Raw genomic sequence first — 144,179 nt, 5'->3', positions numbered from 1 at the left:
GCGATTCCTGCACTCCAGAAGCGCCCAAACGCTGTAAAAAGGCGAGAGACGTTGTGCAGTGAGCTGTTAACTTTAAAATTTTGGGATTATTATAAACAGATATTCCTGACATGAAAATCACTTGTCATGTCAGAAAACTGAAAGGAAAAAACATTTTATGACATGGACAAATAAATCGTTAACTTGGCTAAAGAAGTACAATAATGAAACCGTCGTTCTCTACACTGAAAAAGCCTGAAAAGGAGATTCCTGCACTCCAGAAATGCCCAAATGCTGTGAAAAGGCGAGAGACGTTGTGCAGTGAGCTGTTAACATGAAAACATTGGCATTGCTATAAACACACATTTCTGGCATGAAACTCACTTGCCATGTCAGAAAACTGAAAGGAAAAACACATTTTATTACATAAACAAATGAATCGTCAACTTGGCTAAAGAAACCAGTACAATAATGAAACCGTCGTTCTCTACACTGAAAAAACCTGAAAAGGTGATTCCTGCACTCCAGGAGCGCCCAAACGCTGTAAAAAGGCGAGAGACGTTGTGCAGTGAGCTGTTAACTTTAAAACTTTGGGATTATTATAAACAGACATTTCTGACATGAAAATCACTTGTCATGTCAGAAAACTGAAAGGAAAAAAAAAATTATGACATGGACAAATAAATCGTTAACTTGGCTAAAGAAGTACAATAATGAAACCGTCGTTCTCTACACTGAAAAAGCCTAAAAAGGCGATTCCTGCACTCCAGAAATGCCCAAACGCTGTAAAAAGGCGAGAGACGTTGTGCAGTGAGCTGTTAACTTTATAACTTTGGGATTATTATAAACAGACATTTCTGACATGAAAATCACTTGTCATGTCAGAAAACTGAAAGGAAAAAACACATTTTATGACATGGACAAATCGTTAACTTGGCTAAAGAAACCAGTACAATAATGAAACCGTCGTTCTCTACACTGAAAAAGCCTGAAAAGGCCATTCCTGCACTCCAGGAGCGCCCACACGCTGTAACAAGTTGAGAGACGTTGTGCAGTGAGCTGTTAACTTTAAAATTTTGGGATTATTATAAACAGACATTTCTGACATGAAACTCACTTGTCATGTCAAAAAACTGAAAGCAAAACACATTTCATGACATAGGGAACTAAATCGTTAACTTGGCTAAATAAGACACTACAATAATGAAACCATCGTTCTATACACTCAAAAAGCCTGAAAAGGAGATTGCTGCACTCCAGAAGCGCCCAAACGCTGTAAAAAGGCGGAAAACACTGTGCAGTGAGCTGTTAACATGAAAACATTGGCATTGCTATAAACACACATTTCTGGCATGAAACTCACTTGCCATGTCAGAAAACTGAAAGGAAAAACACATTTTATGACATGGAAAAATAAATCGTTAACTTGGCAAAAGAAACCAGTACAATAATGAAGCTGTCGTTCTCTACACTGAAAAAGCCTGAATAGGCGATTCCTGCACTCCAGAAGCGCCCAAACGCTGTAAAAAGGTGAGAGACGTTGTGCAGTGAGCTGTTAACTTTAAAACTTTGGGATTATTATAAAAATACATTTCTGACATGAAAATCACTTGTCATGTCAGAAAACTGAAAGGAAAAACACATTTTATGACATGGACAAATAAATCGTTAACTTGGCTAAAGAAACCAGTACAATAATGAAACCTTCGTTCTGTACACTGAAAAAGCCTGAAAAGGCGATTCCTGCACTCCAGAAGCGCCCAAACGCTGTAAAAAGGCGAGAGACGTTGTGCAGTGAGCTGTTAACTTTAAAACTTTGGGATTATTATAAACAGACATTCCTGACATGAAAATCACTTGTCATGTCAGAAAACTGAAAGGAAAAAAACATTTTATGACATGGACAAATAAATCGTTAACTTGGCTAAAGAACCAGTACAATAATGAAACCGTCATTCTCTACACTGAAAAAGCCTGAAAAGGCGATTCCTGCACTCCAGAAATGCCCAAACGCTGTAAAAAGGCGAGAGACGTTGTGCAGTGAGCTGTTAACTTTAAAACTTTGGGATTATTATAAACAGACATTTCTGACATGAAAATCACTTGTCATGTTAGAAACTGAAAGGAAAAACACATTTTATTACATGGACAAATAAATCGTTAACTTGGCTAAAGAAACCAGTACAATAATGAAACCGTCGTTCTCTACACTGAAAAAGCCTGAAAAGGAGATTGCTGCACTCCAGAAGCGCCCAAACGCTGTAAAAAGGCGGGAAACAATGTGCAGTGAGCTGTTAACATGAAAATATTGGCATAGCTATAAACACACATTTCTGGCATGAAACTCACTTGCCATGTCAGAAAACTGAAAGGAAAAACACATTTTATGACATGGAAAAATAAATCGTTAGCTTGGCTAAAGAAACCAGTACAATAATGAAGCCGTCGTTCTCTACACTGAAAAAGCCTGAAAAGGCGATTCCTGCACTCCAGAAGCGCCCAAACGCTGTAAAAAGGCGAGAGACGTTGTGCAGTGAGCTGTTAACTTTAAAATTTTGGGATTATTATAAACAGATATTCTGACATGAAAATCACTTGTCATGTCAGAAAACTGAAAGGAAAAAACATTTTATGACATGGACAAATAAATCGTTAACTTGGCTAAAGACAGTACAATAATGAAACCGTCGTTCTCTACACTGAAAAAGCCTGAAAAGGAGATTCCTGCACTCCAGAAATGCCCAAATGCTGTGAAAAGGCGAGAGACGTTGTGCAGTGAGCTGTTAACATGAAAACATTGGCATTGCTATAAACACACATTTCTGACATGAAACTCACTTGCCATGTCAGAAAACTGAAAGGAAAAACACATTTTATTACATGAACAAATGAATCGTCAACTTGGCTAAAGAAACCAGTACAATAATGAAACCGTCGTTCTCTACACTGAAAAAAGCCTGAAAAGGCGATTCCTGCACTCCAGGAGCGCCCAAACGCTGTAAAAAGGCGAGAGACGTTGTGCAGTGAGCTGTTACCTTTAAAATTTTGGGATTATTATAAACAGACATTTCTGACATGAAAATCACTTGTCATGTCAGAAAACTGAAAGGAAAAAAAAAAATTATGACATGGAAAAATAAATCGTTAACTTGGCTAAAGAAACCAGTACAATAATGAAACCATCGTTCTATACACTGAAAAAGCCTGAAAAGGCGATTGCTGCACTCCAGAAGCGCCCAAACGCTGTAAAAAGTTGAGAGACGTTGTGCAGTGAGCTGTTAACTTTAAAATTTTGGGATTATTATAAACAGACATTTCTGACATGAAAATCACTTGTCATGTCAGAAAACTGAAAGGAAAAAAAAAAATTATGACATGGACAAATAAATCGTTAACTTGGCTAAAGAAGTACAATAATGAAACCGTCGTTCTCTACACTGAAAAAGCCTGAAAAGGCGATTCCTGCACTCCAGAAATGCCCAAACGCTGTAAAAAGGCGAGAGACGTTGTGCAGTGAGCTGTTAACTTTATAACTTTGGGATTATTATAAACAGACATTTCTGACATGAAAATCACTTGTCATGTCAGAAAACTGAAAGGAAAAAACACATTTTATGACATGGACAAATCGTTAACTTGGCTAAAGAAACCAGTACAATAATGAAACCGTCGTTCTCTACACTGAAAAAGCCTGAAAAGGCCATTCCTGCACTCCAGGAGCGCCCACACGCTGTAACAAGTTGAGAGACGTTGTGCAGTGAGCTGTTAACTTTAAAATTTTTGGGATTATTATAAACAGACATTTCTGACATGAAACTCACTTGTCATGTCAAAAAACTGAAAGCAAAATACATTTCATGACATAGAGAACTAAATCGTTAACTTGGCTAAATAAGACACTACAATAATGAAACCATCGTTCTATACACTCCAAAAGCCTGAAAAGGAGATTGCTGCACTCCAGAAGCGCCCAAACGCTGTAAAAAGGCGGAAAACACTGTGCAGTGAGCTGTTAACATGAAAACATTGGCATTGCTATAAACACACATTTCTGGCATGAAACTCACTTGCCATGTCAGAGAACTGAAAGGAAAAACACATTTTATGACATGGAAAAATAAATCGTTAACTTGGCTAAAGAAACCAGTACAATAATGAAACCATCGTTCTATACACTCAAAAAGCCTGAAAAGGAGATTGCTGCACTCCAGAAGCGCCCAAACGCTGTAAAAAGTTGAGAGACGTTGTGCAGTGAGCTGTTAACTTTAAAATTTTGGGATTATTATAAACAGACATTTCTGACATGAAACTCACTTGTCATGTCAAAGAACTGAAAGCAAAACACATTTCATGACATAGAGAACTAAATCGTTAACTTGGCTAAATAAGACACTACAATAATGAAACCGTCGTTCTCTACACTGAAAAAGCCTGAAAAGGCGATTCCTGCACTCCTAAAACGCCCAAACGCTGTAAAAAGGCGAGAGACGTTGTGCAGTGAGCTGTTAACTTTAAAACTTTGGGATTATTATAAACAGACATTTCTGACATGAAAATCATTTGTCATGTCAGAAACTGAAAGGAAAAACACATTTTATTACATGGACAAATAAATTGTTAACTTGGCTATAGAAACCAGTACGATAATGAAACCGTCGTTCTCTACACTGAAAAAGCCTGAAAAGGCGATTCCTGCACTCCAGGAGCGCCCACACGCTGTAAAAAGGCGAGAGACGTTGTGCAGTGAGCTGTTAACTTTAAAACTTTGGGATTATTATAAACAGACATTTCTGCCATGAAAATCACTTGTCATGTCAGAAAACTGAAAGGAAAAAACACATTTTATGACATGGACAAATCGTTAACTTGGCTAAAGAAACCAGTACAATAATGAAACCGTCATTCTCTACACTGAAAAAGCCTGAAAAGGCCATTCCTGCACTCCAGGAGCGCCCAAACGCTATAAAAAGATGAGAGACGAAACTGAAAGGAAAAAACACATTTTATGACATGGACAAATCGTTAACTTGTCTAAAGAAACCAGTACAATAATGAAACCGTCGTTCTCTACACTGAAAAAGCCTGAAAAGGCGATTCCTGCACTCCAGGAGCGCCCAAACGCTGTAAAAAGGCAGAGACGTTGTGCAGTGAGCTGTTAACTTTAATGCTTTGGGATTATTATAAACAGACATTTCTGACATGAAAATCACTTGTCATGTCAGAAAACTGAAAGAAAAAACACATTTTATGACATGGACAAATAAATCGTTAACTTGGCTAAAGTAACCAGTACAATAATGAAACCGTCGTTCTCTACACTGAAAAAGCCTGAAAAGGCGATTCCTGCACTCCAGAAGCGCCCAAACGCTGTAAAAAGGCAGAAGAACGTTGTGCAGTGAGCTATTAACTTTAAATACTTTGGGATTATATAAACAGACATTTCTGACATGAAAATCACTTGTCATGTCAGAAAACTGAAAGGAAAAACACATTTTATTACATGGACAAATAAATCACTAACTTGGCCAAAGAAACCAGTACAATAATGAAACCGTCGTTCTATACACTGAAAAAGCCTGAAAAAGCCTGAAAAAGCGATTCCTGCACTCCAGCAGCGCCAAAACGCTGTAAAAAGGCAGAAGACGTTGTGCAGTGAGCTGTTAACTTTAATACTTTGGGATAATTATAAACAGACATTTCTGACATGAAAATCACTTGTCATGTCAGAAAACTGAAAGGAAAAACAAGTTTTATGACATGGACAAATAAATAGTTAACTTGGCTAAAGTAACCAGTACAATAATGAAACCGTCGTTCTATACACTGAAAAAGCCTGAAAAAGCGATTCCTGCACTCCAGCAGCGCCAAAACGCTGTAAAAAGGCAGAAGACGTTGTGCAGTGAGCTGTTAACTTTAATACTTTGGGATAATTATAAACAGACATTTCTGACATGAAAATCACTTCTCATGTCAGAAAACTGAAAAGAAAAAAACACATTTTATGACATGGACAAATAAATAGTTAACTTGGCTAAAGTAACCAGTACAATAATGAAACCGTCGTTCTCTACACTGAAAAAGCCTGAAAAGGCGATTCCTGCACTCCAGAAGCGCCCAAACGCTGTAAAAAGGCAAGAGACGTTGTGCAGTGAGCTGTTAACTTTAAAACTTTGGGATTATAATAAACAGACATTTCTGACATGAAAATCACTTGTCATGTCAGAAAACTGAAAGGAAAAACACATTTTATTACATGGACAAATAAATCACTAACTTGGCCAAAGAACCCAGTACGATAATGAAACCGTCGTTCTCTACACTGAATAAGCCTGAAAAGGCGATTCCTGCACTCCAGGAGCGCCCACACGCTGTAAAAAGGCAAGAGACGTTGTGCAGTGAGCTGTTAACTTTAAAGCTTTGGGATTATAATAAACAGACATTTCTGACATGAAAATCACTTGTCATGTCAGAAAACTGAAAGGAAAAACACATTTTATGACATGGACAAATAAATCAGTTAACTTGGCCAAAGAAACAAGGACAATAATGAAACCGTCGTTCTCTACACTGAAAAAGCCTGAAAAGGCGATTCCTGCTCTCCAGGAGCGCCCACACGCTGTAAAAAGGCGAGAGACGTTGTGCAGTGAGCTGTTAACTTTGAAGCTTTGGAATTATAATAAACAGACACATACTGACATGAAAATCACTTGTCATGTCAGAAAACTGAAAGAAAAAAAACATTTTATTACATGGACAAATAAATCCTTAACTTGGCCAAAGAAACCAGTACAATAATGAAACCGTCGTTCTCTACACTGAAAAAGCCTGAAAAGGCGATTCCTGCACTCCAGGAGCGCGCAAACGCTGTAAAAAGGCAAGAGACGTTGTGCAGTGAGCTGTTAACTTTAAAACTTTGGAATTATTATAAACAGACATTTCTGGCATGAAACTCACTTGTCATGTGAGAAAACTGAAAGCAAAACACATTTTATGACATGTAAACTAAATCATTAACTTGGCTAAATAAACAAGTACAATATTGAAACCGTCGTTCTCTACACTGAAAAAGCCTGAAAAGGCGATTCCTGCACTCCAGAAGCGCACAAGCTGTTAACTTGAAAACTTTGGGATTATTATAAACAGTCATTTCTGGCATGAAACTCACTTGTCATGTCAGAAAACTGAAAGCAAAACACATTTTATGACATGGACAACTAAATCGTAAACTTGGCTAAATATACAATTACAATAATGAAACCGTCGTTCTATACTATATACTATATAATTCTGCTCCCGGTTTTATACCTGCGGTGGTCGTGTAGCCCATATCTGGTTTCTCTGTTAAGATAGCCCCTAGTTCAATGTATGGATCCTCTCAAGCCATATTAGGTATAAACATATGTTCTTAAAAATGACCCTTGGTCGTCTTGGTCATCTGCTTGCATTGTTTATCATTCAGGGGGCCCCTTGGCCAGATGCCTCCTTTATCTGCTCCACTGATACCCTATTGTCCTACTACCATTTTAGTCAGAGGCCCACAGAATGAACTCTAATAAACTCTAAAAAATAAATGTTACGTCTATAGAATTAATAACATCAAATTCACCACAGTTCCCCCCCTTTTTGGGACATTTAAGTCTCAAAAAACCAAGGAAGCGCTCTTACTTGCATACTTTAAATACATGGAGTGCGAGAACGAAAAAACCTGTCAGGCAGCTTTCTTTCTTAAGTGTCCATCAAACAATCTAGACAGGAAAAAGTCTCTCGCGGTCCTCCTGCCCTGAGCAACCACCTATTGTACTCCATGTCAATCTTAAAAGAATGATAACGAATCACTTAAAATGTAATTAGCAAATACATATGAAACCTCAGAAAATAAAATCAAAAATGTCCACCTTCCAGCTGGTCGACCCATCAGACTTTCCAGCAGACCTATCCCTGCCTAGCAACCATATCCCTAGCCATCGAGAAAAGAAAAAAACATCTGAGGTCCCAATGTACTTACCCCATAACAGAAACATCATTCTTCAAACAGGTACAATAAACAGAATATCACCAATTATAACATAATGGAACACAAACAAATACATATAAAGGTATACATAAACATATGAATATGTCACACTGAAGCTCCTCCTTGACTCTGGATAGTCTGGACAGGACAGACAGATGATGCAGCATCGTGGTGTCAATGATGTCGTGAATAGGAGCATCCTCCAGTCCATTTTATTTTTTCTGTCAGGACAAGTTCCTTCAGCATTCCCAGTGGCCTTTCCCCCCTTTTTCTCATACTAGAGGAAAGAAAGCAAAGCACCAGGCAGTATCTTTTGCAAAACCACATACATACAGTAATATATTGATTAATACATGGAAATTAATTATCCTATTACATAATGACAAAAGACAAAAATAAATGTCAAGATTATAGTAAGCTCAATACTCAAATTGGATACTTATCCATCAATTTAGGTGTTATCACTTCGTGATATCATGAGGAACTGCATCAACTTCAGGTCCCTCTAACAGCACATCTTCACCACGACTATTTCTCCACTGAGGAGGGTTATTACCACCAACATTAAATCTCTCACATCGACAGGGAAGATAAACCCCTCTTCCTATTTTAGCTCTAACTACCGTCTTTAAAGGATCTGGTGTTGTCAAAATTATCAGAGAAGCTTCTGTAGTTGAATATGACTCATCTAGCAGAGTTAAATTATCTAAAATCCTTTCTCCCTCAATTCTCGTACCGTTTGGGTCTAACTCTTTTCCGAACTGGTCTTGGACTCCTCCTTCTAACTGAACCCCCAAATGCTCCTGCAGCTGAGTTACTGCCCTTTGTGGCCTTTGACGCTTCACATTTGGTAAATTTGCTATGATAAACTTCGCCCACAACTTGGCTGGCTCCAAGAAATCTGCACTCAAATTTCCAATCCAGAATACTGTAGAGGCTTTGTCTTCCCCCGTCAGCAATAACTGCCGAACAACATCATTAGGCATCTCCACCAGACAACCATCCGGTGTACACTTTATCGTGCAGTTCAATTTGCACAAAGCATTTCGTCCCAAAAGTGGAATATGTGTATGTTCTGATACCAGTATGGGTATTGTAATTTTTTTATCTTTATAGCAGAGCTCAGTTGGTTCTGTGAGAGGAATCAGCTGTTTCACTCCCTCAAATCCGATTGTCCGAATCCATTGACCAGACATAGGGAGATGTATAGCATCTTCAGGCCGAATACATGTGAAAGCAGCTCCGCTATCCACCATCATTTCCAATGATTGGTTATTTACTTTCACTTTTATCGTTGGATCTTTCTCTGGCCCTGACGCTACCAGCTGACACCTCCCCTCCAGATTCTCTGGGCACCTCTAAAACCCCAGTTTCGGACCCCTACAAGGGTTCACCGGCCCTGCGGATGGCCTTGATTGGCCCCTGAATCCTCCTCTGAAATTCCCTCTGAAGTTTCCTCTGAAGTTTCCTCCAGGTCTATTACACTCACTGGCGAAATGGGCAAACTGTCCACAATTGTAGCATACTTCTGAAAATCGTTGAAAATTCGCATTAAACCGTCCTCCTCTTCCTCTTCCTAAGGTTCCTCGACCTCTTCCTCTCCAGGTCTGTTCCTGACCAAAGACTGGCTGTGAATTGGGAACAACTGGAACTACTGATGATGGTTGAAACACTTGTGGCTGGCCCTGATTTGGCTGTGTCTGTGATGCTATTTGATTTCTTGAGAATTGACTCTGCATCACTACCGCTTGATTATTCTCCTTCTTCTTACTGTCTGTTAATTGAACTAGAGTGAGTTTCCTCAGAGTCTCTTGGTCCTGTTCTTTTTTCTCCTGTTCCTTTTTCCTATACAGTTCCACTTGATGTGCAATATGATCCGTATATACACCCTTGGCCATACTCCCAAGTCCAACAACTTCTGCCAATTTACTTCTCACTGACAGGGGCAAACCTTTCTGTATCTTAGCTCTCAGAATTGACTGTTCCATTTGATTCAAATCTGGATCATTTCCTGTAACATTTCTCCACACATGATGAGCTCTTGACACATACGCTCTCGGGGTTTCTTCCTGTCCCAATGGCTCAATAAAGATATTATTGGAATGCACGTTGGTTGGAAATGTTTCCCTCAGCGCTCTCCACATCCGACCTCTAATCGCAGAGAACAATTCTGGATCATTCACAGCAGTCCCCACATATCGATCAAGTCCAGCTTTCTGTAAAATTTCTTCCATAGCTGGAACACCTAGGAGATTAGCTAAAAGTCTCTTAATATCTCCTATGGCAGGCTGTGTCCCCACCATAATCTCCTCCAGCTTCGAAATCCAAGGATATGCTCCATCCTGAAGAGTTGGCAGCTTCTCAAGAATATCTGACATATCTGTATTTTGCCAAGGCTTATACTCCAAACTCTGTCCCCGAATGCCCACTGGACACATCTTCTCAGGTGTCTTCCCTTTTCTGGAGCGCAGCACATATTTCATATCAAATTTTTTAGGGCCTTCTTTTTGCAACTTTTTCTTCTGCATCTGCAGTCCTTCTAATTGGTTCTCCAGTGCTCTTCGAGACTGCTGGGATAGGCTCCAGCTCCCCCCCCCGCGACCCTGACGGAGAAGCGGCTTAGAAAATGGATGGATGGATGGATGGATGGATGGATAGATTTGTCCAAATGCGACAGGCATTGCTCTATACTTCTTTCAACCTCTTTTACAGCTCTCTGTCTGTCCTCCTCCATTCTGGTACTGGAGGTTGCCGGAAAAAATGCTCTTGACGAAAATCCCTCACTTTCTGGATCCTCATCACTGTCTCCATTCTCACTTTCATCAGAGCTGTCGTCTCCTGAATCCTCTCTCCTCCAAGTTTTGTCTCCTCTTTTTTCTGCTCTAGCCAGTATCCGCCTCACTGCTGGGTCATATCCACCTTTGATCTCACAGTCACTCTGATCACCCTCATCTCCAGATTCCTCCTGATTCTCGATTTACCCTTTGTCTCAAAACGTCTCTGTTTTCTCTTGCTTTTGGAGGTTGGATATATCTTTATAGTTGTTTCCGCTCGTCCTGTTTCTATTGTTCGATCATCCACATCTCTAATATGATAGTTGCCCTCTTGACTGATCACTGGAAGCCGGGGATAGATATCCTCAAACTTCACTTCCTTCTCATAAGGTGGAGGCTTCTTTACAGAGTCCACATGTGAAAAAGTTGTATTAACTTCTGCCATTAATTTATCTGTCTCTCTTGTATTTTGCCCTATTTCTTCTTCACCTCCCTTTCTCTTCTCCTGCGCAGCTTTCATCCGCTTCTGTCCCTCATGCTCAAACAGCTGTAGCATACCAAGCTCTACCTGTCTCTTTTCTTTACGCTTCTCCCCTTTTTTACCCTTCTTTTGATCTGCCTTGTATGTAGACACAAGCACCTGCATTGTTTTAATTACATCTAAATTAAGTGTCCCCTCTACTGGCCAAGGTTGGTCAATATCAGGCCAACGCTTATACCATTTCTCTGATACCTTTGTTATACCTTTAATTAAAGGATTATTTTCCTGTACCACATCAACAGGAGTAATTACCATTGAAACTTGAGTAACCTGTTTTGACATTGTAACAGCCCCCTTTTACTCCTTCTAATTAAAAACTAGTTGTTCAGAGTATATTACTTAAACTATTTTAAAACTACTTAACCCTTCTATTTGTGTACCACTTTCACACTGCAGAACTTGCCAACCTCAGAAGAATCAAAAGCCCATCAATAAGTGCCAAGTAGTGACAATACCAATACCTCCGGCGAAATTTCAATCCAATTAAAACCCCAACAAATTAAACAATCAGGCTCACACCAACAACCTTGAACCAAACAATACCTCAAATAGGATAGCTCAGTCTGTTGCCAAGTCTCTGTGTTTTATTTTCTTTCTTTCTTTCTTTCTCTATTTTCTTCCCTTTTTTTGTAATAATTATTACAACATAATTACTACTACAGCATACATTAAGTTACTCATATGTGAACAAATGAATGTGCAATTTAAACCTAAACTAAAAATGCTATTATTATTTTCCACAAAAGCTAGTAAAATGTGTATCAGAAACAGCAAGTATCATTTAGCATTCAAACAAAGAGTCTGTGGATGAAACAAAAAACTGGCCTTTTTTATCTGTGTGTAAGTCAAGGGCTGAATTCCATCTGCAAGTCTCCACGTCACATACTCTCTGACTGCCTCCTCTTCTCGTGGCTCCTCCCCCCATATAAGGCAGAGAACAAGCAAAAACTTCAGTACATTTCACAGAACGGAACCAACCACTTCACTCTCATCAGCACAAACCCTCCAATTCATGCACAGCAAGCACACTCCCACAACTCCACAGTTAAACAATTCTATACCACTCATAAAACAGGAGCTTAGCATACCTCATGCACTTACAGTTTCTCATGCACATCACTTCCACACTGCCCTTCTTTTCAAACTTTCAAGAACAAAACTTTTCACACAACCCTAATAATTCTCAAATCTCCCTATATAGCCTTATTTTAAATAGTCTTTCTCAGGGGCTTATAGGGATCACTTAACTTACGTGTCCTTTCAAAAAGGCTAATTTTCTATCAAATCCCCCTTGAAAGCTCATGTTTTTTTTTTTATTCCTAATTTATTAACAAATACTCTCCTCATTTACCCTAAACAATAAAAGTCCTCCTTAGGGCTCATGAAAACTCCTAATACGTCTTTTGTAGGGCTTATAAACTTCAATCTCACTATGTCCTCCTTATAAGAGGCTCATAAATTTATTTCTATCAAGTCCCCTACAAAGGCTCATAGATTTATCCATATTCATAAAGTACACATTAACAAATTCTAAACTGTCCCGCTTGGAGGCTCATAAAGTTTCAACAATACAAGCAGCGCACACTGAGAAAGAAGCAAAGGAGGGGCACTTAGCCCACACACACAGAGTCCTGCTCTGAACACACACACACAGGTCAACTGGCCCCCCTTTTTTCGCAGAAAGAGAGAGAGAGATAATGACTAATTTTTTCACAACACACACAGACTATTTCAACAAAACACATACAAATTCAACATATAAATTCTCTCACACAGGGATTGATCATTTCCCATTCATTCATACAACCTAGAAGCATATGCTTTATGGCCGCTTTCCCTTTATTTTCCATATCCTTTAAAAACTCTAAATTTATGCTACCTTTGAGACAAAGTTATCCTAACGACAAGATAGCATCAATCCCGAGTGGCCAACAACAGGCGTTGTTGCCTTTCTACGCCGGATTTGCAACTTTACCCTCCAGTTTTATAAACTCATTATAAAACTGACCTTGGAATCAACTAATAATAATCAAGGTTTATAAACTCATTATAAAACTGACCTTGGAATCAACTAATAATAATCAAGATTTTTATCAGCCTGCCTATTGCAGCCTCTTACAAGAGGGCTTTTTTTCCCCATTTGCGGCCCCTTTTCCTTTTACTCTTTTCCTTTCCTTATTTCTCTTTACACTTTTTCCTTTGTACACTTCACTTTACTTCTTCTCTTTGTTCCTTCACTTTTCTCTATTACCTTTAACTACCAAATTCCCTAGGCCCAGGGTGTTCTCCCCCAATGTTAGACTATTACACTTATTTCTCAAGACAAAGAGTGTTTCATCATCTTCCACGCTTGCTGGTGCTGGTAAACAAAACGGTTTATGCATGAAAGTCATATTCGCACGTGCAAAATCTTTACACAATTGGTCTAACCACTTGTTGTCTGATGTGTTAGATAGTGTTGGTTGATCCTCACCGCACGCCGTATCACCATCAGTGTTGGCATCGCCACTGAAATGGCCTGAGAAGCTGTGGTTTGGTGTCACGCAGGCAGCTGTTGGTTCATCATGGCTGTAGTTCACAGGACTACTGGCTGTGTCGACGGGTGCATAATCAACGCCGAAACCCAATAATCTTCAACAACCCCGTTGTCAGTTTTTCTATACCACACAAGACCGTGAGTGCCGGGGTGGCCTGATGAATGAAAATCCTTAAACATGGTGACGCAACAGTCGTGCAATTCACCAGTGAGGAGAATGCTTAAATACAACATATGTAAGCCACACCCTGCTCCCCCAACAACGATGTGTTGGTGTTAGAAGGGGATGGGGTGAAGGGGGTGTCGTAAAACACACACCACAGACTGACCTGTCCCTCAAAGCGGCCTGTCACAGAGAGGGGGGTCGTAAAACACACACTGACCTGACCTGTCCCTCAAACTGGCCTGTCACAGAGAGGGGGGGTCATAAATTTACCTGTCACAGAGGGTCATAAATTGACCTGTCATAGAGGGGTCATAAATCAAGGATCATAAATCATGGGTCAAAATCACACTGGGGGGTCATAAATCATAAACTGATCGAAAGTGTAGGATAAGTACTACTTACCACAGATGCAATTTTTGCATTGAGAGTGTTGGTAGAGAAGTACAGAGAAGGTCAGAAGGAGCTACATTGTGTCGTTGTGGATCTAGAGAAGGCATATGATAGGGTGCCAAGAGAGGAACTGTGGTACTGTATGAGGTACTGTATGTCAGGTGTTGCTGAAAAGTATGTTAGGGTGGTGCAGGACATGTATGAGGATAGTGAGACAGTGGTGAGGTGTGCAGTTGGAGTGACAAATGGTTTCAAGGTGAAGGTAGAGTTACATCAGGGATCAGCTTTGAGCCCCTTCTTGTTTGCAATGGTGATGGAAAGGTTGACAGATCAGGTCAGGCAGGAGGCTCCATGGACCATGATGTTTGCAGATGACATTGTAATCTGTGGTGAGAGTAGAGAGCAGGTGGAAGAGAATCTGGAGAGGTGGAGGTTTGCACCGGAGAGGAGAGGAATGAAGGTCAGTAGAAACAAGACAGAATACATGTGTGTGAATGAGAGGGAGGCAGGTGGAAAGGTGAAGATGCGAGGAATAGAGGTTGTAAAGGTGGATGACTTCAAATATCTTGGGTCAACCATCCAGAGCAATGGACAGTGTAGAAAAGAGGTGAAGAAGAGGGTGCAGGCAGGATGGAGTGGGTGGAGAGGGGTGTCAGGGCTGATGTGTGACAGAAGGATAACAGCAGGAGTGAAAGGGAAGGTGTACAAGACAGTAGTGCGTCCTGCTATGCTGTATGGTTTGGAGACTGTGGCTCTATCTAAAAGACAGGAGGCTGAGCTGGAGGTGGCGGAGATGAAGATGCTGAGATTTTCATTGGGAGTGACAAGGATGGACAAGATTAGAAATGAGCAGATCAGAGGGACAGTGAAGGTAGAACAGTTTGGAGATAAAGCCAGAGAGGCCAGGTTGAGATGGTTTGAGGAGGAATAGTGGATATATTGGTCAAAGAATGTTGGAGATGGTGCTGCCGGGTAGAAGGAGAAGAGGTAGACCTCAGAGAAGGTTTAGGGATGTAGTGAAGGTGGACATGGAGACGGTTGGTGTAAAAGTAGAGGAGGCAGTAGATAGGGCAAGATGGAGGCAGATGATCCGTAAAGGAAGCAGCCGAAAGAAGAAGAAGAAGAAGAAGAAGAAGAAGTCCAGTTGCAGTCACATCCTTGGTTATTAAAAATTTTGAAAAGATTTTAAAATATATAATTGTCTCTCTTATTGGTAACAAATTACATGCTTTGCAGTTTGCTTACCAAGCTGGTAAGGGTGTAGAAGATGCAAAACGTTTTATCCTTGTTAGGGTGTATAAGCACCTTGAGAGACCCCATTCTCATGTGAGACTCTTATTTGCTGATTTTTCTTCAGTTTTTAATGAGATGCAGCCTCATACTTTGATTGAGCGACTGGCTTCTAATTTTAAACTACCTGATTAGTTGCTGGTGCTGCTTTTAGATTTTTTGACCGACAGAATTCAGCAAGTCTGGGTGAGTGGCTGTATGTTACGCACCATGGTCTCAAATACAGGTGTTGTGTTGTGTCCTGTCTCCTTTGCTTTTCATTATGTATACAGACAACTGCAAGAGTTTTAGAGAGGGCAGCTGTCTTGTAAAATTTTCTGACAACAATGTATTATTATCTCTTCTTCAGGGTTCAGAGTCAGATCATGGTTGTGCTCTTCCTGCTTTTGTTACGTGGTGTGATGAGCACTTTCTTGACCTTAATGTATCAAAAACTAAGGAATTAATTATTGATTTCAGGCAAAAATAAAAAGGAAACAAAAGCTACATTATTTGTTTATTTATTTACCTATGTATGTAGATTTGGTGTCTAACATACGTAAGAGTGTTTTTGTGTGTGTGTGTTTAAAGTATGTATATGTGTGTATATATGTACAGTAGCGTGTATGGACGAGAAAGCTGTAAATGAATGACCCTTTTTGGAACTAATAAAGTATTCTGACCTGAACTGAACTGAGATGATTTGTTACTGATTATGATGCACGCAGCTTGTTTCAGGACGCTGGTTCGTTCACATTAATGACAGATTTGCGTCTTTTACTTAAACAAGTGAACAATCATGGCAGAAAGTGAAATAATCTGAGTGAAATTTCAGCACGGAGGACTAATCTGAACTCAACTGTAACTGCTGGACTGTTTAAGGTGGAACGGAAAATCTGAATAAGAAGCTGCAGAATAAACGTTAGTTTCAGCTTTACACATTCACCATGATTTAACTCCTTACCGTAAACTTTGTTCAGCTGGTTGTTTTGGTTCCTGTTAGCATCTAATTTTCAGTTCAAACTAGTCGTTGATTTGTTTGCTGAGCTGGTTTTATTTTAATCCCATGAAGTCAAAGTTCCCAAACATCATCAAAATTATCTTCAAATGTCTGTTTTTATTGAGTTTAATAGTTCTTTGAAAATTCTTTTCATGTGTTGTTGCACTGCTGTGTACATCATTATGTCCGTCATGGTTATCTGTATATGAGCTTTGTGTTTATTTGGAGTGGAAAAGTAAATAATGAACAACAGACACACAGACTGACCTGCAGTCATCAAAACAATGAATTACTGTTGCCGTCAGTTTTGGTGTTCAGTGCAGAAATGACCTTAACACTAGAAGTCCCAGAGATTTCAACCTACCCCCTGAAGTCCTGAAAGTGGGTCAAAAGACCCTTAGTCCAAACTGATGACTCTGATGGCTCCAATTAGCATCCTTTCATTTGTAAATGTGGCCATTACCTGAGGAATCTGCAAGGGGACCCACAGCCTGCCTACACACAAACACCTCTCATCCCCCTCTGCCCAAATTCTATAGACAGGCCTGAGTGAGCTTGTTTCAAGAAACATACAGGAATTGGCAGCAAGATTATTCACAGGAAAAAAAATCTTACAACATCAATAGATACACTGCAGTTTACTTATATGCATTTCTTACTTTATATCCTTTAATTCTATTTACTTCATATCTTAGTCCTTAGTCAAAAACATGAAAAAATATATCTCATTCTCATTCCTTTCTTTTTATTTTCTTTTTGTCGTCCAATACATTTTTTTTAGTACTCAACATATTTTATGCTCACATATTCTTTCCCCTTTTGTTCTTTTCTTTTCTTTTTCTTTTCTTCACAAAAAATACAAGGTTTTGTGTATTCATTCTTTTAATTTTTTAATTTTACCTTTTTCTTCACCTGCTTTTTCTTCTCCTGTTCTTCCCTTCCATTTCCTTCTTTCTTTTCTCTACATTGTTACATGTATGTATATATGAATATTATTTGAAAACTGTTTGACCATGCTGGCTAGCAAAATAAGCTGGCCAATAATAATTTATGCTGACTAATAAAAAAAAGCAGGTGAAGAAAAAGTTAAAAATAAAAATTTAAAAGAATAAATAGACAAAACCTTTTATTTATTTTTTTTTTGAAGAAAAGAAGGATAAGGATGAAAACTGTTTGACCATGCTGGCTAGCAAAATACAAAAACATAGATTAGCTGGGGGTAGGTTGAATAGTGTGTTACCTGCAAGCCTATGCATGCCAAAAGAGGACTGATAGTGCTCTAATGGTTAGGTAGAAGGAGGGGGCATGTCCTGAGCATGGTGGCATGGTGGTGCACATTTTGAACAAATTAAAGTTGATTTAAATTAGTTGAATCTTAAAAAGTTGATCTTTTTTTTTCAATTGGTTTGGCTCATTTCTTGAAACCGAGGTGACATTCTCAAAACACCATGTGAAACACAGCTCAAGACACTTTTTTGGGGCATTTTGAGGGAACTGACAATTTGTATAAAACACACATTTTGTTTTGAAGCATACATAAAGTGTATGGGGGAGATGTGACCTTTCGCTGCTGATCTGTGATGTTGTGCTGCATTATACAGGTAATTTTGCCAAAAGTACATATAGTTTGCAAAACATACAATCTGTTTCAAGAAATATGCAAAAGTTTTTAAAAAAGATGTGGAAGAAGTGGGTTCAAAATGACAGTTTAGAAAAAGAAAACAAATTAATTGTGTTGATCCACCTCAACCTCTTGCAAACCTTGCAGGGTGTAAGCAAAAGAATGTAAGTTGCTCCTGAATGTCTGTCCACCCCCCAGCTGCATTGTTGTGCAGGGGACATGCATAAGGTTGCTAACACCTTAGCAAATTTGCATGCAGCCTTTTGTGCTGTGGGAGATAAATAGGAACAAAGAAGCAGAAACAAAATGCAGAGAAGGTTCACCACTCAACAGGCATTGGAACGGATCCTGAGTAACACCAACCCTTGTGACTCAGATGGAGAAGACATAGTCCTTCAACTGGATTCGGACTCTGAGCTGTCTTCAGGTTAGATTTCTCAAATTACCTATTTCCATTTTCTGACTATCTTTTTTATTTAGAACCAAAACAAAATGTTAAATTTTTAATTATTTATCTTGCAGATGAGGAAACTCCTCCTCTACTAAAAAAGAGAGCTCGGTTGGCGAGTGAGCCGACAGAGACCGCAAAAGATGGTACAGTGTGGTGTGAAGAACAAGTGGGGAAACGTCTCCATTTCACCCCAATAGAACCGTACCCTACAGATGGAGAGCCAAGAGCTAGTGTCCGGAGTCGCCTTCAGAGCTTCCTCTGTTTTATCACTCTTGACATGCTTCGTAGCATTCAAGAATGGACGACACAACATGCACGTCATACGGAGCAGGTGGATTGGTTCATGGATCTCCCAGAACTAATGGCATTTATTTCAGTCATTATCTTGAGGGGGGTGACCAAGGTTCCATCACTACGTGACAGCTGGTCAGCAAACCTTGCAAACCCAAGGATCATTGCAACTATGGCCCGAAACCGCTTCCAAGACATCATGCAACACCTACGCTTTGATGACATGTTCACACGCAGTGAGCAAGCAGAGACCGATAAGTTTGCTGCAATCTCTGACTCGCTGCTGTTTTCTGCAATACAGTGCAACAAAACCAGACAAGTTTGGTATTAAGTTTTGGGTGGCTTGCGACTTGAAATCAAAGTACATCTGTAATGTCCTCCCATATCTTGGCAAGGACCCCAGTCGTCCCAACGGGGAGAGACTGTCCGAGACTGTAGTGATGAGGCTGATGGAACCATTCATGGACAAGGGCAGAACTGTAACCACGGACAATTTCTTTACATCACTCTCACTTGCACAACGACTGCTTAGCCGGAAAATCACTATCCTCGGCACAGTCAACAAGAGTCGCTGGGAAATTCCTCAATCAGATAGACAGATGGACTGCACTGAATTCACCACTCAGGTGTTTTCAACCACTGGTGCAACACTGACAGTGTATGCACCCAAATGGAAGAAGGTCGTCTACATTCTCAGCAGCATGCACAGTGTGGTTGAGACTGATGATACCACCAAAAGGAAGCCAAACACGGTCACACAATACAACAACACAAAGTGCGGGGTGGATGTAATGGACCAAATGCGGGAGTACAGCGTGCGTACAGGAACACGGAGATGGCCAGTCGCCATGTTCTACAACATGATTGACATGGCAGCACTAAATGCACATGTGCATTATCAGGCATGCACTGGGGTGCAGGAGAGACGGGTGGACTTGGTTGAACTTGCAAAAGAGTTGGGTGACTCTCATGTGAGTGAGAAGAAGGCACGCAAGGAGAAACTGCTTCGGCAACAACCTTCCACACCCAGCCCTGGCAAAAGGGCAAAGTGTCAGGTCAACCATCGATGCACGAACAATTGTGCAACTGTGAGATGTGTCGACTGCTACAAATACACGTGTGGCAAATGTACCAGGGACATACCCTGGCAGTGCCAGGTATGTTCTGACAGTGCAGAAAGACTGCTGAGTGAGTGCTGAAATGCTAGCCACACAAGGAAATGCCACTCACACACACTCAGCCCCCCACTGCAGACTATTGTAAATATGTGTGGAATTGTTTTATTCCTTGTATTTTTTGTATTATTTTTAATAACAAAAATAAAAAGCATGGAAACAAATAAGAGTTGTTCTTAAATTTTTCACGCTGAAATTTCAGTCCTCTTGACACAAATGTCATTACTCACAGCTGTACCTTGCTGTAAAATTTCTAATTCTCTATTTAAAATAAAAAAAAATAAATCATTCATTGTTTGCTTTTTTGCTCAAATAAAACTAAACTAAATACAAAATGTATAATCTTTATATTATCAAATACAATAAACTGAATAGAACTAACTAGAAACTAAATAGCTAAACTCAATGGCAAACCTCCTGTGGTGCGCCAGTAATGGCCTTATTTACAGAACAAAAGACGGTGATTATAGGATGCTAGCTAAAATCCTTCAGGTCACTCGACCCGTCTCTGGGTTCCAGAGGTAGAAATGTTAAATGATCCCTCTCTGGGACTTCTAGTGTTAAGTCAGTTTTGGGTCTTGACTGTCTTGACTTAGTACTTAATATGTGTACTAGTTGTATTCCGGTGGTGTTCTAATGATGTTCTAGTGACGTTATAATAATCTTCTGATGTTCTGGTGTTGTTCTAATGGCTTTCTAATGATGTTCTGATGGTGCTGATAATCAGACATTACAGTTGAAAGAAAAAGTCCCAAAGAGCAAAATTAAGAAAGGAACCAAGACTCAAAAGGGAAACACATGCTCTTCCAGACATCAGTGGATAGCAAACAATAACATGACCAAAATGAACAGAGAGTAAGATTTTAACATTAGTGTAAAATTAGTGTAAAAAGGGGAAAATCAGGAGGAGCAATGGCTCTTAGTCTGTGCAACAGCAGCATCACTTAAGTGTCACTTGGGGAGAGGCGGGCTATAGGGCAGGGGGCAGGTGAGGTTTTCACAGAAATGTACAGAGAGAAGCTGCTTGATGGTCAAGCCAGTCCAGAAGGCTGGCGAGCAGTGGCACCCGATCAAGGCAGAAGAGGAACAGCATCGAACACAAGATAGGCAGCTGATCAACTCGGCAAAGAAAGGAAACACACACAGAGTCAGTTCTGTAATGAGTGACTGATCACAGATTACAGTGTTAACAGAGCAGCAGAGACTCCGGCAGGTCAGCCTCACTAAAACGGAGAAACCAGAAAGGTAACAGAGTCACAAGGCTCTCTGAGACGTCGATGCCCCTCCACTCCACTGTCAACAAACCTGAGTGAGCGCATGAGCAGCAGGATGACAGCATCAACACTCCCAGTTTACCATAATACTCTATGACCATGAACCCCAGATTTATTTTTATAATCATCTGGCTTCATTGATATATAACTGTCATCAGCATAGCAGTGGAATCACTGGTGCCCAGATGATTTACTGTTAGATTTACAAACTCATGAAGATCAGTGTGGTAAGACCTGAACTGGGAAAGAGCTACTAGTAACTCCTGTTACCCTGTGGTGAATTTGATCTTATTAATTCTATATGGTATTAGGTGACAAGGGCTTCTTTGGAGAAAATATATATGCTTGAGAAGACCCATACATTGTTATCTTAATAGACACCAGATGTGGGTTATATGTCCACTGTGACTATAAAAACAAGAGCCGAGAACGTATGTGTGAGAGAAACAATTGGCACTTCTTTCCAAGCTGATTCGCGAAGGCTTGTCTGTGACTTCGACCTCTCAATGCTAATAAACATCTTTATATGCAAGAGACGAGTGTCACCGAAGAGTTTGTTCCTACACCTTTACAGCATCGCTACTAAAGAAACCACAAGAATTTGGCGTCACGAACTTCGGACGTGCTGTGAGGTCCTGTGGCACGTGCAGACGGTTGCCTCAAACGCGTCGACTTCCGCTCCGGCAGGAAAGGGTGAGTTTTTCTCACATGTTTGAGCGCTGGTCCATTCGGTGGGGCTGTGCTGTTCTGTTGTGCTGTTTGGTCGCACCGTTAAAGAGCTTTGTGTGGGTGTGCCATGCTGTTTTGGTTGTGGGTTTGCCTCTTCGTTCTAAATTTTGTTTTGTTGCGTTGTAATACGCCGCAACAGGGGGGAGTATGGTAGAATAAGGGAAAAAAAGAGTAGAAAAGAGTAAATAGAGTTAAGAAGAAGTTAATACCCTAGGAGTAACACTAGAAGTGGGATTGATTGACATTATGCAAGCGTAACGCAGATTAGGGCCCTTTTTATCTCGTTAACAGTAAGTCATGTGTTTTCCATTCGCCACAGTGTGAAACTTGGGCCTTGAGGAATAAGTGTAATAGTCTAAATTTGGGGGAGAACACCCTGGGCCTAGGGAATTCGGTAGTTAAAGGTAATAGAGAAAAGTGAAGGAACAAAGAGAAGAAGTAAAGTGAAGTGTAAAAAGGAAAAAGTGTAAAGAGAAATAAGGAAAGGAAAAGAGTAAAAGGAAAAGGGGCCGCAAATGGGGAAAGAAAGCCCTCTTGCGCTGCAATAGGCAGGCCGATAAAAACCTTGATTATTATTAGTTGATTTCAAGGTCAGTTTTATAATTAGTTTATAAAACTGGAGGTTAAAGTTGCAAATCCGGCGTAGAAAGAAGCCCCTCGCCTGTAGTTGGCCACTCGGGATGGATGCTGTCTTGTCGTTAGGATAACTTTGTCTCAAAGGTAGCATAAATTTAGAGTTTTTAAAGGATAAGGAAAATAAAAGGAAAGCGGCCATGCGTCTAGGGTATGAATGAATGGGAAATGATCAATCCCTGTGTGAGAGAATTTTTATGTTGAATTTGTATGTGTTTTGTTGAAATAGTCTGTGTGTGTTGTGAGAAAAAAAAAAAAACTAGTCATTCTCTCTCTCTCTCTCTCTCTCTCTCTCTCTCTCTCTCTCTCTCTCTCTCTCTCTGTCTGCGAAAAAAGGGGGGCCAGTTGACCTGTGTGTGTGTGTGTGTGGGCTAAGCGCCCCTCCTTTGCTTCTTTCTCAGTGTGAGCGCTGCTTGTATTGTTGAAACTTTATGAGCCTCCAAGGGGGACAGTTTAGAATTTGTTAATGTGTACTTTATGAATATGGATAAATCTATGAGCCTTTGTAGGGGATTTGATAGAAATAAATTTATGAGCCTCTTATAAGGAGGACATAGTGAGATTGAAGTTTATATCTATGTCCTTTTTGAAAGGACACGTAAGTTAAGTGATCCCTATAAGCCCCTGAGAAAGACTATTTAAAATAGGGTATATATGTTTGTTTGCTGGTTAGTATTTGCTAATATAGGTGAAAATAGTACTGGACTGGTGCTGGGTCGGTCTGTTGTCTGTGTTCGTGCCTGGTCATCTCTTCATGAGCTTTTTCTATTCTGGGGTGCTGTGCTGTGTGGCTTTTGTGCCTCTCTCGACCTGATTAGGGTGATTCTGAAACTGCAGAAATCCTAAGACTGTCTCAAGACTGAGTGAGTCTGACTCCGGTCAGTGCGCGGCCAGACCGGTTCTCAATATACCCAGGGCTTGAGTACGGTCTCCATGGGAATGGTCCCAGGGGGTTCCAATGCTGGGGTTACTGTACTTGGGCTGGTCATTTTTGAGTATGCTCTGAGGGTGACCACTGAAAAGTGGCCCCTGAGAGTTCAGATTTGATTTTGCTCGGGTCTCTAATTGCTGGTTTGGTGCTATTCTGCAGTCACTCTCTGTCATGCTGTCAGGGGGTCGAGCGGGCTTCACGGTGGGGTGCCCTGAGTGGAGGTTCTGGAGAGTATGTTCAGGTGTGGATGCGAGAGTGGACAGACCTTAGTACGAGTTCCAAAAGTTTAAAATATACCTTAGGGTATATAGGAGATTTGAGAATTATTAGGGTTTGCGTGAAAAGTTTTGTTCTTGAGAGTTTGGGAAAAGAAGGGCAATGTGGAAGTGATGTGCATGAGAAACTGTGGGTCCATGAGGTGTGCTAGGCTCCTGTTTTATGAGTGGTGTGGAATTGTTTAACTGTGGAGTTGTGGGAGTGTGCTTGCTGTGCATGAATTGGGGGGCTTTGTGCTGATGAGAGTGAAGTGGTCGGCTCCGTTCTGTGAAATGTACTGAAGTTTTTGCTTGTTCTCTGCCTTATATGGGGGGAGGAGCCATGAGAAGAGGAGGCAGTCGGAGAGTGTGTGACGTGGAGACTTGCGGATGGAATTCTGACCCCAACCCTTGATTTCCACACAGGAAAAAAAAGAGGCCAGTTTTTTGTTTCATCCACAAACTCTTTGTTTGAATGCATGCTAATTGCTGTTTCTGATACACATTTTACTAACTTTCGTGGAAGATAATAATAGCATTTTTTAGTTTGGGTTTAAATTGTACATTCATTTGTTCACATATAAGTAACTTAATGAATGTTGTAGTAATTATTACAAAAAAGGGAGAAAATAAAACACAGAGACTTGGCAACGGACTGAGCTATCCTATTTGAGGTATTGTTTGGTTCAAGGTTGTTGGTGTGAGCCTGATTGTTTAATTTGTTGAGGTTTTAATTGGATTGAAATTTCGTAGGAGGTATTGGTATTGTTACTACTTGGCACTTATTGATGGGCTATTGATTCTTCTGAAGTTGGCAAGTTCTGTAGTGTGAAAGTGGTACACAAATTGAAGGGTTAAGTAGTTTTAAAATAGTTTAAGTAATATACTCTGAACAACTAGTTTTTAATTAGAAGGAGTATAAGGGGGCTGTTACAATGTCAAAACAGGTTACTCAAGTTTCAAAGGTAATTACTCCTGTTGATGTGGTACAGAAAAACAATCCTTTAATTAAAGGTATAACAAAGATATCAGAGAAATGGAATAAGCGTTGGCCTGATATTGACCAACCTTGGCCAGTAGAGGGGACACTTAATTTAGATGTAATTAAAACAATGCAGGTGCTTGTGTCTACATACAATTGAATGCAACATGCAAAAGAAGGGTAAAAAAGGGGAGAAGCGTAAAGAAAAGAGACAGGTAGAGCTTGGTATGTTACAGCTGTTTGAGCATTAGGGACAGAAGCGGATGAAAGCTGCGCAGGAGAAGAGAAAAGAAGGTGAAGAAGAAATAAGGAAAAATACAAGAGAGACAGATAAATTAATGGCAGAAGTTAATACACCTTTTTCACATGTGGACTCTGTAAAGAAGCCTCCACCTTATGAGAAGGAAGTGAAGTTTGAGGATATCTATCCCCAGCTTCCAGTGATCAGTCAGGAGGGCAACTATTATATTAGAGATGTGGATGATCGAACAATAGAAACAGGACGAGCAGAAACAACTATAAAGATGTATCCAACCTCCAAAAGCAAGAAAAAACAGACGTTTTGAGACAAAGAGTAAATTGAGAATCAGGAGGATGGAATCTGGAGATGAGGGTGATCAGAGTGACCGTGAGATCAAAGGTGGATATGACCCAGCAGTGAGGCGGATACTGGCTAGAGCGGAAAAAAGAGGAGACAAAACTTGGAGAAAAGAGGATTCAGGAGATGACAGCTCTGATGAAAATGAGAATGGAGACAGTGATGAGGATCCAGAAAGTGAGGAATTTTCGTCAAGAGCATTTTTTCCGGCAACATCCAGTACCAGAATGGAGGAGGACAGACAGAGAGCCGTAAAAGAGGTTGAGAGAAGTATAGAGCAATGCCTTTCTTATTTGGACAAATCTACTGGATTTGAAAGCCGAAGAGCACTGGAGAACCAATTAGAAGGACTGCAGAAGCAGAAGAAGAAGTTGCAAAAAGAAGGCCCTAAAAAATTTGATATGAAATATGTGCTGCGCTCCAGAAAAGGGAAGACACCTGAGAAGATGTGTCCAGTGGGCATTCGGGGACAGAGTTTGGAGTATAAGCCATGGCAAAATACAGATATGTCAGATATTCTTGAGAAGCTGCCAACTCTTCAGGATGGAGCATATCCTTGGATTTCGAAGCTGGAGGAGATTATGGTGGGGACACAGCCTGCCATAGGAGATATTAAGAGACTTTTAGCTAATCTCCTAGGTGTTCCAGCTATGGAAGAAATTTTACAGAAAGCTGGACTTGATCGATATGTGGGGACTGCTGTGAATGATCCAGAATTGTTCTCTGCGATTAGAGGTCGGATGTGGAGAGCGCTGAGGGAAACATTTCCAACCAACGTGCATTCCAATAATATCTTTATTGAGCCATTGGGACAGGAAGAAACCCCGAGAGCGTATGTGTCAAGAGCTCATCATGTGTGGAGAAATGTTACAGGAAATGATCCAGATTTGAATCAAATGGAACAGTCAATTCTGAGAGCTAAGATACAGAAGGGTTTGCCCCTGTCAGTGAGAAGTAAATTGGCAGAAGTTGTTGGACTTGGGAGTATGGCCAAGGGTGTATATACGGATCATATTGCACATCAAGTGGAACTGTATAGGAAAAAGGAACAGGAGAAAAAAGAACAGGACCAAGAGACTTTGAGGAAGCTCACTCAAGTTCAATTAACAGACAGTAAGAAGAAGGAGAATAATCAAGCGGTAGTGATGCAGAGTCAATTCTCAAGAAATCAAATAGCATCACAGCCACAGCAGTTGTTCCCAATTCACAGCCAGTCTTTGGTCAGGAACAGACCTGGAGAGGAAGAGGTCGAGGAACCTTAGGAAGAGGAAGAGGAGGACGGTTTAATGCGAATTTTCAACAATTTTCAGAAGTGTGCTACAATTGTGGACAGTTTGGCCATTTCGCCAGAGAGTGTAATAGACCTGGAGGAAACGTCAGAGGAAATTTTAGAGGGAATTTCAGAGGAGGATTCAGGGGCCAATCAAGGCCATCCGCAGGACCGGTGAACCCTTATAGGGGTCCGGAACTGGGGTTTTAGGGGTGCCCAGAGAATCCGGAGGGGAGGTGTCAGCTGGTAGCGTCAGGGCCGGAGAAAGATCCAACGATAAAAGTGAAAGTAAATAACCAATCATTGGAAATGATGGTGGATAGTGGAGCTGCTTTCACATGTATTCGGCCTGAAGATGCTATACATCTCCCTATGTCTGGTCAATGGATTCGGACAATCGGATTTGAGGGAGTGAAACAGCTGATTCCTCTCACAGAACCAACTGAGCTCTGCTATAAAGATCAAAAAATTACAATACCCATACTGGTATCAGAACACACACCTATTCCACTTTTGGGACGAGATGCTTTGTGCAAATTGAACTGCACGATAAAGTGTACACCGGATGGTTGTCTGGTGGAGATGCCTAATGATGTTGTTCGGCAGTTATTGCTGACGGGGGAAGACAAAGCCTCTACAGTATTTTGGATTGGAAATTTGAGTGCAGATTTCTTGAAGCCAGCCAAGTTGTGGGAGAAGTTTATCATAGCAAATTTACCAAACGTGAGGCCTCCAGAGTATCCTTTTCATTGTACACTCAAGTATTTTAAGGATACTACTAAGTCAAACCCAGAGGTATGGTTGAGTCGCCAACCAGAGTGGACTCAACTACGGTCATGTTGTATAATTTTGGGACCACAAGGTGCTGCTATGAAAGTAGACAGAGATGACTATATGCAAGAGGAGTTTGATGTTGAGAGCAGTGTACCACATGTCACTCTGTGGGTGTCCGAGGAGTATGAGCAGAAGCATATTGGACAAATGATGTTAGAAGCAGAAAAAGCGGTTTTCATGCCATTGAAGGAGAATCATGCTATATGGAGAAGTGAGGATCAGAGATTTATTAAGGTCAAGGACAGCCGCAGACTGTGAGAATGATGCATGAGACAATTTGTAGTGTCAAGGAGGATTTTGATCCTAAAAGAGAGAAGATGTTGCAGGAAGTTCCAGAGTGTTTATGGTCTCAACACAGTACTGACATTGGGCTTGTGAAGTCAGCTCAACCAGTGAGGGTTGAACTTCGGCAAGGGGTTAAGCTTCCCTGGAAAGGTCAGTATCCATTGAAAGAAGAGGCAATTCGAGGAATTGAACCACACATTGAAGGACTTTTGAAGGCAGGTGTACTGAAGATTACACAGAATCCACAGTGTAATACGCCGTTGCTGCCTGTGAAGAAGCCAGATGGAACTTATCGCCTGGTTCATGATTTGAGAGCAGTCAATGAAGTAGTAGCGGATTTTCCTGCAGAAGTGCCAGATCCGCATACTTTGTTAGCTCAAATTCCTTCAGAAGCAACACACTTTACAGTGATAGATTTATGTGGCGCATTTTTTAGCGTTCCACTTAGTGTAGAGAGTCAAGGTTTATTTGGGTTTACGTATAACGGACAGTTCTATGACTACCAGAGATTGCCACAAGGGTTTAAACACAGTCCTCATATCTTCAATAAAGTATTGAAGGATGATTTGACAGGGATAGATCAGATAATAAAGAGTACAGTAATTCAATATGTGGATGATATAATTGTTTGTTCACCAGATGAGAAAACATGTCAAGAAGATTCAATTAGGTTGTTACAGATATTGGCAGAAAAGGGACATAAGGCGTCTCAAAAGAAGTTGCAGTATTGTCAGGAGAAAGTGTAGTTTATTTGGGACAAATTATAACACAGGGACATAGGAGTATTTCTGATAGTCAGCTAGAGGCTATTCGTAAAATACCTAAGCCCAGGACAGTAAGGGAAATGTTGACGTTTCTTGGCATTGCGGGTTATTCTTCAGCATGGATAGAAGACTATGCTAGTTTAACGGGGCCTTTAAGAGCAATGGTTAAAGATACTGGGAGTGCTCAGCTTCACTGTAACCTTGTTTGGACACAAGATGGTCTTTTAGCATTTGAGACGATCAAACAGAGATTACAGGAAGCCCCAGCATTAGCACTTCCAGATTACTCTAAGAATTTTTTATTGTATGTGTCTACTTCTACAGGGGGTAAATACGCATGTGCAATTCTTTGTCAGCCAGCGGGCACAGGGACAAATCCTCAGCCTATTTCATATTACTCAACTGCATTTTCAGATGTAGAGATGGGGTTGCCGTTGTGTTATAGAACAATGGTGGGAGTTTTTTTGATGTATGATAAGGCATCTTCTGTCACGATGGGTTATCCGGTGACAATTCTTACCCACCATAGTCTTAGAGATCTCTTGAACTATGGTAAATATATGCTGACGATGCCTAGACTTAGAGACTATTATAGGCTCTTAGAGCAGGAAGATGTTACCCTAGCGAGATGTGTCACAGTTAATCCAGTGGAGAATTTGCCAACTTCAGAGGATGGTGAGCCACATGATTGTGTTCAAGAAGCAGAGAGATATTCAAAGCTTAGGTCCGATTTGCAAGCTCTTCCGTTGTGTGAGCCAGATTTGGAATTCTGGACGGATGGGTCCTGTTATCGTGTGGGGGACACATTAAGTGCAGGTTATGCAGTGGTAGAAGCTCAAGGAGAAGACTTTGTTGTAGTAAAGGCTGGAGAGGTGCCACAGCCAGCTTCAGCACAATTAGCAGAACTAGTGGGATTGACAGAAGCGTGTTTGTTGGCGGAAGGTAAGAGAGTGACAATATATACCAATTCTGCATATGCACATAATGTCTGTCATTTGTTTGGAGCGGTGTGGAAGAGCCGAGGGTTTAAGAAGACAGATGGATCTCCCATACAGCATCATACTCAAATAGTGAAGTTGTTGCAGGCTATGATGAGGCCTAAAGAAATAGCAATAGCAAAATGTGCAGCACATCAAGCAGGTATGTCAAAGGTTACACGAGGGAATAAAGCAGCTGATGAAGCAGCAAAAGCAGTTACAGGAGCGGATAAATTGGGTAAGGTTTTCTTGGTTACTCATGAAGTGGATTTGGAGGAAAAGATTACACTTAAGGATGTGCAGTTAATGCAAGAAGCGGCTTCAGCAGTAGATAGACAGTTGTGGGTAGAGAGAGGTGCCACACAAGATTCTACTGGTCTTTGGAGAAATCATGAGGGGTTGATAGTAGCAGCCCCAGATTTGTTAGGTTTGATGATTCATGAAGCACATGGTTTAGCTCATGTGGCTAGAGGTGAAGTGAGGAGAAAAATCACAAAGGAGTATGGATTTTGGGCTCCATGCTTATTAGAGCAGATTGACTATGTCATAGGCAGGTGTATTATCTGTCTAAAGAATAATGTTCGGAGAGGAATAGTCGTTCCTCCTGGTCATATTCCGACTCCGAGGGGTCCTATGCACGAGTTAGTTGTGGACTATGTTGACATGATAAAACCAATTGAAGGTAAGAGATATTTATTGGTAGTAGTTGATCGTTTTTCGCGTTGGCCTGAGGCATGTCCAACCAAGCGAAAAGACGCTCAGTCGGTGGCTAAGTTTCTGTGTAGGGAAGTCATAAGTAGATGGGGACTTCCAGATCGAATATCTTCGGATAATGGACGAGAGTTTGTGGATAAGACAATGAAACTGATTTTGCAAAAACTAGGAATCAAGCAGCGGTTTGGTGCAGTCTATCATCCACAAAGTCAGGGAATTTGTGAAAGAATGAATGGAGTTCTGAAAAACTGTATTATTAAGATCTGTCAGCATACGGGATTGAATTGGGTAGCGGCGCTTCCGTTGGCGCTAATGGTATGCCGATCAAGTGAGTTGCGTGATTTGCATATGACACCTCATGAGTTGCTTACGTGAAGGCGGATGCCAATGTCTTGTTTACGTACAAGTGGGAAAGGTCCAAGCTTATCTCTTTTAGAAGATGAGATGCGAGCATATGTTACATATATGGAGACCTTGCATAAAAAAATATCTGCGTATTTATCTGATAGGCAAAAGAAAGAGGAGGTGCAGGAGAGACTTGATGAGCAAAAGAGGGACACAATACAACCGGGGGACTAGGGGTTTAGAAGGAAGTGGTATAATGAACGACGTGAAGGACCGTTTGAAGTTATTCGCAGTACAGGAACTGCAGTCCAGGTTAAAGGGTCTCCAACGTGGTATCATTTCTCACATTGTGTTAAAGCACCAAGTGATGAGTTGCCATGTTCGCAGAGTCATGATGAGGGTTCAAAACAGTCAGAAGGGAATGCAGAACAATGTGAAGAAGTCGAAATGCATAGAGATTTCCAGAGTCAAATTTCAGAAGGTGCGATTGTCCATGGGGTGGAAGATGTTGATGATGTTGTGTACATTTCTGATGATGCCAGAAGTAACAGCTCTGCAGTTAATGGACAGGAAAGAAGGTTTGGTGACATTGACTTCCAATATGTCCCAGAACCAGCAGAACCTATTTCAGTGGAGTGTGAAGCGTCAAAGGCCACAAAGGGCAGTAACTCAGCTGCAGGAGCATCAGGGGGTTCAGTTAGAAGGAGGAGCCCAAGGCCAGTTCGGAAAAGAGTTAGACCCAAACGGTACGAGAATTGAAGGAGAAAGGATTTTAGATAACATAACTCTGCTAAATGAGTCATATTCAACTACAGAAGCTTCTCAGATAATTTTGACAACACCAGATCCTTTAAAGACAGTAGTTAGAGCTAAAATAGGAAGAGGGGTTTATATTCCCTGTCGATGTGAGAGATTTAATGTTGGAGGTAATAATCCTCCTCGGTGGAGAAATAGTCGTGGTGAAGATGTGCTGTTAGAGGGACCTGAAGTTGATGCAGTTCCTCAGGATAAGAGGAAGTATCTTTTATATAATGCCATGAGGTGGTTCAAAGTTAAGAATGATTGTTCGCTTTTTGTGCGTAATGTCACATGGGGAGATCAGGGAGAATATACAGTGCTGGCCAAAAGTATTGACACCCCTGCAATTCTGTCAGATAATACTCAATTTCTTCCAGAAAATGATTGCAATCACAAATGCTTTGGTATTAATATCTTCATTTATTTTGCTTGCAATGAAAAAACACGAAAGAGAATGAAAAAAAAGTCAAATCAATTATTATTTTACACAAAACTCCAAAAATGGGCCGGACAAAAGTATTGGCACCCTCAGCCTAATACTTGGTAGCACAACCTTTAGACAAAATAACTGCGAACAACCGCTTCCGGTAACCATCAGTGAGTTTCTTACAATGCCCTGCTGGAATTTTAGACCATTCTTCTTTGGCAAACTGCTCCAGGTCCCTGAGATTTGAAGGGTGCCTTCTCCAAACTGCCATTTTGAGATCTCTCCACAGGTGTTCTATGGGATTCAGGTCTGGACTCGTTGCTGGCCACTTTAGAAGTCTCCAGTGCTTTCTCTCAAACCATTTTCTAGTGCTTTTTGAAGTGTGTTTTGGGTCATTGTCCTGCTGGAAGACCCATGACCTCTGAGGGAGACCCAGCTTTCTCACACTGGGCCCTACATTATGCTGCAAAATTTGTTGGTAGTCTTCAGACTTCATAATGCCATGCACACGGTCAAGCAGTCCAGTGCCAGAGGCAGCAAAGCAACCCCAAAACATCAGGGAACCTCCACCGTGTTTGACTGTAGGGACCGTGTTCTTTTCTTTAAAGGCCTCGTTTTTTTTCCTTCCCAAAAAGCTCTACTTTTGTCTCATCTGACCAGAGAACATTCTTCCAAAACGTTTTTGGCTTTCTCAGGTAAGTTTTGGCAAACTCCAGCCTGGCTTTTTTATGTCTCTGGGTCAGAAGTGGGTTCTTCCAGGGTATCCTACCATAGAGTCCCTTTTCATTCAGACGCTGACGGATAGTACGGGTTGACACTGTTGTACCCTCGGACTGCAGGGCAGCATGAACTTGTTTGGATGTTAGTCGAGGTTCTTTATCCACCATCCGCACAATCTTTCGTTGAAATCTCTCATCAATTTTTCTTTCCCGTCCACATCTAGGGAGGTTAGCCACAGTGCCATTGGCTTTAAACTTCTTGATGACACTGCGCACGGTAGACACAGGAACATTCAGGTCTTTGGAGATGGACTTGTAGCCTTGAGATTGCCCATGCTTCCTCACAATTTTGCTTCTCAAGTCCTCAGACAGTTCTTTGGTCTTCTTTCTTTTCTCCATGCTCAATGTGGTACACACAAGGACACAGGACAGAGGTTGAGTCAGCTTTAATCCATTTTAACTGGCTGCAAGTGTGATTTAGTTATTGCCACCACCTGTTATGTGCCACAGGTAAGTAATAGGTGCTGTTAATTACACAAATTAGAGAAGCATCACATGATTTTTCAAAGGGTGCCAATACTTTTGTCCACCCCCTTTTTTATGTTTGGTGTGGAATTATATCCAATTTGGCTTTTTGACAATTCTTTTTGTGGTTTTGCATTGAAGACAAATTAAATGAACATTTTAATATCAAAGCATTTGTGACTGCAATCATTTTCTGGGAAAAATTGAGCATTATCTGACAGAATTGCAGGGGTGTCAATACTTTTGGCCAGCACTGTACATGTACTTATTTCAAGCCACATTTTAAGTTTGTGCCATCTAGGAAGGGGTGGAGAGAAGGCTACATAACTCATAAGGTGGTAGTTGTGTTAAAAGATGTGAGTCCTACTGGAGTACTTACAACAACTACTCCGAGGGTGAATAATACACAGATGAGGGTCACTACTTTAGCTCCGGAAATAACTAAGAGTGTTAATACATCAATACAGACTACTACTTTAGCTATGTCTCTGAAGGGGTTGAATGTTACTACAGCAATGGTGACAGCTTCTACTATTGTCACTTCAGAAAACATTACAAGTGAAGATAGGACAAGGCTAATTTTGGCTAATGAAACAGAGACAACATCTTTGCTGCCTATGAACTCTGTAAATGTGACACAGACATTTGATATGACGTCATTAAAATTTAAAGAGGGGGTAAATGTAACTCAGAAGTCTATGCTAAAGATAGAGTCTAGTGTGCAGACTAGTAATGAGACTTTTGAAATCAGAGAACCAATGATGGATGATGAGTTTTTCGATTCTGATTGGATATCAGAAGATATGATTGACCGTTATCGTGCATTACAGAAGAGAGAAGCTAAGTGGAAAGCATATGGATTTGATTCCTCAGCAATGAAAATAGCAGACCCATTTGCGGGGAGAAATTTATGGTTTCAGCAGTTGACTCATTCTGTGAGATCAGTGAGTAAAGTGGATGGTCCATGTATAGTGAAGGTTCCAGCACCAGGTTCATGGTTTTTAATTTTAGAAGCGGTGCCGGAACCATTAGCTATCAAATGTCAATATTATGTAGTATCGTGGTTGTTATACCATCAGCGCTCGCCACAAAATAGATGGATGGCTATATCATCTAATTTGTTTAGACCTCAGTTAGAATGTGCTTGGTTAAGTAACTTGCCATACATAAATTTACTTGATCAGCATGAGGATGTGATGATGGCGATTCCTGATGCAATAGAGGTGAAACCAGTGCAGGCTGACAAGTGGAGTTCCAGGGGCGTTTATGGGAATATCAGAGTGTAAGACTTATATGATGACTTTGGGTGATCGTACAAAGTATCCTTGGGAAAACTTATATGAAGTGGTTTTTCATTTACCAAAGCGAAAGTCGAGTGTAACTTTAATGGTAAGGAATCAAATTTCACCAGGAAATGTAACTATTGGGAATTTTAAGGACATTTGGTGGGTTTGTGATGATAAAGCTTATATATTTTTGCCATATGGATTAACAGGTTGTTGTTATATGGCAACGTTAAAGCTACCGTATGAAGTTTTTACTGTAGGGATAGGACAAGCTCCTCGTGAGAACTCATCAAGTGGTCGTTTGGGAAATAGGAGGAAAAAGATGGCAAAATTTCATGACTTGGAAGCCTATCATTGGAGAATAAGTCTTGGAGAGAAGTGGGGAATTGGAATATTTCCATGGTATGGTGTGACGTTTTTGGCTGATCATATTGATAATATTACTTATACATTACAAGGGTTTGCAAATGAGACAATAAAAGGTTTTGAATATTTGTCCAATACTCAAAAGAGTCATAGATTGACATTGTTGAAACATGATATGGCGCTTGATCATATTTTAGCTAAACAAGGAGGTCTTTGTGTGGCTTTGAATTTGACAGGAGACGACTGTTATACTTTAATTCCTGATAGCACTGATAACATAACTAATGTTATAGATGCATTGAAACATATAATAGATGCATTTGGTCCTTCTGAGGGAGCTGGATGGTCAGCTAATGCTTGGTTGTTAGAAAAGTTGGGTCCATTGGGGTCAGCTATAGTTCAGGTTTTGATAGCAGTGGTTATATCATTGTGTGCAATGTTTTGTTTTTGTACGCTGATATTGACCTGTGCGAAAGCTATGATATTGAGATGGGTAGGAGTTGTGATGCCAGGGGAAAATGGTCAGTTGTCAGTCTTACAGATGACTGATATAGAAGAGGAAGAAGTGCTAACACCTAAATTGATGGATAAATATCCAATTTGAGTATTGAGCTTAATATAATCTTGACATTTATTCTTGTCTTTTGTCATTATGTAATGGGACACTTAATTTCCATTTATTTGATTTATATTAACTAATGTATTAATCAATATATTACTGTATGTCTGTGGTTTTGCAAAAAGATACTGGCTGGTGCTTTCTTTCTTTCCTCTAGTATGAGAAAAAGGGGGGAAAGGCTACTGGGAATGCTGAAGGAACTTGTCCCAGCAGAGAAAATAAAATGGACTGGAGGATGTTCCTATTCACGACATCATTGACAACACGATGCTGTGATGGACTGTCCAGAGTCAAAGAGGAGCTTCAGTGTGACATATTTTTATGTTTATGTATACCTGTACAAGTATTTGTTTGTGTTCCATTATGTTATAATTGCTGATATTCTGTTTATTGTACCTGTTTGAAGAATGATGTTTCTGTTATGGGGTAAGTACATTGGGACCTCAGATGTTTTTTCTTTTTTCGATGGCTAGGGATAGGTCTGCTGGAAAGTCCGATGGGTTGACCAGCTGGAAGGTGGACATTTTTTATTTTATTTTCTGAGGTTTCATATGTATTTGCTAATTACATTTTAAGTGATTCGTTGTCATCCTTTTAAGATTGACGTGGAGTACAATAGGTGGTTGCTCAGGGCAGGAGGACCGCGAGAGACTTTTTCCTGTCTAGATTGTTTGATGGACATTTAAGAAAGAAAGCTGCCTGACAGGTTTTTCGTTCTCGCACTCCATATACTTAAAGTATGCTAGTAAGAGCCCTTTCTTGGTTTTTTGAGACGTAAATGTCCCAAAAAAGGGGGGAAGTGTAGTGAATTTGATCTTATTAATTCTATAGTCATAATATTAATTTCTATCATATTGGTTATTATACTGTGTAGATCCTGCTTGGAGTTTATCCTGTGGGCCTCTGACTGAAATGAGATTGGGATCTCAAGGTAGTAGTGGAACTGACCCAGGGACCATTAGACAGGAGGGGGGCCCCCTGAATATAAACAATGTCTATATATGGTATTAGGTGACAAGGGCTTCTTTGGAGAAAATATATATGCTTGAGAAGACCCATACATTGCTATCTTAATAGACACCAGATGTGGGCTATATGTCCACTGTGACTATAAAAACAAGAGCCGAGAACGTATGTGTGAGAGAAACAATTGGCACTTCTCTCCAAGCTGATTCGCGAAGGCTTGTCTGTGACTTCGACCTCTCAATGCTAATAAACATCTTTATATGCAAGAGACGAGCGTCACCGAAGAGTTTGTTCCTACACCTTTACAGCATCGCTACTAAAGAAACCACAACCCCTACAAGGATTTCTAGTCTATCTAGTAAGACAGAGAGGTTTTTCATATCAAATGCTGTGCTAAGATTGAGGAGGACTAGTAAAGACACATTTCCTTGGTCAGAGAAAAGTAAGAGATCATTTACATTTTTTTTATTAGTGCTGTTTCTGTACTGTGATGTGGCCTAAAACCAGACTGAAATTTTTCATGTAGATGATTCCTGTACAAATAGGAACTTAATTGTTTTGCTACCGCTTTTTCCAAGATCTTAGATATAAAGGGGAGATGGAGGCAGATGATCCGGAGTGGCAACCCCTAAAGGGAGCAGCCGAAAAAAGAAGAAGAAGAAGAAAACCGGTTGCAGTCACATCCCTGGTCTATAGTTTGATAGTTCGCAGGGATCAAGGTTAGCTTTCTATCATCAGCGGTCTGATTACTGCTCGTTTAAGAGTTTTTGGGTTGTGTCCAAGACTAAGAGAGGAGTTTATTATTGACAGAATAGTCTTGGTTATTTCTGGCAAAATTTCTTTGAGTAAACCTGATAGTTTAGTCAGGTGCCATTTTGGCTCTACTTGCAAGTGTTTTATGTTATTTCACGTAGAAATCTAGTTCTGCTGTGGACCCACAACAAGGCTGTAAAAGCCACTTGTTGCTGACCGCTGGAAAAAAAACAAAAAAAACAACAAATTACGAAATAACATTTCCGTAATAGAACATTACTAACAGCACTGTCCAGAGCCGGGACACTGAGGAGAATTTTGAGGCTGAAGTGTTTGTGAAGTTTAAATGACACTGAATGTTGTGTCTGTACAAATTGCTGAAATGTTTAAATTGGAGCAGTTTTATTTCAACAGTTGACAAGTCTTTGCACAAAGTTGTTTGGTTTGTATTTGGCTACTTTGGTTAATTTTTTTAAGAAAAAACCTTGAATGGTTGACTGTGCTTTCAGCCTAAAGTTTTGTTGGATATCAGGCCTTTGGGTGTGTAAATTTGATAGTCGGTTACACTTAAACTCAGATTTTTTTTTTATTTGCAGCTTTTCAGTTGGTTCTTTTTGGCTCAAGAGTTAATGCAGTGTCTTGTTCACAGTTGGGTCTGTTTGGTGTGTCAGGTGGAGATTGACAAACATTCTGACAGTCACACTTTTAAAGCAGCTAAAAAGTAGCCACTATTTTTTCTGGAAAAGTAGCTACAAAGTAGCTAACTACCCATTTTTTTGTAGCTCTCCGAACCCTGCCACTGAAAGGAGGTTTTGTTGTCAACACCTGAGTCACATGACCTGAACTCCACACAGCACCTGTGGATGAGCTGAAGAGGAGATTCCACACTGAGATCTGAGTCTGAAGGTTGTCGAGAGGTTCTGTGAGGAGGAAGGGGCGCAGATCCTTTGCTGTGTGTTCCAGTCTCATTATGTGCTATAGGAGAGACTCAGCACTGTTATCTGCACAAAGCGCTACACTTTGCCACCAACTGCCTTACAATCGTTTTATGATCCTGGACATTGATGGCATAGTGCCCTTGCAGCAGACATATGCTGGTCTGTCCACTCCACTGGGGGCTTTAACTGGAAAGAAACATTGACCACTCCAATCATCTCCGCCATCCAAGATGATGGAAAAATGCTCTTTCAATGTTTATGAGATTTTCCCTCCTGAAAACAAAGTATGCAGGAGCCAAATTACCACCACTGCTCCTTCACTGAGATTATCTGACAGCCAGCTGAGAAAACTTCACTATATTAGCTACTTTGCTCTGAAAATCATCTTTGGCATAAAAACAGTGCATTACTGAGCTGCACCACAATCACAGAGCTCCATAACACCTAACCAGAAACTCCAAGTCTGGCCACAACTGCTCGGCTAACTGCAGGATCAGACTGTGGGAGACAAAAGCAGGTTTTTAAGTGAAATCACCTGTTTTAGTGCACAGATGTGGGCACACATTTCTATGGGCATCTGCACCCAACAAAATAATCAAACAACTGTCTGTTTTATCAGTCACTCTTTACAGACCATCACAATGTTCCTGCAGTGTTCCCGCAATGTTCCATCCGAAGATGGATGTTTGATTTTGGCTCCTGGTTTGTGGAATGTTTTTCTTTCCAAGCATCGGCACTTTGTGAAATTCCAAAAATGAAGCAGATTTGATGTGGGGTTCAATGTAATCGCTTTGTTTTTGATACACAATAAACATCTTCCTTTTCTGCATTTTCTTCCTTTTCACCAAATAAAATGTAAAATTTTTCATTAAAATTTTTTTTTTAAAAACAAGATTAGAATCCAACATGGGGCTACATGGTGGCTGTATTCCCTTACGAAAATTTCCGTAGCTTTAGTCATTCTAACGAACCTGCAGAGCTCCACGGCATCGTCTGTAACAGAACACGCTTTTTGTACTTTGCAATGATGCAGCCGCCTTAAACATGGGCATCGCACTGCCACCATTTTGGCGGCAAACAAGAATAAACATCTGGAAAATCTGAGATCATTTTTAAAAGCATATTAAACAAAAATATTTAAGTTGATCTCAGGTTTCTTTTTTTTTTTGGTCATTCTGGTCTTTTCTGATTGGCCATAGCAGAACCTCAGCAGGACGTTCCAAGTCACAAACACTGAATACAGTGAACTCACCTACACAGAGGGGGCGGAGCCAGAGTCCCTCCGAATATAAAACACTCACAGAGTGAATGAACATCACTTTCTTCTGTAGAAGCCACTTCAGTTGTCTTTGATGGACAATGCTGCTAAAGCAGCACAGCAGCATCTAAAACTCGCAACCAGCGCGCGACTCTGCACTTCTTGTGTTTTTACTTTCTCATGAGCTCCGTTTCCAACATTCGGGTGAATTAAAAAAAAAGAAAAAAAAAAAAGAAGTAATCAAATCATGTATACATGACGATCGTTGCCTCTTTATCCTTTAGTTAAACAGCCTGTTTATGATACTGTGCCTTTAAGACCTAAAAATGCAAATGAGCTTGTTTCGATTGGCTCCCCTGTAAACATAACTTTAGCGTGAATGGGCGGGGCTAAACTTTCACTTTTGTGACATGACAAAACAATTACACACTATTTTAAAAATTAAGTTTCCTTATATGGATGAACAGCATCCACCGCAGAACAAACGGAACACAGAACTTCGTATAACAAATACAGCCCCTTTATAGAACAACTGAAATTCTGCTGTAATCCGTTTCATCACCACCACCACAGAAGAAAACGTGCAGTCTGAGTCAAACAGTTACTTTATTTATGTCCAGGTAAAAACAAGAACCTGATGCAGTAAATTATTGCAGATTTTAGAAACCAGCACATGAACGTTTGGGGTCAGGAGAGGGAAGGACAGCGCCCCCCCCCACCCCACAACACACTGCAGTGCACACACCACGGTCTGATCCAAGCCAGCAGTGCAAAAAAACTACAGCAAGGAAAGAAAAAAAATCGAAAGTAAAAAGGCAGATGATTCCGCCTCAAACCGGGCATGAAAACTGCATATAAACTTTATTCAATAAATGATGTGTTTTGAAATGTTTTCAGGCCATGAAACGATAAAATGAGACCAGCCAATTCTTTTCTTTTTTTTTTTAATTAACTTTGTGCTCGGCTACATGACGGGATGAGAGCAGGCCGTTTTTGCTGAAGTTCCCCGTGCGTCCAGCAGAGGCACTACACTAACCCACAGAGAGCAAAACAAACAAAAAAAAATGAAGGAAAAAAAAAAAAAAGGAAAAGTCCATCTATCCAGCGCAGTGGATAAAATGTTCAACACGAGCGACACTCAAAGTTTAAATGTCAGCCAGAAAACCAATTAAACTCCAATAAAAAAAACCAAATAATAATAATAATAATAATACAATATTAGATACTACACTTCCATCACTACCCGCATCCAACTGCAACTTTCTTACATTTTTTTCTGAAAAATGTTTGCAAACAAAAGAAAAAGGAGGAGAGAAATTAAAAGGAACAGGAACCGAAATGCAGCACGAACTATTGTTCGATACAGAACAGAAAGCAGGAGGACATCGTTTGGGGCCACAGGGCTATTCTATCAAATGTAGAATGAGCAAAATCTGCAAATGTTGATCTGTACAAATGATCTTTGGAGCTGTAAGAGAGCGCTGCCTGCTGCTGGATGGACCCCCCCCCCCCCCCCCCCCGTGATGTCATTCACCACTTCAGAGGGGAAAAAAAAAAATCCCTTTTTTCTCTTGAAATATCACACAGCAACGCAGGATTGAAAACTTCACCCCACCTCTTTTACATTACTCAGCTACTGATATAGGCTTCAGATCTGCATCGACTAATTTGTTTTATTTAGTTTTATTTCGGAGTTCCGGAGTCTCTCAACACCGATTTTTCTGCTCTCAGTGGAAAACAAGGGCAGCAGATAGAACATCAGTCTCTTTTCTTCGGCTTTTTGTTTCCACCAGCTGCTTTTCTCTGAACAGCGAGGCGTCTTATACGCGCCACCTCAGCGTGGGTGTTTACAAAAAAAGACCAAAACAAAACAAGAGGAAAAAAGAGAAACAATAGAAAACTGTAGAGGAAGGGAGGAAGTGGTGATGCGTGTGGGTTCTGGGTTCTGCGGTGGGTTCTGAAGGCATTTCTGCGTGAGTTTGAGGGCGATCAGGACAGATGGAAGGACTGCTGTCCTTCGCGAGCTGCGATTAACAGTTTCTCACGCATTATCTCGATGCTCGAGTAATCCGGCAGCTTCAGGTAGTTCACGCACGTCATCACAGACGGCAGGAAGTCATCCGGGTTCTCCGTCGACTCAAACGTTTTGCGTACGATGGTCAGAGGAGGGTTCAAACTCCGGAAACCTGTACAGAAGAGACTGCAGTTAGTCCCCAAATCTCAATCAAACTGACTTTGTAAAGTAAATGAATAACAAAATGTTTGTTATCCAGCGTAAAAAAGCACTGACCGCTGCAGCGAGTAAAGCAGTGGAGCCTCGTCCACACCAACACACACTGACCAACATCACCCTTTCCTGCCTTTAACTCGTCTGTTCAGACTGAAATACCAAAACACTAACGCCAAATTTATTATACCAAAATGTAGAATAAACACATTTAAACCCATTTCTGTTTGTTGGTGCTGGTGTCTGTGGTGCTCCTGATTCTAAAATGTTCCTGTGAGAACCACAGCTCTAAGTAACTGGGTTTTGGACACTCAGCACTAAAGGTCAGAGATCACCGGCCACACAAACACATTCTAATGTCTTCAGTCTGGATTTATACAGTGAGACTTTTATAAGAGCTGAATGTTGTGAGTTGCCTTCAACTTAATTTCAGTGCAACTTCTGTTAGAGCATTTCACTCATTTGAGAATTTGCTCAGTTAAAAATTAAAATAACCATCATCTCTTAATGTCCTTTTCATAAAAATGTAAAAAATAAATAAATAAATAAAACCACTAATAGTGCTAACGTCTCGATAGCTAGCTGGCTAAATTCCACCTTAAATAGTCCTGCAATTACATTCTGGCACCTCAGGCTTCAGAACTGCTGCTCTATTTAAGGTGGAACAGGAAAATTTGAACGAGAAGCCGAAGAATATATGACTTCAGCTTCATGTCACTGAAGAATTAGGGGGTGGTGTTAAATAAGTGTCCTGTCAGTGTGAAAGCAGCTCAATGTACAGCACAATTTACAGTTAATGCAAACAAAACAGACAAAACTGTGATGAATGTGATAAACTGATGTTTATCTTGTGTTGAAGACTGATGTAAACTGTACTCGCATCTGTAAAGGACGTTTATTTTTCCTGTTCTGCAGTTTCTAAAACAGGCAGAGCTGCTATCAGCAGTTTCAGCCTCACCTCTGTTCATTAACACAGCTCAACTGACAAACAAGTGAATTCTTTATTCCTCCACATGAAAATGATTCAGCACCATCACGTTTCCATTAAGAATTCCAGATGTTTTAATGGCCACTATTTTTGGAATCTTTACATTATAGAGAGTTCAACAGACTACTTAAGAAGCTAATGATGTTAGCATTTATGCTAGCAGCTACAGAGAAAGTTGTACTGATCTCATTTACACTCAGCAAGGAAAAGAAAAGGCTCTGATTCTAAACCTGATTATGACTAGTGTTTGTGTGCATAAAAGCATGAAGGTGTGTGATAGTAGGTGGATGCGCATGTGTGTAGGTGTGCGCATGCGAGTGTAGGTGTGCGCGTGTGCGTGAGAGAGTAGGTGGGCACGTATAAGTGTGTAGGTGTGTGAGTAGCGATGTGCGAGTGTGTGTAGGTGTGAGAGTGTAGATGTGTGAGAAGGCGTGTGACAATGTAGGTGAGTGAAGGTGTGTGTGTGCAAGTGTGTGTAGGTGTGAGAGTAGGTTAGTGTATGAGTGAGAGTAGGTGGGTGCATATGAGTGTGTAGGTGTGTGCGTGTGAGAATGTAGGTGTGAGAGTAGGTTTGTGAGTAGGTATGTGTGAGAGAGTGTGAGTGAAGGTGGGTGCGCGAGTTTGAGAGTAGGTGCGCGCGCGAGTGTAGGGGTGTGCGTGGTACAGTCTGTCACCTCCCACTGGTAGTCGAGGGCTCCCCGTCACAAACTGGAGGAAAAGTCTCTGCTGCTCTGCATCAAAACTGCTGAGAACCTCAAAGAGGAAACGGACCGCCCGACTACACACACACACACACACACACACACATTTTTTATAACTGCAGAAATGTATCCTTTGATGTAAGAAAACTGCACAGTTATATAAAAATTATATTAATTTCTAGAATGTGTAATAACACCGTTAGGGGGCAGCACTGAGTAGTATCTGTTAGCTGACACTAATGTTATTAGCATGTATTACCCAACAACTCCAGCTGGGTGTACCTGTCGTGTGTGTATCCATGATCAGGTCTGCAGCATTCCATCAGAGTCTTCACATCCCATGTTTCAGACTTACTGCCGCACAGTAACTGATCCAACTAAGAAAAAAAAAAAAAAAAAAACACAGAAATGAAACACTAAACCACCGACTAAGTCACTCTCTCTCTCACTGACTGAAAACCAGCTACTCCATCCTCACTGTTATTAATTCAGTGACTGGACAGAGCTACTCCTCAGTTTGTAGGAGTGAGGATCATCAACCTGAACTCTCCAGCGCCTCACTTCTAAATCATTATTAATAAGAGAGTCTCTGAATGAATCTATAATCATTCAGTCAGTGAAAGGAAGCAATTTAAAATGCTGACCTTGAGTGTTTTCCCAATTTTTACCCTCTTTTTTTACATTATTGCTCTAAATTTTTCTTTCATTTTTAAGACCAAGTTCTGCTGATGTACTCATCATTATCGTTGTCAGATGTCTGGAGCTGCTCACCTCCTCAGGGTAGAAGTACTGTAGGTGGTGGAGGGGAAAGACCGACTCGAACCCTTCCCTGAACGACTCAAACTGCCGCGACACTCCTTCATTCAGGGTCCAGTACACGACCAACTGCACACAGAGAGACGCATCAGAAGAATGCGTGCTGTGCACCAGCTTCTCACTACGATTTACCGTTCCACCTTAAATGAGCCAGCAGCTACACACCTCTACACCATTTAAGGTGGAACACGAAATGCAAATAAGAAACTGGTGAAGAAGCCAACACATCTGAGGAGAGTGTGTGATGGTTTAGAAGCGCACTAATTGGTGGGACATAAGTTTCCATTACTTGTTAGCTACATTAGCCTCACAGCTGGTAGTAGCTCAACAACCCCAGACACCAAATCACTCACCCTCAGATACTCCTCCAGGTTGTGGATGGTCACAGGAACATCCTTCCCGCCCTTCTTCAGCTCGATGTTTGGGAACCCGGGCAGCGTGAAGTCCAGCCCCAGATCCTCCACTGAGCAGCCGTTCATGTTCAGACTCTCCAGCGCCTGCTGCAAGGTCTCCCTCGTCTAAGACACAGAACATCATCTCACCATGATCTCGAAACACAGCTCAAATCATTGTTTACAACCTCAGTAAAGACTATTTGTGTGCCCATGTAAAGGTCTGTGCTCGTGAACTACTGTGCACAATGTTTAAACACTTGGGCTGCAAAAAATTACTAATTTGATAGTTGAATAATCGATCGATTACTGGAGCGAATAATCAATTATTTGGATTATGAATCACTAAGTTACCAAAAAAGTTATGTACCTACCAGCTTATACATTTAGCTTAAGGTAGTTTAATACATTTGCTAACAATGAAGATTAATAACTTGTTCATTCACTATTTTAATGAACCTCCCTGCTAATATATAAAAAAAAAAAAATCTATAAAACAAACAGAACAAACAAAATGTTATTTCTGTCAAAATTTAAAACCAATTACAGCAATAACACAAGAAAACAAACAGTTTTCCTATAATCAAATAAAAACAATCTAAATTTAAACTTTAATCAATACAGTCTGTGCTGAGCTGTCTGTCTAAACTCTGCTGCAACTAAAGTCTACAATCAGGGAGGGCTCCTGCGAGAGTCTAACCTGAGAGCAGATACTTCCCACTGCAGAGGAGACATGCCCCGATGGAGCGGAAGGGGAAAGTGGCGAACACTGGTGGAAAACTTCTCTATGAAGAGTTATGTGAACGATTTTGTGTAAACACTTCACTTCATCTGTGAATGGTTTCAGGTCATCTCCTGAAACAGTTTGTGAGTGGAGCTAAACATCTGAGGAGAACAGAAAACGGTTCGCAAACGTTCTCTATGTCTGCTGGACTTCAACACACCACTGGCTGATTAGCTTCCTCTTAATGTGCTCCATCATGGAGGATGTGCTCCCCTGCCAGCTGAGGTTGGCTTTACAAATAAATTTATTTAACTTGGTCGACTAAAACCATCATTGCACCCCTGTTAGACAGACGCGTACAGATTTTAACCTGTCAGAAAGCCTCTGCCTGCAGGGGGGCCGGAAATCAATTTTATTCTATATACAAGTGTATCTGAAACTTTACGGATACAATATAGGCAACTAAGGAACCACATTAAAGCTTTAAATCTCTACTTTTCATCCATTGTGCCATTTTGTCTTTAATTACATTAGAAAAATAAATATTCTGATCACAAAATGCCTTGCCACGAAAGTTTAGTATTAGGTACATACTTGGGTTCATCCTTTCCATAAAGCCATGTTTTGGCCAATATTATACATCAAACGAACAGGCGGACTCAGGATTATGGTGATGTAAGTCAGTATACTCTAAAATCTATGCCTGTCAAATTAAAATCAAAAGAAAAAAAGTTATTCTAAACAAGAGATATCTGCCAGGAGCCCTGGTGCGTAACGGAGGCTGCCCCTCACAAACCTCATACCACCGGCGACCTCATGTTGTCTGCTTTTGAATGACGCCAAGCTTGTGTCTTTCCTTCAAACCACTCATTAGTAAACCTCACTGTTATGCAAACAGTACATGGGGAAAAACAAATTGGTCATAATAAAATTCAAATATGATCCGCTTGGAGCTCCATTTCTCCTTTTCATTAACACGCCTCCCAAGTCTATAGGATTATCTGGGGCCGAGTTAGAGACGCACATTCGAGAAGCACTGAATAAACAAATTTGAAATTTAACTCAGAAAGGCACATATACAAGATACAAAAAGTTATTAGATGATGCATGATAAGATGGTGCCATACTATATAGATACTTATACTTTTGATGCAGTGGAAAAAATTAACTTGTAGGAGAGGCTGGGAGACTTTGGAGATGCCCAGAGGTCACTTGTATAGGCCACCAGGGGCTGCAAGACATGAGTTTAAATTGGCTTTAATATATAAAATTTTAATAACTTCAAATCAGGAGGAATCTAAATCTATTGTAGGGGAGCACCTCACTTTTTTCTTTACAGATTCATTTCAATATCTTTAAATGTTCTCAACTACAAGTTTGAAGGCTTCTCAGTAACATTACAGCACAAAATTCTTCTAGTTTATTACAGCACAAAATTCTTCTATTTTATGTACTGCTTGAGTAAAAAGCCTCAATATCTGTCTGTGTAATTTCAGGCAGAAAACAGAAAAAGGGCTGGAATTTTAATGGTTAATTATCTCTTTTTTTCCCTTTTATCATCACCGTTGCCTGTGGGCTCAGCATCACTATTATTTCCGGCTCAAACTTGTTAATGTTCTATCTTCTGGATGGTCGATCAAGCATGAATGTGTGTGTGTGTGTGTTATCCTCACTTGTGATTGGTCCTGCTCCAGCCTCTTCTTCTGTCTGATGATGTCCTCCAGGTGCTGTATTGATTTGGCCACTCCGGGGTCGATGTTGACCAGGTCATGGGAGCTGATGGACGATTCGTGTCTCAACATCCACTTATAGAACGGCAACCCCAGCGGCAGGTCCAGCTGCAGGGTGCGGGGCACAGGAACAGAGTGGAATGGAGTTAACCTTTTTAAAATCACTATTATACTTCATGTCAACCTTTAACAGCAGAATATGTCTAATATCTAAAAATCTGAGGACAATGTAGATTTTAGGTTTTCAGTTATAAAAATCTTAATGACCTGAAAGCCTCGATTACTCTCCACATGACAACTCAAATGAGAAATGTTACTGTATATATTTTAAAGACCTTATTCTTCATCTTTTATCACAGATTTTTTGTGTTTGAGTTTTTGTTGGTTCTAGCTATAGTTTCTAAATATTCTAACATTAGAACACTGTACTGGTTGGGACACTGAACAGTTCTACTGGATGGTGGTGAGTACGAGCGAGTGTGATGTCAACGTACCAGCCGGAAGTCCATGATGGCTTTGGCCATGAGTTTTCCAAGGAAGCGGAACTTCATTTTGATCTTGGCAACGTGTGCAGGTTTGGTGCTGCGGCCAAATGGGACAGCGAACAGTCCTCTGGAGCTGAACATGTACTTTGTGCCCTCTTGACTCCCTGTGTGGGGCACCACAGAGTAATGTCAGAACATTTTAGTGCCAAACACAAACAGTTAACACATCAGAGGAGCATGTCACTGCTTTCCACTCTAAAACACAGAAACCTCTATTTTGAAACGTTTACGCAGTTTCAGAGGTGATCCCAAGAACAAGCTTGCGGCTAAGAATAGAGGTGTGTAGATCAAGAAGCACACAGAAGTATTTATCTTATTTTTCATTCCATAATGCACCACATGCTCTCAGTGGTGACCGGTCTGGACTGCAGGCAGGTCCGTTCAGTACCTGGACTCTTTTCATACACAACGCATGCAAATATCATTCAGCATTAATGGTGCCTTCACAGATGAGCATGTCACCCATGCCATGTGCACTAATGCCCCCTAAACCATCATGCTTGTGAACTGTGCACTGATAACAAGCTGAGTGGTCTTTAGTCCGGAGGACACAGTGACCATGATTTCCACAAAGAATTTCAAATGTTGATTCGTCAGAGAACAGGACACTGGATCTGGATTTCTCCAGATTCTCTGAGTCTTTTAATGATATGTTCCGTAGACGATGAAAAGAAGTACTTTGCTATTTCACGTTGAGAAATGTTCTTCTTGAATTGTTGCACTATTTGATGGTGCAGTCTTTCAGAGTGGTGAAACCTTCTCATCTTTACTTCTGAAAGACTCCACCTCTCTGAGATGCTCTTTAGTATCAACGTCACTGACCTGGTGTCAATCAACCGCCAGGTGTTGGGTTTTTTTTTTTTTTTTTTAATACACAACTTTTCAAGTTCTAATTTTTTGGAATGTGTTGTTGGCATAAAATTCAAAACAAAAACATTTTTCAAAAAACAAATTTTCAGTTGTTGAATACACTGTCAGTTCAGGTTTTAGTAGAATATTCTTTAAAAATGAAATAAAATGAAAGGTGATCTCTGGTCTACGGACGTGAGATTTATTTATTTATTTTAAATACGACCCTTTCAGTGTTTGAGTTCGTCGCCCTGCTCTAAACTGCAGATGGATTGGTGGTGCTGTGGAACACTGCACTGACCTTTTGGGTTGGCCAGTGTGACCTCCTCTCCTCTCCACAGACCCAGATCAGCTCTCTGCAGCTCCTGAGAGACCAGCGCATAAAACTCTTGTGTAGGACCCAGACCTGTCCCCACCTGAGAGACAGAGAGCATGGAGAGGGTGCACGCGAGAGAGCCAGAGAGCGGGAGAGAAGAGTTAACAGTAATAACAGAATAAAGATGCAGATCTGAATCTGAATAACTGACCGTTTGACTTAATGTCCATTTTAATACTGAACTGAGAGGAACCAGCAGTGTTTCCTACTGATGTGATTTCAGTGTTTCTCAGGCTACAAGATTAAACACTAGAATTCTTTTTAGAATTTTTCTTTTTCACTAGAAGTTTTTGCATAATTATTTATTGTTTATAACACTAATTACACAGTGTTCCACAGCTGGAAACGTGATCTACATGAAATACTCAGCTGATATTCTCACTGCATGAACCTCAGTGTTCACCACGTTATTAGTCAGTGATGAGAATTTCAGCTAAACAGTGAGTGACTGATCTGCTGATGCATCATACACACTACAGGGGGTGTGTGGGGAAACTGCACAAATATAACTATTCCGAATGAAACCCAGCGTTTCTGCATGACGGCGACGATCCGCAGTGAAGCTTTCATCAGGAACTGAGGAACAACTGATTAATGGTGATGATCACACACTCGTTAGTGTTCACCTCATTTTCATATTGAATCTCCAGCATTGCTCTGGAACTGCCCAAATCCTGCATCACCGACTCCGCCTGCTTCAGCAGCTCCTCACGGTTTATCGTCCGCTACACAAACAGACACAGAGAGAGCGAGAAAGAAAGAAAAATCTGAAAAATTCCTTGGAGGTAAATTCAGCTCTGAGCTACTGTTAGAGATGTTCATGTTATTCTCAGATTGCCCACATGGTCATAAAGCTGGTTGTAATATGGTCTGTGCACCGAGGGGACATCAACATTTTAAGTGCTGCAGTCAAAACTTTAACAGATAAAATAAACTACACTATTTTCCAAAAGTATTCGGTCACCCATCCAAATAATTGAATTCAGGTGCTCCAGTCACATCCATGGCCACAGGTGTAGAAACCTAAGCCCCTAGGCCTGCAGACTGCTTCTACAAACATTAGTGAAAGAATGAGTCGCTCTCAGGAGCTCAGTGAATTCCAGCGTGGTACCGTGATCGGATGCCACCTGCGCAACAAGTCCAGTCATGAAATTTCCTCACTACTAAATATTCCAGTCAACTGTCAGTGGGATTATAACAAATTGGAAGCGATTGGGAATGACAGCAACTCAGCCACGAAGTGGTCGGCCATGTAAAATGACAAGAGCGGGGTCAGCAGATGCTGAGGAGCATAGTACACAGAGGTCACCAACTTTCTGCAGAGTCAATCACTACAGACCTCCAAAACTTCATTTGGCCTTCAGATCAGCTCAAGAAAAGCAGTCACTGGACTCTAGAGCAGTGGAGACGTGTTTTCTGGAGTGACCAATCAAACCTCTCTGTCTGGAAATCTGATGGATTTTTGTATAATAAGCCTTTGTATAGTGAAATCTTTGAACAAATAAGGCAAAACACCAGACAAGCAGTACAATTTTTGACATGACATGCAATTAGAAAGTTGTTCAGGTGAGTGAACTGAGTCATATGGCACAAATTGTTTGGTGATCAACCTTGTAATAACATTGTAATAGCAATTTAATTGATTTTGAAGTGTTTTTGACTGCTGAAGTGCCCCCTAAAGGCCAATCTGGACAAAAATTTGCATACCCCCTAAGAGTCTCAGTATGTAAACATCTTTCAAGTTTTAAGATGATCTGGCCAATGACTTGAGTTATAGCAAATCAAGCTAGAAATACCATTACCGCAGTAATTAATTGATTTATCCACACAACACTGAGTAAAAAACTTGACATGTTTTTGATAATTATTTACCTACAGAGGCTCCCGAATCATTCTAGACCAAATTCGAAAAGTTTGGATCAAAATCCAGAGACTAGTTCGAAAAGCATGCTTTTCAAACAGTTAATGATTACTAAAAAATGGTGAAGTATTTTAATAAACATATATTGGGAAAATTGTTTGGTATGATGTACTACAGTGGAATTTCCGCCAACCTTCTAATAATATAGTAATAACATGTAATAGGTTTATTTTTATGAATAGCGCCCCCCAGTGGTCAAATCTTTTGAAACTTGATTGGTTGTTAGGAAATGGATACTTGTAGACACCATTCAAGTTTCATGAGGATTGGTCAATGTTAATCCTGTCAAAACCCTGCTTAATTCTGATTGGCTGATGGCGAGCACAAATTTCAATGTATCAAGTTGTCCTTAAAATATCACATAGTATGGGGAGTAGATGCTGCATGCAAAGTTTGAGCTTGATAGCATGTACGGATGCTGAGAAACAGCTATGTAGCATTAAACCCGCCCCCTAATTACATATGCGCATAAAAACTGAAGGACTACCTCAGAATCTTGTGACGAATGTGTACATCAAATTTTTTGGCTGAACGATTCTTGAGTTACAGATTTTTTTCTGAATTAATTTTATTTATCCAGACGTGTTCATTTGCATATGGCAGCCATGTTGTATGGAAAACTCAAATTTTTTTGATAATTATTGAGGTTCAGTAGCGGGAGAGACTACTACCTATTGACCAAGTTTCAAGTCTGTATGACTTACGGTTTGGGCTGTGTGTTCCGTTTCAGGGCAGCAGAAGCAGAAGCAGAAGAAGGAGAAGCAGAAGAAGGAGAAGCAGAAGAAGCAGCAGCAGCAGGAGAAGAAGCAGCAGCAGCAGCAGGAGAAGAAGCAGCAGCAGCAGGAGAAGAAGCAGCAGCAGCAGGAGAAGAAGAAGCAGCAGCAGCAGGAGAAGAAGAAGCAGCAGCAGCAGGAGAAGAAGCAGCAGCAGCAGCAGGAGAAGAAGCAGCAGCAGCAGCAGGAGAAGAAGCAGCAGCAGCAGGAGAAGAAGCAGCAGCAGCAGCAGCAGGAGAAGAAGAAGAAGAAGAAGCAGCAGCAGGAGAAGAAGAAGAAGAAGAAGCAGCAGCAGGAGAAGAAGAAGAAGAAGAAGCAGCAGCAGGAGAAGAAGAAGAAGAAGAAGCAGCAGCAGGAGAAGAAGAAGAAGAAGCAGCAGCAGCAGGAGAAGAAGAAGAAGCAGCAGCAGGAGAAGAAGAAGCAGCAGCAGGAGAAGAAGCAGCAGCAGCAGGAGAAGAAGCAGCAGCAGCAGGAGAAGAAGAAGCAGCAGCAGCAGGAGAAGAAGAAGCAGCAGCAGCAGGAGAAGAAGAAGCAGCAGCAGCAGGAGAAGAAGAAGCAGCAGCAGCAGCAGGAGAAGAAGAAGCAGCAGCAGCAGCAGGAGAAGAAGCAGCAGCAGCAGCAGCAGGAGAAGAAGCAGCAGCAGCAGCAGCAGGAGAAGAAGCAGCAGCAGCAGCAGCAGGAGAAGAAGCAGCAGCAGCAGCAGCAGGAGAAGAAGCAGCAGCAGCAGCAGCAGGAGAAGAAGCAGCAGCAGCAGCAGCAGCAGCAGGAGAAGAAGCAGCAGCAGCAGCAGCAGCAGCAGGAGAAGAAGCAGCAGCAGCAGCAGCAGCAGCAGCAGCAGGAGAAGCAGCAGTAGAAGAAGCAGCAGCAGAAGCAGCAGCAGCAGGAGGAGAAGAAGCAGCAGCAGGAGAAGAAGCAGCAGCAGCAGGAGAAGAAGCAGCAGGAGAAGAAGCAGCAGCAGCAGCAGGAGAAGGAGAAGAAGCAGCAGCAGCAGCAGGAGAAGAAGCAGCAGCAGCAGGAGAAGAAGCAGCAGCAGCAGGAGAAGAAGCAGCAGCAGCAGGAGAAGAAGCAGCAGCAGCAGAAGCAGCAGCAGCAGGAGAAGCAGCAGCAGGAGAAGCAGCAGCAGGAGAAGAAGCAGCAGGAGAAGAAGCAGCAGGAGAAGAAGGAGAAGCAGAAGAAGGAGAAGCAGAAGAAGAAGCAGAAGAAGAAGCAGAAGAAGCAGCAGCAGCAGAAGCAGCAGCAGGAGAAGAAGCAGCAGCAGCAGAAGAAGCAGCAGCAGCAGAAGAAGAAGAATCTGAGCAATAACAATGGGGTTCTACGCACTGCGTGCTTGAACCCTAAAAACAATTCTCTTCAGTGGTCTCACCTTCTTCCTGTCGAGTCGTGGTGCCACCCGGCTGTCCTGCGAATCTGACTGGTTGATTTCGGGGTTTGTGTCCAGCAGGCGCTGCATGGCCCGGTCTCTGTCGAACGCGGTGACGTAGAATAGCATCTGCCGCGTGTCGAACGGGAAGAAGAATGGACTGTACAGAACAAGAGAAACAAGGTCAGAAAAAAATCTTAAAGAAATTAACAGTTAAATAAAATTATATTACTTTTTATTTAATATTAACAGCCCCATTAAAAGGAAAATGTTGAGTGATGGATTCCTGTTCACCCACTTATGTAGTGGATCAGCCAGGATGCCTCCACATTGTGAATTGTGATTTAGTTTCTCTCTCAAGCTATTAGACCAATGTTGCTGAAGCAAAGAGTCAATGGAAGCCAATAGTCTCCAAAATCATTTCTGTAAGTTTGTACCAAACTCTGAAGAATAGTCCTGATTTTGTACCTTTGCACATGTCTTTACAGCAATGACTCTGCATGATTTCTAGTGCTGTTTTGCAACATAAGCCTCAAAGCTCCAGCTTAAAATGAGAAGAAAAAACAAAAAAAAAAAAACACAACAAACATGTCTCCCTCTGAGCGTGTGTGGAAACTGAGCAAATCAGACTTTTCACAGAACGTCGAACCAAAATACATTTCAATCTTAATTCACAGGACGACACTGTCTGTGGTGAGGTCAGCAGAAATAGTGATCGCAAGCAGAAAACACCCTCGCTCCACTTGCAGGAGACGGTTCGGTTCTATGATTTGTAGCCTAAACAAACAAACTTGTGTTGATTTAGTTGTTTGAAAACAACCAAGACTTTACTCAGAAAAGGTAGATTTGAAATTTGTCTAAAATTTTAAAACGTGTGTATGGCGTAAGTGTGCGAATGTATTTGTGTACGTGTGTGTGGGAGTGTGCGTTTGAGTATGCATTTGCGTACGCGGGTGTGTGTGTGCGCTCGCGTATGCATTTGCGTACGCGGGTGTGTGTGCGGGCTCGCGAGTATGCATTTGCGTACGCGGGTGTGTGTGCGCGCGCGAGTATGCATTTGCGTACGCGGGTGTGTGTGCGGGCTCGCGAGTATGCATTTGCGTACGCGGGTGTGTGTGCGCGCGCGAGTATGCATTTGCGTACGCGGGTGTGTGTGCGCGCGCGAGTATGCATTTGCGTACGCGGGTGTGTGCGCGCGCGAGTATGCATTTGCGTACGCGGGGGTGTGTGCGCGCGCGAGTATGCATTTGCGTACGCGGGTGTGTGTGCGCGCGCGAGTATGCATTTGCGTACGCGGGTGTGCGCGAGTATGCATTTGCGTACGCGGGTGTGCGCGAGTATGCATTTGCGTACGCGGGTGTGCGCGAGTATGCATTTGCGTACGCGGGTGTGGGTGTGTATGTATTTGCGTACGTGTGTGGGAGTGGGTGTGTATGTATTTGCATACGTGTGTGGGAGTGGGTGTGTATGTATTTGCATACGTGTGTGGGAGTGGGTGTGTATGTATTTGCATACGTGTGTGGGAGTGTGTGTGTGTATGTATTTGCATACGTGTGTGGGAGTGTGTGTGTGTATGTATTTGCATACGTGTGTGGGAGTGTGTGTGTGTATGTATTTGCATACGTGTGTGGGGGTGTGTGTGTGTATGTATTTGCATACGTGTGTGGGGGTGTGTGTGTATTTGCATACGTGTGTGTGTGTGTGTATGTATTTGCGTACATGTGTGGGTGTGTGCGAGTATGCATTTGCGTACACGGGTGTGTGTGCGCGCGAGTATGCATTTGCGTACACGGGGGTGCGTGTGCGCGAGTATGCATTTGCGTACACGGGTGTGTGTGTGTGCTCGTGAGTATGCATTTGCGTACACGGGTGTGTGTGTGTGTGTATTTGCATACGTGTGTGGGTGTGTGTGTGTGTATTTGCATACGTGTGTGGGAGTGTGTGTGTGTGTATGTATTTGCATACGTGTGTGGGAGAGTGTGTATGTATGTATTTGCATACGTGTGTGGGAGTGTGTGTGTATGTATTTGCATACGTGTGTGGGTGGGAGTGTGTGTGTATTTGCATACGTGTGTGGGTGGGAGTGTGTGTGTATTTGCATACGTGTGTGGGTGGGAGTGTGTGTGTATTTGCATACGTGTGTGGGTGGGAGTGTGTGTGTATTTGCATACGTGTGTGGGTGTGTGTGTGGGTGTATTTGCATACATGTGTGGGTGTGTGTGTGTATGTATTTGCATACGTGTGTGGGTGTGTGTGTGTATTTGCATACGTGTGTGGGTGTGTGTGTGTGTATGTATTTGCATACGTGTGTGGGAGTGTGTGTGTATGTATTTGCATACGTGTGTGGGTGGGAGTGTGTGTGTATTTGCATACGTGTGTGGGTGGGAGTGTGTGTGTATTTGCATACGTGTGTGGGTGGGAGTGTGTGTGTATTTGCATACGTGTGTGGGTGGGAGTGTGTGTGTATTTGCATACGTGTGTGGGTGTGTGTGTGGGTGTATTTGCATACATGTGTGGGTGTGTGTGTGTATGTATTTGCATACGTGTGTGGGTGTGTGTGTGTATTTGCATACGTGTGTGGGTGTGTGTGTGTGTATGTATTTGCATACGTGTGTGGGTGTGTGTGTGTGTGTATGTATTTGCATACGTGTGTGGGTGTGTGTATGTATTTGCATACGTGTGTGGGTGTGTGTGTGTATGTATTTGCATACGTGTGTGGGTGTGTGTGTGTATTTGCATACGTGTGTGGGTGTGTGTGTGTATGTATTTGCATACGTGTGTGGGTGTGTGTGTGTGTGTATGTATTTGCATACGTGTGTGGGTGTGTGTGTGTGTGTATGTATTTGCATACGTGTGTGGGTGTGTGTGTGTATTTGCATACGTGTGTGGGTGTGTGTGTGTGTGTATGTATTTGCATACGTGTGTGGGTGTGTGTGTGTATTTGCATACGTGTGTGGGTGTGTGTGTGTATGTATTTGCATACGTGTGTGTGGGTGTGTGTGTGTATGTATTTGCATACGTGTGTGGGTGTGTGTGTGTATGTATTTGCATACGTGTGTGGGTGTGTGTGTGTATTTGCATACGTGTGTGGGTGTGTGTGTGTGTATGTATTTGCATACGTGTGTGGGTGTGTGTGTGTGTATGTATTTGCATACGTGTGTGGGTGTGTGTGTGGGTGTATTTGCATACGTGTGTGGGTGTGTGTGTGGGTGTATTTGCATACATGTGTGGGTGTGTGGGTGTATTTGCATACATGTGTGGGTGTGTGTGTGGGTGTATTTGCATACGTGTGTGGGTGTGTGTGTGGGTGTATTTGCATACGTGTGTGGGTGTGTGTGTGTATGTATTTGCATACGTGTGTGGGTGTGTGTGTGTATGTATTTGCATACGTGTGTGGGTGTGTGTGTGTATGTATTTGCATACGTGTGTGGGTGTGTGTGTGTATGTATTTGCATACGTGTGTGGGTGTGTGTGTGTGTGTATGTATTTGCATACGTGTGTGGGTGTGTGTGTGTATGTATTTGCATACATGTGTGGGTGTGTGTGTGTATGTATTTGCATACATGTGTGGGTGTGTGTGTGGGTGTATTTGCATACATGTGTGGGTGTGTGTGTGGGTGTATTTGCATACATGTGTGGGTGTGTGTGTGGGTGTATTTGCATACATGTGTGGGTGTGTGTGTGGGTGTATTTGCATACATGTGTGGGTGTGTGTGTGGGTGTATTTGCATACATGTGTGGGTGTGTGTGTGGGTGTATTTGCATACATGTGTGGGTGTGTGTGTGGGTGTATTTGCATACGTGTGTGGGAGTGTGTGTGGGTGTGTATTTGCATACGTGTGTGGGTGTGTGTGTGGGTGTATTTGCATACATGTGTGGGTGTGTGTGTGGGTGTATTTGCATACATGTGTGGGTGTGTGTGTGGGTGTATTTGCATACATGTGTGGGTGTGTGTGTGGGTGTATTTGCATACATGTGTGGGTGTGTGTGTGGGTGTATTTGCATACGTGTGTGGGTGTGTGTGTGTATGTATTTGCATACGTGTGTGGGTGTGTGTGTGTATGTATTTGCATACGTGTGTGGGTGTGTGTGTGTATGTATTTGCATACGTGTGTGGGTGTGTGTGTGTATTTGCATACGTGTGTGGGTGTGTGTGTGTATGTATTTGCATACGTGTGTGGGTGTGTGTGTGTGTGTATGTATTTGCATACGTGTGTGGGTGTGTGTGTGTATGTATTTGCATACGTGTGTGGGTGTGTGTGTGTATGTATTTGCATACATGTGTGGGTGTATTTGCATACATGTGTGGGTGTGTGTGTGGGTGTATTTGCATACATGTGTGGGTGTGTGTGTGGGTGTATTTGCATACATGTGTGGGTGTGTGTGTGGGTGTATTTGCATACATGTGTGGGTGTGTGTGTGGGTGTATTTGCATACATGTGTGGGTGTGTGTGTGGGTGTATTTGCATACATGTGTGGGTGTGTGTGTGGGTGTATTTGCATACATGTGTGGGAGTGTGTGTGGGTGTGTATTTGCATACATGTGTGGGTGTGTGTGTGTATGTATTTGCATACATGTGTGGGTGTGTATGTATTTGCATACGTGTGTGGGTGTGTATGTATTTGCATACGTGTGTGGGTGTGTGTGTGTGTGTGTGTGTGTGTGTGTGTGTGTATGTGTATGTATTTGCGTACACGTGTGTGGGAGTGTATGCATTTGCGTGGGAGTGTATGTATTTGCGTACGTGTGTGTGCGCGCATTTGCGTATGTGTGTGGGAGTGTGTGTGTGTGTGTGTGTGTGTGTGTGTGTGTGTGTGTGTGCGCGTGAGCATGTATTTGCGTATGTGTGTGGGCGTTGTGTGGGAGTGTATGTATTTGCGTACATTTGCGGCAGTCTGAGATAACCAAGTCTAATATTAGAGAGGTGATTAAACAGGCCCAGACGATGGCCGTAATTTGCTCTGGCCCCATCCCAATGCGGCACGGCGCTGAAGCCTACAGCAGGCTTTCGGCTTTAAACTGCTGGATGTCCAAGTGGTGTTCCAAAAATCAAGTGGGCTTTATAGATAATTGGTCGCGTTTTGAGGGCAAGCCTGGTCTTATAGGTAGGGATGGCGTCCACCCCACGCGGGAGGGTGCTGCCTTACTTTCGCGCAGCATAGCTCATAGTCTTTTAGTTAGTCGGCAGAGTAGTGTAAACAGCTGCTGACAGTCCAGAGCCAGGACCAGGCCGCAGACAGACAGGCTAAACCGACCGTCTGCAATCCACTTTGAGGTGTCACCCAAGTTCAACTCTATTGAGACTGTGTCTTTGCCCCGAATTAAAACTAAATTTAATCATAGAACTCAAATCAACTTCAACTCAAACTCAAATCAGCCCGTTTAAACAACCTAATCAACATATATCCGTATTCTGATGATGGTACTAACATCTTCGATCTAAAATTTGGACTACTCAATATAAGATCACTAAACTCAAAAGCAGTCATCGTAAATGAAATAAGCGATCATAAATTTGACATTTTCTGTCTTACTGAAACATGGGTTAGACCAGATGAATATTCCGCTTTAAATGAAGCCACCCCTTTAGGCTATAATTATGCAGATAGGCCAAGATTATCAGGCAAGGGAGGTGGAGTATGTGTAATCTACCAAAATACTCTAGATATTAGTCAGAAACAATGCGACACTTACTTCCTTTGAGGTCCTTTCTATTCACGTTACAAATCTGGTCACAAAAAAGAGCGCATTTTCATTATTTAACATTTACAGGCCACCAGGGCCCTACTCTGAATTTTTAAAAGAATTTAGTGATTTCGCTGCAAACCTGGCTGTGTGCAACGATAAAGTAATAATTGTAGGAGATTTTAATATTCACTTTGAGAAGGTAGATGACCCACTAAAAAGGCATTTACCTCAATTCTAGACTCTGTTGTTTTTACTTTCACTTATAATAAAAAGAAGGCGGCAGAAAAAGCTTGCCCCATGGTACAACGATAAAACCCATACCTTAAAAACAAACAGCTCGGAAACTAGAGCGGAAATGGCGACAAACCAAGCCGGAAGAGTTCCAATCTGCCTGGAAGGACAGCCTTATAGAGTATAGAAATGCTCTCACAAAAGCTCGCTCACCATATCTGGCCTCGCTGATTGAGAATAATAAATATAATCCCTAGAGTACTGTTTAGTGTGATTTCCCAAATCACAAAAAACAATCAGGCAGGTACTGAACCAGAAATCCCAGCAACTCACCAGTTTTTATGGACTTTTAATAAAATTGAAAATAGACAACAAATTCAACCCACAGTATTAAACCCAACTTGCCTGTCATCTGACTTGGCTGATATAAAACTAAACAGTTGTAGAAAAGAGCCTGGAAACTTTTTACCCACTCCCACAGCTAGAACTAGAGAAGATGATCTCTTCTGCAAATTGCACAACCTGCATACACGATGCAATTCCCTCAAAATTACTCAAAGAAGTACTGCCAGTTATTATAAACCCTATTTTAACTATAGTAAACACGTCCCTTAGTCTGGGCCATGTACCCAAAGCTTTTAAACTAGCAGTTATCAAACCTCTGATCAAGAAACCAAATATTGATGTTAGCATATTGTCTAATTACAGGCCTATTTCTAATTTACCATTTATATCAAAGATCTTAGAAAAAAACTCTGGCCAAACAACTTAGTTCATCTCTACATAAGAACCATATATATGAAAGCTTTCAATCTGGATTCAGGCCACATCACAGCACTGAGACGGCTCTAGTAAAGATAACTAATGATCTTCTTGCCTCTGATCAAGGCTACGTATCCCTGTTAGTGCTACTTGACCTCAGCGCAGCTTTTGATACAATGGACCACAATATTCTCCTAGAAAGGTTAGAAAACATGGTTGGAGTCATAGGGACAGCCCTATCATGGTTCCAATCTTACCTGTCAGAACATTATCAATTCATTAGTGTAAACAATTCATCTTCCAGTTATTCAAAAGTAAGATTTGGAGTTCTGCAGGGCTCTATTTTAGGACCTTTATTATTTACTCTATACATGTTACCGTTAGGCACAGTTATAAGTAACCATGGTATTAACTTTCATTGTTACGCAAACGATACACAACTGTACATATCGGCCAAGCTTGATGACAAATACAGATTAAAGAAAATGGAGGACTGTGTAAAAGATGTGAAATGCTGGATGTCACAGAACTTCCTCCTACTAAACAGTAACAAAACAGAAGCTCTCCTTCTGGGTCCAAAATTCGCAAGAAATAAACTACCAGATTTAAATTTTAAATCTCGCCTTTCCAGTTACACCAGGCTCAGCAGCAAAAAATCTTGGCGTCATAATTGAGTCAGATTTATCATTCGATCAACACATAGGCAGCATCACTAGGACAGCTTTTCTGCATCTTCACAACATTGCCAAGATAAGAAATGCCCTATCCCTGCGTGATGTGGAAACACTAATACATGCCTTTATTACTTCCAGGCTAGACTACAGTCCCTGACAGAAGTTCTGTTGCCTATCCATGTTGTAGAAACAAAAGCTTATAACCTGACTTTAAATGTATCCATTGGTTTTAGAAATGACTCATGAAAGCTGAAACCCTCCCAAATGAGGTTTAATTTACAAAAATAAATTTGCTTCAATGCAGAAATATTGATCATTTAATGACAGAAAGGTCAGGTTTTGGCAAGACAAAAGTTGTCACCCACAGAAATTAATGTGAAAATCAAACAAATAGTTTACTTCAAATACAAAGATATGTTTCATAACATTGGTAAATGAAGTTGTGGTGTTATTAGACCATGGTGCTGGCCAGTCCTGGAGCACCTTGATCTATTGTAGGGATGGATGTATGAGATGGAGCACCATCCTGCTGCAAATTTGACCCCTTTTATGATTGGGAATGTAAGAGGTAGCTAATACTTCTTGATATTTTAGGCTATTGATATTGCTATCCACCTTGCAAATGTTTCACACACCCTCATACTGAATGTAACCCCAGACCATGATCTTTCCACCACCAAATTTAAGGTGAATCTTGGATCCATACGGGCTCCAGTAGGTCTCCTGCAGTATTTTTCCAGCGTCTATCCGTTTAGCAGGCTGTGGGCCTTGGCAAATGCCACACGTTTTTTTAATTGCCTTTAGTGCTTGTTTAGTGCTGGCTTCTGGGCACTGATTCGACCATGGAGGCCATTTTGAGACAGAATCCTACAAACTGTTCTAGTTGACACAGGGACTTGAGGTGACCAGGCCTGGTGGAGCTCTGCTGCAGTGGAAGATGGGCTGGCTTTGGATTTTCTAACCAACAAACGTTCCTCCTGAGCAGTGGTCTTGCGGGTTCTGCCAGACCTGGGCTTGTCAAAAACATCTCCAGTCTCTTCAAATCTTTTTTTAATTCTCTGTACATGAGTACAGTTCTGTGTACATTTCTCCAAGTGTCCCTTTGAAGTCTCCAAAGGACCACAACCTCTCCAAATTGAAAAAAAACTAATTTTCTAACAATTTTTGCAGGATAAAGTGTTTATGTATTACCTACTCTTGATGACAACATCCTATGGTGCATTTCTTTACATTATTTGACAAAATTTTGTTATAACAACAATTTCAACTGTATTATAAAAGCCAAATAATTATGTTCAGCTGTGTTTACCGTGCCTGCTGCGCTCTTGGCGTGCCATCCCCAGCTAATCTTCCTGTTTATATCCTGCCTCCCCTGTTGCGCGTCCGCCTAACGTGACACCTGGTTGGTCGACAGGTTTGATTGACATGACGTTGGAAAGGGGAGAATCTCAGCTTTACGAGCATGTGTGTTTGAAAGCGATAGCCCAAGGAGAACATATTTTAATTTGGGTTTAAATTACACATAAAAGACATAAAAAAAATAAAAAAAAATCTCCTGTTTGAAATGCCACACTCTTTTGGCTCTAATTCGGAAACCCTACGTCGTACAGTAAAACGGATCATCGCATCGTAATCCAGAGAGCCAGGTGGTTTGAATGATGTATAAAATGCCCACATTGGATCAAATATGGATTTATAAAAACCGCAAATATAAAAAATATTAAGCTTATTTTTTAATAAAACTTTTGCTAACAAGGTATATTTTGCCCAAAATGGTTATTTTCTGAAATGAAATACAGCTAAACTTGCTAGATAGCTGGCAAGCAGAGGTTCTAAGCTTTCATATGACATATTGGGTGTCTATATTGACCCTATAATTATTCATAAACACTGGCAAACATTAATTATGACATTTCTAGCCCGGCGGCGGGCCAAGGCACGTAAAGAGGTTAATAAGTGAGCACAGGTGAGGCTGTAAACTAGGATTGGGTGCATTATATGACGAGGCGACAAAACTTTTGTCTTGCCAAAATCTGACCTTTGTGTTCATTAAATAGTCAATATTTCTGCAGTGAAGCAAATTTATTTTCGTAAATTAAACCTCATTTGGGAGGGTTTCAGCTTTCACACAAGTCATTTCTAAAACCAATGGATGAATTTTAATGTCAGGTTATAAGCTTTTGTTTCCACAACATGGATAAGCGACAGAAGTTCTGTCAGGGACTGTACTGTAACACACTACTGTCAGGATGTATAAGCAAGAATTTAAGCAAACTTCAACTAGTCCAAAACGCCACAGCCAGGGTCCTCACTAAAACTAGAAAATTTGACCATATCAGTCCAGTGCTGTCATCACTTCATTGGCTGCCTGTTAAATTCCGTATTGATTATAGAATTCTTTTATTGATATATAAAGCCCTACATGGTCTCCCTCCTTAATACCTGCAAGACCTTATTTCCCATTATGAGCCATCACGACTACTCAGATCCCAGAGTGCTTGCTTATTAATAGTTTCCAGAATTCATAAGGCTGCAGCTGGGGGAAGAGCTTTTTCTTATAAAGCCCCCAAACTCTGGAATGATCTTCCAGAAAATGTTCGGGACTCAGACACAGTCTCAATCTTTAAAGCTAGGCTGAAAACTCAAATTGTTCAGTTTAGCTTTTGGTAGGTAATGTTCCCCCTTAGTTAAAGGCAGCAGATCCTTTGAATAGAAATTGAATGTGTGCGCGCGTGTACGTGTGTGTGTGTATTTATGTATGTATGCATGCATGCATGCATGCATGCATGCATGTATGTATTTGTGGACGCATGTGTTTACCAGGTCTTGCCCAGCTCGGTAAGCCAGGTAGGTATGTTCCCAGTCATGATGACGAGCGGATCCTGCAGCTGCCGGTTTGCCTTCGCAGTCAGTTTACTGTTAATGAACTCGCTAGTGGAGATGACTTCCTTACACACAGCGTTCTGCAACAACAGTTACATCACCATTACATCACAAACAGAACGGAGACCATCAGTGGACAGAGCGTCTGTGTTCGAAGCCCTGTGGTGTTCCTGAATCTCAGGTTTAGCTCATCGTTAATCGGCTTTGCTGATCGTGTTTATCAAAATCACCAGCTTCATGTTCAGAGTATCTGCTGGTGATGAAGAGCAGTTGTGTAAATAATCATGTAAACAGCTTCCTTTTCCAGCCTGAGGTTAATAGGTCATTATAAACGGTCACATCTCTGATCAGCATCACTGAGGCTGCAGGTTTTCATTCAAATACTCAGAAGAAACTGGATCAGCTGTTCTAAGACTTTGGAATTAAACCTGCAGCCACACCAGCCCTTGTGAAAAAGTCTGAACATCCCTGATCTGAAGTTAACACAGCATGTGTGGGTACTCACATCGTAGAGGTAGAACCAGTATCTGCTAATGGAGTGCAGAACCCTCAGCAGCAGGATGACCTCCAGAGACGGGTCATCAAACGTTATTCCCTCTGGAGGCTCAGATATTAGGTACACGTCCAACGGGTTACTGACACTCGGACACACGCCATCTGCAACACACACGCATACAGTGTCGGTGATGACTGGTGCACTGAAGGAGATCCAGGAGTGAAAAACAAATCCAAATCAAATCACACTTTTAGAGTCCCAATAACAAAAAAAGTAAAAGAATATTTTATATTAAGTACATTGAGGATGACCCTCAATTATAAAGTAGCCAAGAAAAATACATTTTAAAACCGAGCAGTAAGTAAATCTCTGATCAATCGGTCGATACTCACCATCTTCAATATTAGTTTTAAAAACAAAGTAGTACCGTTTCACCTCCAACGGCTGTTTATAGCTGTGTGTTTATAGCTGTGCGTTTCCTGATTCTCAACTGTGAATAGCTTTTTTTTTTTTAATCCTGAAAAGAACAAAATGCTAACAGCTGTATAATATTGAATAATAATGTACTGCTAACGCTAGCTCTGCTAACTCGTGAGCGCTGTTGCTAAAACTGGACTAAGAAACAATCAAATTTCACAGTATTTATGGAAATTATGTTAATAACGGTTACTGTTTTATCACTCAGGTTGATGATTACTGTATGGTTACTGGTGGTTTTATGCAGCCTATTAGAGTGTGCGTGTGCCAGAGTGTGTGCGTGTGAGAGTGTGAGGGTGAACATGCGAGAGTGTGTGTACCATGCCACAGCTCATCCTGTTTCTTAGCGTTGCGTGGGGATGTTTTGGTGGGAGCTGTTTGTGCTCGACCCCTTTTCCCTCCAACAGCGTCTTTACAGCCGTCCTCATCCTCCCTCACCGGCTTATACCTACACACGCGTGCGCACACGCACGCATTCACACGCACAGATCGGTAGAGAAAAGGCGTCTGGGTGTTTAACAGTATCACAGGATTTTTTTAATTTATTTTTTTTTAAAACACACACACACAATCAGACCATCTTCACCTAAAATCATGAAGAGGACCTTTTAAACTTCACCAATTACCAAAACCACAGCTAATTCCCAAGTTTAGGTGAGAGAGTAAATTCTCTGAAACCTGTCCTGCTTTCAGAGAGACACTTTCATTTGAGCTCTTTGAGAAAATTTTCAGAAAAAGCTAACAAAAGTTGTCAAAAAGTGGATTTTCAAACAGCTGAAATGAAGAACACTGAAGAATCAGAGTTTAAACTCTGAAGGAAAGTGAACATTTATCAGTTTCAATTAAATTAACTACAATTATATTTAATAAACCACAAAGATTTTTTTGACATTAAGATAGTAAAAACTAAAAAAGCAAATGAGACTTTGTCTAGATTCTCCACTGTATAAACAACTACTGCAGTTGTGTGTATTCAGCTTATTTTTAATAATAATAATAATAATAATAATAATAATAATAATAATCTGTATTTTATGTAGTTCCACAGAACTGTTATTGAGTGGTTGTAATGTCACACATGTACAGGTAGGTGTGTGAGAGTGAGTCTGTACCATATAGTGTGCGTTTTAGTCCATATTCCGGCTCGTCCGAGCGGATTGGCCTCGTCATCTGTGCTCTCCCGCTCCTCCTCTGGCTGGAGGCTGAACTGCCGTACCGCCTGGTACACAGTCATGTTGTAGGGCAGCAGGTGCTCTCCAATATAGAACTGCAGACGGTGACGCACGCTGCCAGAATTCAGGAACTGGGCCGCCTGCAGCAGGTCAAAAGTCAAAAGGGTTCCACGCTGACCACAACAACCCAAAACCAAAAAACAGAAATCTAACAGACGCAGAACTGAACGTTTACTGTGAAACATTTTATTATTTCATTCAAAATTCAATATTGATGATCATTAACTCTGACTTCAAGAGTGCAGGTTCAACATTAGAACATTTCAATTTATTCACTTATTTATTCTGTAAACACAAACAGTAATTTGTTTTTCTTCCATCACATTTACCATTATTACCGAGATATTTTGCTAAAATGTTAACATGCTTTTCCCCGAGAGTCTAAACTCTTTCTGAGAATGTATGTTTTTTTTTTTTATTCTTATTTTGTTGTAAATAGTCTAGAGATTTAACTTTACATTTTATTGTTCATAATGTTTATACCGTTTCCCGTTTCTATTACTGAATGCCATACTTCTATTACTCTGTTGCTGTAATACTATGAATTTCCCTGCTGTGGGACTAATAAAGGATTCTCATCTTTTTCTGAGCCCTGATTTAAGAATGAAAGTTACCAGTGATTCATCAATTTCATCATCTGAACCATCATCATCGCTGTCTTCATCCTCCTCTCGGACTCGACCGTAACCTGAAAACACACAGTTCAACATCTTCAGATTAGACAGCTGCACTTCACACACTAATGTACAGAAACACTACAGTTCCTCCTGAATAAGAGCCTCTTCTGCTTTACTGTAATCAGAGCACACAAACACTAACACGCACAATTTATAAATACGTATTCATATTAACTCTACATATTGCTAAAATGTACTTTAGTACATTTCTAAGTTTACTTAATATTGTACTATTTACTGTATTTATTTTATACATTCATCAACTTAATTTAACTAAGTGCAGTGAGACACTTATTTACAGCGCAGCCCAGTCAATACAAGAAACAGGGACTGAAAAAAAGCACTGTAAAATAAAGGCCAAAAGTAAAGGCCAAAAGAAGTAGTAGTAGTAGTAATAATAATAATAATAATAATAATAATAATAATAATAATAATAATAATAATAACAACAACAACAAATTATATATACACACTTAATAATATACACACTATATATTACTACTACTACTAACAAATTTAATAGAAAAAACATCTATAATCCAACATAAAACAAAGATGAACGATATTAACTTAAACTAAAAGGAAATGCTGGACAATGAATAACGTATTAAACTAGTTTTCGGCTGTAGATCCCCTTTAATCCGTAATTCTGCAGTGCGTTCTGTGAGTCACATGCATCGTTCTGCACCTCTAACAACGAGGTATCTCTCGATGGCCTGAACCAGCGCCAGAGGGTCGATTTTAACAGGCCCCCCCTTCCACTGCTTCACGTTGGTGCAGTCCGGGTGTCTCTGCAGCTGGCACTTCAGCTGGTGGGTGTTAAAGAACTTCAGAGCCTGAGAACCTCTGAAAGCACAAACACGCAGAGTCAGCAGCAAAAAAGGGACACAGCGTTCAGACTGAAACAGCATTCAGACTGAAACCAACAAAACTAGAGAGAACAAACAAGAAATTACAGCCATTACAAAAGAATCAGGTTTTTCACTGAACTATTGCTTTAACTGGAGCAAAACAGAGGCAGCGCAGAGTTTGAGTCAGCAAGTGAGTGTTTGGTACCTGCTGCCGTTTCCGTTCCCACTGGGAAAGTCGTGAACTTTAACGGGAAACTGCTCCATCTGACTCAGACAGCTGTTCATTTTGTGCACCAGTGCCAGCAGCTGCCCATTCTCCGTCGGCTCCAAACGGTACAGGGGCTCCTGACCTGGCATCTGAACATGAACGAACGAACGCGCGCACACACACACACACACACACACACACACAAAATCCATGAATTACAAAGAAATATTATTAATAATATTATTAATTAAAAATAATATTAATGATTAACATTAAATCTAAAATTTAAAATACAAAAAAAAAAAAAAACGAGCAAATACATAAGTTCAGTTCAGACATTAATCAGCTGTGATTAAATCAGTAAAACATTAATATGAATATTTAATGTAATCAAATATTCATGTTAATGTGTTTCATATTCTCATCTGTGAATTTTTAACAGAAGTCAGATGTTTCTCCAGATTCCCTCGGAAGACTTTTCATACCATAAAAGTATATTTTCTCATCATAAAACCCACAAAGCAAACACCACACAGACCTGATATTCATCAAAAACTGCTAGAGATTAAAGTAAAATATTTCAGCTGCTGGCATTTGTTCTATTTCTTATTCTAAAATAAATGTTTTACAGCCTTTTTTCACTGATCACTTATTTCTGATGAACAAATGTTTATATTTCTTGGGCTGAAAAGCTCATCTGGTTTGGCATCAGCTGTTATTGGTGTGGAAAACCATTCTGTAATTGTTTTGCTCTATTTTAGAGAAACATGATTTGGCGCCTCCTTGTGACCAGACTCTGTACAAAACCTTCCACTTGAACACAGAATTTCTATCCAGAATTACTGCCTGTATGGGCGCACTGAGCTTCAGGATCTCAGCTCAGTAAGCTGCTTCACCCACAGAGGAACCAGATCAGATCATTAATCGTTAACAGCAGCTCTATTAGAGTCTGAAGTGCACGAGTGTATGACTATCACTGAGACTGCAGTGCAGGTTAAACATGGACGGACACTCATATAAGCCCACTTTTATCAACCCTGCACAGGTTACCAGTTAAAATTCACATTGATTATAAAGCTCTATTCTTGAAATATAAAGCTCTAAACGGACTCGCCCCTCAGTACCTGAGTGAACTACTCTCCTACTACGAACCATCACGCCTACTTAGATCACAAGGTGCTGCTCACTACTGGTACCTAGAATTAATAAAGCTCAATCAGGTGGGAGAGCCTCTCATACAAAACCCCCCAGCTCTGGAATAATCTTCCTGTTAATTTTCGGGACTCAGACACCGCTTCTGTCTCCAAGTCTAGGCTAAAAACTAGTGATCAGTCTTCCCTGTCAGATCCAGATCTTCCAGAGTCTCTGCTGCTCTGTTAACACTGTAATCTGTGGTCAGCCACTCTTCACAGAACTGTGTTTTTCTTTCCTTTCTCTGACGAGTTGATTAGCTGCCCATCCTGTGCATCTGATGCTGTTCTCTCTGATGCTGATCCTCTTCTGCCTTGATCGGGCACCACTGCTCGCCAGCTTCTGGACCACTGAGCTTCTCGCTTTACAGCACTGTGCAGTCCTCACCCTCAGATGCTGCTGCTAATCATAAACTAATCTAATTAACCACAGCCCCACCTGTTTTTCCCACTTTGTACTATAATACTATATATTAACACTGTTTGCTGTCCGGTGTCGACCAGAGGAGGAAGGGTTCCCCTTCTGAGTCTTGGTTCCTCTCAAAGTCTCTTCCACCTGCCCTTAGGGAGTTTTTCCTCGTCAGTGTCGCACTGGCGACACTCATGGGGGCTCGGACCCGGATTTTCTTTCTGTAATACTGATTGTTCTGTAAAGCTGCTTTGTGACAACACCTGTTGTAAAAAGCACCGTATAAATAACCTTTGCATGCTGCTCTTCATTACAGACTCATAAAACACTGGCCAGCTTTACTTACATCACTGCAAGACTGCTTTCACATTAACAGGCGGAGTTTCTGCTCTAATGTGACTCAGATCTGATATTGTCAGAGTTCTGTGGATACACAAATCTGATCTTTTCAAATCCGCCCTGAACCACGTTCATATGTGGTCCTGGATGGGATACGAATCTGATTTGTGGCCGTGTGACTATAATGAGATGCTCTGATCGCAACTCACTGCATGCACCTTCATTCAGTGTTACTGCAACAGCACTGAACAGATGTTAAAGCCTGTAAACAGTGAAAAAATTAAGTGACCCTTATTAGACCCACACCGGGGAAATTTCACCTCCGCATTTAACTCATCCATGAAGTGAAACACCAGATACACACTAGCAAGCGCGCACACACACACACTAGGGGGTAGTGAGCACACTTGCCCGGACCGCTGGGCAGGCCTATCCAGGGAGCAGTTGGGGGTTAGGTGTTTTGCTCAAGAGCACCTCAGTCACTCGATCCCGCAACCTTCCGAACACAAGGCTAGTTCCCTGACCTCCAGCCCATGACTACCCGCAAGCAGCTCGTCTCACCTTTTTCTTCTTTGTCCAGCTCTAATAATGAAGCTGAGAGCTTCTTTTCCGAAATTCTGTAAAGCTGCTTTGTGACAACATCCGCCGTAAAACGCGCTATACAAATAAATTTGATTTGAGCTGATCAGAGTTAACGATCTTCTCAGCGAAGCTCATTCTGCTTGTTCGTTTGTGCTGTTGATGCACGTGATATTAAGTAGGATGTGCTCATGCGGCTTGTTTATGGATGCCGGTTTGTTCACATTAATTACAGATTTGAGACACTGACCTAAACAAATGTGAACTGTTGTGTCAGAGAAATCAGATCTGAGTAAAACGTGGGATTTGAGCAACGAGGACTGTAATTTGATCGTAGCCTAAGTCTCTGAGCAGTACAGTTTAAATCATTTTAATAATATTAGTAATTCTGCTGCAGATAAACGTATGAGACGACTTATTCAGATAATCAGAACAGCAGCTTTAAATGAAAGAAATCTGAAATATTGAGCAGAATAACGTTGATATGCAGAACAAGGTTCTCAAAGTTAATATCGCTTCATAGCAAAAGTCCAATGCTGAAGCAGAAAACTCAGTAACTAGTATAAAAATTATTCAAGCATATTTTCACCAACTTCTTAAAACACTAGAAATGCTGAATGAAAGACCTAAAACACCCTTCTTGTCTGTTCAGAATCTGCACTTATTACTGCACTTGTTACTGAGTTATTATTCATATGACATGAGCTTTAAAATGTTAGATCAGACACTCAGAGTCCACCAGGTGGCGCTGTGACTCACAGGACAGTTGTAGAAGATGTGCAGGAACCTCTTGATCCTCTGGTCTCTGCTGACGACGTCTCTGTCACTGTTGGAGGTAAGATAGAGCAGCAGCTGCTTCACCAGCCCGCTGTGCTGGATCTCGAACGATGACACGTCCGACTCGGACACAATGCTGCAGATCTCCATCAGACACTCCACACCACGATCCACCTAAACAGAGTTCACTGTCAGAGCTGCGTGGTTTCCAGCCCGTCTTTTTACAGACGGACATCATACAGACTGAACCAGCCAACTTAAAACGAATAAAACGATCAGATCTGAGAAACTAAATAAATAAAACACCAAAGCGGCTGGATGGTAGGTGTACCTGTAGGTTGAGCTGCTCTGTCGCTGTACACAGTCTCTGCAGGACGTTAAGCGCCGGGTTGCTGCCGTCCACATTCTCAGAGTTAAAATATCGCTCCACAAATTTACTGGCCTGCTCCTTTATCCACGCCTTGATCTTATCCCTGAAAACACAAAACAAACAGCACAAAAGGCGAAGCTCAGGTGAATTTTCTGTTCAACTGCCTCAAATTAGAAGCTTGCAAACTGTAAGCCTAACCTCCCTAACACACAAAACGCATGTGCGTGATCCAACACATCTGCTGAAAGGGTGAAACTGGGGGATGTGATTTTTCACTGATCTCTTTAAGGTGCTCTCGAGAAGCAGGTGGATATATGATTAGTCGGAGCTCTGAGTACCTGTTGTTGGAGACTGAGTCTTTGGGTGTGGCTCGGGCGAGACCGCTGACGCCGGCCGTGCGGGACTGCTCTGAATTAGTGCTGTTGGTCTGGGCTCCCAGTTTGCCCCATGTTTTGGGATTCAGACTGGCCAGGAAGGAAGATTTGGGGGATGCTGTAGTGGTGGGACTTTTAGCTGGGGAGGGGGAAAAAAAACAAAAAACAATGTTCTCACACAATTACTTTCAGAACAAATGTCAAAATATGCTCAAAAAAGGTAATAAAATATGTAAAAACACACATTAGTAAATAAAGGCAGACAGACTGATGGACAGGGCTGTGAAACATTACCCTGATTGTCCACTTTCTCATCGTCTCTGGGGGGCGAGTATTTGGGTCGGCGGGGTCCTCTCTTAGGGAGACGCTTCCTCTTCAGAACATCACTCAGACGACTGAAACACACAGCAGTTGTTAGAGCTGAAATACAGTTAAATATATAAAACAGTACAGACAGACTGAATAGCAGAGCTGAAAATTAGTTCATTATCTGTGACCAAATTAATTATTCACTAAGAGAATTAATACAGTTAACACCGTACACCTGTAAAATGCACAGCCATTAAATCAGTAACGGTCCCGACATCATTGCTGGTCATAAACATCATAATAGCATCAAAACGCGATGCTGCAGCATTTTTAACTACACATCAAAGTGACCTGAACAAAAACAGAATAATTAAGGTGGGGCAAATACTTTTTCACAGCACTGATGTGAACGTACCCCTGAGGGCTTAGGTCCAGCGAGTCGTCCATGCTGTGCTGGAAGCTCGGGGACCCGAGGTCCGGAGTGACGTTGGAAGCGGTGGTGGTGGTCGCCGTGGTGATGGTGGTGGTGCACAGGCTGGCGGTCCCACTCGTGCAGGCTTTAGGGGGGCTGGTGAAAAACGTCTCTGACTCGGCCAGGTTCTTCACCTGGTGCATCACACCTGGACACACAAAGTCCACACATCCTGAACTCCTGTGTACTTTATTACTCTCCTCTGAGCTCCAATAATAACTTACCATTGATTCATAAACAAAATACAAATCATAATGCATTTCTACATGATCATTTTCAGCCTCTGTTCATACCTCACAGTCAAACAGGCTGATGAAGTGACTATAAATGGTTCTCATTTACCTTCTCGTCTGAAATAGACACTGAACACGTCTGGCAGCTTCTGCATGAGGATCTCTGCCATCTGCAGAGAGCCCACTACAATCTTCAGGTCCTGACTGGACAGCATGGAGGCTATGTGACTGTAAATAAAACACACACACGTTCAGCATCGCTGTTCACACTCTCCTCACTACAGACTCTCGCTGTCAGAGCCAGCGCAGTGCAGAAGTCACTACAGCACTGATGCTGGCTCTACGCTACACAAGTTCTTGCCCGATTTTAACCATGATTTCTGACAAATTTTCACAGTCTGAAGCAATTCTCCAGATCGGCAGCTCGATCGGAAGCAACTGATGAGTCAGATGATCTATAGTGTGACAGGAGAATCAGAGACCCTCCAATATTACCAAACATGTTAATAATTACGATTCAAAATGTTCACAAGTCCTGCAGTGAGAGACAGTCAGAGATGAGCTCCGTGAGTGACTCAAACCAATCAGAGAAGTAAAGACCAGAAATGAGAAAAGACACTCATGAACAGTGAAGCGGAGACAGAGGAGCTGAACATAAAACACATCACATAAGTACTGAAATCATAATTGTAATGTTTGTTTATAACGTTGATCCATCTGTCTCTCTCTGTCTCTCTCTGTCTCTCTCTGTCTCTCTCTGTCTCTCTCTGTCTCTCTCTGTCTCTCTCTGTCTCTCTCTGTCTCTCTCTGTCTCTCTCTGTCTCTCTCTGTCTCTCAGCAGCCAGTCTGAAATATTTCTCCAGCTCTCACCACAGATTCATCACCAGTTTATTACACATAAAAGCCCAAACAGGTCCAGTAAGTTCAGCTCTGTGTCATGTGATCTGAGGAATTCTGAGAGTTTGAGTTCTTATTAGTAGCTGAAACTCGGGTGCGTCTTTCCCTTTGCCGTGTGGCCTAGTCTGAGCGCCTCATGACGAGAAGACAAGAAACTCTGTGACAAACTGATGTAATTGTGATGCTCTCCGTTTCAGATATCTGTTAGGATCTTAACTCGCACAGTGACGTCCAGCCTTACACACAGGAACCTGAAAACACCAATAAGATCTTTAGGACTAACAATTAATCATCACACAGTCAGCCAGTAACGACAGCAGCTGCTGAAAAAAACTGAATTAACTGGCTTTTACTCTTTCATTTGAGTGTGATGTCAGTCTCTGCGTGCAAGGAAGTCTGGGTCTCAGACCTGGGGGTGCAGGTCTAAAACAAAATTCAAAAGGAAAGCCAAGAAAAACTGTGGCGACTCTCAACACAGTTCAACCACTCAGCGCATCATAGCAGCACTCAGCATTTACCGTAACCAGGTTAGATTAGAGCCATATGGAGGATCAGAGAGCCACAGAGGATCATCTGGTCTGAAACGGACAGACGGAAAGGCGGTCAGTCTTTTACATAAACCGGTAAAACGCTAATGTTCTGTTGTCTAAGCCAACGCTCCTAGCCCAGCCTACTTCATATCTCTCGGTACACAAGCAGGGAGCTGTTCATGATATGATGTGTGATCAGTGATCTTGAACGTTTTATTCTATTAAATCTGAAACTAAACACCCCCCCATTCCACCCCGGCTCCAACTGACTGACCTGGACACAGCGTGGTTGCGCAGGACGTCCTTCAGCAGCTCAGCGTCTGCGAAGTAGATGATGCGGAGAATGGCTCTAAGGCACTTGTGTCTGACGGCAGGTCCGGCGGAGGAGCTGTACACTTCATACAGCACGCCGAACAGCGTCTTTATAAAACACTTCGCCAGCTCGGGGTCCTCCTTCATCAGCTGAGCACGAGCGTCCTCCCCACGCACCTCTAGATGACCTCCTGTCAGACAGACAGACAAATAAATATATGGATAAATATATGGAAGTGTGTTCATGGTTGTGACCTCATGAGCAGGATGAACAGAGTCACAGTAATTCAGTTGTGGACTGTACATTTAAAAACTTTAAATGTTTACACTATTATTTAAAACAATAAAGGATATGAGCCCTTTAAGTCAAGAGTGAAGTGTTCGTTTCAGTGTCTGTGCATCTCACCAGAGTTTGGATTGGCTAGCGGGTTTGGTTTCCTCTGGATGCCGCGGGCAGTGCCAGTGTCCTCGTTAATTTGCTGCATAGAGTTAAAGTCGATAGTGTAAACACGGCCCAGCGTGGACAGACTGATCTCATCCTCACCGTTCTGATGGGCTGTCTGATACAGAAAAAGAGAAAAAAAAACTAATATCAGGATGCCAAACTCAAATAAGATATTTAGACATTTACTTTAGCATGAAGCCTGGAGAGGCTAACGGCGACAGCTCTGTTAAAAACATACACATTCATTAAAGTGAGTCAAAGACTGATTAAAAAAAATAACATGAATCAATATAAACAAGACAACAGTCACAATCTGTTTACACTCATGTTTGTAATTCATGCTGCTGTTTTTCTTAAAGAAATAAATTAGATCAAATTTCAAATTCAGGGTTGTCATTTAAATTATTTCCTCACAAAGATCCAGATTAGCCACTGATCCACCAGCAGTGAAAGGATTAGGACGTGATGATGGACGTAAACGTGCGTCAGTTACTGTTCTAGATAACGTCTTATGGAATGTACTGCAGTATAAATCAGAGAGCAGGTTAGAGGCCGAGGCCAATTCTCTCTGGAGGAGCCCAGCGTTTAAACATGCTGCAGTACCTCGATGATGCGGCTGTCAATGCGGTTGTAAGGATGCCACAGACCACGGTCATCTCTCCACTGCCAAACAGCAGCCTCTGTAGTGTGGGCACTGCCCTTCTTCAGCATTGCATCCACTGCAAAGATCCCCTCTCTGGGTAGACACGGCATCAGCTCACTACAACACATGTAGATAGGTAGATAGATAGATAGATAGAGAGATAGATATAGAGAGAGAGAGATAGATAGAGAGATAGATAGATGGAGAGAGAGATGGATAGATGGAGAGGGATGGATGGATGGATGGATGGATGGATGGATGGATGGATGGATGGAGAGAGAGAGAGAGAGAGAGAGAGAGAGAGAGAGAGAGAGAGAGAGAGAGAGAGAGAGAGAGAGAGAGAGAGAGATACACAGACACACGGTAAGAAACCGGCAAAGATGTTTAAGGCCAATTTATAGTCCAGGTTTCAAACATCACGCAACATAAATTAACGGAGACAAACACCCTCGTCACACATCAATAATCCTGAAAGGTCGCAGACATCGCATACTGATCTGATACGAAGTTCTATGTTCTGGATTGTCGCTGTGGTGACTGAGTACAGTTGTATTTACTGTCTTGCCGGCTACTCAGAACTCTGATCTCTCTCTCTCTCTATATATATATATATATATATATATATATATATATATATATATATATATATATATATATTTATTCAACACCATTTTTAATTTTAATTTTCCGTGACTGTGATTACTTTAAAAGTTGTCTGAGCAGTAAATGCACCTTTCAGAATAACTGGAATTTATAGGAAAACTGCAAACCTGACAACCCTAGAGTCAAACGTGTGAAAAACAAGCTGTATTTCTAGTGGCTGCAGCTTAAAATCCTGCCGTTAGTGCAGCTTGACTGCAGCAGCTGTTCTTGGCTCTGTCAAGTGACACCAATTCTTTTAAACCTTTTCACCAATAACAGGCTCTAATGGGTCAGTACGGTGGGGTTTACAATGCTCTGATCAATCACCAAAGTGGAGACTAAACTGCACTGATTATGTATCCTCCCAAATCAATAAGCCAGGTAAAATCATGCACTCATTTTCTGTCTGACAGAGAATTAAGTTTATTTTCAAAGGGTTAAAATTCTTAAAATTTGGGGATGCGGTCTTCACTGTGGAGCCCATTACTGCAGTCACACTTTAATTCAGTGGTCTTAACATTCCCCTAGACTCTATCAAACACGAAGAAATCAACCGTGTTCATTAAAGAAATGGAACAGGAACAGAACGCGACGTCAGGAGGAAGTTACCATATGAGGGAGGTGAGCTCATAAAGCTCCTGCGGGCTTCTGGGTACCAGATCGATCTGCTCCTGACAGCTTCCATTAGACGCTCCGCACAGCAGGAAGCGCAGAGTCTCCGCAATGTCTGCGCACACACACAGTTAATGACCTGTTATAAATACTCATTGTTCAATGTTCATTCACAGCAAACACCAGATAATCATTCATCAGAAAGGACAGAACAATTGATCATTAGATATAATGATGGGATAATAAAGCAAACACTGACAGATGCAGGTAAGAAGCTGCCATGACAACACTGACAAATACAAGGTGAGGCAGGTGATTACAACATGCAAGACTGGCCACTTTAACAGAAACACCCAACACATTGAACATTTCATGTGTTTATTAAAGATGTTTGTGATTTTCTGAATCCAAACACCATCAGTGCTGCTGTATAGGAGTATACGCGCTGCTCTGGTCTACAGGCAAGCTACAGGAGACGGGTACAAAAGCATGCATAGCGTGCCGTCAACAGAACTCAGACCTCCTGCTCTGGAACTTAAACAATGGGGGAGTTTCTGACCACAGAGAGGCTCTTGGCTGGATATTTTTGAGAGGTTGACCGCTCACAATTTAATAGACACTGAGTGGACAACAAAGGTCCTGTGATTGTGGGCTGATAAACTATATATCAACAGATGGACTACAGTCTGTAACAGAACTGGACACCCACACAGAGGAGCAATAAGGAGCATGTTTCCAATAAAGTGGTCAGTGAGTATAAGCACAAGGCAGGCATTTCTAATAACATGGCCAGTCACTGAAAGCACACATTGTTTCTAATAAAGTGGCCAGTCTGTGTGTGTGTGAGAGAGAAAGACTCACTCTGCTTCATCAGCTGGACGGCAAGGGTTGGGCAGTTGGAGCACATGAGGGAGAACATGCGAACCACCATGATGAACATTCCAGAGCTCAGCACTGGCGGAGTGACCACCAGCAGCTGCTGAATGTTAGTCAGAAGGTCCCGAGATGCTACCTGCTGCAGCAGATTCTACACAGCAGAGGGCAAAGATCAGCACACTGAGAACACCACTGTCAGTCAGTTCTGCTTAATTCAATTTGTTTACAGTAAACAGCCTCTGTCTGAACAAGCAGGTTTATGATTTGAGCTGAGAAGCCTTAATTTTTTTCAATTTGTCCACATGACCTGATTGTTTAGTAATCATCCTTTCAAAATATTTTCCTTAACTCCTGTTGCTCTATTTTATTTTTTTTTTATTTTTAAAGTAGTCTGTCTAGCTGAACCAATGTGCCATGAAAGGGGGGAAAAAAGCAAAACGACAGACTGTTCTCTCCATGTTCTCTGAGAGAACGTGTGAAGAACAGCAGTGTGAGGAGAACTGTTCAGAGTTACAGAGAAAGACGTGGAGGATAATGACTGCAAGCTGTTTTTGTTCAATTAGTAACAAGTCTTTGTTCGATTAGTAACAAGTGACAAACAGAATTTCAGAAAACAAAACACTGATGTTTGATGAAATGGCTGTAACACACAGCTTCCAGTCTCTCGGCTCAAACAGAACCGGGTTCTTGTGTTGGGTGTGTTTAATGCGACTTATGTCTGTTTACTTCATATACACACACAGTGATGCCTGGTTCCACCCATTGGTTCTGCGTTCCACACCACACAAACACTAATCTCACTGCATTAGTGCAGAACTCGTCATCTACTCAATTTAACCGGGTATGCTACTGAACATCAAAAAAGGAAACCATCATCTTTAGTACAACCACTCTGAAGGTGCAGGTGTCTTCAAACTTTTGACAGACTAAAGCTGATCTTCCACACTGCGAATCTTCATCTCACCTCCTCATGCTGAAAGTTGTCCACCAGCCTGGCAAAACAGAGACAAGTGCTCTCCACAGACTTCTTATCCTGCAAGAGAAAAACAGCAAAGGTTCAGTTATATCAAGTTCAGTAAAAGCAAAGTTTTCCCTCTGACCCTAAACAGTTCATCAATCAAGAAATGTCTTAAGTTTGCTTCTTTAGTTTTAGCGTTTTAGCTAAAGCAGCCGAACAGCTGTTCTGGTTTTCACAGTGCTGAATCTTCTACCAGAGGAGAGTGTGTGGAAGAGCTGATCTCCAGGACCAAAGGGGTCAGCTGAAATTTTGCCAGCACACACACTCAAACATGTTACAGGAGTCAGCTTCCGGGTCGGACTCTGATTCATTGAAAGCACAATCACCCCAGTGTGTGTGTGAGTGCACTCTGACCTGGTGAGTGAGTCTCTGCGTGAGCAACGGCAGAGAGTCGGCCACAAAGTGAAATTCGTCTGGAGTTATGCTCTGACAGCAGTTAGCGGCTATGGCTAATGCGTTCCTCTGAGCATTAATGCTGAAGAACTCCAGATACAGCAAGCAGTCCGCTAGACCACCCTAGAGAGAGAGAGAGAGAGAGAGAGAGAGAGAGAGAGAGAGAGAGAGAGAGAGAGAGAGAGAGAGAGAGAGAGAGAGAGAGAGAGAGAGAGAGAGAGAGAGAGATCAGAGTCATTGAGTATCAGCCATCTTTATGGAGTCCGATCTGCTATTGATGTATCGGTGCAGTTCAGGTGAGATTCAGATGCTCTGCTAAATAATCCAACAGCAAACTCTGTTCATTTCAGTGTGACCGTAACATAACAATCTGGACTGATGTTTGTTTGTTTCCTAGCCAACTTTTTCCAAAATGACCATTTTAATACTGGCTGATGATCGAATCCGATTGATCTGACGACTCAGTTACCTTAATATCCTGCAGTGGTGCCGAATCGACAGTGTGAGCTGAAGGTTTAGTCTGGACTCTCTGTGAAGTTAAATGTTTTACATGCTTTTGAATTTGCTTTGATCACTTAAACACCCACAGCAGCTGCTCCTCTCTCCTCTGAACAGGCTAACGAACACCCACACACAGCAAGGTTAGGAAATGTGTTTTGTACTCACAGCCTGCAGGATGGCCTTGCTGTGTCGCCGTGACAGCATCTCCAGAGCGGTCAGAGCCTGTTCAGCCACATCGATAAACTGGATCACCTGAAGCTGTTGAAGTACAAAAAACAAACATGGTATATTTTCCAATACGATTAAAATGATAAATATAGCCGCAAGCACCGATGAGCGGGTTCAAGCATGCAAAAGCAGTACTAGCCCTACTGCAGGTTTAGCCCATCAGGCCTAAAAAGGCCTCAAGCTCTTTGGATCTTATTCAAAGGCAGAGTGAATATAACTGAAATGTCAATTCATCAAAAGGCCTTCAGTTGCCATAAACAGCGAGCAGAGGTCTTTAAACATAACTTTCCATTCATATGTACTGAGCTACACTGCTTCGTACAACATGCAAGAGGTTTTCAACATAGACGTCAGAACTACATGACCATTGGCAGCATTTCTCACATTAAGCAGCAGAAGCAGCAGCAGAAGAAGAAGCAGCAAAAGCAGCAGAAGCGGCAGAAGAAGAAGAAGCAGCAACAGAAGCGGCAGAAGAAGAAGAAGCAGCAGATGCAGCAACAGAAGCAGAAGAAGAGCAATAACAATAGGGTTCTACGCACTGCGTGTTTAAACCCTAAAAAATAAGTAAAATGGGATTCTGGTGCCCCACCCTGTCAGTAATCTATTTCGATTTACTGAATCTGAATTAAAATCAGCAAACCCGCACAGGGAGGAAAAGGGAGGAACAGGGAGGCGGTTCACTTTCAAACATGTTCATCAGCCAACTTAGGGGAAGCAGCGATGCACAGAACTTCAGCACCAAAACCAGCCAACGCCAGCCCGCACCCGCCAACACCACTGCCCGAAACCAGCCCGCGCATGCCAACTCCACTGCCCGAAACCAGCCCGTGCCCGCCAACACCACTGCCCGAAACCAGCCCCCGCCCGCCAACACCACTGCCCGAAACCAGCCCCCGCCCGCCAACACCACTGCCCGAAACCAGCCCCCGCCCGCCAACTCCACTGCCCGAAACCAGCCCCCGCCCGCCAACTCCACTGCCCGAAACCAGCTAGCGCAAGTTCCCGCCCGCCAACTCCACTGCCTGAAACCAGCCAGCGCCAGCTCCCGCCCGCCAACTCCACTGACCGAAACCAGCTAACCCACCACCCTATGTATTGTAGTGGCCAACAGTTCAACAGATACATAATTTAGATAAGTACTGTTTCTTTCCCGCAGAGGCGCAATTTTAACTCACCTTTTCCAGGAAGACGGGGATGGCGTCCACCACGACAGCGGAGGATCGCGGCAGAGCCTCCATCATGTAGGTCAGAGCTCGGGAGGCGTGGTTCATCTGGACACAAACATGAACAGAATCTTTCAAATGACATCTACGGAAAACAATAACAGAACGTCGGTCAGGCTAAAACTGACAGAGGAAAAAAAGAAGCTCCACTCACAATATCAAAGTTATGCTCCATCTGTAATAGTGTGATCTGTGGAGAGAAAACAGCAGAGACGATAAGCAGAGGAGTAAATTAACAAGCACCTCGCCCTAAATAATAAACCAAAACACAACAGATCCTTTAACCTTAGTACTTCATTTACAGTCATATTGATGACAATTCTCCACATCATTTAAAATGGTGGTGCCAAACAGGGGGCACACACCCAGCCTTCTGCCCCCAAGCTGCTGAGCTGCTGTGTTTGGCTGTTTAGCTGGGTGGTTAAGTCACTCCTCCCCATATGGGAAAGTAGAGACCAGCATCTGTTAGGCTTTGATGACTTACCGTACAGCCCTACACCGCAGTCTAGAAGGGGAACCAGCTCTGATTTAGTCTTGTCGAGTGCGAGAGTCATGTTTGCAGCTAGTTCGCTAATGCTAATATTTGTAGCCTGTATGTTAGCACCGTCTCTCAGAAATGAGCAGGACTGACCAGCGCAGGAACGACGCTCTTTACGGGAAAACCACCCAGCGTCTCCTCGTTACCCATCACCAGGAGCTGGCACATCTCTATAGCAGCCTGCAGCTGCTGAGACTCATCACCCGTAGCCTGGAGACCCTGCAGGAGCTGCTGGGCTTTAGAGCCTGCAGACAGACAGACAGAAATGTTGTTTAGTAATTTGTAATACATGATTAAACTAATTTAATAAAATAAGTCTAAGTTTTTTTTTTTGCTGTGTTAAACGGTAAAACTGTACCAAAATAAATAAATAAACACCAGACTGCCTGAAGCCGCTCACTGGGCTAATGTAGTTTCCTGCAGGGGGTCTTTGTTATAGGACTGATTTGAAAATCACCTCCTCTTAATGCCGGAACAAAAATCTGAGATTGGTTAGTTTAGCTTTTTCCCGGTTTTCTCTCAAGAGGAACTCATTCATGCAAAACATGGAGGAAATGACTGCTGTAGTTTATTCGCTACTGGACATCCATCAGTTTTGGCTCATTTATATGCATTCATTAACAAAATGAAGCAGAAAGAAAACGTAGGATAACTGTATGAGTTTCAATTTACCAGGAGTACCTGGTTCTGTCTGATCTGTGGTTTCGTAACAAGACCAGACTCTTCTCGTCTTTCTTCCATGGCGAGATCAGCGCTGATGTCACAGCTCAAGTCACACAACACCAAAAACGTTCACCAAAACAAGGCACAGTGACCCCGCCGGCAATAAAGTTACCTTAGCCTAGCATAAGTACTCACTGGCTCCGCTGCCGATGGTGCGGTGAAACAACTGGGACATGCGGGGCCCCAGGGGTCCGAACAGGTGAGGTGGGAGACCACGGGCCTCCAGCAGGGCTGCAACAAAAACTACATTTTAATGTCCGATTCTGTTTAGTTTTAAACTCTAACACTTCAAAAAGCAGTACCTCTCAGTAAAGCAGAGAAAACTGAACAGCAGGTTACTTGTGACCTACATGAGCTTCATCTTGAGTGGTCGACTAGCACTTGGGGTGGGGCAGCTGGAGGAATGATATTTATCCAAACTATCACTTTAAAGTGAACTAATGAAAAGAGTACAGCTCGACTCTGATCGGTCAGTCTAACTACAGAGCTAACTCTGCTGTGTGAAGCGTCCCTCAGTGAAAGGACAGAGCTGTTAATGGCTGACAGACTAAATAGTGAGGAAAGAGGTGCTGTACCCTGGAGTCGGCCCATTTCAGAGTCATCCGACTCGCTCTCCCCGGACGTGGTCATCCCTACGGCTCCGGCTACTGAGCTAGAGGCTAGAGAGAGAGAGAGAGAGAGAGAGAGAGAGAGAGAGAGAGAGAGAGAGAGAGAGAGAGAGAGAGAGAGAGAGAGAGAGAGAGAGAGAGAGAGAGAGAGAGAGAGAGAGAGAGAGAGAGAGAGAGAGATCAGAGTCATTGAGTATCAGCCATCTTTATGGAGTCCGATCTGCTATTGATGTATCGGTGCAGTTCAGGTGAGATTCAGATGCTCTGCTAAATAATCCAACAGCAAACTCTGTTCATTTCAGTGTGACCGTAACATAACAATCTGGACTGATGTTTGTTTGTTTCCTAGCCAACTTTTTCCAAAATGAGAGAGAGAATGAGAGAAAATGAGAGAAAATGAGAGAGAGAGAGAGAGAGAGAGAGAGAGAGAGAGAGAGAGAGAGAGAGAGAGAGAGAGAGAGAGAGAGAGAGAGAGAGAGAGAATGAGAGAGAGAGAATGAGAGAGAGAGAGAGAATGAGAGAGAGAGAATGAGAGAGAGAGAGAGAATGAGAGAGAGAGAATGAGAATGAGAGAGAGAGAATGAGAGAGAGAGAGAGAGAATGAGAGAGAGAGAATGAGAGAGAGAGAATGAGAGAGAGAGAGAGAGAGAGAGAGAGAGAGAGAGAGAGAGAGAGAGAGAATGAGAGAGAGAGAGAATGAGAGAGAGAGAGAGAGAGAGAGAGAGAGAATGAGAGAGAGAGAGAGAGAGAATGAGAGAGAGAGAGAGAATGAGAGAATGAGAGAGAGAGAATGAGAGAGAGAGAGAGAGAGAGAATGAGAGAGAGAGAGAGAGAGAGAGAATGAGAGAGAGAGAGAGAATGAGAGAGAGAGAGAGAGAGAGAGAGAGAGAGAGAGAGAGAGAATGAGAGAGAGAGAGAGAATGAGAGAGAGAATGAGAGAGAGAGAGAGAATGAGAGAGAGAGAGAGAGAGAATGAGAGAGAGAGAGAGAGAGAGAGAGAGAGAGAGAGAGAGAGAGAGAGAGAGAGAGAGAGAGAGAGAGAGAGAGAGAATATATCACTAAGCTCATGTTAAATTTAGTATTACCGAAGAACTGGGCCCAGAGGTAGCCTTTTCTTGTGGGGCTACAGTCGGGTCCAGAGGGTGGTGTTTTTTTTTTGTGGGCTACAATCATATTCAGAGGGAATTTTGTGTGGATACAGTCACGTCAGCAAGAATTTGGTTGGTTCAAGCAGAAATGGGTGTAATTTTGTGATATCTGGATTAAAACTCAGTTGGAAATGAAAGTGTATGAAATTGATCTACTTTAATCTGCTCTGACTCTTGTGGTACCTGAAGCTCCCTGGGGCGCCTCCTCTGTTCTCGCAGCTGATGAGTTTGCGCCATCCTGGTTGTTGTCAGAGTCTGCCATTTTGTCCTGTCGGCGAGTATCGGCTGCCCCGCGCTTTCCCAGGCCAGAGCCTCGCCGACTGAGAGAGAGAGAGAGCGAGAGCGAGAGAGCGAGAGCGAGAGAGAGCGAGAGAGAGCGAGAGAGAGCGAGAGAGAGCGAGAGAGAGCGAGAGAGAGCGAGAGAGAGCGAGAGAGAGCGAGAAAGCATGCATCAAGGCTTGGGAGTTTGCTGTGTACCCCCCCTCAAATCCCCCCCCAAAACACATGAAACAGCTGATGTTACCTGGTGCTGGCGCAGGAGCCCGTGGTCTTCTGGCGTGTGCTCCTCCTAAAGCTGGGGAGCTCTGCTGGGGGAGACTCACTACGCTTCTTACTGGACTTCCTCAAGCCTAAACACGCACACAGACACAAAGTTTGCTGAAATCTGCACACACTGTGAGAAATCTGAGCTGCAGTGCAGCAGGTTGTGCTGAGCTCAGTACAGCGTGGATGAACAGTAAGAATGAGCTAATGTATATCTAAAGCTGTGCGGCTGATTTGCTTCTCAATCTCCACAGCGTCTCATTTATCGTCTTTCAATCAAACCAGTGTTAATCAAAACTTGCCATCTGAGTGCAGCCAATCACAGTAAAGGGGGCAGGGGTTAAACCAAAAGACCGGTCTGGGTAAACAAGCTGTGAGTGAATGTGCTGGTTACAGTGTCTTCTGCAAAGATTTCTGACCTCTACACAGCAGGACATGGTGTCCTTCACTCAGGGTCAAACTGAAACCCACCTCAGACCCAAACAGTTGTGAAATGGAGATAAACCTGCTGATGGGGTCAGAAACTGCACACAGCTGTAAACCTGCAGTCCCTAAATATAACCCTTTAACACTGACAGCTGCTACAGTCCACCTGATCTATACAGCTACAAATGCTTAATTTTCAGTTAGGACTAATCTACCACAACCTTCAGATGCGCACTGTATTTTCTGCTTACTGGTGTCATATCCAGTCCACATCTGAAAACACTAATTTCACTAAATCATTCTCTTTTTTCCATCAGTGTTGGATCGTTTGTTCGTGAAATGTGTAAAGCAGAGCTATACTTTTCATGAAGAACGAACCAACACAAATAACCCAAACCTACATTACCTTCTATTAAAAGTTAACATTAGCATTCACAGGGATTCATTCCAACAGCAACAATACACAAGTGCACTCAGCAAACAGTCAATTATCACAACAACTCAAACAAGTTATCGGGCAGCTCTACTCAATGGGGTAACTGATTATATACAAACAGCAGCTTAAACACAGCGATTTTAGCTGAACTCTGATACAAATGCCTCCCAAAACAGTTCAAACAGGAAACATGGAGGTCAATGAGGTCAGACTCATTTAAGGAGTTTAGATAAATAAGCATGTTTAACTCTGTCAACCCTGTTTAACACCAAACGCCAACAACAGGAGGACAAACAAAACAGACAACAGACCGAGCTGCACCGCTCCAGCCTGAGAAGTAAGTATTCATTTCTTTTAATCTTTCATGTATTCATATTCTTGCTTACTTCATGCATGATTAAAAGAAAGGAAGCTGCTGGTGATTCTCTGGTGCTATTACACTATAACAATCAGACATGTGCAGAATTCTGGACTGCAGCCGCTGAATCACCATCAGGATATGCCACCATGGACTAAGATCACTGCTAATGAATTACATCATTCTGTTCATTTCTAATTTGGTTTTGACTCAGATTTTGCTGGTTTGCTGGTGTTTCATAGTTGATCGTTTTGTGAGTTGCCTTCTCATCCAGGACTCCCGACTCCAATAAAGGTAAAATAAAGAGAAAATTTATTCTACACGTATAATTTGCTCCAGGGCAAGTTATGCTTAGGATTACACATCACAAACAGCACTTCAGCCAATCCGGGCTGAGTCTGCTGTAATAGAGCCATCCACATTTCTTTGTAATCTGGTGAATCCGTTTCCAGCTTGGAGCCTTTCGCTGCCCCAGCAGCAGGTTCAAGCTCTATTCCGGGTACAACTCTGTCCCACTGGCATGGTGCCCTCTGACACCCCCCTTCCCCGACTCAGCACCCCCCACCACACCCCCCACTCAACCAACCTGAACTGTTTCTGCCACAACAGCTCAGACTACATGCTTCTCACTCATTACAGATCCATCAGTAACAGTTTAAACACTTCCTTCTGTTTCATTTTAAGACCTACACCTAAATTTATTGAGACAATTTCTCTCATAAGAGTAAAGTCCAGAAATCAGATTTAATAAAATGGCCCCTGACCCTCAGATGTTCTCCTCACATCTCAATCCCTTTATAAATCACAGAAAGCAGCCAATGTTAGCCAACTACACCATCTTAATTCCAGCAATTCAAAGTAACATAACAGCTACCTCGCTGTCTCCATAACTGCTAATGCTGGCTAACTCTGCTCGATTTCATTCCTGAAAACAGCCAACACGAGCCAATTATGCTACGGTCCTGCTGGAACAGGCTAGACTCCTCCCCTCAGTTTCGGGGTCTGGACCTTAGGAGCAACCCCAGCAGGGTCCTAACTTCTGTTTAAGGTTGATTTCTATGTTTTCGTTGGCTGGTTTTTCTATGGCTGTAGGGCAGCATAGTTTTTCCTTTTCTAACTCTGCGTTTTAAATATCTCAGACGCTGCCGACAAGAACTCTATCGCCCCTATGATCACCTTCCTGTGTTAATATTATTTGTCTTTATTAGGAGGAGGAACGTTGGCCTGCTCGGCTAAGGCGTTTGGGAAATGGAGACTGAAACTGGGCAGCAGCTACGCTCTGAAAAACAGCAAGGGGCGGTCTCACAGCATTCACTACTTACAGTTCATCACTTTAGTTGTGTTTGAACTTTTTCACATCAGTAACAGCAGCTAAACTCACATTTTAACACTATTCTGATGACGTGTTTGCGGTTCAGCTGTGTGTGTTTAGGGTCAGTTGCTCATAAACAGACACGACAGCCAACTGTTGACTTTGATTAAGTTAAGATTTCCTAACTGGAGACAAGAGGCTGTAAGATCCGATAAAATTCCTAAATAAAGACCAGATTTGATTCTGTAATATGAATGCATGTAAAATTTATCAGATAATCAATAAAAATAAAATAAAACAAAGTTTCTGTAATACGGCTCATGGACTGGAAACTGGACTGAACACACAGTGCCAACTAGTGTACTGAAGTAGCAAAAAGCTGAACTGAGGAACTGAAAAACACCAAAATCTTATTTGGATTTTATCTCCCTTTTATAGTTCTCTCACACGTGCACAAGTGCGCGCGCACTCGCGAGTGAGAACTATAAAAGGGAGATAAAATGTAAATTAGATTTTGCTGTTTGTGCACACACACACAATCACACACGCCTTGTAAAGTTCACCTCCACTGCTCTCAAAGTAAAAGAACTCATTTACAGTTTGAGTCCAAACAGCCCTCAAACAGACTCAATTTCCCACAAGTCTGTGTGTTCTGACCCACCTGAAGAGGTTCTGAGTCTGATCTTTTCCCACCTGTCTGTCAGTGAATCCACAGTAAAGCCGTCCTTCCCCCGCCGACAGAGCTGAGCATTAGGTGCTGGAGCGTTAGTGGAGAGTGGGTATTTTTAGCGCGGTACGCTGGCGAAGCGTGGGGGGGGGGAACCTGAGCCGGTTCCCCATCACAGTCAGACTGCCCCCCTCCTACCCACCACAGTGAGCAGAACTCCAGACCCCAATTCATTACTGCTTACTGAGGGGGGACTAGCGCAGTTCTCCGTCAGGACGAGTTTCACTTAGATGATCTGATCAGTCTCGCCACCGGTTACTTTCACTTTCACAGACACGCTTAATCAGCTCTAACGAGCTGTGGGCTGTTCCTGATTAGCCCTCAGCCGTTAGCATTCTGGTCCATTTCACATCACTGATTCTGGACGTAGGACGATTGCGTGACCTGGACGACATTGCTGAGCTGCACTGATCTGTGAAAAGTGTAAACGTTTTGTTCTGTGTTTCACAGCCTTACAGTTCCCCCATAATTCAATGTGCGGGGTGTAAACAGAGAGGATCACGGTGGTGATGGGAATCAGGCATCGCCATGACTACAACACAGATAGACATTTTATTTACCATCTAGAGCCAGAGAACCTACATGAATGAGTTTATATGGAATGTTGATGGAAAATAGCAATAATTTCTTCATTTTGGGCACTATTTTGCCACACAGCTCTCAGGCCAGAGCAGCAATGACAGACACCATTCCCACCGTTATCAGTCACTGTAGCATCAAAATTATTTTGAAATTGTAGCAAATGCAAAATTACTGAAGAATGTTGCTTTAAGGTTGCTCAAAAGGTTCTCTAAACCATCATAAAACAGCATCTGTCATCAGACAGTGAATTCCTATTTGAAATGGTTCTGAACTTTGTGAGGAGCTTTTAGAGGGGGACGTCTGGTTCCCATCACCACCACTGTGAACAGCTCTGATTCGGTCAGTTTATCTAGAATAGAGCGTTTCACACTAAACCACTCTGAACCGCTTTCTTTACATCTTAACCAGTTAATTATGCAGGAATTCAGTAAAATCAGTGGAGTTCTCCTCTAACTACTACCGGAGTTGCTGCCTGTGTTACGAAGTGACCTCTTCTGCACCCCCAACTGAACCGCACTTAGACACCTGCAAGTCCTGCAAAGCACAGGTACACAAAGACTGACCACTCAGGACACCAATACAATGAATATTATGGCCAGAATAACAAACAAATGCACCAATAAAACCAGAGATCTTCCTTTTATAAATGACTGTCAGCTTGACTGAAGACCATTTTATCCAGCAGCCCCTCCACCTTCGCCAGGCTCTGATTAATCAGCCCTGCAGCATCAGATCCTCTGAAGGGCCGAGTGCCGAGTCTGAGCTCGTACTGAAAGCTGCAGCTGTGTCTGTGAGCTGCATGGGTTAAACCAGAGAACTAGCTGGAAACTTCAGATCACATCCTCCTCAAAGCCAGTCCAGCCACACAGACTCTTTTGCCCGATGCTGACCTTTCACCCCTCTTTTCTTAGGTTTGTTTTTTTTCCCCGTTAGTACTGTAAACAGTAAAGCTGACAAATTACGACAACTGATCAGACACAGTCAGTGCCATGTTAAAACACATGGTCCCAGGACACACAACGAGGAGAGGAGACTTTTATATCAATGGAGAAGATTCATCAATGAGTAAGAGGGATATTAACAAACCTCCACTTAGACCAAAACCTCTTCACATTTTGGGCCCTTAAAAATTGAATGTGGTCAGGAGCACAGGGCTTAAGGGACCATGTACCCCATCCAGAGCATCTCACACACACACACTGAGCTCTTCCCTCCATAATAAACACCTCCACATACAGAAAGGTGCTGACTGTGTTCTTTACGTGTTCTCGGTGGTTCTCACCCCAAACACACTACCAATCTCATCCAGCATCAGCAGACAGACAGACAGACAGACAGACAGACAGACACAAACTGAAATGAGCCTCCCAGTCCTCCCAGCATCCCTCTGAACATCCGTGACTCTATAAGACTGACATATGTAAATGAGCTGTGTTCTGACTGCCTGTTCTGTGTTGTTTCTCAATCAAAATATCAATTTCCTGTCTTTAGTGAACAACAGTCATTAAAGTCTTCAAGTTCTCACAGTTAAGACACCCCCCACGACTCACCCACACACCGCTGAGTGACTCACTTGCGAGCTTGGCCTGCAGTCCGGACGGTCCGGGCTTGGACGAGCTTTCCGGTTTGGATGACCCGGGCAGGGACAGTCTGGGCTTTGGCAGGTTGACTTTGGGGTTGAAGCGGGATGTCCACTCGAACTTGGAGGATCCGGCGGGCTTGGGCTGCTCCTTATCACGACTGCTTCTGCGGGGCGAAGGGGAGGAAGCGGAGCGCGAACGACGAGACTTACTCTGGTCCTTACCCTGCTTCAGCCGGGCACCCTGAGGGCACAGACGGGCATCGTCAGCAGTTTATCAGGGGGTCAAGTCAGCGGTTTATTAAAGTTGTTGCAGACGGTGGATTATCAGAGAGGCAGGTTAAACAACGCTACCTCCACTAAACCCCATCATTACTTTTTCAAAGAACCAAAAAAAAACACCAAACAAACTGCAATACACAGAAGCAGAGAGATGAATATGTGAGTGGGCAGTACCCATACCTGCAGGGGGGCGCTGCTGTTGACGCCTGCTGCCGCCGAGGAGGAGGAAGAAGAGGATGCAGAGGAGGAAGAGGCGGAGGAAGAGGAGGAGTCTGTGACAGCGCTGCACCCGGCTTTGGCTGAAGCGGCCGGTTTGGACGCCAGCTTGGAGGGTTTCGCTGGCCGGCCGGCCTCACTGCGGGGGGGTGGGGGACCCCCGAGAGACGAGGAAGAAGAGGATGAGGACGAAGAGGAAGAGGATGAGGAGGAAGCGTCGGCTTTCTTGCGTTTATTTGAGGACGAGGAGGTGCTGGAGGCCCCGCTGGGTCCGGGGCCCGGGCTGCTCTTCCTGCTCACGGCCCTGGGGGGCGGCTCCGGTGCTAAACGCCGCTTTTTGGACTTGGATTTAGGCTCGGGGGCTCCGGGTGGGTCTGAGGGTCCGGCCCTGGAGCTCTCAGACTGGGCTTTGGGCCGCTTGGCCGGACTAGGAGAATAGGAGCCGGTGCTGTTGTGCTCGGAGGCGGAGTTTCGTTTGAGAGCGCGACTGACGCTAATGCTGCTAATGCTAACGCCGCTGCCTTCACGCTGCTCCTGCTGGCCTGAACTTCCTGCTGCTTCTGAATCCGGATCCAACACTGACAAAGAGAGACTGTTTCTGTACACACACACACACACAGAGACAGAGAGACAGAGATCAGCACAGGGTTCCACAGCAGGGGAACGTTTCACACAGCAAATCTGTCCATTAGAATCCAGCTGCAGCCCCGACCTCACAGTTCGCCATTAACTAACCAAGTCATCTGTTAGCCAGCAGTAAAAACTGGTGCAGTAGCGTCCATTACCACAACAATACATTAGGTAACTACTAAGATTAGCTACATCCTTAATCACATTGGCCAACGCACATTAAACGAGTGATTAAATTATGCTTCATATCCAGAATATCAAGCATAACTATGCACAGCAGAGCTGTTCGAATCCTCCATCATTTCCTCTAATACATTTTTAACATTAACAGCCTCAGTGCTGCAGCTAGCTAACTCTGGTAGCTCTAGGTGGCTCAAACTGAAGCTTCTGCCTGAGCGGAGCTGGAGCTCGATGTTCCTCAGCTTCCTGTTTCCTGCTGGAAGTTTGTTACTGTAAACAAAACCGCCAGCTCACTCTGCATCACATCACCCAGGACTTTGAGCACTGAGCAGACGGCAGCGCAAACGCAGAACTGCACCGGGACAGCACGAAAACGACTTTGAATGATCGGCTCAACACAAAGAACCAACACACTCCACTGTTCTTCTCCCTAAAAGGCTGAAGGAGGAAGAGTCTTCCACCCTGTGGATGTCCTGATTTCACCTGGAAAATCAATCAAAGCGATTTCTGAACTGATCCATGTCGGCCACATTCAACCCGATTCAGTTCTGCTTCTGTATAGACCCTACGGAACCAAATCTGACAATCTGGAGATGTTCTCTGAACTAAACCTGATTTGAGGAGTTACAGTGCTGCACAATCATGTTGGCCACAGAGAAGCACATAAGGGTGCCAAAGCACTAGAGGCTGATGCAGCGTCAGTTACTTGGTTAAGGCTAGAAACGCGGCTGCACACAGAGAAAAGTCGCTTTTCACTGTTTAAACAGCTTAAATCACTTCAACTATTGCTGGAACGGATTCTGACGTTGAGGCTCTTCAACCAGCTGAAGTGCGGCTGGAACAAGATCCGCATCCACCGCTCTGACCTGGCGCCTGACTACTGCATGGACACCCTCACTCAGTGAACTGCACACTACACTGAGGTTAAGAGGAAAACTGTACATTTGATGTGGATGAATGTCAGCTGTGAAAGCATCTGCGGTCTTATAAAACTCAGCAAGTAAATAAAGTATAAGGCCGTTATTTTGCAGTGAGCAGCCGAACCAAACTTCGGATGAGATTCAATATTGGAAAATAAACTCAGACTAGGACATCCACACACTCACACTCATTCAGCAAGCCTAGGAGTACCTGCGGGAGGCGTGGCCACGGGCGGAGCCAGCGGCTGAGGTGGGCGGGGCTTTTGGAGCTTTTGGAGCTTTAGTATATGATCTTCTACTTTCTGGAGGGGAATTTGCTTTATGTTTGGCGTGCTCTGACTGCAACCTGGAGAAGGTTGGAAATTACAGAGCAAAACACCAGAGAGAGTGACGGGGTACATAATATATTCACACACACAAGACTAAACACCCTCAAAACCTTACATTACTGTACAGTCTTCACAGAAAAATGTTAATAAAAATCACCTTAGATTTAAAAACAACCTAAAACCTTCATTTTTAATACAGACGGGCGACAAATCAAACCTGAACAAAAGAGCAGAGAAACATAACGAGTGCAGATGCTTCCAGACGTACTGCTCAACACCACCAGACCAAACTCATAGCTCGAGCAGTGAGGTGACAGTAGGATCATTCACAGGAGAACATTTCAGGGATTTCTGCACAAAAGCTCTGTTGTGTTAGAAACCTACCCATCAGCTGTCTAAGGCAGCATTTGGTTTGCCGAGTTGAAGGCTGCCTCTTTCAGAGTATTGAATATATTTGTGTTTGATCTCCAGAAACTGCTCCTGTGGTGAAATTCTGGCAGTTCTCGTGTACGCGGTGTCCTGACTGGCTGTGCTTGTAGCTCGTCAGGTGAAGCTAACGTTAGTTAGCTTAGCTAGCAGGCTAACTGTGTAAAGTGTTTCGCTTGGTTCGGCGTAGGTACTCCGGGGTTTTTATGTTGGAGTTTAATTTGTCACCTGTCTGCACAGATTTAATAAGTTACTCTAAACAATGATTAAAACTTTGTTTTAAAAACCTCTTATAATGTCACAGTAAACAAACAGCTCTGTAAAAACAAAGAAAAAAACTGTAAACACAAGTTCAGATCAAAGCTCAGCTTCACTCGCTCTCTCACTGCTGTGTGTGTGTACTGACCTTCCCGTGAGCGTGTGGTCGTGTGGCTGGGCCGCGGCTGTGTTCCTCTGTGAACGGCGCAGTGACCCCCCTGGATTGGAATTAGGCCGGTTGGACATTGGCACCTCTCTCCTGAAGGGACATACCCTTACTATAAACTACCATTCACTGAGAGAGAGAGAGAGAGAGAGAGAGAGAGAGAGAGAGAGAGAGAGAGAGAGAGAGAGAGAGAGAGAGAGATCCATCACCCGTGTGAGTATGAGATGTTCCAGTGAGGTCATATTAACAGAGATTAACCCAAGTCATCCTCAAATTTACACCTTGATTATTTAGGGTCGGTTTGAAATATGCACCTGTGATTAAGTGAGGGCTGATAGGTTAGGACTCTAAAGCAGAGGGAAGGTTTATTTAACACTTTAAAATCACATTTTATACTGACCTCAAAACACCAAACGTGAGTGAGATTGTTGTGCAACTTAAACAATCAGAGTTTAAACAGACACAAAGATCAAAGATGACGTGTACAAATCACGTCCAGAACTGAAACCACCATGTTGTTTTATCTTCACCCAGTTTTCTCCAATACTTAGGAAACTTCATTAAACACAAACCAAAAAAAAACGATGCCACTCATTGAGAGACTGTAAACAGTGAACAGGGTCAAACGGACTCCAAAAATAACGGGGATTAAAGGTCAACTCCAGATCTTTATCCAGATCTGTACCTGCACAGAAAACAACGTCTCTTGCGGTTTATCAGTCTGATCTCACTGTGATAGCGAGTCTGATCTCACTGTGATCAGACAGTCTGAGGAAGTCTGTGACTGTAGGAAGCTCCAGCTGCTCTCAGACGGAGAACCTTCCAGTTTTAGCTGCTTGAAACCTGCATGAAACTGAACTGCGCTTAGATGAGAATAAACAACCTGTAACACTCAAAATTCAAATCTCTAAATTTGAAAATGCTACTCTTGAATCAGAATTTCAAGTTTTATTTTATTGAAACAGGCAGCTTATATAAAACAAATTGAATAAATAAATAAGTAGAAATGTATTTGATATGAATTAAGCTTTTACTAGAGAAAATCACTTTTCTTGTGAAATGCAAATTTAACTAGTAATTAGTTAACTAGTAGTTAGTATTTACTCTAAAAGCGGTTTCTCCATAAACAGACAGCTGTAGAAATTATGCCATCTCAGGTCAGTTAATAACACGATCCCTGACAGACCAAACAGCAGCGGCTTAACTGGTCAGTGCAGTAACTGAATGGGGTGTAACTTTGCTGTTACGTTGCTTCTAATGACTGTCAAATTCTGGAATTCAAAGTAAGAAACAGGTTTATGTTTTAAGACATTGGTCTGATGTAACAGCAGAACCTGAGTTGAAAGAAGCGACGTTACGGCCGTAATGAGACCGTCTGACAACAGATTATTTTCTGATGGAGCTTCTTTTAATCCACTTTAATCCTCATTTTACTGAGTCAGAGCAGATCAAACCTTTTAAACCCAGACACTTCTGTAAAGAGCAAGTAGTACGTAAAGATTTCAAAATGAGCTCTGAGTGTTCTGCTCTGTGGAACCCGCCTCACATAGGACATTTAATCTAAACGTTCAGCATCAACACCCCATCAGATCAGAGTGCAGAATAACAACTGTAGGACAAACCCAGCTCAATTAAAGCTGCATAAACAGTGTAAGCAAGATGTGCAGATTTAGATCAAAAGGGCTACAAATCCAGACCTCGACTCCAGTGTCCAGCTCAGTATTCTCACATCTCAGTACTACTCGTGTAACTAACTGACCATCTTAATGACAAAGTCAGCACAATCACAAAATCCAGGACGGTGCAGTAAACTGTCAAAACCCGATGTTGGGTTCTCGCAGAGTGAACTTAACACACAGAACCGCGAATGTTAAACACACAAACACAGCTGTTTATTCTACGGTAGAATAGTTACGTCTCTATAACAATTATATTCCCTTAGGACCATCATGTGACCTCAGAGCCACTGATTAACCACCGCACCCAAGACTCATCTGCCTCCATCTTGCCCTATCCACTGCCTCCTCTACTTTTACACCAACCATCCCCATGTCCACCTTCATTAGATCCATAAACCTTCTCTGAGGTCTACCTCTTCTCCTTCTACCCGGCAGCTCCATCTCAAACATTCTTTGCCCAACATATCCACTATTCCTCCTCAACACATGTCCAAACCATCTCAACCTGGCCTCTCTGGCTTTATCTCCAAACTGCTCCACCTTCACTGTCCCTCTGATCTGCTCATTTCTAATCTTGTCCATCCTTGTCACTCCCAACAAAAATCTCAGCATCTTCATCTCCGCCACCTCCCCCCGCCACCTGTCTTTTAGACAGAGCCACAGTCTCCAAAACATACATCACAGCAGGACGCACTACTGTCTTGTAAACCTTTCTGCAGGCGATATAACAGACAGAAAAAGAAACCAGAACCAGTCTCACAAGTCCAGCCTGGCACAGAACGGCACAGTACAGCCCAGAGAACCGATTGGCTCCACACTAGAAAAGAGGCCAGAGTTTCACTCGTCAACACCTCAGAGCTCAGAAGGAGAATGAGTTCTGATTCAGTCCCACTGAGTTTAAATGGGAAGTTACAACATCAGCTGTGAACTAATCCATTAGCCAATCAGGCAAGAGGTAAACTGTGCTAACTCAAAGACCACCGTTTGGACCCGAATCAAGATCAATCGCTCTGATGTAAACAGGCCTGCACTGCTTTCACCATGATGACCTGATCAAGGTCAAGCATTCAAATCACAATAAACGGTCCGTTTCAATCAGAGCCACGCTCAGACCCTCGCTGTGACACTGTTACCCACCCACACAGATCAATTCAGGAGATGAGAAAGATGTGATCTTCACCTGATCGAATCAATAACCCAATAACAGGGTTCTAAAAAGGGATCCTAGCTATGATTTATTTATGGTTCCCTTTAGCTTCTACTGATTTACTAACACACTAAAGGTTAAAGTGACAGTTCAGCTTAAAGTCAAACCCCCCACTGCCCCTGAACCCCCCACACCCAAAACAGAGACAACTGGCTGAGACTCTGAAAACCCCTCTCACCACGGACATCACCTGTTCCAGCTCCTTACCTCAGGCCGGTGCTTCAGCCAGATGAGGATCAGGACATCCAGGCTACCAGCATCCAGACAAGCCATCATTCTCTGAACAGTTAAAATATCACATAAAACAATATTCTTCGTCGTCCACTTCTACAGATACTGGGATATAGTATCAAGCTCAACTCCATCCTCTGGAACTGCCGCTCAAACCAGTGTTTGTTCTAGCATCTTACTCACCTTCCTTATTACCCCCACCTATCTGTCACCACACTTCCCCACCATATTACCCCACTGATCTGACTGCCACCTCATTGACCCCTTTCTCTGCCACTATTTACCCTTTAACTGCTGCTGCACTTTAACTTTAGACTCATACTTTGGACAATGTATGGTTTACAGGTATGACTGTGTGAGTGAGTGAGTGAGTCATGGTAGGAATGCAGGTTTTGTTATATTTTATATTTATTTTATTCTCTATATATGAGTGTGTCTGTGTTCTGTGAGCTCCTGTAACCAAACCCACATTCCTTGTATGCACAGCAGACCTGGCCAACAAAGCTCGATTTTGGTTCTGATCTGTGTCTGAAGTTTGCGTCTGTAGTTTTAGTGCTGAAGCTATGAGGCTAATGCAGCTAACGAGTGATCGGAGCTCATATCCCACCAGTTAGCGCACTAAGCGCAGCCTCAAATGTGTCTGTGAAACTGGCTTCTTACTCATCTTATTTAAACTTTCAGATCCACCTTAAATGGTGCTGCAGTCACATTCAGCTGCCTGGCAACACTGATAACATCCTAACAGCCTCTGATTGGACAGTCTGCATGTCAGTCAAAAGGCCTTGTTAAATCACAAGGTTCTTACAGAGGAACGTCAACTTTCAAAATTTCCACATAATTAAACAGTCAAGACGTAAACAGAGCAGTTTGGTGTGAAGCGCTCTGTTCTAGAGTTCTAGAGTCAGAACTGTTCACAGTGGTGGTAATAGGAACCCCCCCTAGAAGCTCCTCACATAAAGTTCCCACATGAAATGTTTCTGAATTCACTGCCTGATGACCGAGAAGCTGTTTTATGATAGTTTAGAGAACTTAAACTCCATTCATGGTGGAGGGAGACATGCAGGGCGCTGTGCGGCAAAAAAGTCCCCAAAGAAAAAAACTATTATTCCAGATTTTCCACTATTTTCCATCTTCAACATTCCATATAAACTCAGAAGACTCGTGTAGGTTCTCTGGTGGTTTTGGATAGTAAATAAAATGTCTATATTTGTGTTGTAATCATGGCGACGCCTGGTTCCCATCACCCCTACATCTATGATGCATGATCCAAGTGATCCTATTGGTATATCAGCAGATAAGTGTAAAACTGCTGTGAAAAACTAGGACAACAGGGGATCCCAAACACCGTCCTGCTGACCTCAGGCTTTACACTCGTTTGTGTTCTCCATTCTCTACATACGAACAGCAGATCATTAATTAGTCCTGATCCAGCATTATCATATCAGGCCTGAAACAGAGCAGAGTTTTCACTCAAATTCCATGAAACGTTCACAAGAAAGAAAGGATAATTTGTAGGAAATGATGCAGTATTTTTACTGAACAGCTTCATAAAGAACATGGTCTTCACTAATTTCCACTTTTTAAATATAAATCAGTTATTTTCAACAGTTACTACTTTGACAGTGTGAAATGCTGGTATGGTAGACACGCTAAAGCACCTCTTCAGGACCAGGAGGTCAGCTTCTCAGCCCAGCTCTGGATAATAAACAGTACCATTTCATAAACTCCATCCACAAAGAACACCTAAACACTCATCCTCAGGAAAAAAGGTGCTAAAACAAAATCTTCCTGAGATGCCACAGAAGAACCGTTACTGGCTACGAAAAATGCTGTTCTTCTGAAAACCACTTCTATAAATAAGATGTGTTGAAGATGAAGAACCTTCTCAAAACACAAAAGAAATGCCACATAATACAAATGTTACAGACTACACTAAAATGGATGGAGTGTAAGAGTTCTTTAGTCAAGAAACTGGTTCTACACAGAACAAACATTCAAAGAACACTGCATCATGAAAAGTTTCTTCAGACAGAGTTAATAAGAATGTATAAAGAACCTTTAAACTGGTATAGAATATTACATTAAATTAATTTCCATTAAACCTTTAAACTCTACGCCTCTTCAACTGGGAGTTTCCACTGCTCGTTAGCTCCGGGCTAACCGGCGGGGTCTAAACCTCCACTGCTCATTAGCTCCAGGCTAACCAGCAGGGTCTAAACCTCCAATGCTCGTTAGTTGTGTTAGCTACAGGCTAACCGGCGGGGTCTAAACCTCCACTGCTCGTTAGTTCCATTAGCTCCGGGCTAACCGGCGGGGTCTAAACCTCCACTGCTCGTTACCTACGTTAGCTCCAGGCTAAGCGGCGGGGTCTAAACCTCCACTGCTCGTTAGCTCCGGGCTAACCAGCGGGGTCTAAACCTCCACTGCTCATTAGCTACGTTAGTTCCAGGCTAACCGGCGGGGTCTAAACCTCCACTGCTCATTAGCTACATTAGCTCCAGGCTAAACAGCGGAGTCTAAACCTCCACTGCTCATTAGCTATGTTCACTCCAGGCTAACTGGCGGGGACTAAACCTCCACTGCTCGTTAGTTACGTTAGTTCCGGTCTAACCCTCCACTGCTTGGTAACTCCAGGCTAAGCGGCGGGGTCTAAACCTCCACTGCTCATTAGCTCCGGGCTAACCGGCGGGGTCTAAACCTCCAATGCTAGTTACTTCCGGGCTAACCGCCGGGTCTAACCCTCAACTGCTCATTAGCTACGGTAGCTCCAGGCTAACCGGTGGGGTCTAAATCTCAACTGCTCGTTAGTTACGTTAACTCCGGGTTAACCAGTGGGGTCTAAACCTCCACTGCTCATTAGCTCTGGGCTAACCGACAGGGTCTAAACCTCCACTGCTTGTTAACTCCAGGCTAAGTGGCGGGGTCTAAACCTCCAATGCTAGTTACTTCCGGGCTAACCGCCGGGGACTAAATCTCCACTGCTCATTAGCTACGTTAGTTATTGAAAGTTTATCACAGTAACATTAGACACGGCCATGCTTTACTCTTCAAACTACAGGAAAAAAACAACATAGAAAATTAGAGATAGCTACATTAGCTACGGGCTAACCAGCAGAGTCTAAACCTCCACTGCTCGTTAGCTCCGGGCTAAATGACGGGGTCTAAACCTCCACTGCTCATTAGCTACGTTAGTTCCGGGCTAACCGGCGGGGTCTAAACCTCCACTGCTCATTAGCTCCAGGCTAACCAGCAGGGTCTAAACCTCCAATGCTCGTTAGTTGTGTTAGCTACAGGCTAACCGGCGGGGTCTAAACCTCCACTGCTCGTTAGTTCCATTAGCTCCGGGCTAACCGGCGGGGTCTAAACCTCCACTGCTCGTTACCTACGTTAGCTCCAGGCTAAGCGGCGGGGTCTAAACCTCCACTGCTCGTTAGCTCCGGGCTAACCAGCGGGGTCTAAACCTCCACTGCTCATTAGCTACGTTAGTTCCAGGCTAACCGGCGGGGTCTAAACCTCCACTGCTCATTAGCTACATTAGCTCCAGGCTAAACAGCGGAGTCTAAACCTCCACTGCTCATTAGCTATGTTCACTCCAGGCTAACTGGCGGGGACTAAACCTCCACTGCTCGTTAGTTACGTTAGTTCCGGTCTAACCCTCCACTGCTTGGTAACTCCAGGCTAAGCGGCGGGGTCTAAACCTCCACTGCTCATTAGCTCCGGGCTAACCGGCGGGGTCTAAACCTCCAATGCTAGTTACTTCCGGGCTAACCGCCGGGTCTAACCCTCAACTGCTCATTAGCTACGGTAGCTCCAGGCTAACCGGTGGGGTCTAAATCTCAACTGCTCGTTAGTTACGTTAACTCCGGGTTAACCAGTGGGGTCTAAACCTCCACTGCTCATTAGCTCTGGGCTAACCGACAGGGTCTAAACCTCCACTGCTTGTTAACTCCAGGCTAAGTGGCGGGGTCTAAACCTCCAATGCTAGTTACTTCCGGGCTAACCGCCGGGGACTAAATCTCCACTGCTCATTAGCTACGTTAGTTATTGAAAGTTTATCACAGTAACATTAGACACGGCCATGCTTTACTCTTCAAACTACAGGAAAAAAACAACATAGAAAATTAGAGATAGCTACATTAGCTACGGGCTAACCAGCAGAGTCTAAACCTCCACTGCTCGTTAGCTCCGGGCTAAATGACGGGGTCTAAACCTCCACTGCTCATTAGCTACGTTAGTTCCGGGCTAACCGGCGGGGTCTAAACCTCCACTGCTCGTTAGCTACGTTAGCTCCGGGCTAACTGGTCTAAACCTGCACTGCTCGTTAGCTACGTTAGTTCCGGACTAAGCAGCGGGGACTAAACCTCCACTGCTGGTTAGCTACGTTAGTTCCGGGCTAACCGGCAGGGTCTAAACCTCCACTGGCTCGTTAGCTACGTTAGCTCCGGGCTAACTGGCGGGGTCTAAACCTGCACTGCTCATTAGCTCCAGGCTAACCGGCGGGGTCTAAACCTCCACTGCTCATTAGCTCCAGGCTAACCAGCGGGGTCTAAACCTCCACTGCTCATTAGCTCCAGGCTAACCGGTGGGGTCTAAACCTCCACTGCTCATTAGCTCCAGGCTAACCAGCGGGGTCTAAACCTCCACTGCTCATTAGCTCCAGGGTAACCAGCGGGGTCTAAACATCCACTGCTCATTAGCTCCAGGCTAACCGGTGGGGTCTAAACCTCCACTGCTCATTAGCTCCAGGCTAACCGGCGGGGTCTAAACCTCCACTGCTCATTAGCTCCAGGCTAACCGGCGGGGCCTAAACCTCCACTGCTCGTTAGTTCCGAGCTAACCGGCCGGGTCTAACCCTCCACTGCTCGTTAGCTACGTTAGTTCCGGGCTAACCGGCGAGGTACAAACTGGGGGGGTGGGGGTGCAGATGTCTCGCTATCACTTTAAGAGGAACTTCAGAACACTGGTGTCATGTTTGGTCAGCCCCGCCCATCCCTCCACCTGCCTATCAGCATCCCACCCCGCTGACGTGTGGAGGAAGGGAAGATGGTGAGAACTTACCAGCCGTGTGCAAAAGCCCCAACCGGCAGCCTGGGAAGAACATCAGCCGGGGAGGAGGGAAGGACGAGTGGAGGGGAGGAGGAAAGAAAGAGAAAAGTGGGTTTAAAAGTCAAATGTAACAACATGCTGAGACTTGACTAAAAAAGGAATTTACAAACAGTCGGTAATGCAAACAACCACAAACCAACACCAACCATCACTCCCAGCTCTGAAGATCAGAGCTACTACGACTTTAATTAGATCGAGAGTTGACGATATGGCAAACATTTAACAACACGATACTTCAAGACGGTTTTCATCTTCATTCTCACATCTGATCACCTAGGACAGACAAAGTGGAGCCATATTAAAAATATACACCATCATAACTAATCAATACAATAACATTCAACACTTCACACACTGAGCTGCACTAAACCAACCGAACAGCACCAGCTCTGCTCTCTTTACAATCGAACACTGCTTATAACCCTTCACATTCACAACGGCTTATTGAGAGTTTATCACAGTAACATTAGACACGGCCATGTTTGACTTCACTCTACAGGAAGAAAACATATAAAGAAAATTTTAGATAAACATGGGTGTGAATCTCCAAGACTAATTATTTAATTAGTTCCATCTACATCTTTTATTCCTGTTAGTCAAGTTTCACAAAGAGTTAGCTTTTCTGAATCTGAACACACGACATTTCGCTACCAACTAAACCGGTAACTACAAACACATCGTGAACCCTAATAAGATACACACACACACTTTTACAGAATTTCACAAATTTCCCAAAACTGGGAACTGTTTAAAGTGGTGGTGATGACAACCAGACATCCCCCTCTAAAAGCTCCTCACAGAAAGTTCCTACATGAAATGGTTGTGAATTCACTGCCTGATGACAGATGCTGTTTTATGATAGTTTAGAGAAGATTTTGATCATAAAACGTAAGACAGAATAATTATCAAACTTAATTTTCAGATTTTCCATTATTTTCTCCATATTCAACATTCCATATAAACTCAGATACACACGTAGGTTCACTGGTGGTTCTGAACGGCAAATAATATTAAACCACTATGAATGAACTTTTGAGGAATTGTTGAATTCCCCTTTAAACCTCAGTAACCAAGATTGGAGTTTAGCTTCAGGCTTTAAGAAGAGCATGTACTATTTAAGGAACCGGCTCAGAAAACCCTTTTACTACATCTTTAACATCCTGTTTCACTGACACGAACAGAACTGTGGCCAGTCATGTGACCAAGCAGCAACACTCGGCAAGGAAACTGACCGACAAAACAGGAACGCGTGACCTTCATTAAACCTACACACAGTGCTGCACTCCGGACGGTCATTTTCAGCTGAAACATCTGAAGATCTTCACAAAGACGGTCGAAACGGAGTCTACTGGAATTTCAGATACGTCCCGACACAGAACGAGGAGGAAAACAACCTCTGAACATGAGTCCAGGCCACCACAACTTCAGAAATTAAGTTCACACCACCGTTCTGAGGGACGCAACACGTCAGAGGTTCAGATCTGATCACAGCATATCGGACTGCACTGAATTGCACAGTCACCTGTTATGTAGCATGTCTTACTGTAATGTATCGTAGCGGAATGAACAAACCAGACGGCCGAATATTAAGTTGTATAGCATCGTACTGTATTGTGTTACACTAAATCGCATCGAACTGCACTGAATCGCATCGAACTGCACTGAATCGCAGTGCACCACCGAATCGCAGTGCATCAAGTTGTTCGGACTGTAGCGCATCCTGTCGTAACGTACGGTACTGCAGCGAACTATCGCATCACACCAAGATGTAAAATCGTATGGCAGCATCTCACACTGTCACAGCTCGCACGCTACATTTATACAGATTTTGTTTAAAATACTATACATTTATAAAGCTGTAGGCTCTGAAAACGGGATCATTAGCATTGACATTTCCAGACACTAATTATTCTTGCTGTACTGAGTCGAGACAACTGTATGATCTCAAATCAGAAATTCTGTGAACCTGTACCAGCTGTGCTTCCCCGTTTCCTTCATGATCCAATATACTTTCTACAGTGTCTCAGTGTCTGAGCAGCATATTCAGAAAGAAACAATAATGCTTTACATCTACACATCATCCTTCACACAGTTCAGGGTTAGCGTGGACGAACTTGGCCTAAAACAACCATTACAACCTCACTCAACACCAAAAAGGCCGATACGAATAATTTACAAACCACAGCAGCTCCTTGTGCAGCGAGCTGGACAAACAGTGAAGCTGTTTAGATCGAGAACTTGGCTAAACAAGCTAATAACGCGTCTGAGTGAGAAAGCCGGCGTTTGTTACAACCTTTATCTGAAGTAAGTCGTTTGTCCGCGCTAGAGCTGCGGCTGCTCCAAATGTTGACGTGAAAATACGACATAATTATCACCAAGGCCATTTAGGCCCGAACCAGTAACGCTGTTTTCGGCTTTGTTCGGCATTATTTGGCCAGCTGGGCTGCAGCTAGCTAAACTGTCCGGGTGCTGTGAGACTATCATTTAGAAACACGGACGCTGGTCTGTGTGAAAGGGTTTAATTTGTTTTGAGTCGCTAAGTTTTTATTCGAGGCCCAAACTCTGACGCATTTAGCAAGCTGACCTAGCCGAGGTAGCATCGCCGGCCTCAGACCTGGACACTCTCTCACACAAAAATATCACAAATACAGCCAATTTCATCTTCAACTGAGTGTTAAACGTGCCAATCCGTCTAACACGTGTTAATATTGTCTGTTTTGGGGCTGAAAACACCAATGCGACACTGCAGACGGCTAACGCTAATGCTGAAGTGTTAGCTAGCACCAAGTTAGCCAGTTAGCTACCTGTCTAACGTTGACAGTACGAGGCAAAAAACTGGAACAGAAAAGAGAAAAGGGACAAAAAAATAAAATCCACTTCACATCGAATTCGCGTCCGGCTGGTCAGCAGAACAGGGTCAACATCAGCAGCCCGGCGAGCTGGCTAGAAACGGCTTTGGCTAAGCTAAACTGCTGAAGGGACTATCGATCAGCGCCGCGGTTTGGGCCGACTGTCCGCCTCGACGGCGGCGGCGGCATACGTGGAGCTGTCGTGCTGCGCTAACGCCGAACACCGCCTCGCCTCAAACCGGCTAGGCTAAGTTAAGCTAGCCACTTTAAAGCAGACAGGCTTTTATATTCGCTCAACTATGACAAAGTTGTTAGCAGGCTTAAGTATTCGAATTCTCCGTTCCACCTTAAATGGCGCAGCACTTACATTCTGGCACTGGCGTCGGCAGAATGCGACTGCTGCAACACTTAAGGTGGAACGGGGAATTCGAATTAGGAAGCTAACTTCAGCTTCGTATTGTTGTTTGTGGCCGAGACTAAAGCTCGTCATTAAACGCTGTTCATCCCCGTTTTACGTGTCGTATCCCAGTTCACCCGAGTTTGATTTAAAGATAAGCTTTAATTAAAAAGAGACTGTCCTCGTATTGTGATTCTGCTTAACGATGCCGTTCCTCCGCCGCACTGCATTAACGTTCACCTACACGCTAACTCGCTTCTGTTCCAGTAAAGAGCATAAATTCGTCCTCAAGCCTTACCAACGTTGTCAAGAAATGATTGCGGTGGTAGTTTGTGTTTTTATTGTGTGTCGGAGAGAGAAAGCTGAGCTGAGTTGAGCGGCCTCCGCACAAAAAAGAAAACAGGAAAAGCAGGAACTGGATCCGACAGATCACAACTGGAAAACCGCGTTATTATTCATTCTCTCCCGGATCGGATCCACGGTTTGTCGGCGGCTAACAAATGCAGGGAGCCCCGTGAGCGCCACTGAGAGCCGCTTTGTGTTGTCTGTACGGATTAATTCGATAAAAAGCGCTATTTTGTTACCTAGTTCGTGTTGCGGGTTTGTGGCTGTGACAGCGCAGCTTCACTCGGCACTCACCGAACCGCAGCACCGATCCTCCGCCGGGGAGCTGGGGGACTAGTTCGTCTGGCAGAAAACAACATCCGAGGAACTTGTAAACCCCCCACAAGCACCTAAAACACGATCTAGAAACACGGATAACAGAAATAACCAATTCCGGTTCGAGTAGGAGCGTAAAAAAGCAAGTCAGCCAGCCTTTGTTTATACAACCCCCCCTCCGTTTTTCACATATCAATCCGCTGGGTCGTGACCTCCCCTTAAAAAAACAAAAACATTTTTCAAAAATTATATTTTAATTGATTTAGACATTTTCCTTCCAAATATGAGCCTCACCTGAAGTCTTAGTCCGGACATCCAAGCATAAATGTATAAAAAAATTTTAGCGTAATCTTGTACCGCTGCTCCGGAGCAACGTCACTGGCGAAAAGGAGGGGGCGGGGTTTCGAGGAGGAGAAAGGGAGGGGAGGGGAGGGGAGGGGAGGGAGGAGGTGGAGTGAATGTTCTGGTTGCCATGGTGACCGTCCACAGCGTCCTACAATGGCGGCTCTGTTGGAAGAGACTCTGTTCACCCTGAGTGGCCAAATTCCCCCCCTTCCTGTACCAGACCTGTACCAGATCACCTTCGCACACCAACAGGTACACACCACCTGCACTAACACAGGGGAACTCCACCGACTTTCAGAATTCCTAACGTTACATGTAAACACAGTGATTTAGAACGGTTTGGTGTGAAATGGTTCAGATGTCCTTACAGTGGTGTCGATAGGAACCAGGCATCGCCATGACTACAACACAGATATAGACATTTTATTTACCATCCAGAACCACAAGAGAACCTATACGAGTCTTCTGAGTTTATATGGAATGTTGATGAAGGAAAATAGTGGAAAATCTGGAATAATAAGTTTTCTTTGGGGACTATTTTGCCGCACAGTGCCCTGCATGTCTCCCTCCACCTTGAATGGAGTTTAAGTTCTCTAAACTATCATAAAACAGCGTCTCAGTCATCAGGCATTGAATTCAGAACCATTTCATGTAGGAACTTTCTGTGAGGAGCTTTTAGAGGGGGATGTCTGGTTCCTATCACCACCACTGTGAACAGCTCTGAATTTTGGAAAATCGATGGAATTCCCCTGTAAAAATGTGTGTATAGGTATGTATTTTTGTGCAACGGTATACGCATATGCTTAAAGACGTGTAAATATTGAAAATAACATGAATATGTAGTTCTAATCACTGTTTACTCTGTAGACATGAGACTGAGACGCAATGTGTGTCGTGTAGTCAGATTCAGAGAAACTAACACTGATTGTAAAATTGGACATATAGAAATAAAATATTAATAACAATGATTTGTAAAATAATTTCAAACTCACAAACTATTGACAGTAAAGAAGGATCAACTCTGAGTTACTGTATTCACTAAAATCGGTTTACTGATGTGCACCCTGCTGAAAAAGGACCAGTCGGAAACATTACAATACAAACCTAGTGTTTTTCTTTTATTTTGACTCAATGGTTTCCAATACAGACCATTAGTCTCCTGTAGAACACCTTTCAACCCCATTAGCAAGTTGGATAGCATTGTGCACTGACCTGTTGGTGATTAAACTCGGCTCTCATGGCTTTAGCTTTAGCATTAGCTCAGAGTGAGAATGTAAACACAGTATTCTTTTAATTTGCCCTGAACCTGATTCAGGCTCTCAGCGTACTGCAGGTATTTCTGAAGGACGAAGCGGTTCAGATGTTCTCCTCGGTTCTTCTCAATGTTCCTCAGTCTGACAGCTGAAGTGCTCAGATGCTACCAGTTACGCTGAACTGAAAGCGTGATGGCGACAGTAACTAAGGAAGGCAGGACTTTCTCAGTGCTCAATCTGCTGAATGAACTAAGGATCAGCGGTTCTCTACGCTCTGTGAAGACGGCTGGATCAGCACGAGGCCACAAACCCACAAGTTTGCGAGCGCGGTCGCGCTGAGCAGCGCATGTTGTTGCCAAATGTGTGCAAATAACCCAAAATAAACTGCTACAAAGTGTTTCTTAGGCTCTAAATATGTGTTTATAAATATGTGTTTGTTTGCTTTACTGATATGTCGTCATTCAGAGAAGCGCAGAAATACGAGATTCTGAAATGAACAACGCTTTATTGACGTCACCCGACCGTCAGCACGGGAGAGAAACGGGATCTGTTTACCTAAATATCAGTTTCTCAGTGGAACCGTCTCTAGCAGTGAGCTATGTTAGCTAAATTAACAGTTAACCCACCATAAACACACAGCTCAAATGTAAAAACACCACATCAGAATAGTGTTAAAATGTGAGTTACTGATGTAAAAAAACTCAAACATAACAAAAGAGTGATAAACTGTGAGAGCTCCACCTGTTCATCAGAGCTCCACTTGCTGTTTATCAGTCGCCCCCTGCTGTTTATCAGAGTGCCCCCTGCTGTTTTAGAGCGCCCCCTGCTGTTTATCAGAGCTCCCCCTGCTGTTTATCAGAATCACCCCCTGCTGTTTATCAGAGCTCCCCCTACTATTTATCAGAGCACCCCCTGCTGTTTATCAGAGTCACCCCTGCTGTTTATCAGAGCACCCCCTGCTGTTTATCAGAGCTCCTCCTGCTGTTTATCAGAGCACCCCCTGCTGTTTATCAGAGCCCCTCCTGCTGTTTATCAGAGCACCCCCTTCTGTTTATCGGAGTCACCCCCTGCTGTTTATCAGAGCACCCCCTGCTGTTTATCAGAGTCACCCCTTTCTGTTTATCAGAGCCCCTCCTGCTGTTTATCAGAGCACCCCCTGCTGTTTATCGGAGTCACCCCCTGCTGTTTATCAGAGCACCCCCTGCTGTTTATCAGAGCTCCTCCTGCTGTTTATTAGAGCACCCCCTGCTGTTTATCAGAGCTCCCCCTACTATTTATCAGAGCACCCCCTGCTGTTTATCAGAGCACCCCCTGCTGTTTATCAGAGTCACCCCCGCTGTTTATCAGAGCACCCCCTGCTGTTTATCAGAGTCACCCCCTTCTGTTTATCAGAGCCCCTCCTGCTGTTTATCAGAGCACCCCCTGCTGTTTATCGGAGTCACCCCCTGCTGTTTATCAGAGCACCCCCTGCTGTTTATCAGAGCTCCTCCTGCTGTTTATTAGAGCACCCCCTGCTGTTTATCAGAGCTCCCCCTACTATTTATCAGAGCACCCCCTGCTGTTTATCAGAGCTCCCCCTGCTGTTTATCAGAGTCACCCCTGAAATTTATCAGAGTCACCCCTGCTGTTTATCAGAGCAGCCCCTGCTGTTTATCAGAGCTCCTCCTGCTGTTTATCAGAGCACCCCCTGCTGTTTATCAGAGCTCCCCCTGCTGTTTATCAGAATCACCCCCTGCTGTTTATCAGAGCTCCCCCTATTATTTATCAGAGCACCCCCTACTGTTTTTCAGAGAACCCCCTGCTGTTTATCAGAGTCACCCCTGCTGTTTATCAGAGTCACCCCTTTCTGTTTATCAGAGCACCCCCTGCTGTTTATCAGAGCACCCCCTTCTGTTTATCGGAGTCACCCCCTGCTGTTTATCAGAGTCACCCTGCTGTTTATCAGTCAACTCCTCACCCCCTGCTGTTTATCAGAGCTCCCCCTACTATTTATCAGAGTCACCCCTGCTGTTTATCAGAGTCACCCCCTTCTGTTTATCAGAGCACCCCCTGCTGTTTATCAGAGTCACCCCTGCTGTTTATCAGAGTCACCTCTTTCTGTTTATCAGAGCACCCCCTGCTGTTTATCAGAGCACCCCCTTCTGTATATCGGAGTCACCCCCTGCTGTTTATCAGAGTCAACGTGCTGTTTATCAGTCAACTCCTCACCCCCTGCTGTTTATCAGAGCTCCCCCTACTATTTATCAGAGTCACCCCTGCTGTTTATCAGAGTCACCCCCTGCTGTTTATCAGAGCCCCTCCTGCTGTTTATCAGAGCACCCCCTTCTGTTTATCGGAGTCACCCCCTGCTGTTTATCAGAGCACCCCCAGCTGTTTATCAGAGCTCCCCCTGCTGTTTATCAGAGCACCACCTGCTGTTTATCAGAGCTCCCCCTGCTGTTTATCAGAGCTCCTCCTGCTGTTTATCAGAATCACCCCCTGCTGTTTATCAGATCTCCCCCTACTATTTATCAGAGCACCCCCTGCTGTTTATCAGAGCTCCCCCTACTATTTATCAGAGCACCCGCTGCTGTTTATCAGAGCAACCCCTGCTGTTTATCAGAGTCACCCCCTTCTGTTTATCAGAGCCCCTCCTGCTGTTTATCAGAGTGCCCCCTGCTGTTTTAGAGCGCCCCCTGCTGTTTATCAGAGCTCCCCCTGCTGTTTATCAGATTCACCCCCTGCTGTTTATCAGAGCTCCCCCTACTATTTATCAGAGCACCCCCTGCTGTTTATCAGAGTCACCCCTGCTGTTTATCAGAGCACCCCTGCTGTTTATCAGAGCACCCCCTGCTGTTTATCAGAGTCACCCCTGCTGTTTATCAGAGTCACCCCTTTCTGTTTATCAGAGCACCCCCTGCTGTTTATCAGAGCACCCCCTGCTGTTTATCGGAGTCACCCCCTGCTGTTTATCAGAGCTCCCCCTGCTGTTTATCAGAGTCACCCCTGCTATTTATCAGAGTCACCCCTGCTGTTTATCAGAGCACCCCCTGCTGTTTATCAGCGCTCCTCCTGCTGTTTATCAGAGCACCCCCTGCTGTTTATCAGAGCTCCCCCTGCTGTTTATCAGAATCACCCCCTGCTGTTTATCAGAGCTCCCCCTACTATTTATCAGAGCACCCCCTGCTGTTTATCAGAGCAACCCCTGCTGTTTATCAGAGTCACCCCTGCTGTTTATCAGAGTCACCCCTTTCTGTTTATCAGAGCACCCCCTGCTGTTTATCAGAGCACCCCCTTCTGTTTATCGGAGTCACCCCCTGCTGTTTATTAGAGCACCCCCTGCTGTTTATCAGAGTCACCCCTGCTGTTTATCAGAGTCACCCCCTGCTGTTTATCAGAGTCACCCCTGCTGTTTATCAGAGTCACCTCTTTCTGTTTATCAGAGCACCCCCTGCTGTTTATCAGAGCACCCCCTTCTGTATATCGGAGTCACCCCCTGCTGTTTATCAGAGTCAACGTGCTGTTTATCAGTCAACTCCTCACCCCCTGCTGTTTATCAGAGCTCCCCCTACAATTTATCAGAGTCACCCCTGCTGTTTATGAGAGTCACCCCCTGCTGTTTATCAGAGCCCCTCCTGCTGTTTATCAGAGCACCCCCTGCTGTTTATCGGAGTCACCCCCTGCTGTTTATCAGAGCACCCCCTGCTGTTTATCAGAGTCACCCCTGCTGTTCATCAGAGTCACCCCTTTCTGCTTATCAGAGCCCCTCCTGCTGTTTATCAGAGCACCCCCTGCTGTTTATCAGAGCACCCCCTGCTGTTTATCAGAGCCCCTCCTGCTGTTTATCAGAGCACCCACTTCTGTTTATCGGAGTAACCCCCTGCTGTTTATCAGAGCACCCCCTGCTGTTTATCAGAGTCACCCCTGCTGTTCATCAGAGTCACCCCTTTCTGTTTATCAGAGCCCCTCCTGCTGTTTATCAGAGCACCCCCTGCTGTTTATCGGAGTCACCCCCTGCTGTTTATCAGAGCACCCCCTGCTGTTTATCAGAGCTCCTCCTGCTGTGTATCAGAGCACCCCCTGCTGTTTATCAGTGCCCCCTGCTTTTTTAGAGCGCCCCCTGCTGTTTATCAGAGCTCCCCCTGCTGTTTATCAGATTCACCCCCTGCCGTTTATCAGAGCTCCTTCTACTATTTATCAGAGCACCCCCTGCTGTTTATCAGAGTCACCCCTGCTGTTTATCAGAGCACCCCCTGCTGTTTATCAGAGCTCCTCCTGCTGTTTATCAGAGCACCGCCTGCTGTTTATCAGAGCTCCCCCTGCTGTTTATCAGAATCACCCCCTGCTGTTTATCAGAGCTCCCCCTACTATTTATCAGAGCACCCCCTGCTGTTTATCAGAGTCACCCCTGCTGTTTATCAGAGTCACCCCTTTCTGTTTATCAGAGCACCCCCTGCTGTTTATCAGAGCACCCCCTGCTGTTTATCAGAGCTCCCCCTGCTGTTTATCAGAGTCACCCCTGCTATTTATCAGAGTCACCCCTGCTGTTTATCAGAGCACCCCCTGCTGTTTATCAGAGCTCCTCCTGCTGTTTATCAGAGCACACCCTGCTGTTTATCAAAGCTCCCCCTGCTGTTTATCAGAATCACCCCCTGCTGTTTATCAGAGCTCCCCCTCCTATTTATCAGAGCACCCCCTGCTGTTTATCAGAGCACCCCCTGCTGTTTATCAGAGTCACCCCTGCTGTTTATCAGAGTCACCCCCTGCTTTTTCTCAGAGCACCCCCTGCTGTTTATCAGAGTCACCCCTGCTGTTTATCAGAGTCACCTCTTTCTGTTTATCAGAGCACCCCCTGCTGTTTATCAGAGCACCCCCTTCTGTATATCGGAGTCACCCCCTGCTGTTTATCAGAGTCAACGTGCTGTTTATCAGTCAACTCCTCACCCCCTGCTGTTTATCAGAGCTCCCCCTACTATTTATCAGAGCACCCCCTGCTGTTTATCAGAGCTCCTCCTGCTGTGTATCAGAGCACCCCCTGCTGTTTATCAGTGCCCCCTGCTTTTTTAGAGCGCCCCCTGCTGTTTATCAGAGCTCCCCCTGCTGTTTATCAGATTCACCCCCTGCCGTTTATCAGAGCTCCTTCTACTATTTATCAGAGCACCCCCTGCTGTTTATCAGAGTCACCCCTGCTGTTTATCAGAGCACCCCCTGCTGTTTATCAGAGCTCCTCCTGCTGTTTATCAGAACACCGCCTGCTGTTTATCAGAGCTCCCCCTGCTGTTTATCAGAATCACCCCCTGCTGTTTATCAGAGCTCCCCCTACTATTTATCAGAGCACCCCCTGCTGTTTATCAGAGTCACCCCTGCTGTTTATCAGAGTCACCCCTTTCTGTTTATCAGAGCACCCCCTGCTATTTATCAGAGCACCCCCTGCTGTTTATCAGAGCTCCGCCTGCTGTTTATCAGAGTCACCCCTGCTATTTATCAGAGTCACCCCTGCTGTTTATCAGAGCACCCCCTGCTGTTTATCAGAGCTCCTCCTGCTGTTTATCAGAGCACACCCTGCTGTTTATCAAAGCTCCCCCTGCTGTTTATCAGAATCACCCCCTGCTGTTTATCAGAGCTCCCCCTGCTGTTTATCAGAGCACCCCCTGCTGTTTATCAGAGCACCCCCTGCTGTTTATCAGAGTCACCCCTGCTGTTTATCAGAGTCACCCCCTGCTGTTTATCAGAGCACCCCCTGCTGTTTATCAGAGTCACCCCTGCTGTTCATCAGAGTCACCCCTTTCTGTTTATCAGAGCCCCTCCTGCTGTTTATCAGAGCACCCCCTGCTGTTTATCAGAGCACCCCCTGCTGTTTGTCAGAGTCACCCCTGCTGTTTATCAGAGCACCCCCTGCTGTTTATCAGAGCACCCCCTGCTGTTTATCAGAGCCCCTCCTGCTGTTTATCAGATCACCCCCTTCTGTTTATCGGAGTAACCCCCTGCTGTTTATGAGAGCACCCCCTGCTGTTTGTCAGAGTCACCCCTGCATTTCATCAGAGTCACCCCTTTCTGTTTATCAGAGACCCTCCTGCTGTTTATCAGAGCACCCCCTGCTGTTTATCGGAGTCACCCCCTGCTGTTTATCAGAACACCCCCTGCTGTTTATCAGAGCTCCTCCTGCTGTTTATCAGAGCACCCCCTGCTGTTTATCAGAGGTCCCCCTACTATTTATCAGAGCACCCGCTGCTGTTTATCAGAGCACCCCCTGCTGTTTATCAGAGCACCCCCTGCTGTTTATCGGAGTCACCCCCTGCTGTTTATCAGAGCACCCCCTGCTGTTTATCAGAGCTCCTCCTGCTGTTTATCAGAGCACCCCCTGCTGTTTATCAGAGCTCCCCCTACTATTTATCAGAGCACCCGCTGCTGTTTATCAGAGCACCCCCTGCTGTTTATCAGAGTCACCCCCTTCTGTTTATCAGAGCCCCTCCTGCTGTTTATCAGAGTGCCCCCTGCTGTTTTAGAGCGCCCCCTGCTGTTTATCAGAGCTCCCCCTGCTGTTTATCAGATTCACCCCCTGCTGTTTATCAGAGCTCCCCCTACTATTTATCAAAGCACCCCCTCCTGTTTATCAGAGTCACCCCTGCTGTTTACAGAGCACCCCCTGCTGTTTATCAGAGCTCCTCCTGCTGTTTATCAGAGCACCCCCTGCTGTTTATCAGAGCTCCCCCTGCTGTTTATCAGAATCACCCCCTGCTGTTTATCAGAGCTCCCCCTACTATTTATCAGAGCACCCCCTGCTGTTTATCAGAGCACCCCCTGCTGTTTATCAGAGTCACCCCTGCTGTTTATCAGAGCACCCCCTGGTGTTTATCAGAGCACCCCCTGCTGTTTATCAGAGTCACCCCTGCTGTTTATCAGTCAACTCCTCAACCCCTGCTGTTTATCAGAGCTCCCCCTACTGTTTATCAGAGTCACCCCTACTATTTATCAGAGCACCCCCTGCTGTTTATCAGAGTCACCCCTGCTGTTCATCAGAGTCACCCCTTTCTGCTTATCAGAGCCCCTCCTGCTGTTTATCAGAGCACCCCCTGCTGTTTATCAGAGCACCCCCTGCTGTTTATCAGAGCCCCTCCTGCTGTTTATCAGAGCACCCACTTCTGTTTATCGGAGTAACCCCCTTCTATTTATCAGAGCACCCCCTGCTGTTTATCAGAGTCACCCCTGCTGTTCATCAGAGTCACCCCTTTCTGTTTATCAGAGCCCCTCCTGCTGTTTATCAGAGCACCCCCTGCTGTTTATCGGAGTCACCCCCTGCTGTTTATCAGAGCACCCCCTGCTGTTTATCAGAGCTCCTCCTGCTGTGTATCAGAGCACCCCCTGCTGTTTATCAGTGCCCCCTGCTTTTTTAGAGCGCCCCCTGCTGTTTATCAGAGCTCCCCCTGCTGTTTATCAGATTCACCCGCTGCCGTTTATCAGAGCTCCTTCTACTATTTATCAGAGCACCCCCTGCTGTTTATCAGAGTCACCCCTGCTGTTTATCAGAGCACCCCCTGCTGTTTATCAGAGCTCCTCCTGCTGTTTATCAGAACACCGCCTGCTGTTTATCAGAGCTCCCCCTGCTGTTTATCAGAATCACCCCCTGCTGTTTATCAGAGCTCCCCCTACTATTTATCAGAGCACCCCCTGCTGTTTATCAGAGTCACCCCTGCTGTTTATCAGAGTCACCCCTTTCTGTTTATCAGAGCACCCCCTGCTATTTATCAGAGCACCCCCTGCTGTTTATCAGAGCTCCGCCTGCTGTTTATCAGAGTCACCCCTGCTATTTATCAGAGTCACCCCTGCTGTTTATCAGAGCACCCCCTGCTGTTTATCAGAGCTCCTCCTGCTGTTTATCAGAGCACACCCTGCTGTTTATCAGAGCTCCCCCTGCTGTTTATCAGAATCACCCCCTGCTGTTTATCAGAGCTCCCCCTCCTATTTATCAGAGCACCCCCTGCTGTTTATCAGAGCACCCCCTGCTGTTTATCAGAGTCACCCCTGCTGTTTATCAGAGTCACCCCCTGCTTTTTCTCAGAGCACCCCCTGCTGTTTATCAGAGTCACCCCTGCTGTTCATCAGAGTCACCCCTTTCTGTTTATCAGAGCCCCTCCTGCTGTTTATCAGAGCACCCCCTGCTGTTTATCAGAGCACCCCCTGCTGTTTGTCAGAGTCACCCCTGCTGTTTATCAGAGCACCCCCTGCTGTTTATCAGAGCACCCCCTGCTGTTTATCAGAGCCCCTCCTGCTGTTTATCAGATCACCCCCTTCTGTTTATCGGAGTAACCCCCTGCTGTTTATGAGAGCACCCCCTGCTGTTTGTCAGAGTCACCCCTGCATTTCATCAGAGTCACCCCTTTCTGTTTATCAGAGACCCTCCTGCTGTTTATCAGAGCACCCCCTGCTGTTTATCGGAGTCACCCCCTGCTGTTTATCAGAACACCCCCTGCTGTTTATCAGAGCTCCTCCTGCTGTTTATCAGAGCACCCCCTGCTGTTTATCAGAGGTCCCCCTACTATTTATCAGAGCACCCCCTGCTGTTTATCAGAGCACCCCCTGCTGTTTATCAGAGCACCCCCTGCTGTTTATCGGAGTCACCCCCTGCTGTTTATCAGAGCACCCCCTGCTGTTTATCAGAGCTCCTCCTGCTGTTTATCAGAGCACCCCCTGCTGTTTATCAGAGGTCCCCCTACTATTTATCAGAGCACCCGCTGCTGTTTATCAGAGCACCCCCTGCTGTTTATCAGAGTCACCCCCTTCTGTTTATCAGAGCCCCTCCTGCTGTTTATCAGAGTGCCCCCTGCTGTTTTAGAGCGCCCCCTGCTGTTTATCAGAGCTCCCCCTGCTGTTTATCAGATTCACCCCCTGCTGTTTATCAGAGCTCCCCCTACTATTTATCAAAGCACCCCCTCCTGTTTATCAGAGTCACCCCTACTATTTATCAGAGCACCCCCTGCTGTTTATCAGAGCACCCCCTGCTGTTTATCAGAGTCACCCCTGCTGTTTATCAGAGCACCCCCTGGTGTTTATCAGAGCACCCCCTGCTGTTTATCAGAGTCACCCCTGCTGTTTATCAGAGTCACCCCTTTCTGTTTATCAGAGCACCCCCTGCTGTTTATCAGAGCACCCCCTTCTGTTTATCGGAGTCACCCCCTGCTGTTTATCAGAGCTCCCCCTGCTGTTTATCAGAGTCACCCCTGCTATTTATCAGAGTCACCCCTGCTGTTTATCAGAGCACCCCCTGCTGTTTATCAGAGCTCCCCCTGCTGTTTATCAGTCAACTCCTCAACCCCTGCTGTTTATCAGAGCTCCCCCTACTGTTTATCAGAGTCACCCCTACTATTTATCAGAGCACCCCCTGCTGTTTATCAGAGTCACCCCTGCTGTTTATCAGAGCACCCCCTGCTGTTTATCAGAGCTCCTCCTGCTGTTTAACAGAGCACCCCCTGCTGTTTATCAGAGCTCCCCCTGCTGTTTATCAGAATCACCCCCTGCTGTTTATCAGAGCTCCCCCTACTATTTATCAGAGCACCCCCTGCTGTTTATCAGAGCACCCCCTGCTGTTTATCAGAGTCACCCCTGCTGTTTATCAGAGTCACCCCTTTCTGTTTATCAGAGCACCCCCTGCTGTTTATCAGAGCACCCCCTGCTGTTTATCGGAGTCACCCCCTGCTGTTTATGAGAGCTCCCCCTGCTGTTTATCAGAGTCACCCCTGCTATTTATCAGAGTCACCCCTGCTGTTTATCAGAGCACCCCCTGCTGTTTATCAGAGCTCCTCCTGCTGTTTATCAGAGCACCCCCTGCTGTTTATCAGAGCTCCCCCTGCTGTTTATCAGAATCACCCCCTGCTGTTTATCAGAGCTCCCCCTACGATTTATCAGAGCACCCCCTGCTGTTTATCAGAGTCACCCCTGCTATTTATCAGAGCACCCCCTGCTGTTTATCAGAGTCACCCCTGCTGTTTATCAGAGCACCCCCTGCTGTTTATCAGAGCTCCTCCTGCTGTTTAACAGAGCACCCCCTGCTGTTTATCAGAGCTCCCCCTGCTGTTTATCAGAATCACCCCCTGCTGTTTATCAGAGCTCCCCCTACTATTTATCAGAGCACCCCCTGCTGTTTATCAGAGCACCCCCTGCTGTTTATCAGAGTCACCCCTGCTGTTTATCAGAGTCACCCCTTTCTGTTTATCAGAGCACCCCCTGCTGTTTATCAGAGCACCCCCTGCTGTTTATCGGAGTCACCCCCTGCTGTTTATCACAGCTCCCCCTGCTGTTTATCAGAGTCACCCCTGCTATTTATCAGAGTCACCCCTGCTGTTTATCAGAGCACCCCCTGCTGTTTATCAGAGCTCCTCCTGCTGTTTATCAGAGCACCCCCTGCTGTTTATCAGAGCTCCCCCTGCTGTTTATCAGAATCACCCCCTGCTGTTTATCAGAGCTCCCCCTACGATTTATCAGAGCACCCCCTGCTGTTTATCAGAGCACCCCCTGCTGTTTATCAGAGCTCCCCCTTCTGTTTATCGGAGTCACCCCCTACTGTTTATCAGAGTCACCCTGCTGTTTATCAGCGTCACCCCTGCTCTTTATCAGAGTCACCCCTTTCTGTTTATCAGAGCACCCCCTGCTGTTTATCAGAGCACCCCCTTCTGTTTATCGGAGTCACCCCCTACTGTTTATCAGAGTCACCCTGCTGTTTATCAGCGTCACCCCTGCTGTTTATCAGAGTCACCCCTTTCTGTTTATCAGAGCACCCCCTGCTGTTTATCAGAGCACCCCCTTCTGTTTATCGGAGTCACCCCCTGCTGTTTATCAGAGTCACCCCTGCTATTTATCAGAGTCACCCCTGCTGTTTATCAGAGCACCCCCTGCTGTTTATCAGAGCTCCCCCTGCTGTTTATCAGAGCTCCCCCTGCTGTTTATCAGTCAACTCCTCAACCCCTGCTGTTTATCAGAGCTCCCCCTACTGTTTATCAGAGTCACCCCTGCTGTTTATCAGAGTCACCCCCTGCTGTTTATCAGAGCACCACCTGCTGTTTATCAGTTTCACCCCTGCTGTTCATCAGAGTCACCCCTTTCTGTTTATCAGAGCCCCTCAGGCTGTTTATCAGAGCACCCCCTGCTGTTTATCAGAGCACCCCCTGCTGTTTGTCAGAGTCACCCCTGCTGTTTATCAGAGCACCCCCTGCTGTTTATCAGAGCACCCCCTGCTGTTTATCAGAGCCTCTCCTGCTGTTTATCAGAGCACCCCCTTCTGTTTATCGGAGTAACCCCCTGCTGTTTATGAGAGCACCCCCTGCTAGTTATCAGAGTCACCCCTGCTGTTCATCAGAGTCACCCCTTTCTGTTTATCAGAGCCCCTCCTGCTATTTATCAGAGCACCCCCTGCTGTTTATCAGAGTCACCCCCTGCTGTTTATCAGAGCACCCCCTGCTGTTTATCAGAGCTCCTCCTGCTGTTTATCAGAGCACCCCCTGCTGTTTATCAGAGCTCCCCCTACTACTTATCAGAGCACCCGCTGCTGTTTATCAGAGCACCCCCTGCTGTTTATCAGAGTCACCCCCTTCTGTTTATCAGAGCCCCTCCTGCTGTTTATCAGAGTGCCCCCTGCTGTTTTAGAGCGCCCCCTGCTGTTTATCAGAGCTCCCCCTGCTGTTTATCAGATTCACCCCCTGCTGTTTATCAGAGCTCCCCCTACTATTTATCAGAGCACCCCCTGCTGTTTATCAGAGCACCCCCTGCTGTTTATCAGAGCACCCCCTGCTGTTTATCAGAGCTCCTCCTGCTGTTTATCAGAGCACCCCCTGCTGTTTATCAGAGCTCCCCCTGCTGTTTATCAGAATCACCCCCTGCTGTTTATCAGAGCTCCCCCTACTATTTATCAGAGCACCCCCTGCTGTTTATCAGAGCACCCCCTGCTGTTTATCAGAGTCACCCCTGCTGTTTATCAGAGTCACCCCTTTCTGTTTATCAGAGCACCCCCTGCTGTTTATCAGAGCACCCCCTGCTGTTTATCGGAGTCACCCCCTGCTGTTTCTCAGAGCTCCCCCTGCTGTTTATCAGAGTCACCCCTGCTATTTATCAGAGTCACCCCTGCTGTTTATCAGAGCACCCACTGCTGTTTATCAGAGCTCCTCCTGCTGTTTATCAGAGCACCCCCTGCTGTTTATCAGAGCTCCCCCTGCTGTTTATCAGAATCACCCCCTGCTGTTTATCGGAGCTCCCCCTACGATTTATCACAGCACCCCCTGCTGTTTATCAGAGCACCCCCTGCTGTTTATCAGAGTCACCCCTCCTGTTTATCAGAGTCACCCATTTCTGTTTATCAGAGCACCCCCTGCTGTTTATCAGAGCACCCCCCTTCTGTTTATCGGAGTCACCCCCTGCTGTTTATCAGAGTCACCCTGTTGTTTATCAGTCAACTCCGCACCCCCTGCTGTTTATCAGAGCTCCCCCTACTATTTATCAGAGTCACCCCTGCTGTTTATCAGAGTCACCCCCTGCTGTTTATCAGAGTCATCCTGTTGTTTATCAGTCAACTCCGCACCCCCTGCTGTTTATCAGAGTCACCCCTGCTGTTTATCAGAGCTCCCCCTGCTGTTTATCAGTCAACTCCTCACCCCCTGCTGTTTATCAGAGCTCCCCCTACTATTTATCAGAGTCACGCCTGCTGTTTATCAGAGCCCCTCCTGCTGTTTATCAGAGCACCCCCTTCTGTTTATCGGAGTCACCCCCTGCTGTTTATCAGAGCTCCCCCTGCCGTTTATCAGTCAACTCCTCACCCCCTGCTGTTTATCAGAGCTCCCCCTACTGTTTATCAGAGTCACCCCTGCTGTTTATCAGAGTCACCCCCTGCTGTTTATCAGAGCCCCTCCTGCTGTTTATCAGAGCACCCCCTGCTGTTTATCGGAGTCACCCCCTACTGTTTATCAGAGCACCCCCTGCTGTTTATCAGAGTCACCCCAGCTGTTCATCATAGTCACCCCTTTCTGTTTATCAGAGCCCCTCCTGCTGTTTATCAGAGCACCCCCTGCTGTTTATCAGAGCACCCCCTGCTGTTTGTCAGAGTCACCCCTGCTGTTTATCAGAGCACCCCCTGCTTTTTCTCAGAGCACCCCCTGCTGTTTATCAGAGCCCCTCCCGCTGTTTATCAGAGCCCCTCCCGCTGTTTATCAGAGCACCCCCTTCTGTTTATCGGAGTAACCCCCTGCTGTTTATCAGAGCACCCCCTGCTGTTTATCAGAGCACCCCCTGCTGTTTATCAGAGCCCCTCCTGCTGTTTAACAGAGCACCCCCTTCTGTTTATCGGAGTAACTCCCTGCTATTTATCAGAGCACCCCCTGCTGTTTATCAGAGTCACCCCTGCTGTTCATCAGAGTCACCCCTTTCTGTTTATCAGAGCCCCTCCTGCTGTTTATCAGAGCACCCCCTGCTGTTTATCAGAGTTACCCCCTGCTGTTTATCAGAGCACCCCCTGCTGTTTATCAGAGCTCCTCCTGCTGTGTATCAGAGCACCCCCTGCTGTTTATCAGAGCTCCCCCTACCATTTATCAGAGCACCCGCTGCTGTTTATCAAAGCACCCCCTGCTGTTTATCAGAGTCACCCCCTTCTGTTTATCAGAGCCCCTCCTGCTGTTTATCAGAGTGCACCCTGCTGTTTTAGAGCGCCCCCTGCTGTTTATCAGAGCTCCCCCTGCTGTTTATCAGATTCACCCCCTGCTGTTTATCAGAGCTCCCCCTGCTGTTTATCAGAGCCCCTCCTGCTGTTTATCAGAGCACGCCCTTCTGTTTATCGGAGTCACCCCCTGCTGTTTATCAGAGCACCCCCTGCTGTTTATCAGAGTCACCCCAGCTGTTCATCATAGTCACCCCTTTCTGTTTATCAGAGCCCCTCCTGCTGTTTATCAGAGCACCCCCTGCTGTTTATCAGAGCACCCCCTGCTGTTTGTCAGAGTCACCCCTTTCTGTTTATCAGAGCACCCCCTGCTGTTTATCAGAGCACCCCCTGCTGTTTATCGGAGTCACCCCCTGCTGTTTATCAGAGCTCCCACTGCTGTTTATCAGAGCACCCCCTGCTGTTTATCAGAGTCACCCCTGCTGTTTATTGGAGTCACCCCCTACTATTTATCAGAGCACCCCCTGCTGTTTATCAGAGCACCCACTGCTGTTTATCAGAGTCACCCCGTTCTGTTTATCAGAGCACCCCCTGCTGTTTATCAGAGCACCCCCTGCTGTTTATTGGAGTCACCCCCTACTGTTTATCAGAGCTCCCACTGCTGTTTATCAGAGTCACCCCTGATGTTTATCAGAGTCACCCCGTTCTGTTTATCAGAGCCCCTCCTGCTGTTTATCAGAGCACCCCCTTCTGTTTATCGGAGTCACCCACTGCTTTTTATCAGAGCTCCCCCTGCTGTTTATCAGAATCACCCCCTTCTGTTTATGAGATCCCCTCCTGCTGTTTATCAGAGCACCCCCTTCTGTTTATTAGAGCACCCCCTTCTGTTTATCAGAGCACCCCCTGCTGTTTATCAGAGCTCCTCCTGCTGTTTATCAGAGCACCCCCTGCTGTTTATCAGAGCACCCCCTGCTGTTTATCAGAATCAACCCCTGCTGTTTATCAGAGCTGCCCCAACTATTTATCAGAGCACCCCCTACTATTTATCAGAGCACCCCCTGCTGTTTATCAGAGCATCCCCTGCTGTTTATCAGAGTCACCCCTGCTGTTTATCAAAGTCACCCCTTTCTGTTTATCAGAGCACCCCCTGCTGTTTATCAGAGTCACCCCTGCTGTTTATCAGAGTCACCCCTGCTGTTTATCAGAGCACCCCCTGCTGTTTATCAGAGCACCCCCTGCTGTTTATCAGAGCACCCCCTGCTGTTTATCAGAGCACCCCCTTCTGTTTATCGGAGTCACCCCCTGCTGTTTATCAGAGCACCCCCTGCTGTTTATCAGAGTCACCCCTGCTGTTCATCAGAGTCACCCCTTTCTATTTATCAGAGCCCATCCTGCTGTTTATCAGAGCACCCCCTGCTGTTTATCAGAGCACCCCCTGCTGTTTATCAGAGCTCCTCCTGCTGTTTATCAGAGCACCCCCTGCTGTTTATCAGAGCTCCCCCTACTATTTATCAGAGCACCCCCTGCTGTTTATCAGAGCACCCCATGTTTTTATCAGAGTCACCCCTGCTGTTCATCAGAGTCACCCCTTTCTGTTTATCAGAGCCCCTCCTGCTGTTTATCAGAGCACCCCCTTTTGTTTATAGGAGTAACCCCCTGCTGTTTATCAGAGCACCCCCTGCTGTTTATTAGAGTCACCCCTGCTGTTCATCAGAGTCACCCCTTTCTTTTTATCAGAGCCCCTCCTGCTGTTTATCAGAGCACCCCCTGCTGTTGATCGGAGTCACCCCCTGCTGTTTATCAGAGCACCCCCTGCTGTTTATCAGAGTCACCCCTGCTGTTTATTGGAGTCACCCCCTGCTGTTTATCAGAGCTCCCACTGCTGTTTATCAGAGCTCCCCCTGCTGTTTATCAGAATCACCCCCTGCTGTTTATCAGACCTCCCCCTACTATTTATCAGAGCACCCCCTGCTGTTTATCAGAGCACCCACTGCTGTTTATCAGAGTCACCCCTGCTGTTTATTGGAGTCACCCCCTGCTGTTTATCAGAGCTCCCACTGCTGTTTATCAGAGTCACCCCTGCTGTTTATCAGAGTCACCCCGTTCTGTTTATCAGAGCACCCCCTGCTGTTTATCAGAGCACCCCCTGCTGTTTATTGGAGTCACCCCCTACTGTTTATCAGAGCTCCCACTGCTGTTTATCAGAGTCACCCCTGATGTTTATCAGAGTCACCCCGTTCTGTTTATCAGAGCCCCTCCTGCTGTTTATCAGAGCACCCCCTTCTGTTTATCGGAGTCACCCACTGCTTTTTATCAGAGCTCCCCCTGCTGTTTATCAGAATCACCCCCTTCTGTTTATGAGATCCCCTCCTGCTGTTTATCAGAGCACCCCCTTCTGTTTATTAGAGCACCCCCTTCTGTTTATCAGAGCACCCCCTGCTGTTTATCAGAGCTCCTCCTGCTGTTTATCAGAGCACCCCCTGCTGTTTATCAGAGCACCCCCTGCTGTTTATCAGAATCAACCCCTGCTGTTTATCAGAGCTGCCCCAACTATTTATCAGAGCACCCCCTACTATTTATCAGAGCACCCCCTGCTGTTTATCAGAGCATCCCCTGCTGTTTATCAGAGTCACCCCTGCTGTTTATCAAAGTCACCCCTTTCTGTTTATCAGAGCACCCCCTGCTGTTTATCAGAGTCACCCCTGCTGTTTATCAGAGTCACCCCTGCTGTTTATCAGAGCACCCCCTGCTTTTTATCAGAGCACCCCCTGCTGTTTATCAGAGCACCTCATGCTGTTTATCAGAGCACCCCCTTCTGTTTATCGGAGTCACCCCCTGCTGTTTATCAGAGCACCCCCTGCTGTTTAACAGAGTCACCCCTGCTGCTCATCAGAGTCACCCCTTTCTATTTATCAGAGCCCATCCTGCTGTTTATCAGAGCACCCCCTGCTGTTTATCAGAGCACCCCCTGCTGTTTATCAGAGCTCCTCCTGCTGTTTATCAGAGCACCCCCTGCTGTTTATCAGAGCTCCCCCTACTATTTATCAGAGCACCCCCTGCTGTTTATCAGAGCACCCCATGTTTTTATCAGAGTCACCCCTGCTGTTCATCAGAGTCACCCCTTTCTGTTTATCAGAGCCCCTCCTGCTGTTTATCAGAGCACCCCCTGCTGTTTATCTTAGCACCCCCTGCTGTTTGTCAGAGTCACCCCTGCTGTTTATCAGAGCACCCCCTGCTGTTTATCAGATCACCCCCTGCTGTTTATCAGAGCCCCTCCTGCTGTTTATCAGAGCACCCCCTTTTGTTTATAGGAGTAACCCCCTGCTGTTTATCAGAGCACCCCCTGCTGTTTATTAGAGTCACCCCTGCTGTTCATCAGAGTCACCCCTTTCTTTTTATCAGAGCCCCTCCTGCTGTTTATCAGAGCACCCCCTGCTGTTGATCGGAGTCACCCCCTGCTGTTTATCAGAGCACCCCCTGCTGTTTATCAGAGCTCCTCCTGCTGTTTATCAGAGCACCCCCTGCTGTTTATCAGAGCTCCTCCTGCTGTTTATCAGAGTCACCCCCTTCTGTTTATCAGAGCTCCTCCTGCTGTTTATCAGAGTGCCCCCTGCTGTTTTTGAGCGCCCCCTGCTGTTTATCAGAGCTCCCCCTGCTGTTTATCAGAATCACCCCCTGCTGTTTATCAGAGCTCCCCCTACTATTTATCAGAGCACCCCCTGCTGTTTATCAGAGTCACCCCTGCTGTTTATCAGAGCACCCCCTGCTGTTTATCAGAGCTCCTCCTGCTGTTTATCAGAGCACCCCCTGCTGTTTATCAGAGCTCCCCCTGCTGTTTATCAGAATCACTCCCTGCTTTTTATCAGACCTCCCCCTACTATTTGTCAGAGCACCCCCTGCTGTTTAGCAGAGCACCCCCTGCTGTTTATCAGAGTCACCCCTGCTGTTTATCAAAGTCACCCCTTTCTGTTTATCAGAGCACCCCCTGCTGTTTATCAGAACACCCCCTGCTGTTTATCGGAGTCACCCCCTACTGTTTATCAGAGCTCCCACTGCTGTTTATCAGAGTCACCCCTGCTGTTTATCAGAGCTCCCCCTACTATTTATCAGAGCACCCCCTGCTGTTTATCAGAGTACCCCCTTCTGTTTGTCAGAGTCACCCCTGCTGTTTATCAGAGCACCCCCTACTGTTTATCTGAGCACCCCCTGCTGTTTATCAGAGCCCATCCTGCTGTTTATCAGAGCAACCCCTTCTGTTTATCGGAGTCACCCCCTGCTGTTTATCACAGCACCTCCTGCTGTTTATCAGAGTCACCCCTGCTGTTCATCAGACTCACCCCTTTCTGTTTATCAGAGCCCCTCCTGCTGTTTATCAGAGCACCCCCTGCTGTTTATCGGAGTCACCCCCTGCTGTTCATCAGAGCACCCCCTGCTGTTTATCAGAGCACCCACTGCTGTTTATCGGAGCCCCTCCTGCTGTTTTTCAGAGCACCCCCTACTATTTATCAGAGCACCCCCTGATGTTTATCAGAGCACCCCCTGCTGTTTATCAGAGCTCCTCCTGCTGTTTATCAGAGCACCCCCTTCTGTTTATCGGAGTCACCCCCTGCTGTTTATCAGAGTCACCTCCTGCTGTTTATCAGAGCTCCCCCTACTATTTATCAGAGTCACCTGCTGTTTATCAGAGTCACCCCTGCTGTTTATCAGAGTCACCCCTGCTGTTTATCAGAGTCACCCCCTGCTGTTTATCAGAGCCTCTCCTGCTGTTTATCAGAGCTCGCCTGCTGTTTATCAGAGCACCCCTGCTGTTTATCAGAGCACCCCCTTCTGTTTATCAGAGCACCCCCTGCTCTTTATCAGAGCTCGCCTGCTGTTTATCAGAGCACCCCTGCTGTTTATCAGATTGCCCCCTGCTGTTTATCAGAGTCACCCCCTGTAGTTTATCAGTCACCCCCCGCTGTTTATCAGAGTCGCCCCCTGCTGTTTATCAGAGCTCCTCCTGCTGTTTATCAGTCACCCCCTGCTGTTTATCAGAGTCTGCCCCTGCTGTTTACCAGCGCTCCCCCTGCTGTTTATCAGAGTCACCCCCTGCTGTTTTTCAGTCGCCCACTGCTATTTATCTGAGTCACCCCCTGTTGTTTATCAGAGCTCCCCCTGCTTTTTATCAGTCACCCCCTGCTGTTTATCAGAGTCACCCTCTCACCCCTTGCTGTTTATCAGTCATCCCTTCACCCCCTACCATTTTTCTGAGTCACCCCCTGCTGTTTATCAGAGTCACCCCCTGCTGTTTTTCAGTCGCCCACTGCTATTTATCTGAGTCACCCCCTGTTGTTTATCAGAGCTCCCCCTGCTTTTTATCAGTCACCCCCTGCTGTTTATCAGAGTCACCCTCTCACCCCTTGCTGTTTATCAGTCATCCCTTCACCCCCTACCATTTTTCTGAGTCACCCCCTGCTGTTTATCAGACACCCCTTCACCCCCTGCTGTTTATCAGAGCGACCCCTGCTGTTTATCAGTCAACCCTGCTGTTTATCACTCACCTCCTCACCCCCTGCTGTTTATCAGAGTGCCCCCTGCTGTTTATCAGTCTCCCCCTGCTGTTTATCAGTCACCCCCTACTGTTTATCAGAGCTCCCCTGCTGTTTATCAGAGCAGACCCCGGCTGTTTATCAGAGTCACCCCCTGTAGTTTATCAGTCACCCCCTGCTGTTTATCAGTCACCCCCTGCTGTTTATCAGAGCTCCCCCTGCTGTTTATCAAAGTCACCCTCTGCTGTTTATCAGAGCCCCTGCTACTGTTTATCAGAGCACCCCCTTCTGTTTATCAGAGTCACCCCCTGCTGTTTATCAGAGCCCCCCCTGCTGTTTATCAGAGCTCCTCCTGCTGTTTATCAGAGCACCCCCTGCTGTTAATCAGAGCACCCCCTGCTGTTTGTCAGAGCTCCCTCTACTGTTTATCAGAGGTCACCCTGCTGTTTATCAGTCACCCCCTACTGTTAATCAGTGAACTCCTCACCCCCTGCAGTTTGTCAGAGCGCCCCCGCTGTTTATTAGAGCGACCCCTGCTGTTTAGCAGTCACCCCATGCTGTTTATCAGAGCTCCCCCTGCTGTTTATCAGAGCGCCCACTGCTGTTTTTCAGAGTCACCTCCTGCTGTTTATCAGAGCACCCCCTGCTGTTTATCAGAGCTCCCCCTGCTGTTTATCAGAGCTCCCCCTACTATTTATCAGAGCACCCCCTGCTGTTTATCAGAGCACCCTCTACTATTTATCAGAGCACCCCCTGCTGTTTATCAGAGCTCCCCCTACTATTTATCAGAGCACCCCCTGCTGTTTATCAGAGTCACCCCTGCTGTTTATCAGAGCACCCCCTGCTGTTTATCAGAGCTCCTCCTGCTGTTTATCAGAGCACCCCCTGCTGTTTATCAGAGCTCCCCCTGCTGTTTATCAGAATCACTCCCTGCTGTTTATCAGACCTCCCCCTACTATTTGTCAGAGCACCCCCTGCTGTTTATCAGAGCACCCCCTGCTGTTTATCAGAGTCACCCCTGCTGTTTATCAAAGTCACCCCTTTCTGTTTATCAGAGCACCCCCTGCTGTTTATCAGAACACCCCCTGCTTTTTATCGGAGTCACCCCCTACTGTTTATCAGAGCTCCCACTGCTGTTTATCAGAGTCACCCCTGCTGTTTATCAGAGCTCCCCCTACTATTTATCAGAGCACCCCCTGCTGTTTATCAGAGTACCCCCTTCTGTTTGTCAGAGTCACCCCTGCTGTTTATCAGATCACCCCCTACTGTTTATCAGAGCACCCCCTGCTGTTTATCAGAGCCCCTCCTGCTGTTTATCAGAGCAACCCCTTCTGTTTATCGGAGTCACCCCCTGCTGTTTATCAGAGCACCTCCTGCTGTTTATCAGAGTCACCCCTGCTGTTCATCAGAGTCACCCCTTTCTGTTTATCAGAGCCCCTCCTGCTGTTTATCAGAGCACCCCCTGCTGTTTATCGGAGTCACCCCCTGCTGTTTATCAGATCACCCCCTGCTGTTTATCAGAGCACCCACTGCTGTTTATCGGAGCCCCTCCTGCTGTTTTTCAGAGCACCCCCTTCTGTTTATCGGAGTCACCCCCTGCTGTTTATCAGAGTCACCTCCTGCTGTTTATCAGAGCTCCCCCTACTATTTATCAGAGTCACTTGCTGTTTATCAGAGTCACCCCTGCTGTTTATCAGAGTCACCCCTGCTGTTTATCAGAGTCACCCCCTGCTGTTTATCAGAGCCCCTCCTGCTGTTTATCAGAGCTCGCCTGCTGTTTATCAGAGCACCCCTGCTGTTTATCAGAGCAACCCCTGCTGTTTATCAGAGCACCCCCTGCTCTTTATCAGAGCTCGCCTGCTGTTTATCAGAGCACCCCTGCTGTTTATCAGATTGCCCCCTGCTGTTTATCAGAGTCACCCCCTGTAGTTTATCAGTCACCCCCTGCTGTTTATCAGAGTCTGCCCCTGCTGTTTACCATCGCTCCACCTGCTGTTTATCAGAGTCACCCACTGCTGTTATTCAGTCGCCCACTGCTATTTATCTGAGTCACCCCCTGTTGTTTATCAGAGCTCCCCCTGCTTTTTATCAGTCACCCCCTGCTGTTTATCAGAGTCACCCTCTCACCCCCTGCTGTTTATCAGTCATCCCTTCACCCCCTACCATTTTTCTGAGTCACCCCCTGCTGTTTATCAGTCACCCCTTCACCCCCTGCTGTTTATCAGAGCGACCCCTGCTGTTTATCAGTCACCCCCTGCTGTTTATCACTCACCTCCTCACCCCCTGCTGTTTATCAGAGTGCCCCCTGCTGTTTATCAGTCTCCCCCTGCTGTTTATCAGTCACCCCCTACTGTTTATCAGAGTTCCCCTGCTGTTTATCAGAGCAGACCCCGGCTGTTTATCAGAGTCACCCCCTGTAGTTTATCAGTCACCCCCTGCTGTTTATCAGTCACCCCCTGCTGTTTATCAGAGCTCCCCCTGCTGTTTATCAAAGTCACCCCCTGCTGTTTATCAGAGCCCCTGCTTCTGTTTATCAGAGCGCCCCCTTCTGTTTATCAGAGTCACCCCCTGCTGTTTACCAGAGCCCCCCTGCTGTTTATCAGAGCTCCTCCTGCTGTTTATCAGAGCACCCCCTTCTGTTAATCAGAGCACCCCCTGCTGTTTATCAGAGCTCCCTCTACTGTTTATCAGAGCTCACCCTGCTGTTTATCAGTCACCCCCTACTGTTAATCAGTCAACTCCTCACCCCCTGCAGTTTGTCAGAGCGCCCCCTGCTGTTTATTAGAGCGACCCCTGTTGTTTAGCAGTCACCCCATGCTGTTTATCAGAGCTCCCCCTGCTGTTTATCAGAGCGCCCACTGCTGTTTTTCAGAGTCACCTCCTGCTGTTTATCAGAGCACCCCCTGCTGTTTATCAGAGCTCCCCCTGCTGTTTATCAGAGCTCCCCCTACTATTTATCAGAGCACCCCCTGCTGTTTATCAGAGCACCCCCTACTATTTATCAGAGCACCCCCTGCTGTTTATCAGAGTCACCCCTGCTGTTTATCAGAGCACCTCCTGCTGTTTATCAGAGCACCCCCTGCTGTTTATCAGACTCACCCCCTGCTGTTTATCAGAGCCCCTCCTCCTGTTTATCAGAGCTCCCCCTGCTGTTTATCAGTCAACTCCTCACCCCCTGCTGTTTATTAGAGTCACCTCCTGCTGTTTATCAGAGCTCCCCCTACTATTTATCAGAGTCACCCCTGCTGTTTATCAGAGTAACCCCCTGCTGTTTATCAGAGCCCCTCCTGCTATTTATTAGAGCACCCCCTGCTGTTTATCAGAGCACCCCCTGCTGTTTATCAGAATCACCCCCTGCTGTTTTTCAGAGCTCCCCCTACTATTTATCAGAGCACCCCCTGCTGTTTATCAGAGTCACCCCTGCTGTTTATCAGAGCACCCCCTGCTGTTTATCAGAGTCACCCCTGCTGTTTATCAACGTTACCCCCTGCTGTTTATCAGAGCCCCTCCTGCTGTTTATCAGAGCACCCCCTTCTGTTTATCGGAGTCACCCCCTGCTGTTTATCAGAGCACCCCCTGCTGTTTATCAGACCTCGCCTGCTGTTTATCAGAGCACCCCTGCTGTTTATCAGAGCGCCCCCTGCTGTTTATCAGAGTCACCCCCTGTAGTTTATCAGTCACCCCCTGCTGTTTATCAGAGTCGCCCCCTGCTGTTTATCAGAGCTCCTCCCGCTGTTTATCAGTCACCCCCTGCTGTTTATCAGAGTCTGCCCCTGCTATTTACCAGCGCTCCCCCTGCTGTTTATCAGAGTCACCCCCTGCTGTTTATCAGAGTCGCCCACTGCTATTTATCAGAGTCACCCCCTGTTGTTTATCAGAGCTCCCCCTGTTGTTTATCAGTCGCCCCCTGCTGTTTATCAGAGCTCCTCCTGCTGTTTATCAGTCACCCCCTGCTGTTTATCAGAGTCTGCCCCTGCTGTTTACCAGCGCTCCCCCTGCTGTTTATCAGAGTCACCCCCTGCTGTTTATCAGAGCACCCCCTGCTGTTTATAAGAGCTCGCCTGCTGTTTATCAGAGCACCCCTGCTGTTTATCAGAGCGCCCACTGCTGTTTATCAGAGTCACCCCCTGCAGTTTATCATTCACCCCCTGCTGTTTATCAGAGTCGCCCCCTGCTGTTTATCAGAGCTCCTCCTGCTGTTTATCAGTCACCCCCTGCTGTTAATCAGAGTCTGCCCCTGTTGTTTACCAGGGCTCCCCCTGCTATTTATCAGAGTCACCCCCTGTAGTTTATCAGTCACCCCCTGCTGTTTATCAGTCACCCCCTGCTGTTTGTCAGAGCTCCCCCTGCTGTTTATCAAAGTTATCCCCTGCTGTTTATCAGAGTCCCTGCTGCTTTTTATCAGAGCTCACCCTGCTGTTTATCAGTCACCCCCTACTGTTAATCAGTCAACTCCTCACCCCTGCTGTTTGTCAGAGCGCCCCCTGCTGTTTATTAGAGCGACCCCTGCTGTTTAGCAGTCACCCCATGCTGTTTATCAGAGCTACCCATGCTGTTTATCAGTCTCCCCCTACTGTTTATCAGTCACCCCCTACTTTTTATCAGAGCTCCCCTGCTGTTTATCAGAGCAGATCCCTGCTGTTTATCAGAGTCACCCCCTGTAGTTTATCAGTCACCCCCTGCTGTTTATCAGTCACCCCCTGCTGTTTATCAGAGCTCCCCCTGCTGTTTATCAGAGCCCCTGCTTCTGTTTATCAGAGCACCCCCTTCTGTTTATCGCAGTCACCCCCTGCTGTTTACCAGCGCACCCCCAGCTGTTTATCAGAGCACCCCCTGCTGTTTATCAGAGCACCCCCTGCTGTTAATCAGAGCACCCCCTGCTGTTTATCAGAGCTCCCTCTGCTGTTTATCAGAGCTCACCCTGCTGTTTATCAGTCACCCCCTACTGTTAATCAGTCAACTCTTCACCCCCTGCTGTTTGTCAGAGCGCCCCCTGCTGTTTATTAGAGCGACCCCTGCTGTTTAGCAGTCACCCCATGCTGTTTATCAGAGCTCCCCCTGCTGTTTAACACAGTCTCCCCCTGTAGTTTATCAGTCACCCCATGCTGTTTATCAGTCACCCCCTGCTGTTTGTCAGAGCTCCCCCTGCTGTTTAACAAAGTCACCCCCTGCTGTTTATCAGAGCCCCTGCTGCTGTTTATCAGAGCACACCCTTCTGTTTATCAGAGCACCCTCTGCTGTTAATCAGAGCACCCCTGCTGTTTATCAGAGCTCCCTCTGCTGTTTATCAGAGCTCACCCTGCTGTTTATCAGTCACCCCCTACTGTTAATCAGTCAACTCCTCACCCCTGCTGTTTGTCAGAGCGCCCCCTGCTGTTTATTAGAGCGACCCCTGCTGTTTAGCAGTCACCCCATGCTGTTTATCAGAGCTCCCACTGCTGTTTATCAGAGCGCCCACTGCTGTTTTTCAGTCAACCCCTGCTGTTTATCAGAGCTTCCCCTGCTGTTTATCAGTCTCCCCCTGTAGTTTATCAGTCACCCCCTGCTGTTTATCAGAGCACCCCCTGCTGTTTATCAGAGTCGCCCACTGCTATTTTTCAGAGTCACCCCCTGTTGTTTATCAGAGCTCCCCCTCTTTTTATCAGTCACCCCCTGCTGTTTATCAGTCACCCTCTCACCCCCTGCTGATTATCAGTCACCCCTTCACCCCCTACCATTTATCTGAGTCAACCCCTGCTGTTTATCAGTCACCCCTTCACCCCCTGCTGTTTATCAGAGCGACCCCTGCTGTTTATCAGTCACCCCCTGCTGTTTATCAGTCACCTCCTCACCCCCTGCTGTTTATCAGAGCTCCCCCTGCTGTTTATTAGAGCGCCCCCTGCTTTTTATCAGAGTCACCCCCTGTTGTTTATCAGAGCTCCCCCTGCTGTTTATCAGTCTCCCCCTGCTGTTTTTCAGTCAACCCCTGCTGTTTATCAGAGCTTCCCCTGCTGTTTATCAGTCTCCCCCTGTAGTTTATCAGTCACCCCCTGCTGTTTATCAGAGCACCCCCTGCTGTTTATCAGAGTCGCCCACTGCTATTTTTCAGAGTCACCCCCTGTTGTTTATCAGAGCTCCCCCTCTTTTTATCAGTCACCCCCTGCTGTTTATCAGTCACCCTCTCACCCCCTGCTGATTATCAGTCACCCCTTCACCCCCTACCATTTATCTGAGTCAACCCCTGCTGTTTATCAGTCACCCCTTCACCCCCTGCTGTTTATCAGAGCGACCTCTGCTGTTTATCAGTCACCCCCTGCTGTTTATCAGTCACCTCCTCACCCCCTGCTGTTTATCAGAGCTCCCCCTGCTGTTTATTAGAGCGCCCCCTGCTTTTTATCAGAGTCACCCCCTGCTGTTTATCAGAGCTCCCCCTGCTGTTTATCAGTCTCCCCCTGCTGTTTATCAGTCACCCCCTACTGTTTATCAGAGCTCCCCTGCTGTTTATCAGAGCTCCCCCTGCTTTTTATCAGTCACCCCCTGCTGTTTATCAGTCACCCTCTCACCCCCTGCTGTTTATCAGTCTCCTCCTCACCCCCTGCTGTTTATCAGAGCTCCCCCTGCTGTTTATTAGAGCTCCCCTGCTGTTTATCAGAGCTCCCCCTGCTTTTTATCCGTCACCCCCTGCTGTTTATCAGTCACCCTCTCACCCCCTGCTGTTTATCATTCACCCCTTCACCCCCTACCATTTATCTGAGTCACCCCCTGCTGTTTATCAGTCACCCCTTCACCCCCTGCTGTTTATCAGAGCGACCCCTGCTGTTAATCAGAGTCACCCCCTGTAGTTTATCAGTCACCCCCTGCTGTTTATCAGTCTCTCCCTGCTGTTTATCAGTCACCCCTTCACCCCCTGCTGTTTATCAGAGCGACCCCTGCTGTTTATCAGTCACCCCCTGTTGTTTATCAGTCACCTCCTCACCCCCTGCTGTTTATCAGAGTGCTCCCTGCTTTTTATCAGTGTCCCCCTGCTGTTTATCAGTCACCCCCTACTGTTTATCAGAGCTCCCCTGCTGTTTATCAGAGCAGACCCCTGCTGTTTATCAGTCACCCCCTGTAGTTTATCAGTCACCCCCTGCTTTTTATCAGTCACCCCCTGCTGTTTGTCAGAGCTCCCCCTGCTGTTTATCAAAGTCACCCCCTGCTGTTTATCAGAGCACCCCCTGCTGTTAATCAGAGCACCCCTGCTGTTTATCAGAGTTCCATCTGCTGTTTATCAGAGCTCACCCTGCTGTTTATCAGTCACCCCCTACTGTTAATCAGTCAACTCCTCACCCCTGCTGTTTGTCAGAGCGCCCCCTGCTGTTTATTAGAGCGACCCTTGCTGTTTAGCAGTCACCCCATGCTGTTTATCAGAGCTACCCCTGCTGTTTATCAGTCTCCCCCTGCTGTTTATCAGTCACCCCCTACTGTTTATCAGAGCTCCCCTGCTGTTTATCAGAGCAGATCCCTGCTGTTTATCAGAGTCACCCCCTTTAGTTTATCAGTCACCCCCTGCTGTTTATCAGTCACCCCCTGCTGTTTATCAGAGCTCCCCCTGCTGTTTATCAGAGCCCCTGCTTCTGTTTATCAGAGCACCCCCTTCTGTTTATCGGAGTCACCCCCTGCTGTTTACCAGCGCACCCCCAGCTGTTTATCAGAGCACCCCCTGCTGTTTATCAAAGTCACCCCCTGCTGTTTATCAGAGCCCCTGCTGCTGTTTATCAGAGCACCCCCTTCTGTTTATCAGAGCACCCTCTGCTGTTAATCAGAGCACCCCTGCTGTTTATCAGAGCTCCCTCTGCTGTTTATCAGAGCTCACCCTGCTGTTTATCAGAGCGCCCACTGCTGTTTTTCAGTCACCCCCTGCTGTTTATCAGAGCTCCCTCTGCTGTTTATCAGAGCTCACCCTGCTGTTTATCAGTCACCCCCTACTGTTAATCAGTCAACTCCTCACCCCCTGCTGTTTGTCAGAGCGCCCCCTGCTGTTTATTAGAGCGACCCCTGCTGTTTAGCAGTCACCCCATGCTGTTTATCAGAGCTCCCCCTGCTGTTTATCACAGTCTCCCCCTGTAGTTTATCAGTCACCCCCTGCTGTTTATCAGAGCACCCCCTGCTGTTTATCAGAGTCGCCCACTGCTATTTATCAGAGTCACCCCCTGTTGTTTATCAGAGCTCCCCCTCTTTTTATCAGTCACCCCCTGCTGTTTATCAGTCACCCTCTCACCCCCTGCTGATTATCAGTCACCCCTTCACCCCCTACCATTTATCTGAGTCACCCCCTGCTGTTTATCAGTCACCCCTTCACCCCCTGCTGTTTATCAGAGCGACCCCTGCTGTTTATCAGTCACCCCCTGCTGTTTATCAGTCTCCTCCTCCCCCCCTGCTGTTTATCAGAGCTCCCCCTGCTGTTTATTAGAGCGCCCCCTGCTGTTTATCAGAGTCACCTCCTGCTGTTTATCAGAGCTCCCCCTGCTGTTTATCAGTCTCCCCCTGCTGTTTATCAGTCACCCCCTACTGTTTATCAGAGCTCCCCTGCTGTTTATCAGAGCTCCCCCTGCTTTTTATCAGTCACCCCCTGCTGTTTATCAGTCACCCTCTCACCCCCTGCTGTTTATCATTCACCCCTTCACCCCCTACCATTTATCTGAGTCACCCCCTGCTGTTTATCAGTCACCCCTTCACCCCCTGCTGTTTATCAGAGCGACCCCTGCTGTTCATCAGAGTCACCCCCTGTAGTTTATCAGTCACCCCCTGCTGTTTATCAGTCTCTCCCTGCTGTTTATCAGAGTCACCCCTGCTGTTTATCAGAGCGCCCCCACCTTTTATCAGAGTCACCCCCTGCTGTTTATCAGAGTTCCCCCTGGTGTTTATCAGAGTCTCCCCCTACTGTTTATCACTCACCCCCTGCTGTTTATCAGAGCACCCCCTGCTGTTTATCAGAGTCACCCCCTGTAGTTTATCAATCACCCCCTGCTGTTTATCAGTCTCTCCCTGCTGTTTATCTGAGTCACCCCCTGCTGTTTATCAGTCACCTCCTCACCCCCTGCTGTTTATCACAGCACCCCCTTCTGTTTATCAGAGTCACCCCCTGCTGTTTATCAGAGTCACCCCTGCTGTTTATCAGTCACCCCCTACTGTTTATCACAGTCACCTCCTCACCCCCTGCTATTTATTGAAGGTTTGTCTGAGGATGGAGTTCAGAGGAGCAGCACCTGGAGAGCTGAAACTATCCCATGAAGAGTTTGTGAATGATGCCAGACTGCAGCCTAAGACCCGATCAAACAGTTATACATTGATACACGCTTTCCTATACAGTCATATACAAACGTTTTGGTGCCTGTTTCAGTCACATTCCATGTTGGTGTTGATTTTATGAGTGTAAATACGTTACAGATGTTCTACAGAGACTCACTACTGTACATTTTAATACACACACACTTTTTATTACTGAATTTAACACACTGACGAAAATGGCTCCATTCATATTGACATTTTATTATTTTTCTAATATGTTAAACTCAGGTAGGATATTCTGTCTCAGGTCAGATTGCGTGTCCAGACATCACCAGTCTATCTGCATGGGTTGCCGTGGTAACAACATAGGCGTCAGAAACTACGTAGCTATGCTGGTGACGGGATTACTGTCGTGGATGCAGGAGAGATGGAGGAGCATCATCTCTCCTCCAAACTCTCAGAACTCTCTCCATCATCGTGAATCTCTGGAGCTTTTCTTCAGTCTCAGAACTTCATCACTCTGGATTTGGCATGGTCTCCAGACTCAGACGCGTCTCTAAAAGTCAGACAGGAGTCACAGTTCAGACCACCTCCAATTGTGGTTTGGATCCAAATGGCAAAAATCAGATTTCCTGAGAGATTTTTTTTTGCTGTTTAGACTAAAAATCCATTTGGATATGACAGAAATCAGATTTTGACTGACAGTGAAAGTGCAGCCATAATGTTTAGTGTCCAACATACTGGAAAATGGAAAAGTGAGTTTTTGAAAAAGTTCTCAGAATCTCACTGAGAATCTAAGCTGCATCTGGACATCTGAACTGATATTTAATGGAGATTAACCATGGCATCTCTGTTGAGGAGCCTTTCAGAACAGGGTTGGAAATCAGCCACCAGCCAAATACAAGGAGAACCACCTCAGGTCATTTAGCCAAGGTCAATGCAGCTAAAAAACAACGTGGTGTAACATCTCAGGGGTTAGGTCAAGTCAAGTCAATAGGCTTTTATTGTCATTATATCAAGAACAAGTACACAGTGCAGTGAAATTACGTTCCTCCAAAGAACAAGACGGAGCAACATGGAATAAGAGACAGTACAAAGTGCAACATTCAGCCGTGAGTGCGCAAAATAATTAGACTAGAAACAAACAATAAATACAATCAATAAACACACACAGTAAACAGACAGGACAGTGCAGCGCTGACACAGCGCCCCTCTCTAAGTGTGAGGCAGGGGCGAGGAATAAGGAGCAGAGATATGTAATGTGCTGTGATCTGCGAGCCATGCTGTCAGAAACATACAGCAGTTACTGAGGGAGGACAAACACAGAACTCGAGGAAACACTTTATTAGCAGCAAGTTCCAGATGGTGCATTAAAACAGGTGTGTGTGTGTGTGTACAGTATATGTGTGTGTATGAGTGTACAGAAAGTGTGTGTGTGTATAGAGTATGTGTGTGAGTGTACAGTGTGTGTGTGTGTGTGTGTGTGTACTGTGTGTGTGAGTGTGTGTGTGTGTGTGTGTACAGCATGTGTTTGAGTGAGAGTACAGTGTGTGTGTGTGTGTGTGTGTGTGTACAGTATGTGTGTGCAGTAGGTGTGTGAGCGTACAGTATGTGTGTGTGAGCGTACAGTATGTGTGCGTACTGTGTGTGTGTGTGTGCGTACAGTATGTGTGTTTACAGTATGTGTGTGTATGTACAGTATGTGTGTGAGTGTACAGTATGTGTGTAGTGAGTGTACAGTATGTGTGTGAATGTACAGTGTGCATGTGTAGTGTGTGTGTGTGTGTGTGAGTGTACAGTGTGTGTGAGTGAGTGTACTGTGTGTGTGTGAGTGTACTGTGTGTGTGTGTGTGAGTGTACAGTATGTGTGTGAGTGTACAGTATGCGTGTGTATACAATATGTGTGTGTGTGTGTACAGTATGTATTTGTGTATACAGTATGACACAGCGCCCCTCTCTAAGTGTGAGGCAGGGGCGAGGAATAAGGAGCAGAGATATGTAATGTGCTGTGATCTGCGAGCCATGCTGTCAGAAACATACAGTAGTTACTGAGGGAGGACAAACACAGAACTCGAGGAAACACTTCACACGCAAGTTCCAGATGGTGCATTAAAACAGGTGTGTGTGTGTGTTCAGTATGTGTGTGTGTATGAGTGTACAGAAAGTGTGTGTGTGTATAGAGTATGTGTGTGAGTGTACAGTGTGTGTGTGTGTGTATGTGTGTGTGTACTGTGTGAGTGAGTGTGTGTGTGCGTGTGCAGCATGTGTTTGAGTGAGAGTACAGTGTGTGTGTGTGTGTGTGTGTGTGTGTGTACAGTATGCGTGTGCAGTAGGTGTGTGAGCGTACAGTATGTGTGTGTGAGCGTACAGTATGTGTGCGTACTGTGTGTGTGTGTGTGTGTGTGCGTACAGTATGTGTGTTTACAGTATGTGTGTGTGTATGTACAGTATGTGTGTGAGTGTACAGTATGTGTGTAGTGAGTGTACAGTATGTGTGTGAATGTACAGTGTGCATGTGTAGTGTGTGTGTGTGTGTGCGAGTGTACAGTGTGTGTGAGTGAGTGTACTGTGTGTGTGTGTGTGTGTGAGTGTACAGTATGTGTGTGAGTGTACTGTGTGTGTGTGTGAGTGTACAGTATGCGTGTGAGTGTAATCTGTGTGTGTGTGTGTGAGTGTGTGTGTGTGTGTGAGTGTACAGTATGTATGTGTATACAATATGTGTGTGTGTACAGTATGTATTTGTGTATACAGTATGTGTGTGTGTGTGAGTGTGTGTGTGTACAGCATGTGTGTGAGTGAGAGTACAGTGTGTGTTGGTGTACAGTATGTGTGTGAGTGTGTATACAGTATATGTGTGTCTGTACAGTATGTGTGTACAGTAGGTGTGTGTGAGTGTACAGTATGTGTGTGAGTGTGTATACAGTATGTGTGTGAATGTACAGTGTGCGTGTGTAGTGTGTGTATGTGTACAGTAGGTGTGTGTGAGTGTACAGTATGTATCTGAAGTGAGTTCTCTACAATGGAACTCAGGATCTGTTTCCCCAGAGACTCTCTTATCCCAGTATAACACGGAGCTACACGACCTATTGGATAAACTCGCCCCACTAAAAACAAGGACAGTTTCATTTGCTCGTAGTGCGCCATGGTACACCGCCGAATTGCGCCACCTAAAATCCAGGGGACGACAGCTCGAGCGCTTGTTCAAGAAAAGTGGACTTACAGTACACAGGGAAATGTACAACAGCCACTTAACGCACTACAAGGAAGCTATCTTTGCTGCAAAATCTGCTTACTACCGGACATTGTTCATGGCTTCTGAGGGCAACACCCGTGCCCTTTTCTGTTCTGTAAACAATATGCTGCAATCACCGGCCACATCATCTACTCAAATGCACTCTGTTGATCTATGCAATATGTTTATGTCATTTTTTGACTCAAAAATCCAAAACATCCATCAACAGATAACCTCTTCCCACACAGCTAATGCTACCCCTAAGTGTACTCCCGATCTACTGCTATGCTCTTCTTCTTCTTTATCTACTTTTACACTCCCTACAACTATTGAAATAGCTCATCTTATTAAGAAAGCTAAGTCTACAACCTGTATTCTAGACCCTCTTCCAACAAATCTTGTCAAAGCTTGCTCTTCCTCTCTAAGTGCGCCTATTACTGCTATCATTCAGTCTTCTCTTTCAACTGGTCTTGTCCCTGCCTCTCTCAAACTGGCCATGATTACTCCCATACTTAAGAAACCTGGATTAGATCAGACTGATTTTAATAACTTCCGGCCAATTTCAAGTCTACCATTTATTTCAAAAATTTTAGAGAACACTGTCTACACTCAGATTCATACTTACCTTAGTAACAATAACCTATATGAAACCTTTCAATCTGGCTTTCGTCCTCTCCACAGCACAGAAACCGCTCTCCTGAAAGTGACCAACGATCTTCTAGTGGCAGCTGATTCAGGCCGGCTTACGATTCTCATCCTCTTATATCTAAAAGCTGCGTTCGACACTATCTCCCACCCAATACTACTTGATCGTCTAAAATCTATTGGGCTCACCGATACTGTGCTTAAGTGGTTCTCCTCCTATATCAATGATCACTCCCAGTTCATCCGCCTCAAGAACTGCCAGTCATCTATGTCCAAAGTCATTTGTGGCATTCCGCAGGGCTCTGTTCTTGGACCTCTCCTATTCATAATTTATCTTCTCCCAATTGGCCAAATATTTAGGAAATTTAAAATACATTTTCATTGTTATGCTGACGACACCCAGCTTTACCTCTCCACTAAACCCAACGATACTTTCCCACCCTCCTCTCTGTTAAAATGTTTAGATCAGGCAAAAAAATGGTTCTCCGAAAACTTTCTACAGCTAAACACCAATAAAACTGAAATTCTCCTAGTAGGAACTAAGAACATCCTTGCAAAATGTCAGTCTTTCACTCTGAATCTTGATCATTCCACTGTCTCTCCGTCCTCCCAGGTTACAAGTCTGGGAGTTGTTCTTGATAGCCATCTCTCCTTCAAAACACACATTTCCAATATCACACGCTCAGCCTACTTCCATCTTAGGAACATTAACAGACTGCGTCCATTCCTCAGCCAATCCTGCACAGCTATTCTGGTCCATGCATTAGTAACATCGAGACTAGACTACTGTAATTCTATTCTTTTCGGCTTACCTCAGAAACACTTACATAGACTCCAGTTAGTTCAAAATTCAGCAGCTAGGATCATCTCCAGGTCGCCTGTAACCGAACATATCACCCCTGTCCTTAAAGAGCTCCACTGGCTCCCTGTCAACTACCGGATCCAGTATAAAATCTTACTAACTACATTCAAAGCTCTACATGGACTTGCTCCCTCTTATATCTCTGATCTCCTTAAGACATACAGTCCTGCTCGCACCCTCCGATCCTTGTCAGCTGGCCAGCTCACTCTCCCTCCAGTCCGCTTGTCCACCGTGGGAACTAGAGCCTTCAGCCACTCTGCCCCATCTCTCTGGAACACCCTTCCTACCCAAATTCGCAATATTGATTGTCTAACTACCTTCAAATCTCGGCTTAAAACCCATCTATTCACACTTGCATACTCCTGATTCCTCATCTTCACTTTTCTCTGTTTGTCTTGTTTCTCGTCTGGTTGAAAGTATTTGAATGTATGTTGATTTGTTTATCTGTTTATTTGTTTTTTGTTTTTTATCCTCTTTTATACTCTACCATTCTTCTTTTAACCGTTGTAAGGTGTCCTTGAGTGCTTTGAAAGGTGCCATTACTAAATAAAATGTATTATTATTATTATTATTATTATTATGTGTGCGTACTGTGTGTGTGTGCGTACAGTATGTGTATTTACAGTATGTGTGTGAGTGTATGTACAGTATGTGTGTGTGAGTGTACAGTATGTGTGTGAGTGTGTATACAGTATGTGTGTGAATGTACAGTGTGCGTTTGTAGTGTGTGTGTGTGTACAGTAGGTGTGTGAGCGTACAGTATGTGTGTGTGAGCGTACAGTATGTGTGCGTACTGTGTGTGTGTGCGTACAGTATGTGTGTTTACAGTATGTGTGTGAGTGTATGTACAGTATGTGTGTGTGAGTGTACAGTATGTGTGTAGTGTGTGTACATGTGTGTGAATGTACAGTGTGCGTGTGTAGTGTGTGTGTGAATGTACAGTGTGTGTGTGTAGTGTGTGTGTGTGAGTGTACAGTGTGTGTGTGTACAATGTGTGTGTGTGTGAGTGAGTGTACAGTATCTGTGTGAGTGTACTGTGTGTGTGTGTGTGTGTGTGTGAGAGAGAGTGTACAGTATGTGTGTGTGTATACAATATGTGTGTGTGAGTGTACAGTATGCGTGTGAGTGTACTCTGTGTGTATGTACAGTATGTGTGTGTATACAATGTGTGTGTGTACAGTATGTGTTTGTGTATACAGTATGTGTGTGTGTGAGTGTGTGTGTGAGTGTGTACATCATGTGTGTGAGTGAGAGTACAGTGTGTGTGTGTGTGTGTGTGTGTGTTGGTGTACAGTATGTGTGTGAGTGTACACTATGTGTGTGAGTGTGTATACAGTATATGTGTGTCTGTACAGTATGTGTGTACAGTAGGTGTGTGTGTGTACAGTGTGTGTGTGTGTGTGTGTGTGTGTGTGTGTGTGTGTGTACAGTATGTGTGTGTGAGTGTACAGTATGTGTGTGTGAGTGTACAATATGTGTGCGTACTGTGTGTGTGTGCGTACAGTATGTGTGTTTACAGTATGTGTGTGAGTGTATGTACAGTATGTGTTTGTGAGTGTACAGTATGTGTGTGAGTGTGTATACAGTATGTGTGTGAATGTACAGTGTGCGTGTGTAGTGTGTGTGTGAGTGTACAGTGTGTGTGTACAATGTGTGAGTGTAATGTGTGTGTGTGTGTGTGTGTGTGTGTGAGTGTACAGTATGTGTGTGTGTATACACAATGTGTGTGTGTGAGTGTACAGTATGTATTTGTGTATACAGTATGTGTGTGTGCACAATATGTGTGTGCGTGTACAATATGTGTGTGTGTGTGTGTGAATGTACAGTATGTATTTGTGTATACAGTGTGTGTGTGTGTGTGTGTGTGTGTGTGTGTGTGTGTGTGTGTGTGTGTGTGTACAGTCGTGAGTCAGTAGAGTGAACAGCAGTGGACTGAGCACACAGCCCTGAGGGGCACCTGTGCTCAGTGTGGTGGTGCTGGAGATGTTATTTCCTATCCTGACTAACTGAGGTCTCTAAGTCAGGAAATCCAGGATCCAGCTACAGAGGGAGGCGTCCAGGCCCAGCAGGCTCAGTTTTCCAGTCAGCTGCTGAGGGATGATGGTGTTGAATGTTGAACTGAAGTCTATGAACAGCATTTTGACATAGGTGTCTTTATTGTCCAGGTGGGTGAGAACCAGAACCATGTGTGGTGGAGATGGCGTCGTCTTTTGAGCGTTTTTTTTGATATGCAAATTGCAGTGGGTCCAGTGAAGGAGGAAGCTGGTCCGTAATGTGCCTCATGACAAGCTATCGAAGCACTTCATGATGATGGGAGTGAGTGCAACGGGACACTAGTCATTGAGGCAGGACAGTGGAGACTTCTTCGGCACAGGGATGATGATGGTGGACATGAAGCACGTTGGAACGACTGCAGTGCTCAGAGAGATGTTGAATATGTCCGTGAGAACATCAGCCAGCTGTTCAGCGCATTCTCTGAGCACTCTGCCTGGTGTGCTGTCGGATCCTGGGGTTTTCTGGGGGTTGACTCTATAGGGTTCTCTGCCCACCCAGGGACGTCTGCAGCTTGGTTTTGGGGCAGTCATGGGCTGGAGGTTAGGGACCAGCCTCGTGACCGGAAGGTCGCTGGTTCAATCCCCAGAGCCAACAGCACATGACTGAGGTGTCCTTGAGTAAGACACCTAACCCCCAACTGCTCTGCGCTGCGGATTGGGCTGCCCACCGCTCCGGGCAAGTGTGCTCACTGCCCCCTAGTGTGTGTGTGCTCACTAGTGTGTATGTGGTGTTTCACTTCACGGATGGGTTAAATGCGGAGGTGAAATTTCCCCATTGTGGGACTAATAAGGGTCTCTTAATCTTAATCTTAATATCAGCAGTGGACAGACACAGTACCTGTTCACTTGGAGGGGGTGTGGTTTCCTCACAGTCATGCCGTTCTGTGCCTCAAACCGAGCAAGGAAGTTATTAAGCGCGTCTGGAAGAGAGTCATCAATGTCAAAAGCAGGTGGAGGCCAAGAAGACAAAGGTCATAAATGTGATCATGCAAAACCATGAATGCACCATGACTGGTTGGACAAGCCAGACAGTGAGCCTTGTTCTCCAAAATCTTCCTAAGTTTGTTCTTAAATGTGTTCTAGAGAATGATTCAGATCAGATTCAAAGCACAGAACTGGCCCCACTTTGGCCCTCTGAGTATGTCTGTTTCTTCTCCTTTGTTGTTCTCTTGTTTTGGTTCTGTCTCCTCCCTGGTCCTGCCCCCTTGTTATCTTCTCCAACCTGTAGCTCCGCCCTCAATAGTCCCAGGTGTTTCACCTTTATATCCCTGTGATTGTTCAGTCACTGTCCTGCATTGTGGATGTTGGTTTTGTTTATGTTATGGACTCGTCTGATCTTCAAACCTCTGCTTTTCACTTTCTGGATTCTCTTAACTCTATTTATATATAAGCAACTTGCAATTGCATTCAGCCTCCTCTACTCCACCGTGACACAAACAGTCTTGCTGTTGGGACTAAAAAGCTAAATTTGGACATAAAAGACAACAAATCATCAAAACGCCACATCCAGGTGAGAAAACAGAAACAGAGGACACGGCCGACGTGACGACACTCACCAGCCTGAAAACGGAGCAGCTGGACAAGATGAGTTTTAGGAATGTTAACCATGAAAATATGACGGCAGTGACAGGATTATGAACAACTCTGTAATACACACACACACTAATCCAGGGACAGTTTACACTACCTGGAGCGTTTACCTGATCAGCTGCTAATGCACATCCTCTCTTTCCTGAACAACCACGACATCTGCCGCCTCGGCCAGACTTCACAAAGATTCAGAAAGGTGAGTCCAACTGCAGACTAAATACCCAGCTGCCCCTCTAGAATATGGGTTCTAGATTATGAGTTCTAGAATGCATAGCTCCAGATAAAATCAGGAAAAATCTAAAACAAACTTTAGTCTCTTTAAATGGCTCTTTGTCACAGTTTTCAGTAAATCCAAACTCTAGCTTCTAATTTAAAGGGACACTCCAGACTAAGAATCTCACTCCTGATGATGTGTCTTAAAAGTGGAACTTCTGGAAAATAACGTTTGTTTTTTGGTGGGCTGTTATACCTTTTAGCTTCCAAGCAGTAACTTTAACTCTGTTCCTGAACATGCTGACAAAAAAAAATTTAAAACCAAAAATCCTCCTCACCAGAGTGACTTCTTAATCTGACCTGTACCTTTACCACATCGGTGCGAAATGGGTTAAATGAGCAAATGACTCACATCAAGACAGGAAAACAGGCACCCGATTAAAACTGTAAAACCTGAGCTGTAAGCAAACTTTTGATCTTTATAAGACAATTTATTCACTACTGAAATTAATCACTGACAAAATCTGAAATTAACCGAACCTAAACGCGCTAATGCTAACAACCTGAAATATCTGAACAATCAAGAATCAAAGTGCCCAAAAACAGCCAGAATTAATTTCTACGTGATCATTTTCCAGCATCTCTTCGTCCCTCACAGCTAAACAGGCTCTCTG

General features: G+C 44.4%; 1 protein-coding gene across 8 annotated transcripts; it reads right to left on the bottom strand.

The window, feature by feature from the left end:
- Positions 1-41,028: 41,028 nt before the first annotated feature.
- On the bottom strand, positions 41,029-105,015 carry trip12 (thyroid hormone receptor interactor 12). 8 transcript variants are annotated; one of them, XM_017686134.2, is made up of 45 exons: positions 104,902-105,000; positions 100,969-100,998; positions 95,887-95,958; positions 92,776-92,922; positions 91,826-91,960; positions 89,849-90,482; positions 89,381-89,630; positions 83,947-84,052; positions 83,607-83,743; positions 82,243-82,326; positions 81,803-81,898; positions 81,038-81,189; positions 80,561-80,596; positions 80,359-80,454; positions 79,121-79,213; positions 78,416-78,577; positions 78,008-78,076; positions 77,029-77,194; positions 76,165-76,282; positions 74,874-75,030; positions 74,232-74,385; positions 73,788-74,016; positions 72,196-72,314; positions 71,797-72,001; positions 71,367-71,467; positions 71,037-71,211; positions 70,660-70,801; positions 70,311-70,502; positions 67,032-67,183; positions 66,664-66,821; positions 65,913-65,986; positions 65,179-65,378; positions 64,387-64,514; positions 63,599-63,750; positions 63,031-63,173; positions 52,858-53,014; positions 49,427-49,525; positions 48,726-48,840; positions 47,525-47,679; positions 46,974-47,138; positions 44,538-44,702; positions 44,140-44,253; positions 43,651-43,745; positions 43,342-43,445; positions 41,442-41,638 (listed from the first exon to the last, which is right to left on the bottom strand). In XM_017686134.2, exons 4-45 carry the CDS (start codon positions 92,871-92,873, stop codon positions 41,442-41,444), a joined length of 6,279 nt encoding a protein of 2,092 aa, XP_017541623.1. In that variant the 5' UTR covers positions 92,874-92,922; positions 95,887-95,958; positions 100,969-100,998; positions 104,902-105,000. The 8 variants fall into 8 exon arrangements, with proteins under 8 accessions (XP_017541625.1, XP_017541623.1, XP_017541624.1 ...); XM_017686135.2 differs by lacking the exon at positions 104,902-105,000 and adding an exon at positions 104,561-104,823; XM_017686136.2 differs by lacking the exon at positions 95,887-95,958 and having other exon boundaries at positions 41,029-41,638; positions 104,847-104,918.
- Positions 105,016-144,179: the final 39,164 nt, after the last annotated feature.

This window comes from Pygocentrus nattereri, chromosome 7 (genome assembly GCF_015220715.1).
Source record: "Pygocentrus nattereri isolate fPygNat1 chromosome 7, fPygNat1.pri, whole genome shotgun sequence".
Classification (NCBI taxonomy): domain Eukaryota; kingdom Metazoa; phylum Chordata; class Actinopteri; order Characiformes; family Serrasalmidae; genus Pygocentrus; species Pygocentrus nattereri.
The sequence above is the reverse complement of the archived record's forward strand: the minus strand, read 5'-3'. Positions and strand labels throughout refer to the sequence as shown.

Bases quoted from the DNA above. Each gene is read 5' to 3' on its own strand.
- trip12 (XM_017686132.2), bottom strand. From the start codon at position 92,873: ATGTCCAACCGGCCTAATTCCAATCCAGGGGGGTCACTGCGCCGTTCA. The intron at 91,961-92,775 runs GTCAGTACACAC...AACCTTCTCCAG, and splicing joins GACCACACGCTCACGGGAAG to GTTGCAGTCAGAGCACGCCA. The intron at 65,987-66,663 runs GTGCAGAACGAT...GTGTGTTTTCAG, and splicing joins GAGATACCTCGTTGTTAGAG to GTTACGGTCGAGTCCGAGAG.